Genomic DNA, 144,179 nt, shown 5'->3' with positions numbered 1-144,179 from the left:
ACTTTTTATATATTTTTTAAATGATATATATCTTTATGATATAGATATTAGTATTATAATAAATTAAATTTTATTATTTTTAAATTTATGATCTCAATTGTCATCCTATGCCACATTATAAAATGTTCCAAAGTAGATATCAGATTTACAAAAATGTCGATGCCAGCTAAAGTAATAAAATAACATCTAAGGGCATGAACCTATATATATATATATATATATATATAAAGTTGAATATAGACAATATGATGTGGCATCTCTCTATGACCAGCATTTCTATTCATTTTTTTCTCCTTTTTTTGACATTTTATCTTTGTTTTGTATTTTTTATTTGTATTGTAAAAAAAAAACTGAAAGTATTTATGTCATACCTAATTAATTATGCCCTTTATAACATCCATTACACTAATATAGATTTAAGTTAATGGAAACGGAAGATGAAAAGATAAAAACTATTCACTTTTCATAACTGTTTATAATTATTTAGCCTATAAAATTAAAAGAAATAGTTGAGCATTTGTAACAAATAAGAACAAATTTCTTCACTTTGGCTCTTCTTCTTCTGATGATGATGATGAATATATGGTATCAACTTATGTCGCTAAGATGTCCATCAAATTTTTAGGTCATGTGACTTTTTTAACAAAAGAGAAAGAAAGAGTATCTCATGATTCTTGTGAAGACATTAATGTAAAGAAAAAAATCATGTAACAAAAGTTTCTCTGCAAAATAAAAGACTTTTTGAAAAAATGTTTATTCCTCCAACAAGGAGAAAAAATTCTTTGTGGTTGAGAAATTTATAAGAAGGCAGATTAGTGTTTCAAAAGGTAAGAAAAATTATTTGGAGAAAAAATCATTCTATTTATGAAATTCGTATCAAATTAGGAGGAGAACAAGCAAAAATAATTTTGTGATTTGAAAAGAGAGAAAATTAGATATTATTTCTTCCAACCTCATTATTCTTCTAATTTCTTTCTTCTTTTATTTTGTCTTGATTTTTTGTATCTTTAATTAAATATTTTTTTTCTTATTTATCTTTAATTAAAGTTTATATATATTTTCTGAAAAAATAATTTAAAAAGATGATCATATTTAGTTTCTTTCCTCATCAATGCTATTAATCTCATAATTAGTGTTATTTATATTATTTTCTTAATTAATTTTTTTTTCTTTCTTTTAATTATTTATTTGAAGAAATTAGTTATTATAATTTTATAAGAATTACACATGTATTTTTACATAATTGATTTGTCATTTTTTAAATTTTTTGGATCATTCTTCATCTTAAAGTTTCTATCTATATGTAACAATAAAGCTAAAATAGAAAATGTGGGGTGACACCTTCTTAGCAATATATATTTATTTATTCTTATCAATGTTTGTGACATTTTTTGTTATTTTTTCCTTCAAATAATTGTTGCCTCGATTTTTAGTTTTAGTTTTTTTTTTTTTAGCATTTTCTAATTTTAAAAGACTGAAAAATTTATATTGAAAATTTATAAAATATAAAAAATGATTTATTTAACTCCTATCATCATCAATATTATTATTAATTTCTTTTACTTCTTTCCTTAATATTCATTTCATCATTAATGTAATTTATATCATTTTCTTAGATATATATATATATATATATATGTGTGTGTGTGTGTGTGTGTGTGTGTGACATTTCTTAGAAGTTAGGATTACTATTTATTTAATTTTAAAAAAATTTGAATTCTTTTGTCATACTAAATACAACATGTTTTATTATATTTACATTTAATATATTAATCAATATGTTGTACGAATGAAAAGAAAATTATCATTTCACAAAAACAAAGGTTAAAATATAATTTATTATGATTAAGGAAAGATAAAAATATTATTCCAATATCCATAACCATATTTAATACATTAAAAATTAATTGAAAAGCTGTAAATGGAAAAGGAATCATTATTTTTAAATTTTTGGATTTATTTATTCTTATCAATTTTTTCTGACAATTTTGATTATATTTTTCTTTAAAATAATTATTGCCTCGATTTTTATTTTTATTTTTAACATTTATTTAATTTTAAAAGATTGGAAATTTTATGTTAAAAATTTAAATAATAGAAAAAATGATTTATTTAACTTTTATCATCATCAATACTACTACTTTATTTGACTTTTTTTCTTAATCTTCATCTCATCATTAATGTTATTTATATAATTTTGTTAAATCACTTATTATTTCTTTTTTAACTCTTTTATATATATATATATAAAGTTGGATATGTAAATGATGATGTGACATTTCTTAGAAGCTAAGATTACTATTTATCTAATTTCTCAAATTTTTGAGTTCTTTTATCATACTAAATACAATATGTTTTATTATAATTACATTCAATATAGTAAACAATATGTTCTAGGAATTAAAACAAAATTATCATTTCAGAAAAATAAATGTTAAATTATAATTTTATTATGATTCAGGAAAGATAAAGATATTATTTCAATATCCCATAACCGCATTCAATACATTAGAAATTAATTGGATATAACTGTAAATGAAAAATGAATCACCATTTAAGGAAAATAAATTTTTGCAATACCATAATAATTAAGGAGAGAGTAAGATATTATTTTAATATCCTAATTCGGAACTTTTAATCTACTACTCAATAAAAAAGAAAATGCATTTAATAACATTAAAAAGTTATTAGTTTAATATTTTTTCTCATTCTACTACTTCAATTCAATCAAACTTAATTTTAAAGATAAAATAACAGCTCCATTTTAATTGTTATCAATATATTTCAAAAAATTATTGTGAAAAGGGTTTTCTTGCACCTTATTTTAATTTTCATATACTATTAATTATTTTTTTTGTCATTTTTCAATGATTTTTTATTTCGATTTAAAATTTAATGTTTATTCTTAAAACTCTGATGGTACAAATTAAAGTGGAGTAGAATATAATAAATGATGATTCTTCTACTAAATAAGAAAATATAACAAAATTAAAAGGGTGAAGTTTTTTTTTTTTCAAAAAAATAGATAGGAAATTCTATTAAGGTATCATTACGTCATTATTCAATATATTTTTAATATAAATTTCATTTGCTGATGCATTTGTTTAGTACTCCCTCTGTCCCTAATTATTTATTCACTTTTCCTTTTATAGTTGTCCCTTATTACTTGTCCATTTTGATAAATCAAGAAAGAGCAATATTTTTTACCTATTATACCCTCAATTAAATCACTAATTACATTGAAAATTGCAGAACTTTTCATCTACTTCATAATTAATAGGGGTAAAATGATAAACTCACTATGTGATTAATTGATTTCTTAATAAATGTGTCAATTTAAAAGTGGACAAGTAATTAGGGACATAGGGAGTATTACAGTGTTATTTCACATTACGAGATATTTCTTAGACATTTAAGGAGAATGGTACACCGAAATATATATTATATATTAAAGGATCAACTTCATGCAATGGAAGAATTTGTTATTAGCAAATATATTTTAACTTATTTGATAAAAATATATTCTTGCTCATTTGATAGATGTAAAATTTGAAAAGGTTTTTTTTTTTTTTACAATCTTCATAGTACTAAAACAAACAATAATATTACGATTAAACAACAGAGTAAATATAAAATTAATCAAAAATATTTAATTTTTAATGATCGCGTGAAGTGCGACCAAATTCTCTAGATTAAAACAAAAAGGTAAAATTTAAATGGGTCTACAATAGAATTCCTAGAAATCCAACTTGAAAAATTATGTTAAAAATGGAAACTAAAAAGTGAAATAAATTTAATTGAGAGTTATCCTTCGTCTGTCCTATTTTATGTGACACTTTTTATTTCTCGAGAATCAAATAGTTTAAGTTTGATCGTAAATTTGCGTATGGTATCTTCAATTTTAAAAAAATGAAATTTATATATTTGTAAACTACGTAAAAATCAAAATATTATAATTCATAATAATTAATAATTCAAAATATTTTAAAGATCTATGAAACATTTAAGATCAAAGATAAACTAAAGAGAGTAAAAGGGGAGAATGGAAAGTAGAAAAAACCGAAAAAAATGAATATATAGAGAGAGAAACTGAGGAAAAAAAGTCAGAAAAGTAATTATTCATGTGGGTTGTTGTATATGTTGAAAGACACGTGTACAATTAATGAGCGACAATGAATTTTATAGTACAATTTGAAATGCTTTGTGTACAACTTTGTAGTGCCGCGTTCGTCCTCTAAAGTCTCACTTCTAATAAGGAGTAATATAAATAAGAAGTATAAAATAAAGTTGAATAATTTTACAATATAATTTCTCAAAGTTGGATGATATTTTGAGATATTTACTCGAAAATTAAGAGAAATTTAACGGTTTTGGAATTATAAGACTGTAAGGGAAAAATGGATCAATCTATAGATAATATAAAAAGCATCTATGTGTTATACATAGTACATGTGTCTTTGTGATATGAGTGGGGTAAGCTTAAGAAAATTACATATTTGTCCTTGTTGGTCCTTCCTAACTCCCTACATAGTACACGTGTCTTGATATGAGTGGGGAGTAGTACTTGTTTAATGAGGTGGGGCCCAATACAATACAACTTGTATTACTTTTGGTACATCTATTTGATGTTGTGTTAGTCCTTCTAACTGTCATTTCTAAATAAGAAGTAACACACACACACACACACACATATATATATATATTTGGGCCTAAACTCTCTTTTATAATATAGTAGAAAGATATATATTTTAAGTTTATTATTATTATTTATAATACTTTTTTGGTAATTTTAAAATGATATATGTTATTTTTTCTGTCCCAATATATGTGAGCCTGATAGAATTCTGAGAGTCAACCTATTTTATTATATAGCTTTTAAATATTTTAAATTGGTAATTATTGTAATTTTTAATGATTTTTAAGTCATTTGTAAATGATATATTAGGACTTTTTCATTTCCTTGATTGGGACTTTTCCATTTGTGGAAAATTAATTAACGAACAATAATAAAACAAATGAATCAAAAGGCAATAAAACTGATGAAAGCTAGAGATATATTTGAGAAGATGAACTAAAAACAGAGAAAAAAGTGTAAGAGGTGATGGTCAAATGACACGTACTTTGTTGCACAAGCAGATCTAAGTCCAAAAACTGACACGTATGTATATTATTATTATATTAGTATTGGGAATAGGCACAAATTTTAAATTTTCTGTACTACCTTTTTCGTCCCATTCCTGTCATACAACTTTCATTGCATTTGGTACAATGTACTACCTTTTTCGTCCCATTCCTGTCATACAACTTTCATTGCATTTGGTACAATTTATGTAGCAGTGTTCGTACAACACAAGTCCCATTTCTAAATAGGAGTAAAATAATTAGATCAGTGATAGTCCATGCTTAGAACGGGCCCAACATTCTTGAATTTTGATTAAATAATTAACTAAATTATTGATATTCTTGCATCATTATAAGAACATTGACTAATAAAAATGTTAATAACTATCGTCACCGAGTTCAAAACAGTAGAAAAAAAAAAAAGTGGACATAACTATTCTCCTAAATCAGGTTGAGAACTATTTTGAGGTACACAACAAACACATAGGCAAATAATACAACATTAGTTTACAGAGAAAATAAAAAGGGTCTTTTTTATATTATTAAGGTTTACAAGTCTGCTTTGGAAGATATGATAAATCAAGTGTAGGCACATTGAGCCTCTTTTCCGATATCTAGAAAGAAATGAATTTGGTCTTAAAGGTAATCCTTTTTCGATACATCTAGAAAGAAATGAATCCGGTCTTAAAAGTAATCCAGAGTCACCATGGAATGACATAAATCTGCAGCTCTTGTTTGTCCTCCATTTTCCTTTTTGTTTCATCTGCTGAGCCATAAAGTTAGGCAGAGCACTCGAATCTGTTCCAAAACTTTCTTCAATATTGCAATGTAATACTCCAAATAGGGCTAGGGCTTTTTGGCGAATTCAATATCTAGTATGAATCAGGTCAAAATGAGTAACATATGTATGAAAAATTTGAGCAAAAAATAATCAGTTCAATTTAATCCTCCCCCCACCCCCACGACCCACCCATAATATAGAAAAAGAGATAACCTTTGCATTTGCAGATAAACAAAGATTTCCGTAACCGAAAACAAAAAAATCAAAATCAAGCCAAAACTAATAACTAATGACAATACCTTTTCCTCCTCAAGCTTCTTGATATCATCACTATCTCCAAAATAGGTGGAAATTCAAATGTTTCATATGATACTCGTACATTTCAGCACATATAACTTTGAGCAAAAATAAAAAAAAAGCTTTAGTTCATTTACAGATATCACCACTAAAGCTCCTGAAAAGAGTTTGGAGGAGAAAATAACATCAATTTTATATATATGTATGTGTGTGTCTTTTAGTTTATACTGTTAAATATGTAGTCGAATCAAAGTTTTTCTGTCTTTTTTTATTGCAGTACTCGTGTCAGGGTCAATGACCTTTATGCTTTTCATTTTCAAAACTTAAATCATACATGCAAATTAAAAAAAATATATATTTATTCTAAGATCAATTTTTGACAATGCAGTGTTCATCCATCATTCTATCGCCCTCAAATTAAGGATTTGTATCAACTTTAAAAGCAAGTACTGTATTTAATTGGACTGAAATGGAATGTAAGCTACACACACTAACCTTGTTGCGTCGTGCATAGTCTTCCTTTAGCAATAGAGTACCATTCTGAAAATTCATTTCTAGTCCTTTTTTTCATGTAGATGGTAAATTATATTTACTTTTGTAAATAGATTAAGTTAGTGTGATGCTGACTTAGCAAAATAGACATACCTCTATCTGAAGTAATCAGTGGGAGTGGGAAAAACTTTTCTGCTGCATCATATCTACTTGATATTAGTCTCAATATTCAGACAAACAATGTTTAGACACATCGAACTTATTAGATTAGTCAAAATTTCCCAATTTCCCTGCCTCACCTACTTCAAAGATAGAGGTGCAAGCAGTTGTTTTGTAACCGCGGAAGTATGCATGTCCTGCAAAATAGTAGGAGAGAAAGTAGTGTAAATAACAAATTTCTAGATGAATAGCTTTCCAACAGTTCGCACAAATCATACTGTATGACCTGATATAATAAGCGTATATTTCATTGAATGAAATCTAATGTAAAAAATTGTACATGTACATCAAATACATTGAAATTTGTAGACCCTTCAAATCCTCCTTGTATTTACAATGCAAAATTTCAACTCGTCTAGGAAGCACATCCACATCATAAGTTCAACACGACCAAAAACTTCATTACATGAATTTGTAACATGACCAAATTAGCATGAGGATAAGATGTCTTTGACATACCTCAAAAGAAGTTGCACAAAATGCTACAGCTTAACGACCCCATCATGCAACCTCAAGCTCTGCCAATAGCTTAGCTGAGAAACATAGCTCTTGATGATGTTAAAGTTGAGCGCCCTAATCTGAAATATGCATCAGAAAGCAAGAACTGTTAAACCTGCACAGACTTCACTACTTCACTGATGATTAAACACCTACCAGCCAACAAAGACATCATGAAAGTCCTAGTGTTCCATAGTTATAGTCATGTTTATATCAGTAAAACCATAACCACAAGCATTTCAAATGATGGTAGCAAAAAAGTCAAACAAAGTTCTCTTAATCAAAATTCTGAGAAGTATTCTTGGTTGTGTTGATCTAGTTTAACATACTTAACATTCCAGCTATTAAACATGAAAAGAAAGTACATGAGAAATAGTTGTCCCCCCTCAAGTGTGCTATATTTTAATTGTTGGCTTCGTTTTTTACTGGTGTAGACATTGTTGTGCAGTACATGTGAACATCCCCTCCAACATAGCTAAGTTTTACCTCTTACGCAGAACATCAATACCAACTTGATGCTAGTTCATTCTTTTCAGATGATAGGGAGAAGAATTGAAGTTTAAAAGACGACTTAAGTTTAAATATTGAATTAAAAAAAGGTCATCAAACAAATAAATCTATTGCAACCAACTTAAGGCTCATTCTCTTTTTCTTGACATCTCTCAAAATCAATCAAACATCTTTTGTCACAGAGAATATACAAAATGCTTTTCCATCTCATAGGAGTTACATTCGAGAAAACCCTCCATACCACACACACAAATATAAATATATAGAATGTACGTAAAAGGAGAAATGATACTCGAATTTTACTGAACATTCATTTTAACTTAGCGGTCAAGTATGTTTATTGAATTTACATCCTCAGAGTTCCACTGCAAGCTTTGAGGATGATGTCAATGCTCATAAAGAACTTCAAAAAATATGGAGAGGGCACAAAATGAAATCAATGAAAGGTTTTTATACTGCACATTGTATTAGACATTCACAATGCATAAGTAGTTGAGGACTGCAAAAGTCATTAGTAATTACATTTAGGATATATGATACAGGCCCTGTAGCATCACAAGGACAATAACTGGTGCAAATGTAGTCAATGAAGATGGTGCTTTCCTGCAATGACCACACATATATTGATCACAAATACAGTTTAGTAGAAGTAAATGTTGTACCTTGTATATGAGAATTTTGAAGTACAAATGTGAAAGGAGAAAAAGAAATACAAAAATTATTCAGTTGACTAAGGCATATTATCAAACACTTCATTTACTTCAATGTAACATCACCAAAAAACTTTGAAGTACCTCATTTCAAAGCAAACTTCTTAAGAAGCAAGAAAAATATAGCAATTGCAGGAACTATTTCTCTGTATTTCCTTATAGCAATTGCTGCTACAGAATCTTTCACATTCAACTGTTGTTAATTTCTGGTGGGTTTTCTTTTTTCAATATTGTGTTGTTCTATATATTGGAAATATATAATCTTATCTTTCTCATATTTGATGATTTGCTGGGTATTTGTATTTCCCACTTTCAGTGTTGGAAATCTGTGGTTTCCCTATTGATAGTGCGATGATGATTGATGTTATGTTCTCTCTGTTTATTTGCATGTATTGTTAGGTGATTCTAGAAATAAGTGATGACTTTAAGGTGTTCGATAATATGCCAAAGCAATTGAATAACTTTGATTTTCTTATTTTTACCCACATTTGATGTGTAACATACTTCTCTATCAGTCCATTGCGTATTTTCTCCTTGTTATTATTATTATTAGTATTAATAAGTGACAGTTGGGAGGGATGAACACAGCTACACAAATTGTACGATACAACTCCAACAAAGAATACAAAGGTTTTGTAATTTCAAGGATAAATTGGTTGATACAAAAAGATATCGCGAACAATAGAAATAGAGAAAATGATAAACCAGTGAAGAAAATTTGTTAGAAAACGCACCTACCTGATCAGCAGTAACAATAGAATAATTCTCGTTGGAGTTGACTGGAATTCATTGGAAATGAAATTGATTGTCCTTGAAGCTTCAATCTTCATAGAAAACTGAATGAGCCAAAAGGGAACTCATGAAAAATAAGATTGTTAGTTACTGTAATACGGTGGAGAAAAGCGATTTGCTTTCATTACCAGTTGAAGCATCCACAAGGTTTCTAGTGACCCCGAGAACATGCTGTTTTTTCAAATCTGCTTGTCCACCCTTGTGCTTATATCTTGCCATATGCTAGAAAAATAAGAAAGCAACATTAAAATTAGTCGTCAAATGTATCAATATTAGCAGATCTGAAAGGGAAACAATTCAAAGGAGGAAAGAAAACGCATGCGCTACTTTACATTCACATGATCTTTTCTCAATTTTTTCAAAAATGGAACTACTCTTAAGATGGAACTATACGTTTGTTCTTTCTCCGAAATCACTTTCGAGTTGTCATTACTCCACATATAGGCTCTCTTTGTTATTTTTCTAAGTCATTCACAATACAACTCTCAAGTCAAATTAAAAATTAAAAATTAAAATAACTCCAAATATAGCGAGCTCAAACTTTGCACAAATAGAAAAAAATTGACAAATTCTAAAAGAACGAAAACCCACAAAAAAGCTCCAGATGCACTACAGTACTACATCACACGGTCTCGTACATATACATTTTCAAAACATACATCATTATATAACACGAAATTAGGAACATGAAAGTGCAAAATTCTACCATAAGCTACTCAAAAAGCATAAAATACACGATAAGAGAACTGAAAATAAAATAACCAACAGATTGTGACTATAAAAACGTGAACTTGCAAAGAGAAAAAGAGAAAAGTGAGAAGAATAAAAATGGGAAAACCAATTTTCGAACAACCATGAGTAAATCAAACCAAATTAGTAAGATGCAAGAATAAAATCCTACAACAATGCATTCAAAAATCATAAAATCAAATAAATACCAAAAAGAGCTGGAAACAAATTAGGAATTGAAGGATAAAAATAGTTATTTTACAATCATCACATAAAATACATGTAATCTTTAAAGAGGAAAAAACAGATGCAGAACAAGGGCAAAAAGACTCACCCGTTTCAAGATGAAAAGAGAAAGGGATAGAGATGATATACTTTGCAAAGAGAAAGACAACTTTTTTATATCAAAAGCAGAGGTAATTTTAGATCCTTACACGTGGATATAAAGCAACTATTGCCAATAAAAATGGGCCAGACAGAGCATAAAATTTAAAGGCTTTCACTGTACACTATAGAATGCTTATATAAAAAGAGAAAGTAGTACAATTTAACTTGCTTTTGGTACAATTTTCTTATGCTATGTTAGTCCTCTCCAACTGTCCCTTAATGATGAGATGAATAATAAAATATCTGACTGGCTAAGTATAAAAAGACAACACACGTGTCACCAAACAGAGTACAGATGTCTCTATTACAATGAATGCACCAAAATTAATCTTCACAATACCAAAAATGTCCTTATTTGTCTCATCACATTTTCAGCACAAGGTACAATTATTTTAAGTTGTGTTAGTCCTTTAGAAGTGCCACTTCTAAATAAGCACAAGGTACAATTATTTTAAGTTGTGTTAGTCCTTTAGAAGTGCCACTTCTAAATAAGGGTAATAATTTAAAAGGGTATATCCATTCAATTTTGCATATTTTAAAAATATATTTTATTTGTTTGTGTATGAATTGTTAAATTAGATTAATTGATAGGAGTCGCTAAATATTGAACAGTAAAAAATGTTTTTGTGCTAAAATATTAGTTACAAACGTACTCACTTAATTCCACATAACATTATGGTATACATATTTGGAAATAAATAATAATTAAAGTGGTGACAATTAACTAATGACAATAGTTTGATTGTCGATAAATATGTATTTTTAGAGATAATTACCACTCTTTATAAATGTTTCTAAAGTCTATAACGATATTGGTGTAGTGGACTACCAGTGACTACAGGGCTAACACTTTAAGGAGGCCGAAGTTGAACAATCCTTATTGTTTCTTCTTCTTGATTATGAAGCATGGTAGCTCTCATCGATCAGTTTTTATTTATATATCTCAGATACATACAAACCACATTAGATACATGACATTGACATGATGAGGATCACTTCCCTCTATAAAATAGAAGGCTTTATTTAGTATAACCAAGTCACAACTGAAACATGACCAAGTGTTTATTATTCTTCTCATCTCTTTGTTTACTTGCGTTTGTTGCATTTTCATCGCTTCGTTGAATTTATTTAAGTGGCAAGTGTGAATAACACAAAGACTATTGAATGATCATTCCGTCAAAAATTATTTTTACTTGACAATTAACTAACGATAATAACTTGATGGACGGTAAATATGTATTTTTAGAGGCGATTACCAATCTTTATAAATGTCTCTAAAGCCTATAACGACATTGAATTTAGTAAAAATTAACTAATGTCGATAAACGCTTTAGCAATTAGCACTCTTTGTTAATGTGCATATTTATTGTCTCTACTGTTTTTTATAATATTGTAGTGAACTACGTACCAGTGACTACAGGGCGAACACTTTAAGGAGGCCGAAGTTGAGCAATCCTTATTGTTTCTTCTTCTTGATTATGAAGCATGTTAGCTCTCATCAATCAGTTTTTATTTATGTATCTCAGATACATACAAACCACACTAGATACATGACATTGACATGATGAGGATATAACTTCACTCTATAAAATAGAAGGCTTTATTAGTATAAACAAGTCACAACTGAAACATGACCAAGTGTTTATTATTCTTCTTATCTCTTTATTTACTTGCGTTTGTTGCGTTTTCATCAACTTCCCCTTGCCAAAATCCTCGTAATTCTAATAGGCAAGTATTCGACACATTGGGTAGAGGAATTAATCCTCGTTCAAATTATCGTATCGCTTCGTCTCTCGGAGGTGTCTTAAGTGGTCATGTATACCTAGGTCACATCCCAAATTCAGGTGCCTCTTGTCCAGACGGTGTGTTCAAGTACAACTCCGATGGACAAAGAGGTACACCCCTTAGATTTATTGAACATTCTTGTAGAGTACAACCACCTCGCATCTATGAAAACCAAGACATTAACATCCAGTTCGTTGGTTCGAGGAATTGTGATAATTTTATAAATTGGAAAGTGGGAGAATACAATGCAACACTAGAGGCAAGTTTGTTTGGGACTCGTGGAGGAACGATAGGAAGAGCAGATAGTAGTTGGTTTAAAATAGTGAGAGCAGAAAGAGGTTACCATTTGTTGAATTGTCCTGGTCCTTTTGTATGTCCAAATTGTGCTCTTAATCAATGTCGAGTAGTGTGGGTGGTTGTGTTAGATGGAAGAAGGCGTTTGGCTCTCGCCACAAGACAAACGCCTTCTCAAGGGCTCCATTTCCCTCTTAGTGTCTACTTTGTGCGCGCATAATTAACACTATGTTACGTTCTTGTATAATTATCTTTCTAAATAAAACTCTTTAATTTTATCATGCCAATGTTCTTTACTTTTGGAGTTCTTTTTCGCCTTTCAGGAATATTTATTTTAAGAATAGTGAACATAAAAATGGACACAGGAAGTAGATATATCATATATGACCTTATTCACGTAAGTAGGGGTGTTCACGGTTGGTTATTCGTCAAAATTAAAATCAAACCAATAAAATTGGTTTTAAATTATAAAACCAACCAAACCAAATATAATATTTATTTATCGATTTGGTTGATATCAGTTTCGATTCAGCTTGGCTCGGTTATTCAGTTATTAACAATACATAAAAATTGAAAAAAAAAAAAAGATTCATTCAAAAGAGGGAAAAAGACAACAATCTTCTTTCCTTCTGGAACTCAGGAATTATTTGGAGTTTTTGCGCATGTTTCTTTCCACAGGTAAATAAGTAAATTAATATTAAGAGTAATTAAAAGTGACAAATAAAAATGAATATTTACTTTTAGAATAGTGAACATAAAAATGAAAAGAGGGAGTAGTTGTATCGTATATGACCTTATTACGTAAGGGGTGTTTACGGGTCGGTTATGATCAGTTGTTGGTCAAAATTAAAACCAAACTAGTTTAATCGATTTTAAACTATAAAACCAACCAAATCAAATGTAACGTCCATTTATCGGTTTGGTTAATATCAATTTTGATTCAGTTTGGCTGGTTATTCGGTAGTTAAATTTTTTTTAAAAAAATTCATTCAAAATGAAAAATAGTTAGGACGACTAACACTACAAAACTTTCGATCATTGAATTTATTGTGAATAAAGTTTCAAAATTTATCATTTTGGTCTAGAAGGAAGAGATAGTGACATTCCTAGTCCCACAAAAAAATATCAAACACTCTTATGTTGTTATACATGAAACCAATAAGATAAATGTTCTGGTATTGAACGTTTTTACTTTCATAAATAAATTATAAATAAATTTTGATGAAAACATATATAATCTATTTAAAATTATCTATAAAAATAATATATTATGCATGTATAATAATAAAACATATGTATGTAATTTATCGGTTCAATTTGGTTATTTTTTTGATTTTTTTAACAAAATCAAAATCAAATCAAATACTATCGGTTTTAAAAATCTAAAACCAAATCAAATCCAACTACAAATAAAGCCGTTTATTTAGTCGATTTGGTTTGAATATTCAATTTAAATCAATTTTTTATCTAAATCGTGAACACCATTAACCGTAAATACTTAGTAGGCGTTTGGCCATGCGATACCATATCACGATATGGAATAGTGAGATGGAATCAATGTTTGGACATTCTATTTCACACTGATTCCATCTCATGATTCCATATTCTCCAAAAACCATGATATGGAAATTTCATATCATGATTTGAGATATTTTAATACAAAAATTGATTCACAAGTTTATATTTTGTTAAAACAACTCCACATTTATATCTACTAACCATTTATTTCATATGCAAATAAAATTTATAATCACATCATTACTTTTTAAAATTTATTATTCTCACCAACATATAGTCACTTTAACTCACAACAACCGATTGTTGAGTAATAAATTTGTTCTCTTCATTTACTCCAACACCTAATTTATTGCTTCTACCGTTTTGTATTTATTACAACTTATAGTTATATCTATTTGAACAACAAAGCAAATCAAATTGATGCATTGAAAATTGTCATAGCTTGTGCAGTGTTACATAATTATTTGCGAGAATACTAAAGGACTGATTAAATATTCATAGTCTATGAGCATGAAAATATAGTTGCAGATGATATTGACCAACAAATGGCTCAAAGTAACAATGTTGGTTCGTCTTCTCGATCACATGAACGAGAAATGCAAGTTTAACTTGAGGAAATTGTACGTACTATGTGAGAAGATTATATTAAAGACTAGTACACTACAATTTATTCAATTTTTTTTATTGAATTAAAGTTAGATGAAACAGTTACTTAAGTGGAGAACAAATAGCTTTGTAATAATTTATTATGCGATTTTATAAATTTTTATTTATTTGGTAAGATTGAATAAACAATTGGGGCTATTTTAATAGTTTTACAATTTATGAGATTCTTATGTTTATAAGAAAATATACAACACAAAAATTTCATATCGTATGTTCAAACAGAATTTCAATTTCATCTTATAATTTCATCTTATGATATCATATCGCATGGCCAAATTGGGCCTTAATTTGTATGGCATACGTAAGTCCTTAATTTGTGGCACGTTCTAAACATGAGTACTTATTGTTCCCTAGAGGTAGTCGACTAGTCGATGTCCATCCTTAAAAGTTGTCGGACATTTATTAGTTGATTAAAGAGCACAACAGTACATGAAAATCAATACAGTATCATTTTATATAATCATTTTTTTTAACACAAAGTTTATACCATAAAAACAATTTCATATAGTTTGAAAATATTTTTAATCCTTTCTGATTTTATCTTTTCCATCTAGTACTAGTACATTTATTTCACGTGGCTTCATCAGACTAATTTATCATTATTGACAAGTTCACTTTTTACAATATATACTCTCTCTCTCTCCCTTTCTATTTAGATTGCAGACTAGATACGATTTTTTTTTTAAAGTAAAAATATATATGATTCAAAACCAGCCTTATAAATTATTTGGTAAATTTCGAGAGGTAAAAAGGCATTTTTCTTCATAAAATAATCTTTAAAATAAGGTGTTTGGATAGTATTTTTGAAAGGAAATATTGAAGGGGATTCTGGAGAATAGCAAAAGCTTTTTTAAAAGATTAAAAAGTAGTTTTTCTCCAAATTAAAAGTACTTTTTTTTAAAAAAAAAACTTATATCTTATAAAATTAATTAAATTTTTTTTCATGACAAATTAGTTAAATCATATTTTTCTTAAATAAATGACAATTTGAAGGCAAATTTTTGTAATTATTGCTTTATTTTTCTCTCTTTTTTTCTCTAGCTATAATGACTCGTAGATAAACTCTCTCATATGATGAGGTGTTTTGATACAAGAAAATATATTTCATCTGGTCCAATTTGTGGAACAATTCGAATTTTGAAAGTCAAAAAGTTTAATTTTTACCGTAAATTAAACATGAAATTTTAAATTTTTAAAAAATAAAATACATATTCAAACACTACATAAAAAGTACATGTAGGTCACAATATTTAATAATTAAAGATATTTAAAACATATAGGAAAAAGTTTACGAACAAAGAAATACTTATTTGAATTCTCGAAATTAAAGAAGTGCAACACAAAATGAGATGAAGAAAAATAAGTAATGTTTGATAAGGAATTTATTATAATTGAATGAGCATTTAAATAATTTACTTGTAATAACGACCACGCTAAGGACCACTAGATATTCGTGTTTAAAAAAACATGGCAAGGAATATGAGAGTGACCACTTTTTGGTTCTTGTGAATAATATTGTTTGGTTCAAAACGAGCCTTATAAATAGTTTGGATAAGCTTGAATATAGAGCTTTATAATACTTCTATATTTATTTTTTAAAAATAAGTTGTTTTGGAAGAAAATAATTAAGTGCTTTTAAAGAATTAGCAAAAAAATATTCAAAAACTAAAAAAAAATTGTTTTTCCTCAAATATATATATATATTTATATATATATATATATATATATATATATATATATATATTGATTAAATAAGAATATACATAATAAAGGACAAATTAGTTAACTATTCTATAAATAATACTTAATTAGTTTGTTTTTTTTTTTTAAAAAAAAGGAGAAATAATTAAGCACAATCATAAGGATAAATTTCTTAATGATAATGCAAGCATTGTTGCTTGCAAATCCATTTTCGTAAGGGTAAATTTCAAAGTTAATGTGCTTTAAATGTTATTTTCTGAAAGTATTAGGATTTAGGAGTATGTTTAGGTCAGTTTAATTAACCCACAACACCATAGGGATCAATATACAATATGTTATTTGCGACAAATTTTAACGTATAAAAAATAAATTTCATGTGCTTTCAAATGCTATTTTCTAACAATATTAGGACTTAGGAGTATGTTCAGGGCAGTTAAACCCACAACAACATAGGGATCAATATACATATGTTATTTGCAACAAATTTAAATATATGAAAGTTAAATTTCAGGCACAAATAAAATATGAAGAAGAAAAATATCCCATTAATAAATAGTGTGCATATAATTATGTTCTTCCCTGATGTTTCTCTCTAAATTTCTCCATAATTTTAAGATTGTTAGTGACGTATTTCTCGAATTATGATAACGTAAAACTCCTTACGACTTATTTGATAGCTAGCAACAATATGCGGTGACTTTAACCAAGACAATATTTGATAACAAAATAGAATCACATAAATATAATGTTGGGTGTGTGAACAAAATTTCGTATGAAAAATAGGAAAGAAAAAGTGAAGGGATCAATATATACACTAAGGTGAATCATGCATTTATGATCTAATTTTGTTGCCCTCATTTATTAGGTTTATGTGCAAATTAAAGTACAAGTGCTTGGAATTGGTAAACCATAAAAATAAACTTCATCTCTGTTATAAACATAGCATATCCAGCAAAAAATTACAGAACCTAAATATTGTCTCTTTCCTCTCTACTTTTAGAATGTAGAATACATTTTATTAGAGTTATTAGTCATAATTACTAGAGTTATAACTGTTGCTTACTTATTATACTAAGAAGAATTTATTGTATTCTATGTTAGATATCTTGAAGAAGATATCTTGAAGAACAGTTCCCTTTGATTAGGAATGTTCTAGACGTAAAGAAGAAGAATTAGAGAGAATGAGAAATGAACTTCATTGCTTAAGAGAAAAATAAATGAATCAGTAATGTGCTACATTTATACAAACTAAGTAGGAATCTTGTTGTAACTAATCTAACCGGCTCTTTACTAACTAACCCTCTAACTTCTATTAATTACATACAAACTCTTACTAATTACATGTAGGTCCTATGTAATACCTTCTTCAATACTCCCCCTCAAGTTTGAAGGTATGAACAGATTTAATACACCAAACTTGGACATTAAGTATTCATGTTGAGACTTCCCCAGACCTTTAGTTAATATATCAGCTTCTTTCTCCTTAGTATTCAAATACTTTGTTTTCACTAATCCTTGCTGTATTTTCTCCCTTATGAAATGGCAATCCAATTCAATATGTTTTGTTCTTTCATGAAGAACTGGATTTTCTGCAATTTGAATTGTTGACTTGCTATCACAGTGAATAGTCACAGGAATTTGAACATTAGCACCTAGTTCTTTGAATAACCTCACTATCCAAACAACTTCAGCTACAACACTTGCCATGCTCATATATTCTGCTTCAGCTGAACTTCTAGATATTGTTCCTTGTTTCTTTGACTTCCAGGATATTAGTAAATCTCCCAGCTTCACCATAAAACCAGAAACTGATCTTCTAGTATGTAGGCATGCTCCCCAGTCTAAATCACAATATACATTCAGTTGATTGTTTCTCTTGCTAGATAACAGGACACCTAGTCCAGCTTGTCCTTTTATGTATCTCACAACTTTGAGTGCAACATTAAGATAAGACTGCTTAGGTTGGTGAAGGAACTGACTCAAGATTTGTGTAGCAAAGGCAATGTATGGTCTTGTGACATTTAGATATAACAGTTTGCGAACTAACCTTTTATATATTGTAGCATCTTCAAGTAGTTTATCATCCTTGCCTTTTCCATTTATTTCATTATATTCTCTAGTTGTCAACTGGACATAAGGATCAAGAGGAGTGGCAGCTGGTTTTGCTGCTTCAAGGCCAGCTTCAGAAATAATTTCCAATGTGTACTTTCTTTGACGCATAACAATACCTGCTTGTGACCTTGCAAATTCAATCCCAAGAAAGTATCTGAGGTCTCCTAAATCCTTCATCTTGAAAGTATCTTGGAGGATCTTTTTGGTGTGTTGAATGAGTTTAAGATCATTACCAGTAATCATCATATCATCCACATATACAAGAATTAGTACTAGTGATGTACCAGTCCTTTTAATGAACAATGAGTAGTCCAAAAGACTTTGAACAAAACCAAGTCTGATAAGAGCTTCAGTGAGTTTTACATTCCATTGTCTAGGAGCTCGTTTCAACCCATAGAGGGATTTATTGAGCTTACATACAGGTTTCCCCTGATGCACAAAGAATCCCTGTGGAAGCTGAAATCCCTGAGGCAGAGTCATATAAACTTCATCAAAAAGATCTCCCTGAAGAAAAGCATTGGAGACATCCATTTGATGAACATGTCAGTGTTCAGAAGCAGTTAGAGCCAACACACTCCTGATAGTGACCATTTTCACAACTGGAGAAAAAGTCGCATGGTAGTCTAAACCTTCCCTCTGATTGAACCCTTTGGCAACTAGTCTGGCTTTAAATCTCTCAACTTCTCCAGAAGCCTGATACTTAATCTTGAATATCCACTTACAGCCAATACCCTTTTTGTGAGAAGGTAAGGAAACCACTCGCCAAGTCTTATGATCCTCCAAGGCTGATATCTCAGCCTGCATTGCCTCAACCCACCTAGAGTCCTTGCAAGCTTCCTCAAAAGTGGTAGGTTCAACATCAGTCCCAAAGGAAGAAAGAAAGGCCTTGTAAGAGCTGTATAAATGATCATAGCCAATGTACTGATCAATGGAGTATAATGTCTTGATAGGACTGAGTTGAACATAGGCAACACAATCTTGAAACCATAATGGAGCTCTGTTGATCCTGTGAGACTTCCTCTGAGCAGGAACTTCAAGTACAGGCACAAAATGTGACACACCTGATTCCTCTATAGGCACTGAACCAGGATCATAACGAGGATCATGATCAGATGGTATATGAGTAGAGGGAAACAATTGCCAGGAACTAAATGTAGGCACAACAAAAGGGAATATAGACTCTCTGAATTCAACATCTCTGCTGAGGAAGAAATTCTTATCTCGCAGGTTATACAGCAAATACCCTTTTGTAAGATCATTATAACCCATATGAATACCAATCACACTTCTAGGGTGAAATTTATTAGTGATGTACATGTTTTTGGCATAACAAAGGCAACCTAAGACTCTCATATGTAAAAGAGAAGGTTTCTTCTTGAGAAACACCTCATAGGGTGCTTTCCCATGTAACACAGGTGTAGACAACCTGTTGATAATGTATGCAGCACTGAGAATGCAGTGACCCCAAAATCTGATTGGGATATGACCCTGAAACCTGATTGCCCGTGCCACTTTAAGTATGTGTTTGTGTTTCCTTTCAGCAATCCCATTCTGTTGAGGAGTATGAATGCAAGTCTTTTGATGACTAATACCCAGACTGGTAAGCAATTGATAACACTCAGTATTGACAAACTCTGACCCATTATCAATTCTAATGGATTTAACAACAAAGTTAAATTGAGTTTTGACCAAAGTAAAGAAGTTTTTCAACACAACACAAACATCACTTTTGGATTTTATTAGAAATATCCATATCATCCTAGTACAATCATCCACTATGGTAACAAAGTATCCGTTACAATCATGTGGGAGTGTTGAAGGGACCCCAAACATCTATATGTAACAACTGGAAAGGAATAGAAAAAATGGAAGTGCTATGAGGGAAATGAAGTCTATGTTGCTTAGCTAAATGGCATACGGTGCAGGTGTATACAATATGAGAACATTTACTGGTAGAAAAATCAAGAGTATGAGCTAACACACTGGATGATGTGTGTCCTAGCCTTTGATGCCACAATTGAATCTGAGAGTCTGTTGAAGAAGAGCAGCAGCAGTGTGTGCTAAATGTGACTGACATTGTGTGTTTGTAGAGTAAGTATGAGAAGGGAGATGATAGAGCCCAACATGCTCCTTACCAATCACCTTCACCTGCCCACTTGAGAGGTCCTGAATGACAACAAAGTCAGTAAAGAAAGACACAACACATTGCAGGTCTTTAGTCATTTCTTACACAGATAATAGATTGAACTTAAACTCTAGAATAAGGAGAACATTATTGAGAGTATCATGTTTAGTCAAACTACTTGAACCAGTGTGTGTGATATGAGTAGTGGTGCCATTTGGTAATTGTACAGTTCTAGGATTATTTGGTGAAAGAGTGTGTTTCTGAACAAACATATCAGCATATGGTGTCATGTGATTTGTGGCTCCTGAATCTATAATCCAGTGCGTGTGAGTAGAATGACTTGTGAGTGCAGTAGTTGTACCTGTTGTGGGATATTCCTGAGCTAAATTTGCACTTGAATGAGATGTAGATGGTCCTTCAGTACCTCCATGTACATTAGTTTGTCCAAGCATAGTTAAAATCTGGTTATATTGTTCATGTAAGACAGTTATTCCTCTTTGGTAATCAGTTTGATCAACCTGACTATTTCATCTTCCATAACCTTGGCTTCCACCATGATTCCCTGGACTCACATATCCTTGGCTTCCACTATGATTCCCTGAACTCATACCTCTGTTGTGATCAAGGTCAGATCTATGGTTGTGTTCAGATTCACTAACCACATTATTGGCAACTGGATATTGTCTCATTTCGTTAGGAGGTTTGCCCCTCCCAGTGTTAGTAGAGAATTGTCCTTTCTTCTTCCTTTCATACCCAGGGGGATATCCATGAAGCTGATAACAAATACCTTGAGTATGACCTGTGTGTTTGCAGTAATCACAAAAGGCATTTGGATCATAGGTAGAGGTGTGTGATGGTCTTGACCTAGGCACTGATTGTGTTGGATTTCGACTAGTGAACAAAACATTCAACTCAGACGAGCTAGCAGATGATTGTGAAATGTTTCGTTGACTTTCTCTTTCAATTAACATAAAATAAGTCTTATTGAGAGATGGTAATGACATCATCATCAGGATCTGTCCTCTAGCTTGTTCATATGATGCATTAAGACCCATAAGGAATTGCAATAACTTCTGATTATGCACAAATATAACAAATTCTCTCGAGTTTGCACAGTCACAGGCAAGAACTGGTGCTAAACTATCAAACTCTACCCACAGTTCATTTAATCGAGCAAAATAGACTGAAATTGAACTTGTACCTTGACTAATTGTGGCAATTTCTTTATGAAGCTGAAAAATATGACTTCCATCAACCTTATCATATCGTTCTTGGAGATTCTTCTGTTGTCCCGTAATTTAACTTTCTTTAGAAAAATCACTTTTTTGAAATGTTCTAACTATAAAACAATTTGAGAAAAATACTTAGAAAAGAGTCGCCACTTAATTTTTTAAAGAAATTAAGAAAACTTATAATTTTCAAAGATTTAAACAGAAAAAATCATTTGAAAATACCAAAGAGGGTTCGGGGTTCAATTTACACATCGAGAAGGATTTAAGCATTCGAGTGTCCGCTAACATGCGGTTGACCTGCGACTTGACTAAAATATATTTGACTATTTTTTAGAAAAAATAAAGATTTAGCATAAAAATAAAATAAAATAATAACTTACAATATATTTGATTAACTTTGAGAAAAAATTAAATAAAGGACGCATTTTTTTATTTTTTTTTTAGAGAAAGGGACCCAAAAATGAAACATTTGACTCGAAATACAAGTGATTAGAAATTAATTGGAATTTATTTTATTCATTTTTTGAAACAATAATTTAAACCCATTTAAAGCATGAAAATTATTTTTTAATTAATTGACTAACCTTTTTTTTTTTTGAGAAAAATACTAAGTAAGTGTGTATATATATATATATTCAATTAATTGAAAAGGGTTTGATTAACATTTTTTTTAAAGTTTATTTGAGAAAATACTTTAACTTACAACAATTTTAAAATGAATAAAAATGTGATTAAGTGAAGAGGCGTTAAAACATATCTCTTAAGAACAAAATGTTTAACTTAATTAGAAAGTATAATTTGATCCACATATTTGATAAAATAAAAAATATATATTAAAAGTTAACCAACACAAAGAAAATAACTTATCTTTTGGGGAGTCTAATTAGGTTAATTAAAAATTATAAAGTTAGAGTTAAACAACAAACAATAAATCATCACAATTAAATAATTAAAGAGTAAGGGAGAAAATGAATTTGGGCCTCCTTTTGGGCCAAATTCGCTGGAATTTTTGGGGGTTTAAATCTGAACCCGTTTGTGTATACACCTTATGTATATTAGTGTATATTAATGTGTATATCAGCCTCTTTCATGTATTTCTTGCTTCCAAACACATGTATTTCGCCTCAGCCCTGTGTTCCTGCATTTTTGACCTGTATATCTCTATATAATGATGTATACTGCTGTATACAATATATATACAACCCAATTCTGGCTTTTCGAGACCTATGTTTCAGCTTCCTTAGCCTGTAAGTTAGCTTCTCTTCCCTTGTATTCTAGCTTCCTATCAATTTGAGCAATAACGACGACCGACTCGATAAAATAGGAGTGTTGGGTTTCAACCCAACTCGAGATGCAAGGAATGAAGGAGAGGGTCCAATGGACCCAAATTGAGGAAGGTCATGCACAAAATAAGAAATGATAAGAATTAGTAACTAATCAAAATTGAACACTCACTAAAGTAGCTATGTATGTAAAATAGTAATAAGATAAATTTCCTCACAATAGCATGACCAACATTAACAACTCTTAGATGGATAGATATGCAAAGAATCAAGAATTAAGGAAGTGAAACTAACAAAGCTTCACAGTAACTTTGATGCACACTGGGATTGAAGAAGTTAAAGGCACCAAACCAAACTTCATGTGGCTTTCCAAAGGAAACAACCGAATGACAAATCTCAAAGAGTACATCGATGATTTCAAACCCGTGCTTATTAAAATTACTTTATTTCAACACAACTGTCAATATTCGATCTTAATTCACAAATAAATTAACATCATGTAATTTTCGACTCTAAATCATGTTGAAATTCCGTTCACGAGTCAAAACATAAATCTAACATATATGATTCCCAACATGACAAAGTACAAGTTCATGAAGAGAGTAAAATGATCTAACAACAAACAAGGGGACAAGAGTTGCCTGGGAACATAAAAGAAAAATGCAAAAAAAATATAATAATAAAATAAGATGGCATGAGTTGAAAATAAGCTTCAATAATGAAGGAGACAATTGGATTTGTACCAATATCCTGTATTAAGCAAAGAAGGACAAATAACTACCCATATCAAGACAAGTATTAAGATTTTTGGGGGAAAAGACCACAATAACTTTACACTTATATATATACACATACACACCAACTACAATATAAAAACAAGATAAAATAATTTTTGGCTAATGTTAGCACACGAGTCACATTTGCACGCCAATGATTTAATAAATCACAGTAATTCAATTCAAACGAGCTTACACTAAATTTATAGCACACCATATCTTATCAACAAGAGGAGTAACATTTAGCTAAATTCGAATGCTAAAACGACAACTAGGTATCACCATTATGGGAGCCAAAAGCGAACAACAACAACATGATCAAAATTCAAAAAATTCAAACAATGCGAACACGAGATGAAGAGGAATTTAACAAAAAGCAAGAATGATATTACCTTTTTCTGGGCAGCAAACTGAGACAACGAGTTTAACCACAAAGAACTACCACCACTGTGAGCCTGCTTCGATGGGTTCCGAAAAATAAAATAACTTTGAATTCTAATAAAGGAGACTCAAACTCTCTGTTCTTTTTTTTTTTTACTCTTTCCGGTTGGTTTTTTTTTATATCAATTTTCCTCTATTTCTCCCCCTTTTTTAGTGATCAAAAGAGATGAATATATAGATGGAAATTAGGGGGAAATCGGGTGAAATTTCTCATTTCAAATTCAAATTTCTTGCTCCTTTTCAAGGCCAACAGGGAGCAACTGAGTTTGGTATGAAATTTCTCCAAAATCCCAGAAAATCTGAGGCAGCAGGGCTGCTGCGTACAGCTGTTGTTGACATTTTGGACTGTTGCTGCTATTGTTGAAATTAGAAGGGAAAAAGGGGGTGGGGCCGACTGGTTGCTGTTGATGTATTGTAAGTAGTGTTGTTTGGAATTGTATGTATTGTATGCATTGTATGTTAGAAGTCAAAAGGGAAAAAGGGGTGGGGCCAGTTGTTGTTATTATTTTATTGGAAGGGGTCGGTTGGTACATGTATTGTATTGTTAATGTTGGGTGCTTCTTGAATTAGGAAATAGGTGGGCCAGGGGTTATTGAAAGGGGATTAGGAAAAACTTAGCCAATTTGATTTAGTTAAAATAGGTTTGGCTAGTAATTAAATAAGACATATTGATATTAATTAATTAACGAGCTTCTTAATCTTAATAAAATAATATAATTAACTTAATTATAAACGACTAAATAACCAAATAAAATAAAGCTAAAATCCTTTTGAGACAATTTTCGAACATTCATAAAATATACTAATTAGACACACAATTATATATTAATTAACTTAATTATAAACTAATTAACTCGAAATATAAGCTATTAATTAACTTAAACTAAATAACCAAATATTTAAATGAGACTAAAATCCTTTTGAGACAATTTTCTAACATTCATAAAATATACTAATTAGACACATAATTCTATAAAATATCACATTTATTATTTTAAAATTTATAAAAATGACAAAACTACTTAAAATGACTTGAAAATTATTTTGAATTTTATAAAGCCAATTATTTCAAACCATTTGGAATTTAGGAAGCTCGATGATTAATTTATATTGTGGAGGTCCAAAATTGGATGTGAACATCTTCCACACAACAGTTCATAATCCATGAAAGTACAATTGCATTACACCTTTCCCATAGATTTGTCAAATTAGGACCATACACCTCCTTTTTACATGAACCGTCAATGAATCCCAACTTATTACGCCCTAGAATTGCAATCTTCATAGCGCGACTCCATACAGAGTAATTATCAGCTCCGGTTAATTAAATTAAACTAAGTAATACTCCAGAATTGTCAATTGTATGTAAAAACAGAGGATGATTGTGACTTAACTTCTCAGGTAACTCATTGTCGACATTCGCCATAGCTTCACCAGCGAGATGAGCAGTACAATCAGTTTGTGTTTAGATCAGAAAGCAGTTACAACAGTAATCGATCTGCTTTGATATCATGTTAAATTAGGTCTTAGGCCTAACTCACACCCCAAAAGCTAGCTCCAAGGGAGGAGGATTACACAAGCCTTATAAGGAGTCCACCCATCTCATTAACCACCGATGTGGGACTTTGTCATTCTGTAACACCCCACCTCACGCCCAGTGCTTAGAATCTGGTGCGTGGACAATTTTTTATTTTAGGGGCCCCAACATCGGGTGAGACGAGCTCTGCTCTGATACCATGTTAGATATCTTGAAGAAGATATCTTGAAGAACAGTTCCCTTTTATTAGGAATGTTCTAGACGTAAAGAAGAAGAATTAGAGAGAATGAGAAATGAACTTCATCATTGCTTAAGAGAAAAACAATTGAATCAGTAATGTGCTACATTTATACAAACTAAGTAGGAATCTTGTTGTAACCAATCTAACCGACTCTTTACTAACTAACCCTCTAACTTCTATTAATTACATACAAACTCTTATTAATTACATGTAAGTCCAATGTAATACCTTCTTCAATATTCTAGAGATTAAATACTTATTTATCAATAAAATATCTTTAAAGATAATGTTTTTAACACTCCATTACCCTTTTCCTCCATTTCGTCAAGTACACGTCTAAATGAAAGACATGTGTATTATTTAATTGTCAAAGGTCAAGATTATGTTGCATTAACTAGTATCATAACCATAGTTAAGAAATAAGTTTTGAACAAATAATTTCGTAACTTTGATAAGAAAATTATTCCTACAAATATTAGAACCGTTTGATTTTATTTTATATTTCTATATTCAAATATTTATATTGTACATTATTTAATTGCTTCCTATGCTAGTAAATTTATTCTTGAATATAAGGTTGAGAAGTAAAAAATGCAGAATTAGGCTACTGTGAAAGTATTAGAATTACAAATGTGAAATATTAGATTGAAATAGAAATCATATAATAAAAATGGGAAGTAAAAAATGCATAATTAGAATTACAAATGTGAAAGTATCAAAAAAAAAAATTCTTTTAAAAAATAAAATAAAAGAAAACATTAATTTAAAGGCAAAATATTTTGTAAGACTACTGTTAGGCTAAACAAACTAAACGTTGTTATCATTTTAATATTTAAATATAAAATAAAATTAATGATATAAATATATGGATAGTGGATATCAAAAATTGAGAAGAATTAATTATTTTTACTAAATTTGGAGAGATTTTTTTTCAAAACTTATTCACTTAACTATGGTTATGATACTAGTTAATGCAATATAATCTTGACCTTTAACAATTAAATAGTACACATGTCTCTCATCTAGATGTGTACTTGACGAAATGGAGGGAAAGGGTAATGGAGGGGAGCCAAATCCATCAAAATTATGAAAAGAAGAAGAAATTATGAAATGGGAAAAAGTTATTTTCATAGATTTTTTATTTGAGAGATCTTGGAGAGAATGATGTATTTTTGGGGAAGGATTGTTTTTTTAAAAAATATTTTAATTAATTTTCGGATATTTGCCATCCACAAATATGCTACCAATAAAGAAAGAAAGAAATACAGAACTCTCATGAGGTGGTTTCTTTAAGTAGATTTAGATTGCACTAGTTATTGGACAAGATATTTCTTTTTATAAAGAAAAAGTCAAAAAATATATGATTCAAAACGAGCCTTATAAATTGTTTGGTAAAGTTTGAGAGGTAAAATTATTTATCTTTAAGATAATTTTTTTGAAAGAAAAGGAGGTAAGTTGAAAGAAATCAAACTTGAAAGGGAGATTTATGTAATTATTGCTTTATTTTTTATCTTTTTTTTCTAGGTATAATGACTTGGTAGGTAAACTCTGTGACTTGACAGATTTTATTGATAAAAGAAAACATATTTTATCTGGGTCAATCTGAGGAATCGTTCGAATTTTGAGAGTCAAAATAATTTAACTTTGACAGTAAATTTGGACATGAATTTTAATTATACATATTTGACACCATATAAAAAGTACATTTACGTCACACTAATTAATAATTCAAAATTTTATGATAAAAAACTTATTTGTATTCTTGAATTGCGAGAAAGAAAATAAATAATTTTTGGTAAAGATTTACTCCATTATAATTGGTTGAGTAGCTACTCGGACCACTACATGTTTAAAACATGGCAAGGAATATGAGTGTGTGATCACTCTATAAATAGAAGGCTTCATTAGTATAGAGAAAACACAAGCAATAAAATCAGTAGCTTAAATAAGATGAAGTGTTTATTTTTGTTATGTTTGTGTTTGGTTCCCATTGTGGTGTTTTCATCAACTTTCACTTCCCAAAATCTCATTGACCTACCCAGTGAATCTCCTCTACCTAAGCCGGTACTTGACACAAATGGTAAAGAACTCAATCCTAATTCGAGTTATCGCATTATTCCCATTGGTAGGGGTGCCTTAGGTGGTGATGTATACCTAGGAAAGTCCCCAAATTCAGATGCCCCTTGTCCAGATGGTGTATTCCGTTACAATTCCGATGTTGGACCTAGCGGTACACCCGTTAGATTCATTCCTTTATCTGGAGCAAATATCTTTGAAGATCAACTACTCAACATACAATTCAATATTCCAACAGTGAGATTGTGTGTTAGTTATACAATTTGGAAAGTCGGAAATCTAAATGCATATTTTAGGACGATGTTGTTGGAGACGGGAGGAACCATAGGGCAAGCAGATAGCACCTATTTCAAGATTATTAAATCATCAATACGTGGTTACAACTTATTGTATTGCCCTATTACTCGCCCCCCTATTGTTTGTCCATTTTGTCGTGATGATGACTTCTGTGCAAAAGTGGGTGTAGTTATTCAAAAAGGAAAAAGGCGTTTGGCTCTTGTCAACGAAAATCCTCTTGATGTCAACTTCATGGAAGTCTAGCTAGACTATATGTTTTAGCTACTATGTTATGTTGTAAAATAAACACCTGCTAAGGTATATCTATATATTTTGGCATGGCTTTCTAAATAAATTATCTTCTTTATCTGGAGCGTTTGCTTATACACACAATATAGAAAAAATAGACTACTTAATAATGAAATAATATCACAAAAATATAAAATGTGTGAACAAAACTCTACCTGAAAATTCAAAAAAAAAAAGTTACATAATATGTTGGATACTGATCTTAGTGGTGGTGGTTGGGGTGGCGAGGTCTGAAGAGAAAGAAGGAGGGTTGGGATGGGGGTTTCAAAGAAGGAGAATGAGGTGGAGGGTTCGAAGGAGAAGAAAAAGATGATGCAACTGGTGGTTGAGGGCGGGAGGGGTGGTGGGGTGTGAGTAAGATGAAAGGGTGGTAGGGTATGAGGAAGATGAAGAAAATAAAAATTATTGACTAAAAAGAAAAAAAATTGGGTCACTTATTCTTTTTCTCTTAAATTTTTTATATTTATGCACTGTTTGGATGTATTTAAATTAACTTAAAAAGAGATTAGGAGGATAAAAAATTAAGTTAAAATGTTAAAAGTAAGTTTTTATGCAAAGTTCAAAAGAATTTTTATGAATTTTTCTATATTATATATTAAAAAGGGTATACTTTAAAAATATTTGACTCTTAGATAAATACTCTGACTTGAGTCTTTTTTTTTTGATACAAGATAGTAGTACATGTCTTTTGTTATAATTTATGTGGTACAATTTAAATTTTAAGAGTCAGACAGTTTAATTTTGATTGTATATTTAGGCATGAAATCTTTAAAAATAAATTTAAAAATAAATTATATATATTTGAACACTATATAAAAAGTACTATAAGTAACGATAATTGATAATTCAAGATATTTAAAATATACATGAAAAAAATTACGATCAAAGAAATACTCGTTTGAATTCTTGAAATTCAAAAAATATCACATAAAATTATAACGGAGAGAATAAATAATTTTAGTAAAGAATTTATTATAATTGAATAACCATTTAAGTAATTTACTCGGAATAACGACAAAGCTAAAGAACAATATTCATAGAGATGACAATGGAATGGGGCGAGCTTAGACATACGCGGGGCGGGGTGGGATATAGGGCGGGTTAAAACTAATTTTTTTAAGGCCAAAGCGGGTGCGAGGTGGGGTGGGTTTGAAAGAACCCAGACCATTTATCTTTTTGAATTCTCAGTTATGTGTCTTTCTTGAGTCCCAAAAAAGAGAAACTTACTGATTAATAAACATTTTTATTATTTGAGTCTTAATCTGTTAATTATTATGTCAAATGTGATTTGATTAGTCAAAAACGTAAAGTTGTTGAGGTAATAAACAGGATAAAAATGGGTGATATTATTATTAAGGATAACTAGTTAAAAGAATGTCATTAGATTCTTTTTTTTGTTTTTTTTTAGTTTATAAAGGACCACATACATTCTGTGATTTTATTCAAGGACAAAAAGATCAACATCCATACTTAAAAGAACAATTTCAGTTAAAAATTTGTGCAAATAAGTCACTAGGATAATTTAGTTGTAGCTGATTTTTTTTACAGTTAATAACATTATACGATGCTAATAACATAAGTATTGTATTTTAGTTAATTAACAAAATGAAGGGTAAAAGAATCGGGCGGGTCTATACAGGACGGGGCAAAGCGAATTGAAAATTTAAAATATTGCTAGTCAAGCCGAGGTGGGGGCGGATTAAATTTTTTTACAGATTAAACTCAATCTGCTCCGACTTCGTTCTACTTCATCCCATTGCTATTCCTAAACATTAACATTTAAAACATGGCAAATAATATGAGAGTGATCACTCTAGTGGGTACAGCTATTTGCCAATTTGGAAAGAGGCGTTTGGCTCCCGTGAACGAGTACGACGACTCACTTAATTTCAACTTTGAGAAGTTCACAACTAATTAACCATTAATGCCTGCTACTCTATATGTTTTAGGGTACATAATAAGGGACTGGGAACCTAAATAAGCCACAAAAACATAAAAGTGACCAAAATAAGCCACCACTTTAGGAAGTAACTAAAATAGGCTTAGTGGAAGAAAAAATTCTACTTTATCTAATATTCTAAACGTTTTTCGTTAGTCTCATAACGTGTATATTTTAATATATAACGGAATTATTTTCTACACTTTATAAAATGAAACTATTTCTTACACTTTATAAAGTGGAACTTTTTCTTACACTTTATAAAGTGGAACTTTTTATTACACTTTTTATAAAGTGGATGGACATTGACCGATAAAGGAGAACGTTGTTGACTAGTCTTAGGTTCCTTCCTAACATAGATTTCAAGTATTGTTAACTTGATTTGATCTATGTAGTCATCTGGAACCCTCAAAAAGTCGGTCAACGATTCGTCATTATAGATAATCCACTCTCCAAAATTTACTTGTCCTTGTGATAAAAATGAAGTAGGGTATTTTACGACTATAATCAAATTATAAACAATACTGTTTATACTCATTCTTTTATAAATTGATGAAAGAAATTTATGATATCGGACATTAATTGAATATTTAGCATTGTGTTTGGGAGGACAATTATAATAAACGGTATTTCCATCATGTATAATTTCGCCATCCCAATAAATCAAAACTCTAACTTTTGGTTTAGAAGACAATTTTATTTTTGAGATTGAAATGAACAAATATAGAAAGTATGTTGTAGGTGCTACCAGTTAATGTTTGAACGTCCTCCTTAAATAGAGATTGGAGGATTTTTCAGAATAAAAAAATAAAAATACATAGTGTAATAATTTTTTCCGTTTTTATGATATGTCAAATCAATATAATTGTATGACAAACACTGCAAAAGAAATAAAAATGTGAAAATATTCCTCTTTGTAAAGTGGAATTTTCTCTTCCACTTTGTAAAGTGTAAGATTTTCTTCCACTTTATAAAGTGTAAGAAAAAGTTCCACTTTATAAAGTGTAAGAAATAGTTCCATTTTATAAAGTGTAGAAAATAATTCCGTTATATATTAAAATATACAGGTTATGAGACTAACGGAAAACGTTTAGAATATTAGATAAAGTGAAATTTTTCCTTCCACTAAGCCTATTTTAGTTACTTCCTAAAGTAGTGACTTATTTTGGTCACTTTTATGTTTTTGTGGCTTATTTAGGTTCCCAGTCCCATAATAAGATTGTTAAAAATAAATTTTTATGTAGGAAAAATAAACTCCAACAAATAGACGAGAGGGAGTTGCTCGGATGGTAAGCATCCCTCACTTCCAACCGGAAGGTTGCGAGTTCGAGTCACCAAGGGAGCAAAAGGGGTGGGAGCTCCTAGGGAGGGTAAAAAAAAAAAAAACTCCAACAAATAAAATAGGGAAAATTGTATATAATAGCAAATTATTAATTCAAATTAAATGTTATAACCACAGTTTGATTTAATTGTAACCTGTAACAAACTGTTGTCATTCGCCTCTCTACCTGAAATTCTCGCTTGTCAGTCTCTCCCTCGCCTCTCTCAGTTTATACTAACTGAAATGCATAAATTGTGTTTCTGTTTGTATACAACGAGGGAAAATTGTATATACATATGCAAATACATATATCTTCGTCCTATACATTCATAATTATATAATACAAATCTTCTCCGGCCCAGTTCTCTTTTGCCTTTCTCTCTTTCTTGCTTTATACAAACACAGATTATACAAAATACAATGTATAATTTGTGTTTGTATAAAGCGAGAGAGAGAGATTTGATATACAAACGTTTTATTTCGATTCAATTGTATACAAATTCAAATTTTATGCAGATATACAAACACATAAAATTGAATTGAAGGGCTGCGAGCGATTTTTACAAACAAGAGGCTGCCAACGACTTATACAAATGAGAGGCTGCCAGTAATTTTATACAAATCTGATGCCCCCAACCATTTATACAATTTGATGCTCCATATAACAAACATAAAAGTTTGTTATGGAGAACAACTATGCAAACTATAGTTATAACATAAAAATATGATTTTTATGTTTGCTAAATGTGAAAGTTGCTCAATAAAATATGAATATTTTATGGAAAAATTACTGAAATACACGTCTTATGTTTCTCTTATTTCCAATATCCCCTTCTATTTCTAAAAACCTCTAAAATCCCTTATTTCTTTAATGTATCTGAGCTACATATTAATGTATCCGAGCCAATATTTAATGTATCCGAGCTACATTTTGTTATGCCGTAATTTTACTATCTTCAGCAAAATCACTTTTTGAAATGTTCTAATTATAAAACAATTTGAGAAAAATACTTACAAAAGAGTCTACACTTAATTTTTTAAAGAAATTAAGAAAACTTAATTTAAAAAGGCTTTAACAGATAAACCTTTAAAAATTTAAACAAAATTGATAAGAAGTTCTAATTTCTACTCTAAGAAGGTAGTAGCACTTAAAGTAACCGCTAACATGCGGTTATCCTACGACTTGACTAAAATAATTTTTTGACTAAGTCTTTGGGAAAGTGATTTAACATCAAAAATAAAAATTTACAATATTTGATTAACTTTGAGAAAATAATTAAATAAAGAACATTTTTTATTCTTCAAGCTAAAAGAACTTTAATTGAAACATTTCAATTGAATTACAAGTTATTAGAATTTTAACAAATTTACACTAATTAAACTTATTTGAATTGTTTTAAAAATAATAATTTGAACCATTTTGATAAATTAAAGCATGAAACTATTTTAAATCAATTGATAAATAAATAAAAAAAACGTTGACGAACTTTTTGCGAAAATGACTAAATAAAAAAAAGAAAGAGAACATTTTTGAAGTTCATTTGAGAAACTTTAACTTAAAACTGTTTTAAAATGAGTATAATATGATTAATGAAGAGGCATTAAAACATATCTTTTAAGAACAAAAGATTTAACTTAATTAAAATGTATAATTTGACCAACATATTTGATTAATAATAAAAAAAAAATATTAAAATTTAACCAACACAAAGAAAATAACTTATCTTTTGGGGAATCTAATTAGGTTAATTAATAATTCTAAAGTTAGAGTTGAATAAAAACACCATAATAAATAATCACAATTAAATAAATAAAGAGTAAAGGAGAAATTAAATTTGGGCCATTCTTGGGCCTGCTGCAATTGTGTTTGGGCTTGGGCCCTATTTTTCCACTTGAAAACCTGTATATATACAAGGCGTATATTACTGTATATGGACCATATGTCGGCCCTTTTCGCTGTATATCAGACTTTATTTCATCCCTATACAGCCTAAATGACTTTCCGAGGACCTGTATTTTGCACCAGACCTGCGCTTTGCTGTTTTAGAACGGTATATTACTGTATAACGAGTGTATACAGCAAGTATACAGCTCCCCTTTTGGGGCTTTTGAGATCTGCAATTTTAGTTTCCAACCCTGTTTGCTACTTTCAATCTGTCCATCATCTTCTCTACTTGACTCGAGAGGAAGAAAAATGAATTTAGGCCTTTATGGCCTATTTCGAAATGCAATGGAGGAGGGAAAAGAGTCCACAATGGACTCAGTGGGAATTCACATACAACAACAGAAAAGAGGAAATATATTAGTGTAGGTTCAAATGACGTGAGAAAGAGAACATATTTAAAATTCCAATATGATCAACATGCACCAAAATAAATTGTGCTAAGCAGGGGATCTAGATGACTTTGGTGGAATAAACCCAAACCAAGGGAGAATTAACTCCACCATACAACACATGCTCATCTAAAATGCACCTTCCAAACAACAAAAAATATGCTAAAATTTAATTCATGAACCATGTGCTTTAGACTCGGATTAAGCCAAAAATGATCAACAAAGGGGAAATACACTCTATCAACAATACATAACAGAAAGCAAATATGCCAGGACGTGCACCCCAAAGTTGGGATCGATGTCATCGAATTCAAATCATAGCATATGATAGAATAAAAAGGCTAAATCTTAAGAAATAAGTCATGGCAAACAAGCAATTATTGAACTTCAAGAGAAAATAAATTGACATAAATAAAAGTTTTTTTTAATTTTTTTCAATGCACAGCAAACTGCAAATGATTGAATATTATGCTTTTTACAATAAAAGGGGATTAGCAACATGCCTCCTATAGTAAAACGAATATGTTTCATGGAATGAATAAGTTAGCAAATAATGCTAACAACTTGGGAAGAGACAAGAACTAGAAAGTAAACCAAAAGTTAGAAGGAAACAACACTCCCACATTTATACAAACTCCACTATAAATGGCGAACAACTCTTGGTATTTTTTTTTTATTTTTTTTTTTGATAAAATAAAGGCCAAGTAATTCAAACATATCATATTAGATAGCGAGATAACAAAAAACTCCATGAGGTAAAAAAAAAGAAAAGAAAAGACAGCCCAAAATCATTAAGTCGTGACTCACTTAGGTTCAAATATTGAAATTTCAATCTTAGCATGATTCATGGTGAAAATGGTGGAGATATGCAAACAAAAAACAAAAAGCCTAGTTAGAATAGCAGAAAAATGGAGCAGTAAACAGACACAAAATGAACACTCTAGTAGCCTGAAATAATCAATTTATCGACTCAATCTTAACTTGGTCAAACTAAGCCAAACTCGAAATAAATTAACTCAACATGAAAAGTGACGAAGACTACGCAACTAATACCATTACGAATGAGATTTGAGGGCAACAAACAACTAATATAAGGACTATGCTACTTAGTTGAACATAGATAGAGCAAACACCATAAGAAAAGGCAGTAAACTACTCAGCTAACACTATTTATACTAGCTAAAATAAATGAAAATAAACCAACACATCAAACTGCAAAAACTAGCATTCTGGACTCGAAAAATTCACAACTGGGCTAACTCATGGCCAACCAGATGAAATCACTCAATGAAATGAGAAGAAACTAACATGAAGTAAATAATCCCAGCTTCAAAAGGGGTCATCAAATTTCATACAACAAAAAAACGAAATCGAAATGAATAAACTAAGCGAGTGATCAGACCATCTACATTACTGATTTACAGCTAACATTCAATCATAATGCGCCCCAAATCATAACATTTGAACACTTAATCAAGAATCAAGTAATCAACACATTAAGGATAAAGAGACATTTGGCTGAAATTAGATGTTACCTTTTGAGTGGCAGAGAACTGGGAACGATGAGCTTTGAATAACGATGAGCTTCCACCACCACACGACACTTTGAGAAATCCATCATACCACGAACAAGGCCAAAAAAATAATAATTAAGAAATTGTATTTTAGGTGTATCTTTTATGTTACTTCCTATAGCTTTGAAAAACTCTTTCTTGGTAGATTCTTACCCTCAAAATCCAACTTAAAAACTTCTCCCTAATCACTGAGGGTAGAGGGTTATTTATAGGGGAAGATGGGGTGATTTAGGAGGGAAATCCTTTGAAAAATTCAAATAAAATTTGATTTTTTTCTGCTTTTTTCGAAGCAACATTGAAGGGGGATGGGAAAAACAATGACTTCCGCGAAAGGGGGGAAAAGGGGATGTGAGGGTTTAACGTTGAGGCTGCTAGGGTATGGGTTCTGCAGGGTAGAAAATGCAATTTCCGAGTTGATTTAGTGTGAAGAAGAAGAACGTGTATACAGGTCGATCGGCTACTGTTTGCTGGGTTTCACAAGCAAAGAAGAGGAAGGAAACGTGCAGGAGTGGGGTCGTTTGGTATTGTTGTTGTCGTGAGAATTGGGGGGCTGGGTCTTTTGGAATTAAGAAATGGGCTGATGTATTGGATGAAGAGTTGGGCTGGGAATTATGATGTGGGCCACTGGAAATTGGAAGTAAGGCTCAAACTTGGTCTTTTGATGGGTTTAAGATGTTGGCAAAAATGGTAATTAAACAAATGACCAAATCAATTTAAATTGTAGCCAAATGGAATTTAGTTAAATTTGGCCAACTCTTAATCAAGACGAATTTAAACAAAATTAATTAACGAGCTTCTTAAACTTAACGAAATAAAACAATTAATTTACTTGTAAACAAATTTACTAAAAAATATAAACGTAACTTAAACTAATCAAACAAATACTTAACTAAAGCAAAAAGCTTTTTGAGATGATTTTCGAATATTCTTAAAATATATTAATTATATACATAATTATAAAACACATATATTATTTAATAATTATAAAAATGATACAACTATTTAAAATAACTTGCAAACTATATTTATTTATTTTTTTAAATTTTATAAAACTAATTATTTTAAATCATTTGAAATTGAAGAAGCTCGATGATTAATCTATAATGTGGAGGTCAAAAATTGGGTGTCAACACATATTATGTATCCGGTTTATTTTATAATGTATCCGAGCTAGTTTTTAATGTATTCGAGTTAGTTTTTAATGTATCTGAGCTACATATTATGTATCCGGTTTATATTATAATGTATTCGAGATACTCTTTAATGTATCCGAGCTACACATTATGTATCCAGTTTGTGTTACTTTTTAAGGGATTAATGTTTACAAACTAAAGAGTAATAGATTGTAGTTTCATATTAAAACTATGTGATTCCGAAAAAATTACTTAAATACACAATACTTCTTTACCTATTCTCAATATTTCCCTACTCTTTTATTAAAATACAAAAATCCCTTATTTTCCCCCAATTCAGCTTAACCGGATACTTTATTAGTTTAAGTATCCACCCGTTATTAATTAAAGTATCCGCGCTGCTATATTATGCATCCGCCCGTTAATTAAGTATCCGTGCTGCTAACAACTTAATAATTTAAGTATCCGCCCGTTATTAATTAAAGTATCCGCGCTGCTATATTATGCATCCGCCCGTTAATTAAGTATCCGTGCTGCTAACAACTTAATAATTTAAGTATCCGCCCGTTATTAATTAAAGTATCCGTGCTGCTATATTAAGTATCCACACTGCTATATTATGTATCCGAAAAACACTAAAAAAAGGGATTTTTGGTAATTAATGAAAGAATAGGGAAAGAAAGTAATTTCTTTCTTATACTATGTCATTTGCCTAATTTTACTAAAATTTATCTTATTAACTTTTATGTGATCATAACTTTAGTAAGTTTTATTTCCTGTCTTTATCCTATCATTAATAATGCAAATCTTGTTTTGTGACTATTCTCTTTATCGGTAGCAAACAAAAATCATGTTTTATATACTTCTCCTACGGGCTACGTGGAACGATAAAGTGAATTACACATAAGGGGTTACTCCCTCTAACTCAATATAAACGAATTATTGACATTATTTTATATTGAAAAATTACAAGTCTTGAATATTTTCTAAGGATGTCACATCCTAACAATTCGTTTGTATTGTTTTAGAGGGAGTACCAAATTAGCGTTTGGCAAATAAGTGGGACTCTATGGATAAATATTGATAGTCATTAAATATTTGTTTAGAAAGATGTGTCATTTTTTTTCGTAGACTAATTAAAAAAAATGAATCATATAAATTGAAACAAATTTTAATAATTGGGGAGTATCAATCTATGTATATTTTTTATCACTAATATGAATTTTTTTTACAACTTTTAATATTTTATGTATATCTTTTGAATATATTTGTTTTAAAATATAATTCAATACTTTCCAAAAAAAAAAAAACAGAAAGAAATCCCTACAACAATATTTTTGGATGTTTCTATCTTGCCATCCACAAATACGCTACCAATAAGAAAAGAAACAAGGGAAAAGAGTCTGATATACCCCTCAACTTTGTCATTTGGAGCTGATATGCCTCTCGTTATGAAAGTGGCTCATATATATCCTTACCGTTATACAAACGGCTCACATATACCCCTACCGTTACAAAATGAGCTCACATATACCCTTCATTTAACGGAAGTGAAAAAATTTAAAATTTATATTTTTGACTTTTAATTTTTTAAAAAAATCATTTAGAGGTATATAGGACTTCTAGCAAAGTTCAAGGTATATTTCAATTTTTTTCATACATAAATTATTTTTTAAATTCTTTGATTTTCATTATTTGAGTTTCTTATTCTTATTTTATTTTTTTCTTTCATTCCCTAGTGTAAAGAAACAAATTTAAAACTATTTTTTTTTGGCTATATTATAATATAAAACAATTTTTTTGTCTATATTGTAATTTAATTTTTGTATCTGAAGAAAAAAAATTGGTCATCTATAATAAGTTTTACAAGAATATTAGTGAAACATAAATAAATTTGACCATCAAACTAATAAATCTAAATTAGTCATTGAAACAAAAAAAAAAAGTCAAAAAAAAAAATGTATGAGGAGGATTAAATATACCCATATGGGATTATAGTCTTTATTTTTTTAAAAAAATAAAAAATTAAACTAAAGTTAATTTTTTTCATTTCCGTTAGAGGGAAAGGGTATATGTGAGCCATTTGTATATAAGTAGGGGTATATATGAGCCACTTTCATAACGAGGGGTATATTCGCTCTAAATGACAAAGTTGAGGAGTATATCAGACCCTTTTCCCAAGAAAGAAATATAGATCTCTTAATTAGTTTAACCATGATTCTTTCTTTAAGTAGATTTTGACCCTTAGATTTGATAATGTACATGTGTAATAAGATTAAAACTATACGGGATAAACTGGACACGAAGATTACTCACTCTCCCTTTCAATTTAGATTACACTAGTGACAAAGACATGATTTTTTCTAAGAAAAAAATTATATATGATTCAAAACGAGCCTTATAAATTGTTTAGTAAATTTCGAGAGGTAATTTTATATTTCTCAAACTATGGTAATGTAAACCTCTTGTAATTGATGTATTATTTGATAGCTATAAACCACAAGACATCAACTTTGACAAAAACGATATTTGATGTCTTAATCTCTTTTGTTTGTCCATCTTGCTCTCTTAACCAGTGTCGGTAGTTATGCAAGATGGAAGGAGGATCAAGTTCTACCTTTATAATCTGTTACTTTTAATACTATAACTTTATTTTATTCCATCATTTAATAATGGAATATATATGTTATTAGAAAAAATAAAAATGAGAATGGTAGCAGAAAAGGGAAGAGTCTTTATTGATCAAGAAAATATCCGCATTCTAGCGGGGATAATCGTATTAAGCATATCTAAGAGATTCATCCCTAAGATATATATAATATTAGTGTGAGGTAATGTCCACGTTCATCACCATAAAGTTCATAAGTTATGATTCCATAATTTGAATGATGAATTTAGGACTTTCACGAGTTATGATTCCATAATTTGTGTAGCGAATTTAGGACTTTCATTAAGAGGTTTGAAAATTTAGATATTTAAAAACTATACCAAAAGTGACAAACCATTTTTTTTTCACTTTTTCGAAAGTTAATTTGACTAATTTGTAAAGTTAAATTAGATTACAATATTGGTTCCACCACCTCCCTTATAATTCTTTTTAACCCCCTTACCAAATATATGTAATAAATTATATTTTTAAAAATAAAATATTATTCTTTGTATCAAATACTCCCATAATAGTAAAATATTTCGTAAAAGAATTTGAGAGGTCCTATTTTTTTTCGAAGGAACATATCATATGTAGAGGTGTACCTGACCGGGTTGGTTTGGGTTTTTCAATTATCAAACCAAATTATTTGTGTAAAATTTTTAAATTTTAAACCAAATCAAACTACTAAAATTAAGATTTTTTCGGGTTTTTCACCCTCGGGTTGGTTCGGGTTTTTCAAATACCAACCAAACCATTGTGTCGAATTTTTTAATTTATAAATCAAACCAAACTAATAAACCTCGGATTTTTTTCAGATTTTTGGATTTTTTCGGTAAAGTTTGCATACAAACATATAATTAACTTGTGCTCCAAATATTTCTTTAGTCCAACTAAAATACAATTATCTAACGTGTTTCTTAAAAAAATAACACAAAATATGAGATTAGTACTGATGACACAAAAATATTCAATAAAAATAATAATGAAATCATCATATAAAATAAATATTGCAAAGTCATAATGAAAATGATCATAATTTAAAAGTACTAAATCATGCTAAAATAAGTTTAATAAGTATTAGTTACATTACTAAATATTTAAGGAAAATTAAAATTAGATTATGTATTTTAATTGTCTAAACCAATGTAAAACTAAAGAACAAATATTCAATATTATTGTCATTCTTAGTGTTGAATTGATTTTCTTTTTGCATTAGTATTAATTTGATTTTGATTTAAGTTTTATTATAATTATCAACATCTATAAACTATAATCTTTATTGGACCATTCCGAATTCTAAGTTTTAAACTTGAAATAATATATTAAAAGATAAAAATTATGAAATAGTATAAGAAATATTTTAAAATTATATCAAAGTAAATATTTTTATGTATAAAATAAAATTTTAAAATTACATATATAATGTTGGGTTGGTTTGGTCTCGGGTTGAATTTTTTTAGTTAAAATCAAACCAACCCAAATATAGTAGGATTTTTTTTTCCAATACCAAATCAAGTCAAACCAAACCGCTAGTTGGAATTTTTTTCGGATTGACTCAATTTGTGATTTGATTTGATTTTCGGTTCAGTTTTGTACACCCCTAATCATATGGATCCATCTACCACGTGAATGATGTGGATATTTCAGGAAATATTCGAAGTAAGAAATTAAATATTGAAGTCTTGGAACCATTTCAATTGGAAATGGAAAATAATTATAAATCTGATTTTTATATGATTAAAGAAAGAAGCATCCAAATTTCCCTTGTTATGCTAAACTCGAGTTACAAGGCCAATAATTGATATATGATGTGCCAACGGGACCATTACGATTATCATAAAAATATCAGGTGTGTGAATAAGATCCTATATAAAAAGTAAAAATAAAAAATAAGTTACATAATATGTTGAATATTAGTATCAAGCCTACTGGGTGCAACATGGATTTAATTTGGAGGTATATATTCCTTAAGGATAAAAATTACTTTAGCAAAGTCTGATTATGTATGTTTGGGTCAATTTAACACAATAAACTTGATCAGATCTAGGGATCAGTACACAATATATTTGTTTATAATAGTTTTTGATGTAGGGGAAATAAACTTCACAAATAAAATATGAAAAAATAATTACAAAATTAGTATTAAAAAATAATGTTGGTGTAATATATAGTGTGGCATAATTTTGTTCACTTCTTACTGTTTTTCTTTAAAAAAAATCATAAATCCAAGATAGTTGGTGGTGTATTTCTCGAATGAGGATGACGTAGACCTTCTTGCAATATATACATTTGACTGCTAGGAATGAAAGACAGTGACTTTGACAAAGACAATATTTGATGCTTTGGTCTCTTTATGAATATTATCCCATTAATTTATGGGATATATTTGAGATGGCTCTTTAAATGAAATATATTATCATCTACATAGATATAAACTAGGGTTTAGAATGAATTAGCTCTAAAAATTCTAACTGAAATTAAACTTATCTAGAAGAATCCCACAAAATTTCAATGTATACAATGATGCATGCAATTTTTTTTCCTCGTATATTTGAGAAGTATTGAAAACACTTTTGAATTTAGCACAAATTATTAGTTTCGGCCCTGAACCATTGGCAACCTTAAAAGCACTCTTCTACTTGACTAACTAAATTTAGATGCGTCCCTAATTTGCCACATGACACAAAAAATGTCACGACCCACACCGTTGTGATTGGCACCCACACTAACACTCCAGTGGGAGAACCACTACTACAACCCAACCAAGCAAATAATCTAAAAACTAAGGCATTTAAATCAAACAATAAGGAAATAAATAGGGAGTTCCCATAAACTCCAACAAAAGTCTAGCAACGAACTAAATAATGCGGAAAAAATAACCTACAACCTGAAAGTCAATGTACCAAAACATCTAACAATGAATCAAGTCTAAACAAGAAAGGATACAACCCCACCCTAATGAACTAACTAAACAAATGTCTAAGTCCGCAAATGGTGGACATAGAAGAAAGAGAATTTCATGGCAGCCCGGAAGAATTGGCTCACCCTTGAATTCGAACGATCACTGATCTTCTAATCGAGGTCTATCAATAGCCGCTTGAAGATGCTCTGTACTCAGGCAAAAATAAGAGCAAGTGTGCAGAATTAGTACACAACCACAGTGTACTGGTATGATCACGCGGCTATCCCACTAGTGCAACATAAACAAGTCAAACAACATTTTAATCACATGCATACATATCAACATATACAATATCATCAACATTGACGAACAACGAACAACTTCACATTTTATGTCAAACCATTGGTCATCTCATGGAACCCAAACCCAAACAGTTAGCATGCCGAAACGTGGCAACCGATCCCATATTTATGCCGGAACAAATTAAATAAATATTAGTATTAGTTAAAATTATAGATAAAAAAATTAATTTATCTCAAAAAAATAATATTTTTTTATAAAATAAAATGTAAAAGATTTTTCTTACCCCACTACATCACTTCATCTCACTGTATCCCCCCGCCCCGCCCATTTTTAAAGCATTTTTATTTAAATTTCTTTTATAAAAGTATTTAATTTTTTTTATTTCATCTCCCCTCCCCCCCCTCTTCAAATACTAATTTAGATATTATTTTATTTTTTAAAAAAGAATAATTCTACCCACTTTACCTAACATTCCGCTTCCAAATTTTTTTTCTCGTTTTGTGTTAGATATATACATATCGAAAATATTTTTTAATTGTCGCCGCAAGACTTTTTTTAAAATAAATTTTATATTTATGTTATATACGGTACACGAGTAGAAATTTTTTTCTAAACATATATGTACATATCTAACACAAAACGAGAAAAATGTAAAAAAGAATAAAAGTCAGCACGTTATGGCCATGTGCTATCCCGGTTTCATGAGTGCTTTTGAGAATAAGCCAATTCTCATAGGAAGCCACCTACTTCCACACTCACATAGGTGAAATATGTCGAGAGTGCTCATATAAGCTTAACACTCCACCCATACGGGCTCCAAATATTCATTAAGAGTTTTATCAACTCAACCTTCACAAACTACAGGAAACAATGCACTCACATCATAGGGAGGAAATAAAAAAAGTAGTGCATATTTTATACCAGTCATCATATCATTAGTTTTTCCCTTTGAACCTGGTTATAGGATCTCTAGTCCCCAGGTTGGGTTTCCTCATATATGACTCAAGGATTTATAGGCTTCAACCCCATCCCCCTCGATGTGCTCCAGACCTTTTCTCTTGTTAAGGCCTTAGTAAGAGGATCTGCAAGATTATCACAAGATTTGACATAATCAACATTAATGGTATCATTTGTCAAATATGATCTTACATTATTGTGTTTCCTCCTTATAGGTCTGGATTTACCGTTGTAATAGCGGTTTTGAACTCTACCAATTGCAGCAGTGCTATCACAATGAATTAAAATAGGAGGAATTGGTTTTTCAATATAAGGAATTTGAAACAATAAATCTCTTAACCAATTCGCTTCCTCACTAGTTGAAGCTAAAGCAATTAGTTCAGCCTCCATGGTAGAGTTAGCAATTATAGTTTGTTTTTTTGATCTCCAACAAATAGCACCACCATCTAAAGTAAAGACATAACCAGTGGTAGAACAAGAATCACCTAATAATGTGTTCCAATCTGCATCACAAAAGCCTTCCAAGTACAGGAGGTTATTTGTTATAGAACAAACCATAATTTTTTGTTCCAATTAAATATCTCATAAATCTTGTTATAACATGACAATGTTCATTACTTGGCTTGTTTGTAAACCTGCCAAGTACTCCTACTGCATATGCAATATCAGGCCTAGTGCAATCAGTCACATATCTCAAACTTCCGATTATGCTAGTATATTCCCTTTGATTTATTACAGCATTTTCACTTTCAACAAGAAATAAGTGAACACTTGAATCAAAAGGAGTAGCAACATGCTTGCAATCAAGAAAGTTATATTTTTTTTCAAAATTTTCTCAACATAATGTGACTGGTCAAGGAAAATTTCATCACATGTTATTGTTATTTTTATTCTAAGAATAAAATTTGCCTTAGCAAGGTCTTTCATATCAAAATGGCTTCAAAAAATATTTTTAGTTTCATCAATAACATTCATGTTAGAGCCAAAGATCAACAAATCATCAACATATAGGCAAATAATCACATGTGAATTATTCCAAAACTAATGATATATGCACTTATCACACTCATTTGTCTTAAAATCATTTTCAATCATGCAGGAATCAAAATTTTCATGTCATTGCTTAGGTGCCTGTTTCAAGCCATATAGGGATTTAGTAAGTTTACATACTTTGCTTTCTTGGCCTGCTTCAACAAAAGACTCGGGTAGATCCATATAGATTTTCTCATTTAGGTCTCCATTTAAAAAGCAGCTTTTTACATCCATTTGATGAATTTGCAAATCAAAAATTGCAGCCATATATAGCAATTAAAAGTCTTATGGATGTAATTCTTGTTACCAGTGAAAAAGTATCAAAAAATTCTAGGCCTTCTAGTTGTTTAAAACCTTTGCAACTAGCCTAGCCTTGTATTTATCAATAGATCCAACCGGTTTCAACTTCTTTCTTAAGAGCCATTTGCAACCAATAGTTTTACAACCCGGTGGTAAATCAACTAACTTTTAAGTTTTATTAGAAATTAGTGATTCCATTTCATAATTTACAACCTCTTTCCAAAATATTGAATCATGTGAAGATAATGCTTCTTTCAAAGTGAGAGGGTCATCTCTAACATTAAACACATAAAAATCAGGACCAAACTCTTTTTCTATACTCTAGTTCTTTTATTTCTTCTTAACTCAAAATCACCAATTTCTTTATTTTTTAAAGTAAAAGTAGAAGAATCAGGTAGTGACAAAATATTTTGTTCAATCCTTTGACCCCCATTATTTTTAGAATCAAAAGGAAACTTATTTTCATGAAAAATAGCATCACCCGATTCTATCACAATATTATCTTCAAGATTAAAAAATCTATAGAATGTACTATTTGAAGCATAACCAAGAAAATCACAAGTCGTAAATTTCTTACCCAATTTTGTAATCTTGGGATCCATTGGCCTCACAAAGGCTAGACAACCCCAAACTCTTAGATATTCCAAACTTGGCTTGTAACCTTTCCACAATTCAAAAGGTGTCAATTTTTATTTTTTATGAGGAACACGATTCAACACACAACAAGCTGTTGAAATAGCTTCACCCCAAAAATTTAAAGGTGCATGTGGCTCAATAAGCATGGCATTAGTCAATTCAATCAAAGTTCTATTTTTCCTTTCCGCTACTCCATTAGATGAAGGAGAGTAAGGAGGAATAGTTTCATGAATTATTCACAATGATCTAACAACAGAATTAAACTCATATTCACGGCCTCTATCACTTCTAATTCTTTTTATTTATCTTCCAAACTGATTTTCAACCTCATGGAGATAAGTTTTAAAATTTTCAAAAGCATCACTTTTATTTTTCATCAAGTAAACATATGTAAACTTAGAAAAATCATCAATGAAATTGATAAAATATCTATTACCTCCACGAGTTAAAATTCCACCAAGTTCACAAATATCAGTATGAACTAATTCTAACAAATCATTTTTTCTTTCAACATGGAAATGAGGCCTTTTAGTGATTTGGCTTTACTACAAGCCTCACACTTTTCAAAATTCTTTTTAACCATTGGGATTAATCCTAAACTACTCATGATTCCAACATAACGATCATTAATATGACACAAACGAGCATGCCAAAAATTGGTAGAAGAAAGCATATAAACAGAAGTAGAAACTTTATTCATTTCAACATTCAGTTTAAACATCCCATCACAAGCATACCCCTTTCCCACAAAAATATCCTTCTTCACAATTACATATTGATCAGATTCAATAATCTGTTTAAAGCCTGATTTATTAATAAGAAAACTAGACATCAATTTTTTTCTCATGAAAGGAGTATAGAGTACATCTTTTAAAGTTAATACCCTTCCAGAAGTAAAACACAATTCGACATCACCCATTCCAAGCACTTGGATTTTGTGAGAATCACCAAGCATGATGGTTTTGGGCTCCTCAAAATGAGTATATTTTTTAAACTAGCCTTTGTCATAACATACACGATGGTTTGCACCAGAATCAACCCACCATCCATCAACACTTTCAACCATGTTTATGTCGGTAATCACCGCCACAAAAGGTTCTTCGATAACGTTTTCCTGAGGGTTAGAACCACATTTTTGAAATCTGCAAAATCGAGCAATATGCACACTCTTGCCACAAACAAAGCACGGTCCCTTATCTTTAACTTGTTGATTTTGTGCTTAGTTATTGTCACCATTATTTTTCTTAGGAGGTCTACTATTATTTGTCTTAAATTTTTTCTTCTTAGGCTTCAAAGAAGTATTTTTGTGAGTTTCAAGAGTGGCATTATTTGAAGTAATTAAATTTACTTTCGTTGTGATGTTGCTCTCTTCTTTTTGTAAAAGTGCATCTTGGCCCTTTGCCTCTTCACCATCGTACTTTTCCAATTTCTCATGATGAGAAATAAGTTCATCATCATCCATGGAGGTTTCATCAACTTTATTAAGATTCTTCTCAGTTAACACATAAGAAACATTGAGAAGACTTAAGTAGAAAAGTACTTTACCCTTCCATCTTTTGAAATGGTTACCATTGAACTGAAATGGCTTGTTAAGGACTCCCATCTTGACATCCGCGGTTTTTTCAATTGTAGTCATTCTGAATCTCCTTAAAATTGTTAGTGAAAAATTACAAAATAACATAATTACAACATTAGAATTGAAAATAAATCTCTTCAGGCTGAGGCGCGAATATCTCGCTCGCTTTAAGGAGATTCAAGCCCATTGCAGCAAATGTTTTCATCGGTCCAGCAGTAGTCCTTCTTGACTTGTCCCCTCCAGGATACAATAGCCTAATCACAATATATAGCTCAACAACTCTGGACAAGAGTTGTGTCCAAAGCTCCACAAAAAGAACACCTACCTCCAACTAATAAGAACTCTTTTTTTTAACAAACTTTATGCACTCTATATTTTCTTATATGTAAAACAAATGAAGACCATCACTATTTATAGTAGAAGAAGTCTTCCTAGGAATAAATAGGAAGATAATGGGGTACTAAATAGTGAAGATATTAGCTATAAGAATTCAGATTTAATTATGATATTTATTTTCATCACTAATAGTATAAATAATTGGTGACAAAGATTTTATTGTCTCTAATCAATCTGTGATTTAGTGACAACAAAAAAATTGTCACAAAATATGTAAGGTGTTAAATAGCGACGACTTAAAATTTGTAGTGAATAATTCAATTTTTTTCTTCAAAAAAAATTCATAGCTAAATACAATTTTTTTACTACAATTGTTCATAATTGCAAGTGACAACTTACAAAAAGAATAATACAAGTGCTTCATAAGAAATAGACAGTCCTTTCGTTAATTGGCGAGGGAAAATATTATAACCAACGAATTCGATCCATTTTGTAAAAATGAAAAAGTTTAATTCATTAATTTTCTTAAATTACACAATTATAAAATGCATCATTTCAAAAATACAATCAAGGTTATAAGTACCGTGAGTGGGGTACGATTCTACCACTAGATCACTAATATTTGTTGGTTTAACACTTTTATTTTTTATTTGATACACGTTCATCGATAAAGACGATATTTCTCAAGTCTTGATGCTAATTTTTGTGCGTGTCTATTGATTTGTGATTGGTAAATTGCATAGACTAAGTCGGTCTATTTCCTTCTGTCTAAAAGTATGTACATATTTAATAGTAATTCCACATACGTATGTAGATCAACTATACAGAGATAACATCGACCTACAAACTTAGACTTTGCAAAGGTGCAAAATATTTCATGGATTTCTATTAACTTTTTCCATCAGTGTGAAAATCAAAATAAACTAAAAAATGAAAGAAATGAACCAACTAGGATTTCAAATATATTATGATGAAGTACTATAGTTATGGGTATCAATGTTTTTTTTCAAAACAATTGATTTACTTATCGAATTGAACCGATTATTCAATTTTTTTAATAAAATTGAAAGTTTAATTTTATATAAATTTATAATTGTACTAAATAATTTTTAAAATTTATAAAAATAACTAAATAAAATGACAGAATCGTACTGAATATATTTAAAGATATGTTAAAAAATATAATCTACATTTGAATGAATTGTGGGTGGTAAACCTCATGCACTTGTGTATGTGTATAAATAATCATATAATATATTATATCTACAAAAGTTAAATTTTAAAGAAGTGAATGAAGTTAAAAATAAAATAAAAATGAGAGACAAGAGAGAGTTTATCGAATAGTAAGCACTCCTCACTTCCAACCTTAAGGTTGTGAGTTCGAATCCCCAAGAAAGCATATTGTGGGAGCTTTTGGGGAGGAGTTTAAAATAAATTGTGATGGGAGGATAATAGGAAAATTAACCTTTTTTATAATAATAAATTTGTCCCTAATTAATACATTTAATGACAAAATAATTTTTGGTATATAAAATATAGTCATTAGTGACGAAATTAGATTTTGTTCAACTACGAAATACATATAACTTTAGAGACAATTGATATCGTCACTGATTGAAATAAAATAATTAGCGACGATATAATTTTGTCGGTTGTAATAACCTTTTTAGTGACAAAGCATACTATTAACTACAAAAAGATACTTTTGACAGCAAATAAATTTGTCACAAATGTTTAAGCATTTGGGGACAATTTTTCTTTTTGTAGTTAATATAATACTTTTAGCGACGAAGCACTAAATAGTCTTTGTATACTTTTAGTGAAACACATTTAGTGACGACTGATTGACAAATTATTTTTCGTCTCACAAGAATTTTAGTGACGAAATATGATTTATAAATGACGAAATCATTTGTCCCTGATAATCGAATTTGTTGTAGTGAGCCTTAGGAGTTACGTATGTTACAAGGTATAATGGAGGAATAATGAATGAAAATAAAGGGACACTTAGGCTACCAACGCAGAGGCGTATTCAACATTTATAGATAATGGGTGCACTATTACAGAAAGGTGGATCTAAGACATAAATTTGATCGGTTAGATTCTTTTTACTGGAAATCATTAAAATTTTAAAATCATAGGTCCAAAATTAACTTTTATTTATCCAAACCAGTTACAAAATCTTAGAAAGAAAACTAAAACAAGATAGATAAAAGATTCAAATTTCTAACCTCACCTAGAGAGGTGCACCCAATCATCATCGTACTACATTATATGATACTTCAAGTTTGGGTTCACGCATCTATATTTAAATATTTTTAAAAAATATAACACTATTATATATGATTTCGGGAGGTGACCATGGGTTCACGTGAACCCGATGACCCCCTCTAGTATACGCCCCTGACCAACGGCTTGGGAGTTGCTGCATGCACCAAGAAAATTGTAACGTATACACTAACTCCATTTGGGGTAATGCTGAATAGTAATGCAGCAATAATTATTTTCAACGGCAACAATCAACAGCCAAGTCATCCATCATTATGTAACATATATGAGAAGTGCACCAACGGCCATAAATCAACATCTATGTGGCCATGCAAAATATGTGAATTCTTAAATTATTAAAATGCCACACTAACACCATAAAAATAAACTTCATCTCTGTTATAAACATAGCATATCCAGCAAAAAATTACAGAACCTAAATATTGTCTCTTTCCTCTCTACTTTTAGAATATAATGTTGAATACATTTTATTAGAGTAATTAGTCATAATTACTAGAGTTATAACAGTTGCTTACTTATTCTACTAAGAAGAATCTATTGAATTCTAGAGATTAAATACATATTTATCAATAAAATATCTTTAAAGATAATGTTCTTAACACTCCTCAAAGCTGGATAACATTAAAATTATTAAAAGAAGAAGAAATTATGAAATGGGAAAAAGTTATTTTCATAGATTTTTTATTTGAGAGATCTTGGAGAGAATGATGTATTTTTGGGGAAGGATTGTTCTTTTAAAAAAATATTTTAATTAATTTTCGGATATTTGCCATCCACAAATATGCTACCAATAAAGAAAGAAAGAAATACAGAACTCTCATGAGGTGGTTTCTTTAAGTAGATTTAGATTGCACTAGTTATTGGACAAGATATTTCTTTTTATAAAGAAAAATTCAAAAAATATATGATTCAAAACGAGCCTTATAAATTGTTTGGTAAAGTTTGAGAGGTAAAATTACTTATCTTTAAGATAATTTTTTTGAAAGAAAAGGAGGTAATTATAAGTTGAAAGAAATCAAACTTAAAAGGGAGATTTATGTAATTATTGCTGTACTTTTTTTTAATCTCTTTTCTTGTAGCTATAATAACTTGGTAGGTAAACTCTGTGACTTGACGGATTTTGTTGATAAAAGAAAACATATTTCATCGGGTCCAATCTGAGGAACAGTTTGTCGGATTTTGAGAGTCAAATAATTTAACTTTGACAGTAAATTTAGACATGAAATTTTATTTTATTTTAAAATTAAAATATACATATTTGAACACCATATAAAAAGTACAATAATTAATAATTCAAGATATATGAAAACGTTTGCGATAAAAAATAAACTTATTTGAATTCTGGAATTGCCGCAAAGAAAATAAATATTTTTTGGTAAAGATTTATTATAATTGAATGAGTAGCTAGTCGGACCACTACATGTTTAAAACATGGCAAGGAATATGAGTGTGTTATCACTCTATAAATAGAAGGCTTCATTAGTCTAGAGAACTAGTCACAACCAATCAATAATACACAAATAAAATCAATATGATGAAGTGTTTATTTTTCTTATGTTTGTGTTTGTTTCCCATTTTGGTGTTTTCATCAACTTTCACTTCCCAAAATCCCATCAACCTACCCAGTGAATCTCCTGTACCTAAGCCGGTACTTGACACAAATGGTAAAAAACTCAATCCTAATTCGAGTTATCGCATTATTTCCATTGGTAGGGGTGCCTTAGGTGGTGATGTATACCTAGGAAAGTCCCCAAATTCAGATGCCCCTTGTCCAGATGGCGTATTCCGTTACAATTCCGATGTTGGACCTAGCGGTACACCCGTTAGATTCATTCCTTTATCTAAAAATATCTTTGAAGATCAACTACTTAACATACAATTCAATATTCCAACAGTGAAATTGTGTGTTAGTTATACAATTTGGAAAGTCGGAAATCTAAATGCACATCTATGGACTATGTTGTTGGAGACGGGAGGAACCATAGGGAAAGCAGATAGCAGCTATTTCAAGATTGTTAAATCATCAAAATTTGGTTACAACTTATTGTATTGCCCTATTACTCGCCATTTTCTTTGTCCATTTTGTCGTGATGATAACTTCTGTGCAAAAGTGGGTGTAGTTATTGAAAATGGAAAAAGGCGTTTGGCTCTTGTCGACGAAAATCCTCTTGATGTCTTATTCCAGGAAGTCTAGTAACAAGTAATGCCTGCAGCAGCTAGACTATACTATGTTTTAGCCTGCCTGCTGGCTAGCTACTATGTTATGTTGTAAAATAAACACCTGCTAAGGTATATCTATATATATTTTAGCATGGCTTTCTTAATAAATTGTCTTTCCTTATCGTTTACTATCTTATACCTAATAATGAAATAATAATATCACATATGAGGAACGGGGCAGGTTTAGGCATATATATATACGAGTGTAGGGCGGAGTGGGTTAAAACTAAATTTTCTAAATAGGATAAAAATGGGTGATATTATTATTAAGGATAAGTAGTTACTTAATCTTAAGAGATTAAATAAGCAGTTGTCATTAGATTCTTATTCAAGGACTAAAAGATCAACATTCCATACTTAAAAGAACAATTTCAGTTAAGAATTTGTGCAAATAAGTCACTTGGATAATTTAGCAGTAGTTGAATTTGTTTACAGTTAATAACATTATATGAATTCACATTTTCAGATATAATTTAAGAGCTCTTGAGCTTAATCTTGAATTTGTCTTAAATTTGATCTTAGATTCAAGGGATTTAAAGCTTGTTCTTGAATTTGTCTTAAACTTAATCTTGGATTCAAGGGCTTTAAAGCTTGTTGTTGAATCTTCGATGAACTTGAACTTTATCTTGATCTTGATTTTTACTTGAATTCAAGGGCTTTGAGTTTATTCTTGAATCTGATGGTCTTGATTTTGATCGTTCTTGTACTTGAATGCTTGAATGCAATCATTAGTTATACATAGGTTGGAGAAGAATATCAAATAAGGTACTAGTACCACAAGGCTGATGCATGCATTATTTATTTTTAATACACTCTACTAAACAGCCCTTATATGTTTCAGCATACACAATAAGATTGTTTGCAAAAAATTTTAATGCAGGAAAAATAAACTCCAATTACAAATAAAATATGAAGAAATAAAAATATATTATTAATTTTATGTGATCAAAAGAAAGAGTCATCATCTACTTTGGTTAATTGATTTAGTAAGGCCCATTTCCTGTCTTTATCCTATCAATTGACGCAAATCATGTTTTGTGTATTTTCTTGCGTTAAGTATTTTATGTAAGAATTATTATTAATTATTTCTTACTTATGGCCCAAGTTTACTTGTAACCCAAGTAATACAATAAATAATATTTAATAAGGAATAGATCTCGTCCTTACATTGGTTACTTGATGGACGTACCAGATTAAGTCATAACCTCTATAAATTGGTTCTCCCTCCACCCATTAGGGTTACCACATATTCTCTACATTAATTTCATCGCTGACGGTTATGGTGAAATAAAGTTAGAGCAAGGAGGTAGAAATCAATTTACGACTAACGCTTCCGCTTCTCTCTATGATGATGTGGCATCAAGTATGTGCCCCTAACAATCTCTATGTAAGATTATCGTGTTTAAGATCCTGAAAGTATTTAATCTTACATGTGACATCAGAGCAAACATTATTTGAACTGATAATCTGTGTATGAAATACGCTTCATCGTGCATAATTGTCTACTTGTTTAATGACTCGCATCGTGTTTCATAGTGGCCCACTGAAAGTCGAAAGAAAGGCTACAAAAAAAAATAGGTGTTCTAAATAAACAATCATACATTAATATATTATATTTAATAATTCATGGTATAGTATTAAATTAATATCATAATGCAGACTCATGTTTTACGGTTGAAATTAATGAATTAATGGTCCAATCAAATTATGTTGAATCTTTTGTAGTATCTAATTTTGTTCTTGACTATTTAAGGTGTTTGAACTTTTACGTTAATGAAGTCTTGTTAGCAAAGTTTAATTTGCACAAATTCTGAAAAAATCTTAATTTTCCCATAATGTAATAATTATGATTTGTTTTTAAATTATGCGATAAATTAAAGAGGTCGTTATACTAAACAATAAATAATATGTGTGTACTTCGTGCAAAATAGTTTGTTAGTCATCAAAGTGGCCAAATTAGAGAAATTAATGTCTACACATATAATGTTTATTACATAAAATGCTTATGATCACTTGTTGCATGTATTATGCTTCTATAGTTTGTTAGTCACCAAAGTGGCCAAATTAGAGAAATTAACGTCTACACATAAAATATTTATGATCACTTGATACATGTATTATATTTCTATAGTTTGTTAGTCACCAAAGTGGTCAAACTAGAGAAATTGACGCTACACATATCATATTTATGATCACTTGATGCATGTATTATGTTTCTATAGTTTGTTAGTCACCAAAGTGGCCAAACTAGAGAAATTAGCGTTACACATATAATATTTATGATCACTTGATGCATGTATTATGTTTCTATAGTTTGTTAGTCACCAAAGTGGCCGAACTAAAATGTTTAAAATTATTCACATGCACAAAAATTTATGAGATTATGTATGCATTTGTATTCATATAGCTTGTTAGTCACCAAAGTGGTCAAACTAGTATGGTTAAGAAAAATATGCACTCATAAAATTTTTATTTATCTACGAAGGTTAATTAAATGCTCATATTGAAAAATAAATAGATAAATTGACTTTCACTATTGCTAGAACTTAAAAATTTACCCAAAGGTGAATTTATCATTCTACGCATAGTGAAAAATTATGAGGTAAATTAATATTCTCAATCAAACATATCTTGTATATCCAAAGATGTTGTATATGTTTGGTTAAAATTATTTAATTGCCTATTAAAGATTTAAAAAATGACATTTAAATTATGATAGTGTGTCGTAGTATCTACCCAAAAGAGAATTACGTTGTACTTTTATCGTTTTACTAAATTCACATTATTTTTTATATGTGAGCATGTATATTTAGTTGCAGTTATTCCTCTTCATTCACATGCTTTGTCTGTTACTGTGTTGAATGGATTGAACTTCTCTGAATGGCATGAACAAGTCTAGTTCCACTTAGGTGTGATGGATCTTGACTTGGCTTTAATGAATGACAAACCTATTGTCATTACTTATAAGAGCAGAGAAAGAGAAGTTTTTCCATAAATCATGTGAGCGCTCTAACAGATCGAGTCTTATGTTCATGCGAATGATTATTGCTAACAACATTAAAAGTACTATTCCACAAACAGAAAGTGTCAGGGATTACCTGAAGTTTGTGGAAGAATGTTTTTGTTCTGATGATAAGTTTCTCACTGGTACACTAATGGCTGAACTCACGACCATGAAGTTTGATGTGTCACGCAGTATGCAAAATCATATCATCGAGATGACCAACATTGCAACAAAACTTTTGGCATTGCCTCTTGAGTATGGACCATTCCAAATTAAATATAACACTGTTAAGGATAAGTTGGATGTTAGTGAATTGTCCAGTATGCTTACTCAAGAGGAGTTAAGACTTAAGAAATAAGAAGGTCTTTCCATTAACCTCATGGGTCAATAAGCTGGTAAAAGACTTAAAGTGAAGGCCAACAAGTTTAAGAAAAAGAAAGCACCTGCTAAAGTTTCACAGGATGCTCATAAGAAACTCAAGGCCGATGTGTGTCGTTTCTGTAGAAAGGAAGGACACTTCCACTAAATGAAAGTTTTGCTTATTTGTGGTATAAACGTTTGGGTCATATATCCAAAGAAAGATTAAAAAGATTAATAAAGAATGAGATTCTTCTGAATCTGAATTTTATTGATCTTGATATATGTTTGGATTGCATTAAAGGAAAGCAAACCAACCATACCAAGAAAGGTGTCACAAGGAGCACTCAGCTTCTTGAAATTATACACACTGATATTTGCAAACCCTTTGATGTTCCATCTTGTGGTGGAGAAAAATATTTTATCACCATTATTGATGATTTTTCACGTTATGGATTTATTTATTTGTTGAAAGAAAAATCTCAAGCAGCGGACGCTCTCAAAGTGTACGTTAATGAGGTTGAAAGACAATTAGATAGGAAAGTGAAAATCATTAGGTCAAATAGAGGTGGTGAATATTATGGAAAGTATAACGAATAAGGACAATGTCCAAGTCCATTTGCAAAATTCCTTGAAGAACATGGCATATATGCACAGTATACTATGCCAGGAACACCTCAACAAAATGGTGTTGCAGAAAGGCGTAATCGAACACTTGTTGATATGGTTAGAAGTATGATGAGTAATTCCTCATTACCCAAATCATTGTGGATGTATGCTCTTAAAACCGTTGTATAATTATTAAACAGGATTCCTAGTAAGGCAGTTCCAAAGACCCCTTTTGAACTGTGGACGGGAAGGAAGCCTAGTTTAAAACTTCTGCATGTTTGGATTGTCAAGCGGAAGCTAGAGTTTATAATCCACATGAAAAGAAATTAGATTCTCGAACGGTAAGTGGTTACTTTATTGGCTATCCAGAGAAATCTAAAGGGTATAGGTTTTACTGTCCAAATCATAGTTCGAAAATTGTTGAAACCGATAATGCAAAATTCATTGAGAATGGTGAAGTTAGTGGAAGTGTTGAACGACAGAGTGTGGAAATCAATGAGGTAAGAGTAAATATTTCATTGCTCATGAATGTACCTACTTCCACACCAATAACCAATGTTGTGATGTTGTTGGAGACTGGAGGAACCATAGGTCAAGCAGATAGCAGTTGGTTCAAGATTGTTAAATCATCACACTTTGGTTACAACTTATTGTATTGCCCTGTTACTACTCCAATTATTTGTCCATTTTGCTCTGACGATCGATTCTGTTCAAAAGTTGGTGTAGTTCACCAAAATGGAAAAAGACGTTTGGCTCTTGTCAAGGACAATCCTCTTGATGTCTCCTTCAAGCAAGTCTAGCTAGACTATATGTTTTAGCAACTACTATATATGTTATGTTGTAAATTAAAATAAACACCTGCTAAGCTATATCTATATTTTAGCATGGCTTTCTAAATAAATTGTCTTTCCTTATCTGGAGCGTTTGCTTATACCTAATAATGAAATAAGGTGTGTGAACAAAATCCTACGTGAAAAATAAGAAATAAGTTATATAATATGTTGAATACTCTTAATGGTAGTGTGACATGGCTTTAATTTGTTGGTATAAATTTCATAAGGATAAAGATTACTCTAGCAAAGTCAGATTATTAAATTTCATCGTCTTTCAAATTCTATTTTCTAACAATATTAAGAGTATGTTTGGGTCAGCTTAACCAACGACCCACTTTTGAACAGAGGGATCAGTACACAATATGTTGTTTGCAACAATTAAGAAATAAAAAAATATTTTATTAATAAATTATGTGGACACAATTATGTTCCACCCGTGATCAATGTTTCTCTATGAATTTCTCCGTAATTTCATATTTCTCAAACTATGGTAATGTAAACCTCTTGTAATTTATGTATTATTTGATAGCTATAAACCACAAGACATCAACTTTGACAAAAACGATATTTTGATGCCTTAATCTCTTTTGTTTGTCCATCTTGCTCTCTTAACCAGTGTCGATAGTTATGCAAGATGGAAGGAGGATCAAGTTCTACCTTTATAATCTGTTTCTTTTAATATTATAACTTTATTTTATTCCATCATTTAATAATGGAATATATATGTTATTAGAAAAAATAAAAATGAGAATGGTAGCAGAAAAGGGAAGAGTCTTTATTGATCAAGAAAATATCCACATTCTAGCGGGGATAATCGCATTAAGCATAACTAAGAGATTCATCCCTAAGAAATATACAATATTAGTGGGCATAACTCATCGGTGGCCCCTTAAAGTTGGCATAAAGTTTCACTTATGCACCTCAAGTGGGCGATGTTCATTTTAGACACCTCATGTAGGGTCTCGCTCAGTGGCGGAGCCACATGAAGTTGAGGGGTGTCGACCGACACCCCTTCGTCGGAAAATTACATTGTGTAGCTAGACTAGAAATATTTTTTTATGTATATATATTACATATTGACACTCCTTGACTTCTACGTGATTTTATTTCTTTATATTTTGACACCCCTTTGTCAAAGTTCTAGCTCCGCCATTGGTCTCGCTATGTCATTTTAACACTCTTTTGCCAATCAACAAAAATATATGAGGTGAGTGTGTTACACTCGCAAATGATGTGTAAAGTGGTGAATTAAATGACGACATTTGACAAAAACAATTTGTAGATAATGAATTTTGAGTAAAAATATAAAGTAACCAATGACTCAATGACACGTGGATTTTTGCCCAAATAATTTTTTTTAAACAAATTAAATCAATAAAATCCCCCCCCCCCCCCGGGCTTCTCCAAATACCCGTTCCCCCACCCCATTGTCTTCTGCAAATACCCCCATCTCTTTTTCGCTAAAACATTTGGGCACCTACATACTCTTTCTTTTTAATTAGTGTCTTCTTCAAAAAAAAAAAAATTTTTTATCCTAATTAGTAGGTTTATAATTCACCAAAAATTAAACTTACTCTTCTTTAAATATTAAATTCTTTCAAGAAAGAATCTCATGAATAATTTAATATTTAATCTTGAAATGGGTCTATTCCTAAATTTCTAAAATAGTTTCCATCATTTTTCATCATTTTACTGTAACTATTTTTATTCACCATGTTGGATATTTAAGTTTGCAAAAATGGTGGTTGAAAATGGGAAAGAAGAAGAAAAAAATAATTAAAAAATCGACTAAATAGGTTTTTCACGCGCGCTCAACAAGTGTATTACACTCACTAAGCCATGTAAGCAAAAAGTGTCAAAATGCCATAGTGAAACCCGACATAAGGTGTCTAAAATGAACAAGACCCAATTAAAGTGTCTAAGTGAAAATTAGTGTCAACTTTAAGGCGCCACCAATGGGTTAGGCCATATTAGTGTGAGGAAATGTCCACGTTCATCACCATAAAGTTCATAGTTATGATTCCATAATTTGAATGGCGAATTTAGGACTTTCATGAGTTATGATTCCATAATTTGAGTAGCGAATTTAGGACTTTCATTAAGAGGGTTTGAAAATTTAGATATTTAAAAACTATATGCAAAGTGATAAAAACATTTTTATTTGGCTTTTTCAAAAGTTAATTTGATTAATTTGCAAAGTTAAATTAGATTACAATATTGATTCGACCACCTCCCTTATAATTTTTTTTAACCCCCTTACCAAATATATGTAATAAATTATATTTTTTAAAATAAAACATTTTTCTTCGTATCAAATACACCCATAATAGTAAAATATTTCGTAAAAGAATTTGAGAGGTCCTATTTTTGTTCGAAGGAACATATCATATGGATCCATCTTCCACGTGAATGATGTGGATATTCAGGAAATATTCGAAGCAAGAAATATTGAAGTCTTGGAACCGTGAAAATATAATTATAAATCTGATTTTTATATGATTAAAGAAAGAAGCATCCAAACTAAACTCGAGTTACAAGGCCAATAATGGATATATGATGTGCCAACGGGACCATTATGGATTATCATAAAAATATCAGGTGTGTGAATGAGATCCTATATAAAAAGTAAAAATAAAAAATAAACTACATAATATGTTGAATATTGGTATCAAGCCTACTGGGTGCAACATGGATTTAATTTGGAGGTATATATTCCTTGAAGATAAAAATTACTTTAGCAAAGTTTGATTATGTATGTTTGGGTCAGTTTAACACAACAAACTTGAACAGATCTAGGGATCAGTACACAATATGATTGTTTATAATAATTTTTGATGTAGGGGAAATAAACTTAGCAAATAAAATATGAAAAAATAATTAAAAAATTAGTATTAAAAAATATTGTTGGTGTAATATATGTTGGGTTCTGAAGGGTGATTAGAGCGTGATGCGGAAGCTTACAATTTGCAAATCATATAGTTGATAAATCAGATAACAAAATCTTATACTAAAAATCAAAATATTATTATATCAAACCTAATATAAAGAAAAACATTGAAACTGTAGAAAGAATAAATCTCCCCATAAACAAGACTCTTAAACGATTACATTGTGGATATTATTGTTATTGTGTTAGAAGAAACAAATCTATATTTATAGAGTCCTAAAACTTTTTCTTACTAGAAAATGACTAGCTACTCCAAAACTTTTTCTTAAAAGGAAAGAATAAACAAATTATGAAAGAATATTATATTTACTTTCAGGAAAAGTAAAATCATTTATGGTAAAGTTTTGTCTTTTCTTTAAGGAAAAATAAATCTTAAATTATAGTAAGAAAATCAGGGCAAAACCCTAACAAATCTCCCCTTTTGGCTGGATTTTCTTGACAAAACTTGATTCACCTTCTTCACATGCATGATAATCTTCATTCTTCACATAATCTTCATCACTTCTGCTTGCCATGGTTAAAAATAAAGTTTAAAATATATGAGTTAAAAATGATTTTAAAATATTTTATTTTTTATTTTCAAAAATGCAGCAACAGGAATGTTGAAAATATGGTTTTAATCTTTTCTGCACATGTAGCTGGACAAAAATCTTCTTTATCATCAAATTAGTTACAAATTGATTTGAAATTACTTGAGTCTGTCTTCAACCTCGATGATCTTTTTGTTGTGACGAAAAGATGAAAACGAAAATCTAAAATAAAGCATACCAAGTTTAATGTGGAAAAATTCTTCAAACCGTAGGTAATCACCACAGGATCGACAAGATCCAAGTTGCTTCACTATAACAATAAGAGAATTACAAATATTCTTCTAATGGCTACACAACAAGTGCCAAAAGAGAACAAACAATAGTTACACCAACAAAAGATAAATAGAAAGAAACACCACCCAAATCCAGCTGCTGTTCGGGACTCAAAAAGGGATCTTTATGACCTCTGAATCCGATCTTCACCGTTCAAATCAACCACCAAGATGTCAGGAACACTCAGTCAAAATTTCATCCCGATCCATCGGTTAGTTAATCAGGAAATAGGATCTGAAGGTTGCTGGTCGGAATAAAAAACTACAGCAAAAGAACTCTTTTTCTTCTCTCTTCTCTCTTGTTGAAAGCTCTCTCAAAAACCTCTCTTATGTCCTAATGTCTTTCAAAGACAATACTAATGATCAATCTGAATTATTCTCTCAAGACCATCCTCTATTTATAGAGTTGTGCTTTTCCTTACAAAGCCAAAACCAACTCCAAATAGGATTATTATTCCAATCCTTTTCCTAATAGAATTGGAAACCAAATAAAGAGAATAATTCCAATCATTTTTCAAGTAGGATTAGGCAGTGGGCCTTTGGCTGGAACATATGCCATAGCCTAACAAACTCCCCCTCTATCCAAGGGGTCAAATGGACTTCAAGTGGGGAACTCTTTACAGGTTTCATGCCTGCCACACGTCTACAAAACTCATGCTTGTCTACGATCACCACTTTTGTAAGCATATCTGAAGGATTGTTATCAATGTGTATCTTCTCAACCTCGAATAATTTCTCTTCGAGGGCCATTCTAATCCAATGATACTTTCTACTAATATGCTTGGACTTAGAATGAAAGGTAGAGTGCTTGGTGAGATAAATAGCACTTCGATTATCACAAAATAAGACGAACCTTAATTGTTCAAAGTCAAGATCTTTGACAAAGTCCTTCATCCAAAGCAATTCTTTGGCACCTTCAGTGATGGCAATATATTCAGCTTCCGTGGTAGATAGAGGTATACACTTCTGTAGTCTTGATTGTCAAGAAATAGCCCCCCCTCCAAAAGTGATCAAATAACCAGAAGTGAATTTTGAATTGTCAAGATTTCCTCCCAAATCAAAGTCTGTGTAGCATACAAGTTCAGGCTTGCCACTACCAACGCACAACTTCATATTTGAAGTACCCTTCAAATATCTTAGTATCCATTTCACTGCAACCCAATGTTCTTTTCCATGATTGGAAAGAAATCTGCTAACGGTACCAACAACATGTGCAATATCTGGTCTAGTGCAAATCATAGCATACATCAAACTTCCAACCACGGAAGAGTATGGAATACTTGACATCTCATTCTTCTCTTCATTAGTAGATGAACTTTGGGTCGTACTCAACTTAAAGTGTTTAGCAAGAGGTGTGCTAATCACTTTTGTCTCTGTCATATTGAACCTCTTAAGTACTTTCTCAATATACTCCTTCTGGGATAGTGATAACTCCTTCTTGTGTCTATCTCGATGAATTTGTATGCCTAAGATCTTATTTGCTGGCCCCAAGTCCTTCATCACAAACGATTTGCTTAACTCTTTCTTAAGGACTACAATTCTAGATTTATTTTTGCCAACAATCAACATATCATCCACATAAAGTAGTAAGATAATAACTTCTGAAAGAATACACAATGATCTGAAGAAGTTTTCGTATATCCATGATTTTCAATGACATATTCAAACTTCAAGTACCACTGCCTTGGAGCTTGTTTCAAGCCATACAAGCTCTTTCTCTATTTGCAAACATGGTTTTCTTTTCCTTTAACTATGAAGCCTTCAGGTTGCTCCATGTAGATCTCCTCTTCTAAATCACCATGAAGAAAGGCAGTCTTGACATCCATCTGCTCAACCTCTAAATCTAGACTTGCGGCTAAGGCTAGAACCATACGAATATAGGACATTTTCACAACATGAGAGAAAATTTCATCAAAGTCAATTCCCTTTCTTTGACCAAAACCTTTGACAACTAACCTAGCCTTGCATCTAGGTGTAGATGTATATTGCTCTTACTTTAATATGAAGATCCATTTATTTGTTAAAGCTTTCTTACCTTTCGGTAACTCCACTAGCTCATATGTGCCATTCTTGTGAAGTGACCTTATCTCGTCTTCCATAGCTTTTACCCAATATATCTATGAGTATTTAGCATGACTTCATCATATCTTTCAGGTTCTCTCATGTCAATCAAAATGATATACTCATTAGGAGAATAACGTGTTGAGCTTCGCTTCTCTCTATTGTATCTTCTACAAGAGGTTTCTAGAGCATCCAAATTTGTCATCTCAGCATTAGTTGGTTGATGATCAACCACAACATCACCAATAGGACCATCTATAGGTTTTACACTCTAATCATTAGCTATATCATTATCTTAGGTTCCTTCATGTGCAAAAGATGTATCAATAATAGGAGCTAGATCAACATCAACTAACCTCTCATCAATCTGAGAAACTGGTTTCTCAACCTTGTCAATATCTTCAATAGTTTGATCTTCAAAGAACACAGCATCACGACTTCTAATGAGCTTCTTATCAATTGGATCATAAAAGCGATATCCAAACTCATCTTGACCATAACCAATGAAGATGCACTGCTTAGTTTTAACATCCAATTTCGACCTCTCATCTTTTGGATTATGCACACAAGTTTTACAACCAAACACTTTCAAGTGATCATAAGAAACATCCTTACCAAACCAAACTCTATTTGGAACATCACCATCCAAAGCAACAACAGGAGACAAATTGATAACATAAGCAACAGTGTTAAGTTCTTCAGCCCAAAATGAATTTGGAAGTTTAGCCTCTAAAAGCACGCATCTATCTCTCTCAACTAAAGTTTTGTTCATCCTTTCTGCCAGGCCATTTAATTAAGGAGTCTTCTGCTGACGAATTCTTTGCGATTTGCAGTAGTTATTGTCACGCCCCGAGCTACCCCCAAGACGCGGACACAGGACCTAGGACCACAAGTGATCCCAAGCTAACCCTGCTGGCATGATCATGAGCATACTAAAGATAATAAACTGATGGGGAAGCTAAATCATAAATAAATCTGAAAAGATGGGAAATACCCATATACTATAACTGAATATATCAAATCTGAGAGTTTAATACAAAGAAGTTATCAAACTCAAAACACTAAGCTGAATCTAACTATGTCTGAAATAAGCCTCTAAACTGACTAGAAATGCTGGGACAGGCCCCAGCTAAGTCTAGCAAAACTGAAACTAAAGACTAAAACACTGAAAAGAAACTCATGACTATTGTCCCCGAAGAATGAGGACTCACCAACTGATTCTGCTGAACTGAAGATCGGGAATCGATCTAAGCGTGATCTGGATGCTGAGAACCTGAACCTACATCACGAGAAGATGTAGCGCACGTATGCGTCAGTACTTGAAAGGTACTGAGCATACATGATAGAGTAAAGCTGAAAGAACATATAACTGAACAAACCAATAAAGCAATGAAATCATCTGGACATGATATAGATACTGAAAATACTGAATACTGAGCTAACTGATGCAATGACCAAATTTATAACATGCTGAAACTGAATACTGACTGTACTGAAATATGGTCAATGCAATATAGTCTGACTGAACTGTGGGAGCTACTAATAACCGACATAAAACCACATGAGCTAAATGTGGAGTCCGATGTATACGCCCCATCGAGAGGACCCAATATACCCTGCCAGAGGTATAAAGGCATGCTGGCGTGATCATTAAACTGATGTTGCCCACAGAGGGGACTTACACCTACGTGGCTCGTAGTTCTGGGACTATTGGGTACGCTGAAACCCTAGTCCAACTCGATATTATGCTACTCCCAATGAATTAAGTGGTTAACTAGTTATGACTGAATTTCTGTAAATACTGGATAGCTCGAAACTGAACATGCAAACTGAGAATGCAACAATTAATCTGATAATGATGCATTCATAAACTGAGGCATGTAAAACTGAATACTGAAATATCTGACCTAGCATGTGTAATTCAAGAACTAAAGAAATACATAGCTAGGGTTCTGAAATTCATGCGATAAACTGAGCAATAACATGATAATCTGATTTGGAACATTTAAATAACTAATTCATGATGATCTGCTGTAATTCTAGAAACCCTAAGTCTGTTCATAATCATGGAATCAAGAATCTGACTGAATTCTAGGAACCTAATGGGCGAAAGGAACCCACTAGTGAAATCCCACATACTTGGTGACGAATTCCACGGAGAAATCTTTCGATTTCGGGGCTGGAATTGATGGAACCTTGCTGCGTTCTTGAACTAGGGTTCTTGACCTTTTTCTCCCTTCTTGCTTCTAATTTTCTAAGTTTTGATTAATGAATTTGACTTAGGTAAGTTCTTGTTATGTTTTTAGGCTTAAACTAATTAAAATCTCATGATTTAGGGTCTAAATGACGTATCTTAGGGGTTAAACGAAATAGGAAAAGACCAAAGGACCCCTGAATTAACTGCTGTCAGAGTGACCTACGGATTGGACCTACGGGCCGTAGGTCAATCTACGGTCCGTAGATTGCGTCCGTAAGTCAAGCCTGCTCGACAGGCCTTCACTAAAATGAGCATAACTTTTTACTCGGAGGTCGGAATTTAGCAAACTCAGTGGCGTTGGAAATATAATTCAATCATCTATCTAACCATAGGTTATGGGACACACAATTCATTTTGTGCTAAAAGTTATGACCATCTGAAGTTGACCCATCAGAATTTTCAGCTAGCTGGCTGCTAACCTTCGATCTACAGTCAGACCTATGGATCGTGGATCGAATGACGATCCATGCTGGTCAATCGTAGTTCGGGACTGAAGCTGGGCTTTTGGGGCATCGATCCACGGACACGAACTACGGTCCGTGACCTGACTTACGGACCGTAAGTCCGGCCGTGGGTCAACACTTAGCCAAATTTTCTGACTGAGTTCTGGGGAAGTTTTCTGTCACGAACCACGGACCTGCAGGACGAACCGTGAGTCCATCTAAGGTCCGTGGATGGTGTCCGTGAGTGCCACCTGTAACACCAGAAATCTGAAATCTCTATTTTCGGATACAGGGTGTTACATTATCTCCCCCTTGGGACCATTCATCCTCGAATGATGACTAAACTAGCTGAAATGGAGGGAGAGGGTTGCAATCCCTACCACTGAACACTGAGAACTGAATTTCTGACTGAACTGAGTTCCAAGGACATGCAAATACGCTGAAAATGCAAGTACAAACTGAAGGAACATGATTCTAAAACTGAATTTTCGCATGAATGACTGAAAAACTAATGAGGAACTATTACCTCAAGCTGGAATGGAATCGAAAGGAAAGAGGTGAGGATACTTAGACTTCATGGCTGCTTTTGCTTCCCAAGTAGCTCCCTCTACTGACTGACTCCTCCACAAAACCTTGACTGAAGCGACTTCTTTGTTTCTCAACCTTCTAACCTGACTATCGAGAATCTTAACTGGTACATCCTCATAAGAAAGACTATCTTTCATGGCCACACTCTCTAATGGCACTATGGATGCTGGATCACCCACACACTTCTTCAAAAGAGAAATGTGAAAGACTTGATCCACTGCTGATAAATCTGCTGGCAACTCTAACTCATAAGCCACTTTACCAATCCTTTTCAAGATCCGGTAAGGGCCTACATAACTGGGGCTGAACTTTCCTTTCTTGCCAAATCTCATCACTCCCTTCATTGGTGACACTTTCAGGAAAACCCAATCATCAACTTGGAACTCTAGTTCCCTTCTTCTCACATCTGCATAAGACTTCTGGCGACTCTGAGCAGTCTTAAGTCTATCTCTAATGAGTTGCACTTTCTCCATAGCATCAAGGACCGAATCTGGTCCTATCAAGGCTGCTTCACCTACTTCAAACCAACCAACTGGAGATCTACATCTACGCCCATACAATGCCTCATAAGGGGCCATCTGAATGCTGGAATGGTAACTATTGTTGTAGGCGAACTCAATAAGAGGAAGGTGATCATCCCAACTACCCTTGAAATCGATCACACAAGCTCTCAACATGTCCTCTAAGGTCTGAATGGTACGCTCTGCCTAACCATCCATCTGCGGATGAAATGCTGTGCTAAGATTAACCTGAGTACCAAGACCCTTCTGAAATGACTTCCAGAAATGAGAAGTAAACTGAGGACCTCTATCTAAGATGATAGACAAAGGAACCCCATGCAACCTCACAATCTCATTAATGTAAAGCTTGGCGTAATCCTCTGCTGAATCTGTAGTCTTGACCGCCAAAAAGCGAGAAGACTTAGTAACCCTATCAACAATCACCCAAATGGAGTCACGTTGTCTGCGAGTACGAGGTAAACCTATGATGAAGTCCATGTTGATCACTTCCCACTTCCAAGTAGGAATGTCAATCTCTTGAGTCATACCTCCTGGTTTTTGATGTTCTACCTTTACTTGCTGGCAATTGGGGCACTTAGCCACAAGTCTGCTATATCTCTTTTCATACCATTCCACCAATAGACTTCCCACAGATCGCGGTACATCTTAGTGGCGCCTGGATGGATAGAATATCTGGAGTTATGGGCCTCTGCAAGAATATGTTGTCTCAACTTGCCCACATTAGGAACACATAATCAACCCTGGTAGCGAAGCACACTATCTCCCCCATGGGAGATAAACCTCCACTCTCTGTTGATGGACTGTACCCTTGAGTTCAAGTAATATCAGTTCGTTGTCTTGCTTTTCCTTAACTTTCACTACTAAAGAAGAATCTGATCTATTCTGGACTATCACACCACCATCTGATGTGTTAGTAAGACTAACTTCTAAGAAAGCAAGACGATGAACATCTTTTTCTACTTCCTTCCTTTTTTCCTCAATATGTGCTACACCACCCTCTAGATTCACCTCTTTCTGGCCTTAAGGTAAGAGATAATCAACATATAGGTACTGAGCTACTATCCTTCTATTCTAAGACTGACTCGTTTGGAAATTGGAACTGAACAACCCAAATTCTACAATCAACTGAGGCATAATAGGAATGTAACCAATCCATGCCTAGAATGATATCGAAGTCTACCATTTCTAACTCTACAAGATCTGCTGAGGTGACTTTCTGAGAAACTGTGACAGGGCAATTTTTGTATACCCATCTTGCTATAACTGGGTCACCGATTGGAGTAGAGACTGAGAAGGATTCTGAAAGAGTTTCTGGACTGACATCTAAGATTACTGCTATAAAGGGATTCATAAAAGATAAAGTACCCCCCTGAATCTTTCTACTGAGTGTACCATATGTGTGCCACATCCTTAAGCTGGTAGGATGCCAACTCAACCCTACCATTATCAGTCACTTGCATCACTCCAAAGATTTTCTAAACCTCATCAATGAAGTTTTGTGGGTCTTCACCAACTTGTGACACTAAAACTCAGGCGGATTCATCCTTAACAAAATCTCAAACTCTAGCTGCCACTGATCCACCATTTCTATTAGTAGGAACTGGAACCTGCTGATGGTTCTTGTTGGTCATACTCTGAGCCAATAGTTGGATCGCATTCTGAAACTCTTCATTCTTAACCTCATGGTCTGGGACTAGAGGAATTTCGTTAGCATTTCTGGCATTCGCATTCCTGGTGTTAGCTCTACGGTGAGGCATGATCTTAAGCGCATAACGATGGATTAGAAAGAAGATCATACCAACGCACGATAGAATATCAAGAAAGTGAAGTTTTCCTAAAACACTTCATAGCCTCCCTCTCATTAGATGTGGTGCACTTCACACCCATGAAAATGACTCTACTTAATGCGGCTTTTCAGACATCCTAGGACACTTAAACCTAATGCTCTGATACCAAGTTTGTCACACCCCGAGCTACCCCCAAGACGCGGACACAGGACCTAGGACCACAAGTGATTCCAAGCTAACCCTGCTAGCATGATCATGAGCATACTAAAGATAATAAACTGATGGGGAAGCTAAATCATAAATAAATCTGAAAAGATGGGGAATACCCATATACTATAACTGAATATATCAAATCTGAGAGTTTAATACAAAGAAGTTATCAAACTCAAAACACTAAGCTGAATCTAACTATGTCTGAAATAAGCCTCTAAACTGACTAGAAATGCTGGGACAGGCCCCAGCTAAGTCTAGCAAAACTGAAACTAAAGACTAAAACACTGAAAAGAAACTCATGACTATTGTCCCCGAAGAATGAGGACTCACCAACTGATTCTGCTGAACTGAAGATCGGGAATCGATCTAAGCGTGATCTGGATGCTGAGAACCTGAACCTACATCACGAGAAGATGTAGCGCACGTATGCGTCAGTACTTGAAAGGTACTGAGCATACATGATAGAGTAAAGCTGAAAGAACATATAACTGAACAAACCAATAAAGCAATGAAATCATCTGGACATGATATAGATACTGAAAATACTGAATACTGAGCTAACTGATGCAATGACCAAATTTATAACATGCTGAAACTGAATACTGACTGTACTGAAATATGGTCAATGCAATAGAGTCTGACTGAACTGTGGGAGCTACTAATAACCGACATAAAACCACATGAGCTAAATGTGGAGTCCGATGTATACGCCCCATCGAGAGGACCCAATATACCCTGCTAGAGGTATAGAAGCATGCTGGCGTGATCACTAAACTGATGTTGCCCACAGAGGGGACTTACACCTACGTGGCTCGTAGTTCTGGGACTATTGGGTACGCTGAAACCCTAGTCCAACTCGATATTATGCTACTCCCAATGAATTAAGTGGTTAACTAGTTATGACTGAATTTCTGTAAATACTGGATAGCTCGAAACTGAACATGCAAACTGAGAATGCAACAATTAATCTGATAATGATGCATTCATAAACTGAGGCATGTAAAACTGAATACTGAAATATCTGACCTAGCATGTGTAATTCAAGAACTAAAAAAATACATAGCTAGGGTTCTGAAATTCATGCGATAAACTGAGCAATAACATGATAATCTGATTTGGAACATTTAAATAACTAATTCATGATGATCTGCTGTAATTCTAGAAACCCTAAGTCTGTTCATAATCATGGAATCAAGAATCTGCCTGAATTCTAGGGACCTAATGGGCGAAAGGAACCCACTAGTGAAATCCCACATACCTGGTGACGAATTCCACGGAGAAATCTTTTGATTTCGGGGCTGGAACTGATGGAACCTTGCTGCGTTCTTGAACTAGGGTTCTTGACCTTTTTCTCCCTTCTTGCTTCTAATTTTCTAAGTTTTGATTAATGAATTTGACTTAGGTAAGTTCGAGTTATGTTTTTAGGGTTAAACTAATTAAAACCTCATGATTTAGGGTCTAAACGACGTATCTTAGGGGTTAAATGAAATAGGAAAAGACCAAAGAACCCCTGAATTAACTGTTGTCGGAGTGACCTACGGGCCGTAGGTCAATCTACGGTCCGTAGATTGCGTCCGTAAGTCAAGCCTGCTCGACAGGCCTTCACTAAAACGAGCATAACTTTTTAATCGGAGGTTGGAATTTAGTAAACTCGGTGGCTTTGGAAAGATAATTCAATTATCTATCTAACCATAGGTCATGGGACACACAATTCATTTTGTGCTAAAAGTTATGACCATCTGAAGTTGACCCATTAGAATTTTCAGCTAACTGGCTGCTAACCTTCGATCTACAGTCAGACCTATGGACCGTGGATCGAATGAAAGTCCGTGCTGGTCAACCGTAGTTCGGGACTGAAGCTGGGCTTTTGGGGCATCGATCCACGGACACGAACTACGGTCCGTGACCTGACTTACGGACCGTAAGTCCGGCCGTGGGTCAACACTTAGCCAAATTTTCTGACTGAGTTCTGGGGAAGTTTTCTGTCACGAACCACGGACCTGCAGGATGGAACGTAGTCCATCTAAGGTCCGTGGATGGTGTCCGTGAGTGCCACCTGTAACACCAGAAATCTGAAATCTCTATTTTCGGATACGGGGTGTTACAATTATCAAAGGGACCAATATACTCACCACCATTATCAGTGCAAATACATTTCAATTTCTCTCCCGTTTGTCTCTTAGATAAGTTTTGAAACTCCTTAAACACATCAAGTACTTGATCTTTGGATTTTAAAGAATATACCCAAATCTTGCGAGAATGATCATCAATGAAAGTTGCAAAGTAAAGCGCACCACTTTTTGACTTCACTTTAAAAGGACCACACAAATCAGAGTGTACTAGCTCTAGTAGCTCAGACTTTCTTGAATGAGGGTGACTGTGAAAAGAAACTTTTTTCTGTTTCCCAACTAAGCAATGAACACATCTTTTTATCTTTGCTTGTTTCACACCAGCAAGCAAATTCTTCTTAGCCAAATAGGTGATCCCCCTCTCGCTCATATGACTAAGCCTCTTATGCCACAATTCTGATAAAGTCTCACTTTCCACCAAATTTATAGAGTCACGAAGTATCGATCCTTGTGTCACATATAAATTTGAATGTTTCCTTCCTCGAGCTACAATTAATGATCATTTGGTGAACTTTCATTGGCTATTAAACAAGCCATTATGATAGCCATCATCATCTAGTTGTCCTACAAAGATCAAATTCAAGGGAATGTCTAGAGCATACTTGACATTCTGAAGGACTAACGTTGTACCAATATTGGTTTTCAAACAAACAGTGCCAACACCAAACATCTTAACCTCACCAGCATTACCCATCTCCAACACCTTAGAGTTAACAGAAGTATAAGATGAAAAGAAGTCTTTTCTTAGTGTGACATGTGATGTAGCTCTAGAATTTACTACCCAACTTGTATCTTGAGATACAAAATTGATGACGTCTTTATCCCAGGCAAAAAGAGGTCATTTCGAACAACAACAACAACATTGTTTCCATTATTTTCTTCATTCTTCCCTTCTTTAAGATCTTGCTTCAATTGTTTGCAAAATCTTCTAATATGACTTTTCTTTTCACAATGATGGCATATAATATTTGGATTCTTGAATATTGACCTGTTTCTACTTTTACCTCTACTCTTCGGATCTCTTGTCTTATCTCTCCCTCGATCTTCTATGTACAAAACATCTGAATGTGAGAATGTGCCTTGAAATTTTCTTCTAATTTCTTCATTCAACACACCACTTTTTGCATATTCCATAGTCACCTTACCACCAGGAGCACAATGTGTTAAAGAGACACAAAGAGTTTCCCAAGAATCCGGTAGAGTATTAAGAAACCAAAGTCCTTGTATTTCATCATCAAAATTAACACCCATTCCTGATAGTTGATCAAGAACAACTTGAAAATCATTTATGTGATCAAGAATAGGACTACCCTCCTTGTATTTAAAGGTCATCAATTGCTTTAGCAAAAACAACTTATTATTGCCAGTTTTTGAAGTGTAAAACGTCTCCAACTTTTTCCACAATGTTCTAGCATGTGTCTCATTCACAATATGATTGCGAACATTATATTCAACTCATTGCCTTATATATCCACATACTTGTTGGTGCTCGAAATCCCAATTTTTATCAGTCACAGTCTCAGGTTTATGAGCAGCAAAAATGGGAAGATGCATCGTCTTCACGAACAATAGATCTTTCATCTTGCTTTTCCATATGTTGTAGTTTCTTCCGTTTAGACATATCATCTTACTTATATTCCCCTCCATATAGAGAACCTCACTCTGATACCAATTGTTATGACAAAAATATGAAAACAAAAATCTAAAATAAAGAATACCAAGTTTAATGTGGAAAAATCCTTCAAACCGAAGGTAACCACCACGGGATCTACAAGATCCAAGTTGCTTCACTATAATAATAAGAGAGTTACAAATATTCTTCTAATGGCTACACAACAAGTGCCAAAAGAGAACAAACAATAGCTACACCAACAAAAGATAAATAGAACACCACCCAAATCCAGCTGCTGTTCGGGACTCAAAACAGGATCTTGCTGACCTTCGAATCCAATATGTACCGTTCAAATCAACCACCAAGATGTCAGGAACACTCAGTAAAAATTTCATCCCGATCCATCAGTTAGTTAATCGGGAAACACCATCTGAATGTTGCTGGTCGGAATAAAAAACTACAGCAAAAGAACCATTTTTCTTCTCTCTTCTCTCTTGTTGAAAGCTCTCTCAAAAACTTCTCTTATGTCCTAATGTCTTTCAAAGACAATACTAATGAACAATCTGAATTATTCTCTCAAGACCATCCTCTATTTATGGAGTTGTGTTTTTCTTTACAAAGCCAAAACCAACTCCAAATAAGATTACTATTCCAATCCTTTTCCTAATAGAATTGGAAATCGAATAAAGAGAATAATTTCAATCCCTTTTCAAGTAGGATTAGACCATGGGCCTTTGGCTGGAACATAGGTCATAGCCTAACACTTTTTCTCTTATTTAAATAATAAGTAGTTACACATAACACACTACTTTGATGCCCACATTATAGTGATTAGTATGTCATTGTGTGCATGTTTTTATTTCATACATTAATTAAAAACTACAACATAACACATATTATTGATGTTAGCCTTGGGTTTAAAGTTGTTAACATATATAAACACAAATAATGTAGGTGGCTTTTTTGTTTTCACCATTCGAAAGTGCATTATATCCTAGAAAAAAATTAGAAATACATGATATCTAAATATTCAAAATTAAAATAATGTATTCATATATGTTACTCTATATTATTAAAATTGTAATATTAATAATTAAGAAACTTGAAGAACATAATAATGGTGTGTGAGGTTGTGTTCTGCTCTCAAAATAAAACCAAAACTTGTGCTCTCACGGGATTCGAACTTGCGCACCTCGGGTGGAAATGAACACGCTTAACCACTTTGCCACGGAAGAACTTATGTCAAGGTTGTTCAACATTAATTAGTTATCCCTTAAATCCAGAATTTAACCTCTCTATACGGTGTAATTTTTCGGCGACGGGTGGTCAGCTGCCCACCCTTGGATGGTTGTAGCTCCGTCACTGACTTAAAACTATGGATGATCATTTTCTCTTATTCAAATAATAAGTAGTTACACATAACGCACTACTTTGATGCCCACATTATAGTGACTAGTATGTCATTGTGTGCATGTTTTTATTTCATACATTAATTAAAAACTACAACGTAACACATATTATTGATGATGCCTTATGCTGTAGATATAGCTCTGACTTCTGAGGCTCTTCAGTACAAATTAAAGATTCATCGTGTCCATAGAGTTTGCAATCCTCTCCTACGGTGCAACAATTAACACAAACTTGATAAAGTTTGGCCAATCCAGAAGATGGACAAGTCATGTATGCAACTCTAGAGTCACATTCCAGGGTACATGCCTTGGGTTCAATGTATACTCTCTCCTTCACAACAAACTTGCCGTCCTTACCAAAATAGTAGCAACCCTTGTAACCCGTGCAACATGTGGTGCATCCCGAAGGTTTAATTATAGTTGGTCCTTCTGAACTGGGACATTTTAAATAAGCAATATACTGATCACAATTTCGGGGTCAAGCTTTTGGGTTTTTTGGGTCATATTGTCCTTTGCATTAAAAGTCTCAATAGCACTATAATAATTGCAACCTTTATAACCTGCACAACAATTGGTGCATATGAGATTTTCCGGACTTCCTTCTGAACGTGGGCATATCCCATAGCCAAGATTACCACATTCTTTAGTACAAACCCTGGCATCAACATGTTCCACTGTGCTTACAAGTAACAAAAATCCTACAACAAATATAATAAGGAGAAAGGGAAATGAAAAAACATACCAACACTTATATTGTTTATGCCTCAACAAAGAAACTAAAGAGAAGAAAAGAGGAAGGGAAATCTTACCAAGGAAACTAACTTGTTTGTGAACAACCATATTATGGATTCTTTTTACCTTGTTTAATTTTCTTTTCTTTTGTTTGGGTTGAGGAGTGTCTATCCTCCTTCACCTATTCATACCAAAAGAGTGATAAAAAAACATAGCTACTAAAACGTTTTATATATATTTTACTCATATTTAAAAATGGGAGTTTGATGTACCAACACAGCTTTAACGAGTTGTACCAAAAACTATCTAATTTGTATAGTAACTATGATCAACACAGCAACAAATAGTTGTACAATAAGCAACATAAAGTGTACAGTCAAGTTGTTTCCCATTTAACACGTGTAAATACACTAACTTTTCCCTCAGACAACATGTATCCCTCAACAAAATAACCATACATCTCACCAGCACCCCTTCAAAGAATAAACTTGATCTCTCTGCTTTCAAGCTTTAGATTTCAATGGTCTATGAGTTCTCTTTTTCCTATTCTCTTCTATTTCAATTTCAAGTCTCTGTACTCATTAATTTTGGTATGTTTTTAGTTAAATTTATTTAGAGATTTTTGGATTTCAAAGGTTTGCTCTGAATTTTGTTTTTCCAGTTCCCAAGTTATTGTTCTTTTCATTTCTTTCAGTTTCAGCCTAACATTGATGAATATAGGAATCACAATTTTGGTATGTGTATCTTAGTTTCTTATTCTTTTAGATACAATTTCTAGCTAAAATTAATTTCTACATGCATGTTTAACTAACTACCTGATTTGCACATGCATTGTGTTTCTTTAACGAATGTTGTCCCATTAATCAATTAATTTGTGCGAAGTTAGACGTCTTACAAAATTCTAAAACATCCAAGATGACTTAAATATGAAGTGAATTGTGCATCCAAGTTGTTTGATTATATGCCTCACTTAACTTATTTGAAGTTTCCTGTTGCCATTCTCTATTTTTTGGCTGTAGCAGGATATAGTCTTATCATCAACTGATATACCAAAAAATATTCATTAGATAGAGAAGATCATCAAGATTTTGCAGGCGCTGCCGAACTTATTTCAATTTCAAGAGCTTATATCACAATAATGTCATAAAATTATTATTTTATAACATTAAAGTAATCAACTGTGTCCACCAAAGTACAGTAAAATAAACCCAACATTTCAGACTCATGGTCTGATTTGATTGTAATATGTATAAAGAATTGAACTGCTGTAACCTTTGGTGGTAAGTGAATGATATCATATATCAATATTTTTAGCTATGAAAGAAGGAACAAGCCAATGGACTTGATTTTTTTTATCTTCTAAGCACCACAATGCACTTCCTTGCTTGCACTCTTGATGTTGTGCTTGGTTTGTCAGAGGATGAGCTCTTTGTTTTGATGAGAATTTTTAGGAATCTTGCATTGTTTACTATACTCACTTAGTTCTCCATCTGCAAGGTATATGTTAGTTCTTATTTTGGGTTTTAATTAATTTGTCTATTCTTTTGAGTTGTTTCTTGTGGATTTTTTATTACCCTATATGCATGCAAATGATTTTATTGTGATTTGTGCATACATCCTTGAAGATACATAGGTACAATGGAGTTTAGTTATATCATGTTGTTCTTAGATGATATCATTGAAGTGGTGTGGCACTAATTCTTGGATGATACTGATTAAAGTGGTGTCGCAGTGGCGATAGGAATAAAATTTAATTTTGTAATTTCTGACACTCACCTTATTTTAAGCTTTCACCTTCTAACGTGTGAACTATAACAATAGACACATGTAGTGCCTTTTTTGACAACTATTCTTTCAATGTCAACACGAAAATTGACTTCAACATTGCTCTTCTCTTAAGATTTCATTTCTCTCAGGCTCTTTTAGAGGTAAGTATATCTTTCCTTTCAATGTATTTGCATCTATGAATATGAATGTTAAATTTGATTGATTATAAACAATTTTGATAATCAAAAAGGTGTTGGTTCTTATCGTGATAGATTAGTAGAATGGTAAAGTTTCAGTTGCAAGGGTCAATTCATCATTTGGTAAATCCTTCTATTTAGAGGTGTAATTTTTTAATGTTATTTCTACGAGCATCTCTAGAAGAAGAAGCAAAGGAAGTGGTAAGATGTTAATGGATTTTTTCTCGATTGTTGAAATATTTGAGTAAAAAGTAATTACTTTTTTGTAGAGTTGTTGATTAACTACTTACTGATTTCTTATTTGATGAATTTGTGTGAATAAATTGATTTATGTTGAGGGTAGGAGTTGCAAATTTCTTTACTTTATTTCTGCAAGGAACTGGATGATGTTTTATGGTCGAATACCACTTGACCATAAGGAAAGAGGCATTCAACCACTTGACTCTAATGAGATGAATTTAGCGAAAAAATTAGTTCAAAAGAAGCCACACGTTTAGATAGAAAGAATAGTTAATGACAATTAGAGACAACTTTGTTGAACTCTTCCTTTTCGGGACTTACCATCATATATGAATTATGTTAGTATGAATATATGTATTTGTCAACCTTCTGATGGAGGCATATAGTATCACTCATCTACTTTGCTAATAACTTTTGGAACTACCGAGATTGTTTTTTGAAAATGGATTCTTGCAAGTTTTCTTATATCTTCTAAAATAGTTCTGCTTAAGAGGAGGAAAGACAGAAATATTTTACATTGTACTTGACTCTGCCAAATCTCAGGTTGTGGTGATCTCACCCCGTGATGATGTTGTGGAGGCAGGACATTAGTAGTATTGTTGTGAGCATGTACATAAAGGTTGTCTTTATCTGTAATTTTCTGAAAAATATTGTAGATCTCATTATTTTTCTTGCCATACCTATAATCTGATGAATAACAGAAAGGAAAAGAAAATTAGCAACAAGATAATCTTGCAAGAAATACCAATGCAGTTATGGTTCTATATAGAGACCCGACTACATAGCTACTTGCTCTTACCTTAAAGGAAAAAAATGTACTGATATTAGATGATTCAGTTCTTGAATTTATCTCTTTTTAACATATGTATGTTTTTACCATTTGCAGCCTCCTCCTTTTTTGTCTGGCAATTTAGCTTCTCTACAATATCAGCACCTACTACATTTTAGTAAATATTTCAAGTCTTTCCTTATCCATCATCTTTTTTCATTTGCCTTTTCATTTATTTCAGTGGCTAAGGATGATACAAGCAAACCTTGCAAGCTGACTTCCTTCTTGGGTTATAAGGTTGGAATAACCCACATTGTGAGAGAAGTTGAAAAACATGTATCAAGTAAATTCACCCTTATATTTATAACATTTCAGTGATGTATTCACATTTTTGGCACACATTTATTATTTAGACTCGGGGTTGCTAGCGTTGTCCTACTACCTTTCACTCCAAGGTGAGATACTACTATGTTGATGCTAAATATTGATTTTGACATCTTATTTATTGAACTGTAAGACTCCACAAGAGAAAAACATGTGAGATGGTCAGTATAATTGAAACACTCTCAATGGTGGTAGTTGGTGTCGTTGGGTATGTTATGACATTCTCCAAGGAAGAGGCCATTATGAAGTACTGCTACAAATAGGAAGCTGATGAATACCAAAGATATTCAGGCACACTTGGAGAAACTGAACAAGTATGCTTGTGTCATCTATGTGTTAACTCTCACACATGTATCAAATTTGAATGCCATCCCTCAGATTTTGGGGGACCATTGCTTGAATAAGCTTTAGCTATATATAAAAAATGTATTTCAATAATCATGTGTTTCTCTGAAATCTTATTTAGGCCAACATTCATGCTATCAGTTATAATTATAATAAGAGGTGCAGTAAGAATTAGTTTTTAATTGTTATTTGCACCTCTTAGAGTTAAATGAGCGTTGTAAGGATAATTTTAGTGATACTTGTATGTCATCTTCTTTTGCTGAGAAACATGTATGTGTTCTTTCAAATTCACTAATAGTGATCATTTATGAAGTGAGTTTATTGATGATGTAGGACTCGAGAATGTGAACAAGATAGCAAGATATCACCTACAAGACATTTACTGGTTTCTGTCTATAATGTTTATACCCATGGAGTGGTCATATGCACTTATCATCACTTAGCCAATCAGTATTTGTGGTATCATCACTTACCCAATCATGTATTTGTGATACATAGCCTATTTGAAACAAAATGATCAATATTATTTAAAGGTATATGAACTTATGTTTTCGTACATGTATATGACAATGTAATGTTCTACCCATATAGTTAAATTAATTAGGTTGTATTGTTGCGGTGAAAAAGGCGACACTAAAATCAACTATGTTGGAAGCACGGACCTAGGCGAATCTAGTATTATAAAGAAGAAAAAGTTGTGCTTGTTAGTGCAATTAGTTTGGGTAGTGCCATATTATTCTTTTTTTTTTCTTTATTAGAAAGCTTAACTGTACCTAAGTTGCTATCTTTAATTTTTTGTTTTTGAAATATTTGTCATCTAGCAACAATTTTCTTCTCCACAATTGCATATATCGCTTTAGTCGAAAATAACAATTTTAGTCCATGTATTATAGGTTTATTTTCATTTTGATCCCTGTACATATGAATCGAGTACTAAGCATCATTACTGGAATTATTATATCTAATTAAAGGACAATAATGGATCTATCTGTAAGTACTAATAAAACATGCAACCATCTAACATAATTAATTGTTACTCCCTCAGTCTTTAGTTACGTGGCTGAATTTCCTTTTTAGTCGTCTATCTAAAATTAAATATTAGTTATCACTTTTTATATTCAAATCTATCAATTTTTAATTTTTTTTGAGTCTTTTTCTAAAGTTAAAGAATATTTTTTGGGCCTTTTTTCAGAAAGGAAATGGAAACTTAAACCATTTGTAAGTAAGTTTTTGTATGTTTACAAGAAAGAAAATTAACGTACTATCATTCATAGCAATATTTATATTTAATGTTGTGGTGATTCCAAATGATGATTATGTTTAGTAAGCTAAGATATTCTTGAGTAATGAGATTTAGGATTAGCAGGATCCTCTCATAATGGGACTCAGGACCCTTTTGGACAATGAGAATTGGTATAGCAGGACCCTCCTACATAATGCGATTTAGATTAGTAGGACTCTCCTACATAATGAGATTTAGATTAGTAGGATCCTCCTACATAATGAGATTTAGATTAGTAGGGCCCTCCTACATAATGAGATTTAGATTAGTAGGACCCTCCTACATAATGTGATTTAGATTAGTAGGACCCTCATACATAATGTGATTTAAATTAGCAGGACCCTCTACATAATGAGACTAACAGGACCCTCCTGGACAATGGGATTAGCAGCACCCTCCTACATAATGGGATTAGCAGAACCCTCCTACATAATGAGATTTAGTTTAGCAGGACCCTCCTACATATTGAGATTTGGATTAGCAGGACTCTCCTACATTATGAGATTTAGATTAGAAGGACCCACATACATAATGGGATTAGCAGGACCCTCCTACATAATGGGACTAACATGACCCTCATGGACAATGGGATTAACAGAACCCTCCTACATAATGAGATTTAGATTAGCAGGATCCTCATACATAATGGGATTAGTAGGACCCTCCTCATAATGGGACTAGCAGGACCCTCATGGACAATAAGAACTAGTATAGCAGGACCCTCCTACATAATGAAATTTAGATTAGCAGGACCCTCCTTATAATGAGACTAGCAGGACCCTCTTGGACAATGAGAATTAATATAGCAGGACCCTCTACATAATTGAATTTAGATTAGCAGAACCCTCATGGAAATGGAATTAGTAGGACCCTCATGGAAATGGGATTAGCAGGACCCTCCTGGACTATGGGATTAGCAAGACCCTCTTACATAATGGAATTTAGTTATTTTCTCCTATGATAAATAATTCATAGTCTAAGATCGTTTTTTATTTTTTTATTTTTCTCCTATGATTAAAATTTCCTAGTCTGAGACGTTATTATTTTCTCCTAGGATAAGCACTTCCTAGTATGAGTTTATTTTTAAAAAAAAAAAATCACATCTGCTAATAACTCACAAAAAATTTCCAGTGAAAACTGGGGCAAAATTTTTGTTTATTTCTTTTGTTTGTGATAGTTTTCAAGTTTTTTTTTTTGGGTAAAATTTTTTAGTCCTTTTATTAATGGGAAAATTAGCAATCAAGTCATAATACCTAACATAATTAGTCAAAACAACAACACTTTAAAATATTTATTTAAAATGTCAGAATGACCATATTTTAGAAAACAATTTGTATTCAAATTTTGTTATTTAAATTTCCTTTTATTTATCAAAACAATCCTATATTGGACCAAATTCTAAACAATAACCGTTTAAAAAGAAAAAAACAACTACACCACTATCCATTACCCTTATTTCCCCACCTTCCACATTTTCTTTCCCCCACTTTTCACGTTTTTCAGCTTCTCTTTCTTCAAGATTCTCACAAATTGTTCAACAAAATCTCTATTTTAATTCAAGTAATTTCTCGATTGTTAAATGAAATATCTATATTAATTCAAGAAATTTCTCGATTGGCAAAGGTTATTTCCATTATTTACTGAGATTTATTTTGATTTGCTTTTTAAAATCACAGATTATGGTGTATATTTCGGATTGTATATATTACAGATTTGCAGTCACTTTTTTTTATGTGATTTTGTTTAGATATTCATCAAATATTTATGTATTTCAGATTTTTAGTCTTTTAAATAATTTTTTTCAATTTTTTTTTGTAATTTTGCTTTAATTTTTCAGATTTAGTAGAATCTAAAAATTCATTTATATGTTTATTTTGTTTGATTTTTAGTACATTTATATTTGATAATATCGAAATTTGCTTTTAGGGTTTTAGATTTTGGGGAAAGTATCTAATTGTCTACAATGACGGAATCAATCAAAATTACTAGAGGTATACCACATAATATTCAAAAATGTGGGGAATTTCCCTCATTTGATTTATGTATTATCCAAGTTTTGGGGATTTTTCCTCATGACTGTATTAGTAAGACATTTTTTGTATTTTAATCATAACTGTATTAGTAAGACATTTTTTGCATTTTATTTTTTGTAAGACATTTTTTGTATTCATGTGTATACTCTATGCAGTTTTAATCATAACTGTATTAGGAAGACATATTTTTGTATTTTATTTTGTTAAAGCAATATAAGTTTGATGAAAACATAATATATAGAATTGTGATGAATACATTATTAGAAGGAAAATACAAACTTATTTGGTATTCATTTAGCGTTTGGAATACAAAATGATATTGAAATACATCCTGATTTTTGAAATACAAACTGATATTGAAATACATCCTGATTTTTGGAATATAAACTGATCCAGAGAAATAGTAGCTACATTTTTAAAGTGAAATAATAATAATATAACAAGACTGGATATTGAAATATAAATACAACTTAGTTTGAATACAACTTATTCAATGTTTTATATTTTCACCAAAAATGTATTTTCAATATCATTTTATTTTACTACTAATTTGTATTTATATTTTTTTTTCTTAAACTAGAATGCCAAAAGAGTTTGTATTCATTATTATTCTATACCCAACATTTTTTTGTATTTTAAGTTATACATATCTTTAGGTATATAGATTGTATTCCATTTTTTTATAATTTAAATTTGTGACTCATATAATTTTTCAATTACACTTTAAAGTAATTACACGTTAAATACACAAAAATAAAATAAATTCATAACATGAATATGAATACATTTCGGTTGAACACATATTCAAAGAATTCCAAACAAGTAAATATATAAAACAAAGGGCATTAGAAATTGGGAAACAATTTCACTCTAATAAGATATAAATTCAAGCATCATTAACTAAACAATACGCGGTCCATTCCTACACGAACGCCTATTGTGCCCCTTAAACCCACAAGTACTGTAAGAATTCTTGCTCTTCTTCCCATATAGCTCGTTGTACACCTTGTCACGATACTTCTTGGATGGCCTTCCAGGTAGCCAGCTTCAAAAAGAAAAAATATAGAACACACACTCAATACATACTGATCTGTATTTACATACAAAGATTTCACCTTTTAGCTCAACTACAACAAATTGAATTCAATATTTAATTGTATCCAGAACTTACTACAAGGCAACAAATATTGGTATACAATTCTTAATTACTTTATGATTTTTAATCCCTAGTTGTACTCTATTCAATATATCACATAATTTTTTGACTCTATCCCTATATTGTTACCATTTACATTAACTTAATGGGATACAAAATATTGTATGCATTAAAAAAACAGCTTCCAAACTAAAAAAAATAAACAATTTCATTCGTTCTACATCATAACTTGGATACAAAACATCCATAAAAAAGGGATACAAAAATCTCATATTGATACTGTTTACATTAACATAATGAGATACAAAAATATTGTATGCATTCAAATAAAACAAAAATACTTGATGTCGAAATTTCTTGAATTCAATGAAACTGACGAAATTATAGTCGTGAATTTTGAAAATCTCCATTTCAACAATATGCCAAATTCAACTCGAAGAAGCTTTGAAAATTATCAATTGAATGATTCGGATGACAAAACTATTTTTAGCAAAAACAATTTGGAATTCTTAAGAACAAGGCAAAAAAATGCTCGAAGAAAAAATGGCAACATATGCTCCTTCAAAACGTAACTGATTTATATTTAAAATCTTTTTTTCCTTTTTGAAATTTTCTGTTCCATGATTTTCTCTATTCTGTTATTAATTATTTGTATTCTTTCAAATTAATCAAAATAAAATAAATACATAACCCATCCCTTAACAAACTAAAATATTGTCATTTTAAATAAATAGTGTAACTATTGTTAAGGACTCTCACTAAAAGCTAAAATATTGTTGTTTTGAAAATTTTCCCTTTATTAATTGAAAAGAACATACAACTCACTTGGGCCTATTGCCCAAGTCCAACTACTAGACAAAAAACGGAAAAATAAAAAAACAAACTAAAAAGCCTAGTTTCCTAATACATTTTCCTTTAGACAAGGTTTTCCTAATTAATCGCCGCTTCTTCCTCATCTGACCAACTGTCACGACCCGAGCCTACACCCTGGACGTGGCCGGCACTCGAAGACCATTGCTGGTCCCCAAGCGAACCCTCATCCTGGCTGACTACAAGCGGAAAACTGATTCAAGCATACAAAGCTTAAAAACTGAAATAAAAGTTCATAAAACTTAAATATAAACTTTAAGTCCAAAGAAAACTGTGTATAATAAAATATATACAACTCGCCGTAAAAAGGCAACTTTAGTCTTTAAAACATTTAATAAAATAAATGATACAGACTTCTCAACTATACTGACTATCTATGAAGCCTCTAACTGATAAAGATGGAAATCGGGACAAGACCCACGACATCCTAACAATTGATATAACTGAAAGGTAAATGAAATCCTCCGAAACCAAGGAGGCTCACCATAGCTAACTCGAACTCTCTGATGTATCAACGAAGCTCCTGTTGATGATCCTGAATACATGTGTCTGCATCATGAAAAGATGCAGGCCAAATGGCTCAGTACGTGGAATGTACGAGCATGTAAGGGGAATTCTAAAACATAAACATAAGCTTGAAACTTGATAAAAAGGAAACATACTTGCCTGTTTTCAATCTTACTCAACTCAAGGAATACTCCAAACTACTCAAACTTACTCAACTCAGAAGTACTCAAGGATAAGATACTCAACTCAGAGATTAGATACTCAACTCAAGGATATGATATTCGACTCAAAGATATGATATTCGACTCTGGATACTCAACTCTGGATACTCAACTTTGAATACTCAACTAAATATGACTGAACTCATTTCAATATAAAGCAATTTAAAACAAGTGCAATATAAAGAAACAAACTGTTTAAAAACATGCTGTCAAATCTGTGTGTATGCAAGGATACAACATAACGCTGAAATGTATATAAAAATACAATAAACTGATGTATATAAAAATACAATAACTTATGTGGGAGTTTCTCTAACCGACAACCATCACATAAGAGCTATAGTGATGATACAGCGATCTACCTCACGCTGCCAGCGCATCCTATACCCGGCCAAAGGTATAGGACCTGAACTACTAATGGATCCACTAGTCTATGTGAAAAAGGTTCATCTAAAAAGTATGACCCTTTTCTACCCATGATGGCTACATGGTTTATGGGGGCTGTGAGTTGTCTGAACTCTCCCCCATATCGGTGCTCAATACTACTCCCAAAATATACTAGCTCTTATGTTTTAAAAACATACTTCTTTCTGCTGATTTGAGATAATTGCTCAAAAACTTAGCTCAAAGGCTATCTTGGAAATCTCAGTTTCCCTACTTGCTTCATTTAGAAAGCTATTACTCTTTTCTGAAAACTAGCCCGAAGGCCCTTTGGAAATCTCAGTTTCCGTTCTTATTTAAATGTGAAAACATTTATAAACTCTTTAGGAATACTTAGTCCCCATATACTTTTGAAGAAAAGGACTTCAAACTTTACTCTTTATTCTTCTTTACTGAACTCAAAACTTAAGTCTTAAAACAAAGTTAAAACGTTTGTAAAAGACTTCTTAAAATATGGTTCATACCGAATTATGGACATGAACTACTCAATGCAAGGTTTTCAATAACCATAGATAAAACTCAAATACTTGGAACTCAAGAACTTCAATGATACTACTAATTTCAAGAATGCTCAACTCGTAGGGTTCGTGCGGAATTATAAGCATGAACGACTCAACTCAAGGACTCAAAGATACTTCTCTTCTCAAGACTGCTCGACTTATAGGATTCATGCGGAATTATGGGCATGAACAATTCAACTCAAAGACTTTATGGGTAACATGTAATAGTCCCATGTTTAGAAATATAATCTCAAAGGGGATTAGGAACTCAATACTTAAGACTTAGAACTTGAAGATACTACTCCTCTCAAAGATACTCAACTTCTAGAGTTCATGCGGAATTTATGGGCATGAACAACTTGACTCGTAGGTCTATATAACATTATGAAACTCATGTATGTGACTCTTCTCATTCTCTGACTTACTTCCTCAAAACTTAGTTCAAATCGATAGTTGATCTCAAAGGATTCACAATTGAACTCAAAGGCTTCCTTGAACTCTACTCTTAACTCTCTCTTGAATTTGAATTATGAATTATGAATTATGAATTCAAGAGTTATGATTCATGATCTGAAGGATCTCAATAACAATATAGCTATTCGATAATTAGGTATATAACTTTTAAAAGAAACGTGAATTCAAGAACTCAAAATCAACTTATCTCAAGAATACTCAAATCTAGGGAAAGTATCCTAGATTACTCTTTTACTGATCTGAAAGTAGATGTAGGGTGTGAGGACGAACTAGTCCAACACTATAATAGCCTTACATACCTAGAAGAACAAGATTCCTGAAGAATCTTGAATAATCTTTAAGAATTTTGAAGAAGAACTTGATTAGAAGTCTTGAAACCCTAGCTTGAAGGTAAACAATCAAGAAGACCTTTCTTGAGATTCTCGAGTTAGTTTATTAAAATCTCTATAGCCAAAAATTATGATTTTCATGAGTGTAGATGTAAATCTGACTGTTTTGAGCTTTTTAATTAGTCAAGAAATTCGTTGATTGTTTTCTTGGAGGTAAAAAGACAAAGAAACAATTATTTTCAATATTTTCCCGTCGGCTAATTCGTAACAGCACTGTATAGGTTACTAAAATAGTCATAACTTTTTACTCAGATATTGGATTGACGTGAAACTGGTGGGGTTGGAAAGTAGATTCAATTACCTTTAATTGGATAGGTTATGGCTCACGTAACTCTTAATATTCTAAGAGATATGGTCATTTAAAGTTGACCTAAGCAGAATTTTACTTCAAAACTTAATAAACTTCAAGAACACTTATCAAGAACTCATCAAGAACTTAAATCCATAAATTTCAAGAACGCAATTACGCTGAATAAATCATGATTGGCGTGTGGGTGAAAGAACCCAACACTATGTAAGCTTACATACCTCTTAGGGATTAAACCCATGGCGAAAATCCGCAACAAGATGCAAGAATCTCGACGAACGCTTTCATCCTTTCTCTTTTCTCCTCTTTTCTCTTCTTCTTTTCTCTTCTTGAATTCTCAACTAAAACCCTAGGTGTATTTTAGGATTATAAAACTGAACCTAATAGGATTAGACCCTTGAAATATTATTAAAAACGAATTAAATCTGGTTGGGTAAGGAAAAGACCAAAATACCCCTCTTTATTTTCGGCTAACTTTCCTTAACTGGACAGCCTAACTTCAAAGGTCATATCTCACTCATCCGACCTCGAAACTTAACAAACTCAGTGGCGTTGGAAAGATAATTCAAATATCTTCCCTACGGTATCTGGTAGCACACCTAATTCATTCTGAGCTAGGAATTATGGTCGTTTGAAGTCGACCCAAAACTCATACTTAAGCATATCTTGCAAAATTTCAGATTTTGCTATTTCCAATTTAATTCTTTTTGAAACTCAAGGTGCTACATCTAGTGACCTTAACACTTAAGAAATTTTAAATTCCTTGGTAAAATCTCACTCACTACGAAGAACGGTTCGAGTGTTAGTTCAAAAATTTTCTGGGGTGTTACACCAACAAACCTCCACACCTAAATTAAGTTTCTCCTGCTATGATCTAAAAAATCTTTCCATCTTCTCCTGATGTGAGAAATCAATTTGTAAGATTTGCCTCTTGTTCCTTCGTTGCTCATTTATCAATAGTAAGTAATTGTCTTTTTGTTTGTTGGGCAGTTCTCCTCCTTATTGTATCTAACCCGTTCGGGCGCAATTGTGTTCTCTGATACGCTGGCTTATGCTTGTGATGTTTTGTTTATGGATCTTCTCTGCTAATGGCAGGCTTCTTTACTGTGTGAGACCCATTTCTTTCTTCTTTTTCCAACTCCATCTTCAAACTAACGATTTCTTTGTCTTCTTTCTGTATATGATGCTTGAACGACTTGCAAGGTTTACTCTGCTCCATTGTCTTCCAAGTTTACTCCGATCCAAAAACAAGACTATCTTGCATTTCATACTTGTAATATTTACTAGATCTGCTGTACATCTTGTAAATGCAACGCATCTATGTTGTATCCTTTCCTCCCCCCTTATCCCTCATTGATGATATTCGTAGATATGGGCTCTGTATCTTATCACTGTTTAATATCCTTCTTTCCATTGGTTCTAGTCTTGCAAATCCTGTATATATGCAATTTCCATGCTCTATTGCCTAATTTTCTATATAGTCCGCAAGTTGATTTCCTTCCCTCATAACATGTTGAATTATGTGTTGTATGTTTACCAAATTCGTCTTGATTTCCTCTATCATGTCTCTGATTATCCATGGTGATTCTCGTTGTCCCCCTAGTACTTTATACAATAGCATAAAATTTGTTTGAATGATGATCTTGTTATAAAGTGCTTGCTTACAATGTTTACTTGCTTTTAGTATAGCTTTAGCTTCTGCCACTGCATTTGTAGTGTTGTTTATGCTAGCCCCTTCTGCATGAATTAAGTCCCCTTTCTCATCCCTTAAACAAAATACATAAGAACTTAAACCTGGGTTACCTCTTGACGCTCCATCAGTGTTATATTTTATCCATCCTTCTAAGGGAAATTTCCATTTTATTTGAGTGACCTTCACATTTGCACAGTACCCTTCCAGTTCTTTTAGCATTATTGGCCAGTTTCCCTAGCATATCATCTTAGGTCTTCGAACCTTGATCAACATGAACATGTTCCTGGTAACATTATGGATAATTCTAGCCAACGAGATGTTCTTCCTCTCGTGCTTCATTTTGTTTCTCCTATTCCACAACTCCCATATTATAAAGCTTGGAATAGCTCTATAGTATGGTTTCATGTCTTTTTTGGCATTTGCTCCCCACCACAACATTATCACCTCCCTCAGCTGCAATCATGTTATAGATAGACCTGCACAAAAGCAAAAATAGGATTATGTACTGTTAGCAATGTTCGATCTGAGAAATATATGATGATTAGGGTTGTCGCAGCACCAGCATCTCGATGGACCCTGTAGGCCCCATCTTCTCAATCTATCATCCACTGGTACCTTAAATTGTCACAACCTCTACATCATAAAAGCCATTTTGAAAGGGATTCCCTTTGTCCATATCCACTTGTGAATTCTATTAGATTCCTCCTTATGTCTAATATAATTCCAAGTTGTTTTGACTGATAAATTCCCTTTAGTATCCAACATCCAACATGATATATCTTTCTCATTCTTTCCTCTTGGAGGTTTGATATTGCCGATGAAATACTCAACCAGTTCAGTTGGAATGATTGCCATCAGAGTCTGCACATCCCACTCTCCCCGATGAACTACCTGATCCATCCTTTTAATATTGTCATCCCATTCAAAATTTTCTCCAGTAATGGTATACAAATCTCCCAGTCCAGTTCAATTATCATGCCAAAAAGATGTTGATCCCTTTCTGATTTGCCACAAAATTTGATGTTCTATGAGGTCTCTTGTTTGCAACATTTTCTTCCAAACTTGGGAACCCCCACCTCCAACTTTCCACATAGCAAGATTAGGACTTGTTTCTACAATATTTATTCCTCATGTATTCACTCCATAATATTTTCTTGGTTATGAAATTCCACCATAATTTACAGAACAACGCCATAAATAAGTCATGCATTAGTCTGAAACCTAGTCCTCCTTCCTTCTCTGGTAGGCATAGATTACTCCATTTACTCCAATGTCGACCTCTCCTTCCAATGCAACTGCTCTAAAAAAATTGAGCTAACATTTGTTGTACTTGGTTAAGAACATTATTTGGAGGGTTCATAACTGATAAACAGTGAATTGGAGTACTTTGAAGCACGTGTTTTTATCAAAATTGCTCTGCCCCCATAAGATAACAATTTGCCTTTCCAACCCTGTATCTTTCCTCCTATCCTTTGGATCATGTGCTTATAGTAAGCTTTTTGTTTCCTTTTATAAAATATCGGACAACCCAAATATGTAAAAGGAAAATCCTGTCTCAAAATTCCAGTAGCCACCTCTGCTACCACTGATTCACCTTCTTGCATTGTATGATCATATCATCCGCAAACGCCAAATGATTTACCTTTATTTACCTTTTGCCCCAAAACCTCTTCATCTTTCTTCTACGTGTCACTTATTATTCTCATTGTCCCCACATCTGCCTTACATAAAATGATCATATCATCCGCAAACGCCAAATGATTTAATTTGAGGCTTCCTCTAGGCATACCAAATCTTTTGAACTCTTTATTCCTCATCAAAGCATTAAGAGATCTTGACATTACTTCCGCCACCAGAATAAAGAGAGTGGGAGAGAAAGGGTCCCCCTGCTTTAGTCCCCTTGAGGATTTAAAGAAACCTCTCGGTTGACCATTAATAAGGATAGAATACCAATTATTGTTAATTAGTCTGTACACTATATCAATGAGTTTGTCCCTAAACCCCATCCTTCTTAGGATGTTGGTTAAAAACAACCATTCAACTCTATCATAAGCCTTGTCATATCCAATTTAATGACCATGTTGGGTGTTTTTCCTCTTTTTTGAATTTCTGATATTATCTCCTGCACTAGTAACACATTCTCTGCTACGCTTCTCCCCTGCACAAATCCCGCTTGATGTGGAGAAATAACACCTGGTAGAACAAAGTTTCAACTCTTTTCAGAATGATCAACCCATGATAGCTAGAATCAGTTTCTTCAATTCATATAGCAGCCTGACTTCCTGACTTCTATTTCTATTCAACTACTGAGATCAAGAAAACATGCAGTCATTCAAGAACATTTTCAAATTGTCATTTTGAAGAGTGTCAAAAGCTCACTCTAAGTGGCAAGTTAAGCCTCGAATCCAATTCAAGATCATGATATCTAAAAGTTAAGACTCAAGAGAAGCTACATAGGTAAGAGCTTGTACTTTTATTTTCCTTTTGACTATTAGCTTTCATTTTTTTATGTAAGGATAGGAGCCATGATCTGGAGCCTCGATGGAAACTCACTTAACTTCCAACTCATGATCACCTCATCTCCTTGAACTACATGTGACTTGATTCCCTTATAACTCGGGATATGTAGGATGTCCAAATCAAGGACTCGGCCGCATATTCTTCTTTCAAATAAGAGTCCGGTCAAAACTTGTCGCATTGTCTACTTCTTTGTCTGAAAACTCTTCGTGTTTCTAGTCAAAGAGAGGCAAACTGTAGATACGTAATTTTTGATCGAATTTAAGGTTTTACACCATTTTTAGTGTTTAAATATTTTTTAAAATTTAAATTAAATATTTTAATTTTTATCTTATTTTATTAAGTTTATTCTAAATGATTTGAAAGTCACAAAAGTTGAAATCACATTTTAAGTCATTTTCAATTCTTTTTTTAAAAGAAATGTAAAAATACAAAAATATTTTTTTTCTTTTAATTTAAATTTAATAAATAAACTAGTGTTTCTTAATTATATGTTTAATTAACTATTTAACTTAATTTTCTTATAATTATATTAGGTTAAAATAATTAGTTAATATTTTTATTATTATATTTTATATTTTATATTTATATTTATATATACCTATACACTACCCCACTACCCTCACCCCATTACCCCTATTCTCCTCAACCTATACTCAACCCACTCCCACGTACACCCACACACCTCTATCCTACATATACTACACTACACCATCCAAAAAAAAAAGGAAAAAAATCAGCAGCCAAAGAGACAGACATACGTACAGAAAAATAGAAAACAAGATCCAAACATTGTAATTTCCTTCCAACTACTACATCACATGGAAACAAAAATACAATACACATCCACACCAAAAATAGATTTGTGTCGATCAAAATTTTGCGGTTCTTATTTCTTCATTTAAGATTCAACTTTACCTTATCTCTTTAATTTATTTATGGAGTTTGATGTAATTATGTGATAAGTTTTCTTATAGTTTTGTTTCATTCATAATTTGATTGAAATGAATATTGACCTTTTGAGTTATATTTTTATTATATCTTAATGCATATCTCTAAAAGATGAATAAAATTCTATTATTATGTAAGGATTTTTTTTTGTTGTTATTCAATTTTGTTATGCCTAAGCCACTATTTTTATGGTATTGTTGTAGCTTAATTTTGATGTCAATTATCTATTTTAATTTATGTATTTTTGGATAAATGGGTCATTACCCAATGAGCAAACAAATAAGTTATGTGAACTTGAATTTATTCCATTTTAGGTTGGTTGAATCCATGGATATGGTGACTAATTTGATTAAAAATAGCATTGATTAATATAATAAGAGAACAAAAAGATTAGTTGTCATGAATTCAAAAAAATTGGAGTACTAGTTTTAATACTAGGTGAGTTTTAGGCACATTAAAAATATTTGTTTCAATTAAGAATGTGGTTACACATCTTCATTGAGAAGTTAAAAAATAAACTCAAGGATGTGGTGACGCACCTTGTCAAATAATATAATTAACTTTCATTGATTTAAAGTAGAGACTTACACACAAATTATTAAGTGCGATGCAAAGAAGACAATTATACCTCTAAATGTCAAGACCAAGAATGCAGTTACGCATCTAGGTTAAGACCAAAAAAAGTTCAACAATAAAAAATGCAAACAAATAATGGGATGTAATAATGTATCCCAAAAATAATTTAAGATAACTATAAGTCAATAAAAGCGGCCGTGCTAGAATCACGGGACTCGAGGGATGCCTAATATCTTACCCTCGATCAACAGAATTCCTTACCTGAATTTTTAGTTCGCAGACCAAAATAAAGAGTCATTTCCTTTTGATCAAGGATAAAAAAAAAAAAAAAGGTCACTTGGAACACCATAACTCAATTCCAAGTGGCGACTCTGAAAAAAAAATCCCTAATCAATAACGTCACTTAAATTGAAAAAACCTTTAACCGCTAGGCAAAAAAAGGGGTGTGACAGGAATTTATTGATTCTTTCAAAATTATTATTTTTAATTTTGAAGTTATATGAACAGAAGATAAATTAATTGATGATACCTTCAAAAATTTGACTTTTCTTAGAAAAATAATTAATTTTGTTATCACTAACCAACAAAGTTTAAAAAATAATATGATTCTTTAAAAAAAAAAAATCATAGAACGGATGAAATTTAATTGAAGAAGAAGAAAAGAGGGACACAACTTGACGTGCGTGGGGAAGGATGGGAGTGAGAGGTGAAGAAGAAGAAGAAGAAGAAGAAGAAAGAAGGAAAGAAAATGGAGGGAGGAAGACAGCTTGAAGTGAGCGTGGGTGGGGTGGGATGGAAGGTGAAGTGAAATTTAAGGTGAAATCAAAATAAAAGTAATAAAAATAAAGAGATAAGTGTCAAAAACACACATAAACTATTCACTTTATGTCTTTTCTCTTTAAAAAATAAAAATAAATGTTAATCCTAATATGCATTTGAAAAAATGAATTGAGTATGATGATTCAATTCAGGCCACGTTTTAATCATAACTAAATTAATATACAGTATATTTCCATATATATTTCCTTTCACAAAAAATTGACAATCTTTCGTTTCTAGCAAATTGTATTCTGAGAAATCCAGCCACACCAATCTTTTTTGCTATCCTTGTATGTTGATTTATTTCAAAAAAAAATTCACAACGATGTGTTCGAATTAATGGATTATTGGTGCCATTATAAGTAGGTGGTGTATTGCCTTTTGTAGCAGGAATTGCTGATCTGCTAGTTGTCTGGGCACTATTTGACTCAGGTTTGTGGGTTCTTAGTTTTGTGGAGTCAATTTCCAATCTAGACAATTGTTCTTGGATGACTTGGACAATTCTTTCGATGAGGCATTGTTCCATTGCTACAATTTTAGAGTCCATTAGGGTTTTTGTAATGGTATGTTCTCCTTGAAATCGAGAACTGATCTCATCGCGCATTGTGTTAGGCTCTGATACCAAATTGTTAGAATTCTTAGAGAAGGATCGAGTCATAGGACGATGAACAGGGAAATCAAATTCAACTGCCTTTGATTTTCCCTTGCTTTTGTTCGAATTCCTAGATCGACCTATTTTTGTATATGAATTCAGCTCATCAAAGGGAAGCTGAAACCTTAGAGTTCAATGGAAGAGAGAACTCCTATCTCTTGTTTCTGATTAAAGTCTGCGTACTTCTTATTCCTCAAATCCTCCTTTAAATAGGAGTCTTCTTACAATAATAGGAAGTCTTATGGAACTAGGAAACATAAATCCTATTCTAAACTAATAAGAAAACTACTAATAATATAATTAAATTCTTCCTATTCTAGAATAATAATAAACTACTAGCGTTATAATTAAATCAAGTTATTTGGCTCTCTGTCGCACATATGTCTTGCCCACAAATGCGTCCACAACATTACCCCCTCATGCTGAAAGAGCTTGTCCTCAAGCTCAAACGATGGATAAGCCTGCTTAAAACAGTCTACATCCTTCCAGGTCGCTTCATCCTCTGTCATACCCGACCATTGTATAAGAATCTCCTTTGTACCATGGTTTAAACGAGCTCGAATGACAGCAGGAAAAGGAACTACTCGGCCGTCCTCTAGTGCTGGTAGCTCTGTAATAGGTGGGAGTTGGTATCCTTTGAATGCCTTCAAAAGCGAAACATGAAAAATGTTATGAAGTCGACTGTCATTTGGCAAATCCAACTTATATACAACCTGTCCAATTCGCCGTAAGATTGAAAATGGACCATAAAATTTGGGGGACAGTTTATTGTGAATACTCAGCCGCATGGAGCGCTGCCTGTAAGGATGTAAACGAAGCCAGACAAGTGACCCTGGAGAAAATTCGATGTCACGATGGCCCTTATCATAATATTCCTTCATTCGTTGTTGTGCTGTTTGTAATCGAAATCGGATTTCACCCAAGATGTGATCACGTTCCAGCAATACCTGTTCAACAGTTTCTACCCGAGTGGTCCCAGGCACATATGAAAGCAAACGAGGTGGGTCACGACCATAAACAACCTTGAAGGGTGTGGTTTGCAATGCCGAATGAAAAGATGTGTTATAACAAAATTCTGTCCATGGGACCCAAGCAACCCACTTTCGAGGACAAGTACCAACAAAGCAGAGAAGATACATTTCAAGAGTACAGTTAACGACCTATGTTTACCCATCTATTTGTGGGTGGTAAGCAGATGAGAATTGTAGTTTAGTACCATTCAAGCGAAAAAGTTCCTTCCAAAAAGTGCTAGTAAAAACCACATCTCTATCACAAGTAATAGTTTCAGGTATCCCATGCAAGCGAACAATCTGCTCAAAAAATACCTGAGCCACACGAGCTGCTGTGTATGGGTGAGCCAATGGTATGAAATGAGCATATTTTGAGAACCGATCCACTACTACAAACAAGACTGACTTCCCCCAAGACTTGGGCAAGCCATCAATAAAATCCATGGAGATGTCTGACCAGATCTGAATTGGAAGTTGGAGAGGTTGTAACAATCCTGCGGGACTTAAATGTTCAGATTTATTGCGTTGACACACCGGGCAGGCAACGACATATGCAGCAATGTTCTTTTTCATACCTTTCTAGCATAAATTTATGATTCAGGGACACAATGAGGAACAATGTTTTGTTGTGCATCCTGAATTATATCCAAAAGAGAAAACAGGACAAGTTGAAAGGAAGGAAAACGACAGAACAGAGAAGAATCCTATTGCTAGGAGAACAGCGGTGGAAGACGCAACAAAAGTGGGAAACATACAACAACCCAATAGAGAAGAAGGTTTGTAGATCAAAGACACAAAAAATGAGGAGGAAACCGACCTAAACAACCAGAGAAGGTATGGAACAGGGTTGGAATAATTACTGGAAATAAATTTAACTTGTTGGCAAAAGATAAATAAGAGCAAAGGAAGGAGGTGGAGAAAGGTGATTTGAATGTTGTGGATACAAATGTAGACACTCCTGGTGTTCAAATGAGTGCTAACAAGGACAAGAGATCCAAGTTTCAGGATGGCATAATAGATACTGAGCAGGCAGAAGAGAACAGTCATGCCGAAAAGAAAAATATAGCAAAATCAGGTGACATTGTGGATAGTTCTCCAGGAAGGAAAATGGGTGAGTATGTGATTGAAAGGGGTAATGACGAAGTTGTGTCAACAAAGTATAACAATGAGGAGAACAACTACGAAAAAGAAAAGGACGGTACTGATTGTGTATCACGTGACGTGCTTGAACAAGGTCTGAACTCGGAGAACGAAAATCATAGGGATGAGGTGGAATCTGTAATAAGGAGAGGTCCAGACTTAATAGATGATGATGATGATGTTTTGCAGCAAAGAAAGGACCTTGAGGAGGATGAAGAGCTAGAATACAATATTCAACAAATTAGCAAAGCGGGCGATTTATCACCAAGGCATACCAACAGCTTGAAAAATAGAGTAAGAAAAGGCAAAAAACAATTCCTTTAAAGGTACAAACAAGGAGCAGCAGGGAGAGGGCGTCTAATAGTGATCAATGATTGAAAAAATACTCTTCTGGAATATTAGGTCGATTAATACTCAAAAATCATTTGAGAGATTAATGGACTTAAACAAAAGACACATATATTCATTCATAGCTCGAACCATTTCAAAATCCATCTGAGTTGGATGATTACAAAAGGAAATTAGGTTTTGAGCATGCGGGGGTGAACAGTTCTGGAAAGATTTGGTTTTTTTGGAGGACAATTTGGGAAGGCAACATTCTTCTCGATACAGTCCAACAAATAACCATTAAGTTCAAAATAGAAAGTAATTTTTTTATAATCACAGTTGTGTATGCGAGATGTAATGCATTGGATAGATTAGAATTATGGGAGGAATTGGAGGAGTTAGCAAGAAGTCAACAATGTCCATGGGTAGTTGGAGGAGATTTCAATGTTATTCTTAATGAGGAAGAAAAACTAGGAGGCCTTGCATTCACTCAAAATGAAGCTTTGGAGTTTGCATCTTGTATCAATGCATGTGCGTTAACAGAGGTGCGCACATCAGGGAGTAAATACACATGGTGGAATGGGCGAATTGAGGAGGATTGTATTTTTAAAAGGTTGGACAGGATTCTTGTGAATCAGGAATTTATGGATCTTTTCCCAACATCTGAGGTGCATTATCTTATCAGACAGGGGTCTGACCATGCACCTTTGCATATGACTAGTAGCTCAAGAGAAGATGTGTTCATAAAGCCCTTTAGATTCTTGAATTTTTGGAGCAAGCACAAACATTTTAAGCAAGTTGTGGCAGATAATTGGAGTGTGGACTTTGTTGGGAACCCTTTTATAGAGTTCCATGCTAAAATGAAGAGAGTTAAGAAAGCACTGTCAATGTGGAGCAAATCTGCCTATGGAAACGTTTTTCAACAAATTGCCACCATAGAAGATATGATAAGGGTGAAGGAAATACAATTGGAAATACAACCATCTGCCAGCAACCGGGCAGAATTGAGCAAAGTAGAAGCAGATTTGAAGAAATATTTGCAAGTTGAAGAAGATTTCTGGAGGCAAAAGGCAGGGATGAAATGGTTTTCAGATGGGGACAGAAATACGAAAATTTTCCATTCGTATGTTAAAGGGAAAAGGAAGAAGTTGCATATTGATGAAATAGTGACTGACCAAGAAATTACGTTGCAGACAAATGAACAGATTGGTCTAGCGGCTGTGGGATTTTTTGAAGAACAATTTCGTGCGGAAATGTTGGAAACGGACTATGCCATGATTGACCACATTCCAAAGAGTATATCAGACGACGAAAATGATTCAATGAGTAGGCTGCCAGATCAGGATGAAGTGAAAAAAGTGGTCTTTGCATTAAATGGGAGCAGTGCTTGTGGGCCGGATGGGTTTACAGGGCATTTCTTTCAATGTTGTTAGGAGATCATAGGGGATGATGCTACTAAGTTGGTAAGAGCTTTTTTCTGCGGTCAGGAGCTGACAAAATTTGTTACTCATACCAACATAGTATTACTACCCAAGAAAGAATCAGTACGAAGCTTCTCAGATCTAAGACCTATAAGTCTTAGTAACGTTTTGAATAAGATCATTTCACGAGTGATTCATGAAAGAATTCTGCTGGTCTTACCCAAGATAATTTCTCCAACCCAGTCAGGTTTTGTGAAGGGCAGAAGTATCACTGAGAATGTGTTGTTGGCACAAGAAATAATTAGAGATATGAATATGAGGAACAAAAATGTTAACGTGGTTGTGAAACTGGATATGGCCAAGGCATATGACAGAGTTTCATGGATATTCTTAACTAAAGTGATGAGAAGATTTGGTTTCTCTGAAATAATTATTGATATGATATGGGAGGATTATGTCCAACAACTGGTATTCAATTCTAATTAATGGTAGGGCACATGGTCTTTTCAGATCGTCGAGAGGACTGAAGCAGGGAGATCCTCTATCCCTACCCTTTTCATTATTGCAGCAGAGGTCCTAGCAAGAGGACTCAACAGCTTACATGGGGATGTAGATTTTAAGGGATATGGTTTGCCAAAGTGGAGTCCTAAGATTAATCATCTATCATACGCAGATGATACTATCCTTTTTTGCTCTGGGGAAAGAAGATCAGTGATCAAAATGATGCAGGTGCTAAAAGAGTATGAAAGTACTTCAGGTCAAATGATTAATAAATCTAAGAGTTGCTTCTATCTTCATGAGAAAACACCTCTGATTGTGGCAATTAGACTGAGGAGGTTAACGGGGATAAGACAAGGAAATTTTCCTTTTCTGTATTTGGGTTGTCCAGTATTTTATGGGAGGAGCAACTCTGGGTATTTTGAAGACTTGATTAGGAAAGTTGCTAAGAGAATTTTCCCATGGCATAATAAATTCCTATCATTTGGAGGTAAGCAGGTGCTTGTCAATCATGTACTTCAGTCATTGCCAATATACTTGTTATCAGCTATGAATCCAACCAAGAAAGTCATGGAGCAAATCCATCAAATTTTTGCTAAATTCTTTTGGGGAAATATTGAAGGAGTTAAAGGTAAACATTGGGTGGCATGGAGGGATATGTGTCTTCCAAACGAGGAAGGTGGAATTGGATTTAGGCAGATTCAGGATATAAATAAGGCCTTGTTTGCTAAGCTCTGGTGGAACTTTAGAGTATCCATAAACTCTTTATGGGCTGAATACATGTGGAATAAGTACTGCAAGAAAATGCATCCGCTAATTGTAAACAGTTCAGGAGCCTCACAGGTTTGGAAGAAGATGATTAAGATCAGGAAGGAGGTAGAACATGATATATGGTGGCAAATCAAGGCAGGAAATTCTAGTTTCTGGTTTGATGATTGGACCAGGCAAGGAGCATTATACTTTACTGAAGGAGAGCTCGCACAAGATGAGGAATTGAAGGTAAAGGATTTTATCATAAATGATGAGTGGAATGAAGACAAGCTAAGATCAGTGATTTCAGAGGAAATGGTACAACATATAACAATGAACATCAGGCCCATTCTCAAGGAAGGCAGCACCGACAAGGCATGGTGGATGCATAGCACTAAAGGGGATTTCACTGTCAAATCAGCCTATAATAACATGAGAAGAAAACTGTCAGTGAATGAATGGAGCAATTATATGTGGGTAAAAGGTTTGCCATTTAAGATTGGTTTTTTCTTATGGAGGGTATGGAGGGGGAGAATAGCCACAGATGATAATTTAAAGAGGATGAGGATACAAGTGGTCTCAAAATGTTACTGTTGTGAAGAGGGTCAATTGGAGACGATGTCTCATCTTTTACTAACAGCTCCCATAGCCCAAAAGCTATGGAAGCAGTTTGCTTCTTGTGTAGGTCTCAGCGTAACTGAAAATTTAAAGCAAACCATTTATAGATGGTGGGAGCACAAGATGTCACACAAATTAGATCAGATACTAAAGGCAGTCCCTGCAATCATAATGTGGGAATTATGGAAGAGAAGAAATGTTATAAAACATGGGAAGATGATCACTTATAGTTCTATGTATTATCAATATCAATTGGCAATACATCAATTAATAAGGATCAAATTCCATGGATCAAAAGGATGTCACACCATTGGTCAGAAATGGTGGATATACTTCAAAGATATCAGCCCAACATACATTATCTACTGGTGAGGTGGAAGATGCCAAGAGAGGGCTGGGTTACTTGCAACACGGATGGAGCTAGTAAAGGAAACCCAGGTCAGAGTGCTTATGGTTTTTGTATACGAAATAGTGGAGGAGATCTCATATATGCAGAGACACAGAGCATAGGGGAGGCAACCAACATGGAGGCAGAGGTTAGAGCAGTGTGGGAAGCTTTAAAGTATTGCATCAGTCAGAGGATGAGTAACGTTCATATGGATACAGATTCATTGATTTTAAAGAACATGATTGTTAAGAATTGGAAAATACCATGGGAGTTTGCGGAAAAAATGGAAGACATACATGAAATGGTGACACAAATCAATGTAAATGTGCAACATATTTTCAGAGAGGCAAATCAGCTAGCAGACTTTGTAGCAAATACAGCAATTAACAAAGAAGGAAAACAGGTATTCTTAAGCTTTAATCAATTACCAAGCCTGGGAAGAAAAATTCTTAATATGGACAAACATCAGATCCCTTCAGTTCGTATCAAATCAAGAAGAATAAACATAGACAACAATGGGTAGCATGCTTAGTTACAGTGACGATTTAAAGTTCCACAGCTATATAAACAAGGTATATTCTAGAATTAACTGGAGCAAAAGTGTTGTCAAGGAATTACTCTTAGGACTAAGCTACGTCAGCAAGCAAAATGGGTTACAAGGACCAGGAAAAGTGAGAGTAAAGGGACCAAATTTGATATTGTTGAAGCACTTAGCAAGGAATCTGATGGATGAAATTCAGGAGAAGTCATTTCCTCGTATTCGGCTTCACCTACAACAAGAATCACAGTTAGATGAAAAGAATAGAAAAGAGGAAGCAAGGGATGCGGGTAGATCAGGGAAGACCTATACTCAATATCGAGTTCGACGAGATCTCCGACATTCCAACCGGACAGTACACCTACAACAGTCACAGTCAGCTGGCAGGAAAGGAAAACAATTCAAGAAAGAGGGAGGACAAACGTTTGAAAGCTTATGTGAACAACAGGTCACAAATGCTTGAGGATGAATGTTTATTCATGCCTGCAAGGAGGCGGAAGGAGCAAGGAAGAAGGGACAAGTGAAAATGGAAGTTGAAAGAACATTTTTGGAAACCCAGCTGAAGGGGACTTTTATTAAAAATGCCTGGTCTGGCCACTTTTGGACCGACCAGGAATCATTTTGTTTATGAAAATATTGGCCCTTTTGGGTTGTTTAATAAAGGGACCCTGAGTCCAAATTTAATTTTTTAAAAAAAATAAAATAACTTGTAACATAATATGATGTCTGATAAGAATATTTATATTCAATCCTAACATTATTACGTAAGTAAGGAAGATTATGAAATATGGCAATTTTCAGATTACTCATTTTATTTTGGAGAAGTAAATAGTGTGGCTAATGCACGCACTAGCCAATACAAGAGTAGTGAAGGAGAAACTTGGAGGTTTTTTCACTTGAAATCTTTTCTTTATCGAAACAAGTTAAAGTTAAATTGAAGAATGTATAATCAAGATGCATGGTTTTCCGAATATCAAAATTATAGTTAGGAAAGGACACTTTAATTTCCAGACATGATTCATAGGAGCCTACTATACGTGTAATTATTATCATCTTTTATAGATAGGGATATCTTATATAACCTTTTTACAAGGATGAAACTTTCATTGTCATTATTCCACATAGAGGAAACGATCATATTCCACCTCGTGTAAAGCTTTTTACTTAAGATATGAACTGGTAAGGATCTACCTAGCTAATCCCAAAGGTAATTTATTTAAAAAGTAAATAAATTTAGGCATCTGATTCGTTAAAAAATTATAAAGACACATATGGATGATCTTTTTCTCTTATTCAAATAATAAGTAGTTACACATAACACACTACTTTGATGCCCACATTATAGTGATTAGCATGTCATTGTGTGCATGTTTTTATTTCATACATTAATTAAAAACTACAACGTAACACATATTATTGATGATTCCTTATGTTGTAGATATATAGCTCTGAGGCTCCCCAGTACAAATTAAAGATCCATCATGTCCATAGAGTTTGCAACCATCTCATGCGGTGCAACAATTAACACAAACTTGATAAAGTTTGGTCAATCCAGAAGATGGACAAGTCATGTATCTCTAGAGTCACACTCCAGGGTACATGTTGTAACACCCCAGAAATTTTTTTCGAACTAAGACTCGAACCGTTCTTCGTAGGGAGTGAAATTTCACTAAGGAATTAAAATTTCTTAAGTATTAAGGTCAGGTCACTAGATGTAGCACATTGAGTTCCAAAAAGAATTAAATTGGAAATAGCAAAATCTGAAATTTTGCAAGTTATGCTTAAGTATGAGTTTTGGATCGACTTCAAACGACCATAACTCCTAGCTTATGATGAGTTAGGTGTGCTACCAGATACCGTAGGAAAGAAATTTGAATTATCATTCCAACGCCACCGAGTTTTCTCAGTTTCGAGTTTGTATGAGTGAGATATGGCCTTTTGAAGTTAGGATGTCCAGTTAAGGAAAGTCAAAACCGGGTTTTAGAGGGGCATTTTGGTCTTTTCCTTACTCAATCAGATTTAATTCGTTTTTAGTAATATTTTAAGGGTCTAATCCTATTAGGTTCAGTTTTATAATCCTAGTTTACGCCTAGGGTTTTAGTTGAGAGTTCAAGAAGAGAAAAGAAGAAGAGAAAAGAGAAAGGAGCAAAACGTTCGTCGAAATTCTTGAGAGTTGTTGCGGATTGTCGCCATGGGTTTGATTCCTAAGAGGTATGTAAGCTTCCATAGTGTTGGGTTTGTTCACCCACACGCCAAACATGTTATTTTCAGCGCAAATTTCATTCCACGTACTGAGCCATTTAGCCTGCATCTTCTCATGATGCAGACACAGGTATTCAGGATCATCAACAGGAGATTCGTTGACACATCCCGGAGTTCGAGTTAGCTATGGTGAGCCTCTTTGTTTTCGGAGGATTTCATTTACCTTTCAGTTATATCAGTTGTTAGGAGGTCGTGGGTCTTGTCCCGATTTCCATCTTTATCAGTTAGAGGCTTCATAGATAGACAATAGAGTTTCAGAAGTCTTTTCATTTATTTTGTTAAATGTTTTGAAGACTAAAGATGCCTTTTTATGGCAAGTTGTATATATTTTATTATACAGAGTTTTCTTTTGAGTTAAAGATTTGTAAAGTTGAGTTCATGAACTTTTATTTCAGTTTTAAGCTTTTGCATGCTTAAGTTAGTCTTCCGCTTGTAGTCAGCCAGGATGAGGGTTCGCTTGGGGACCAACAATGATTCTTGAGTACGTACCGGCCACATCCAGGGTGTAGACTCGGGTCATGACACATGCCTTGGGTTCAATCTATACTCTTTCCTTCACAAACAAACTTGCCGTCTTTACCAAAATAGTAGCAACCCTTGTACCCCGTGCAACATGTGGTGCATTCCGTGGGTTTAATTATAGTCAGTCCTTCTGAACTGAGGCATTTTGTAAAAGCAATATACGGATCACAATTTCGGTGGCAAGCTTTTGGGTTTCTTGGGTCATATTGTCCTTTGCATATGAAAGTCCCAATAGCACTATAATAATTGCAACCTAGAAAAGCCTGCACAACAATTGGAGCATATGAGATTTTTCGGACTTCCTTCTGAACGTGGGCATATCCCATAGCCAAGATTACTGTTTTATTCGAAAAGGTAAATAAAAGAAAAAATGACTAGTTTTCAAAAAATCGATTAAACTTATGGTTTAAGAGAAATAGAATTTCCAAAAGAATAGAGTCGCCACTTATTTTTTTTTAGTAAAAATCAAGAAAAAAGTGTAAGGTTTTCAAAAGATTTAAACAAATAAAATCAGTTGAAAATAAAAGGGTTCGAAATTCAATGTACATTCCGAGAAGGTGTTAGGCCATCGGAATGCCCGCTAACTTGCGGTTGACCAGTGATTTGACTAAAAATGACTTTGACTAATTTTGAAATTCTAACTAAGTAAAAGAACTCATAACGACTTTGGTTAATTTTTGAAATTTTAACTAAGTAAAAGAACTCATAACGACTTTGATTAATTTTTGAAATTTTAACTAAGTAAGAAAAAACCTCATTTGTTTTAAACTTATTTATTTATTACTATTATTATTATATTTTTATTTTTATTTTTATTTCTCATTTTAATTATTCAAAGGGAGATGAACTAAAGGAAAAAATTTTCTAAAGGGAAATAATTCGTAAAGTGCAAGTCAAATTAAAAGAATATAAGCAAAATTAAGTGATAAGTAAAAAATATGAATATATTTAAATTAAGCGTGAGAAAAGAAGAAATGATTTCTCTTGGGGGATTTAATTAAATAATAACCAAACACGAAAGAGTTAGTCAACACAACAAAAAATAAATATAAGGGAGAGAATGTCAAATTTGGGCCTTTGGCCCAAATTCATGAACCTGTCCTAAATACTAATACCCAAAACGTAAGTTTAGGCCTATTTAATTCAAAAACCAGCTGCTGGACCATTCCTTTGGACCTTTTGGGCCCATTTTCGCTTGAACCTGTTGTTGGAATTTCTTTGGGGTCTTTAGGCCCATTTTGCCTTTGAAGATTTGTTGTAATTTCAAATTTGGGCCTTATTTCAGCATTTTTTCAGAATCTGTATGTCGCCATTTTTGAACCTGTAATGCATTTCGACTGTATTCCAATTTCATGCTGGCTGACTCGAGGAAGAGAGGATATCAGGCCTTAATGGCCCCTTAGTAATGCAAGGGTAAAGGCCTAAGTCCCAAAAGACTCGCCAATAGATCACATGCATCAGAAAACAAAAGGAATGCGTAAGTACCATTAATTGGCAATTTAATACGAAAAAGAGACATCGAATAAAAAATGGCTCAACACAATAAGATCTCAAACAGCTCATGCTTCCAGGGGAAAAGACAAATCAACCCATGAAACCAAATATGATAAGGATAGGTTACTTTGAGCATGATAATTAACATATAGTGACAAGACAGTAAAATGAATATACAATAGTACGATTATCTAGAAAACTTCGAACTTACGCCAACAAATAAGCAAATCGAAACTACTAAGATTTTAATGAACAACATTAAACAAACTCTAAAGCGACTAAGGAAGAGAATTTGCATAAAGACGAACAATACCAATCCAGAGCCTAATTTCAAGAAAACTGGGAAAAAACTCATCCGAGATTTGGAAGAAAAAAAACACATACTTCCTGGAAACAACACATTTAAGCTAACCACGGGTGACCTCTAAAGAATAGGAAATAAAATCGGATAGGCAAGAATAGTAGAAGAAACAGAACATGGATCTCGTATCGAAGAAAGAAATCTGCAAACACAAGAATACCTCAACATCTTGGCACGAAATGAATCTGGATATATACCGATATGGATGAAAAAAACTAACTAAAATGAGTTTCAGGAAATGAAAACAAGAGCAATGGAGTTTAACACTTAATCAGAACATGAGCATGAGCACAAATAGAGAAGAACAAACAATGAAGAAACGACACAGACTTAAGACGAGCAAAACAGCCACAAATTTAAGAAGAGTACGGGCAAAGATACGAGCTCAAATGATCATTAGGCCATCTTGAAAACGGACACACGATCACTCATTTCAGAAAATAAGATGAAGGGAATAACATCATACTAAACACATCACGCAGGCTCATATTAGAATCCTCATATTAGACTCTACAAAGACTACATCAAACCAACATAACGAACTTAAAGCGAAACAAAGGGACTACGAGTTGTTCACCTTACTGCAGGCCGCGGAACTGGGACGGGACGGGCTGGAGAATTCTGTTTTACCACCAGCAACTCAGAGAATTCCGGCGGGCAGCAAGAGGGTAGGGTTCAGAAGAAGAAGAAGCTGGAAGACGAGATTCTCTTTAGAATACCTGGCGATTTTTGTATCTATTATAGGTTTCAAAGATATTTATGTATTCACTGTCTCCTATCCTTTCCCTTGACTCAAAATTTTCCGATTGAAAAAATTTCCTCCTTCAAAAATCCCCCCTCTGCAACTAACAAAAGCAAATATATATAGAAGGGAATCACTAGGGTTTCGAGTTTGGGAGGGAAGAGGGTGAAAAAAATCCCAGATAGGCAAGGGACCATTTCGAAATTTGAACTCCAAAACTTTCACCATTCGGGGTAAACATCGTTTCTTTGCAATTTCGCCCAATTCCGAAAGGGGAAAGGGCGAATCGACGCTCCGGATTGATTCACCCGTCCTTGGGCGCAACGTGGCTCCATCCCACAGCCCCAAGGACGAAGCAGCAGCTGAAATCGCGGAAAAGTTGTACAAGATCCTACCAGCCTGAGGAAGAAGACGTTGGGATTTTGCTTTCCGTCTATCGCCGTTGCTGCTGTGAAGACGTCGCTGTGGCTTCTGTGAACTCGCTGTTGCGTGTTCTCGCGTGAGGCGCGTACAAGGGTCGGCTGGTCGTCCACGCGTTGCTGGAATTTTTGGGTCTCTGGGTGTCGTTTCTGGTTTGCAGCGCTGGCTGCTGTTCTGGAAGAAAAAAAATACGGGTCTGGGTCATTTGTTTTTGGTATTTTTTGGAATTGAAAGAGGCTGGGTTGGTTAGAATTAGAATAGGAAATTGAGTGGACTGGAAAAATGGAATGGGCTGATGGATCGACTGACCTAATTTTGGTCGAAAAATTGAATTAAGGTGAGGTTAAAATTGGCTAGAATTGTAATATAAAATGACTAAATGGATTGCAATTATGGCCATATAAAATTTAAAACATAGCCGAATTGAGTTAATTTAGTGTATCCGGCTAGAATTTAAACACGATGAATTAAATTAATTAATTAACGGGCTTCTTAATCTTAACCAGATAAAAATAACTAATTCGGGAATATTAACTAATATTAAGTGAGATAACTATCAAAACATTTTAAACAAGTAACATCCCCTTCTTCTTTTTTTGTGATTTTTGAATGCTCGTAAGAAATGTAACAATTACATACAAAATTTATATAAAAATATTATATTGTTTTAAAAATTATAAAAATGACTAAAATTGCCTTAAAACTTAGAAAATAATTTATTTGTCTTTTTGAGTTTTGTAAAACTAATTATTCCAAATCATTGAAAATTAAGAAGCTCGAAAATTAATCTTATCGGGGAGGATCAAATTAGGTGTCAAGAATTACCACATTCTTTAGTACAAACCCTAGCATCAACATGTTCCACTGCACTTACAAGTAACAATAATCCTACAACAAATATAATAAGGAGAAAGGGAAATGAAAAAACATACTAACACTTATTGTTTATGCCTAAAAAAAGAAACTAAAGAGAAGAAAAGAGAAAGGGAAATCTTACCAAGGAAACTAACTTGTTTGTAAACAGCCATATTATGGATTATTTTTACCTTGTTTAATTTTCTTTTCTTTTGTTTGGGTTGAGAAGTGTCTATCCTCCTTCACCTATTTATTATATCAAACGAGTGATAAAAAACGTAGCTACTAAAACGTTTTTATATATATTATAAAGAAGAAAAAGATGTGCCCGTTAGTGTAATTAGTTTGGCTAGTGCCATATTATTCTTTTTCTTTCTTTATTAGAAAGCTTAACTTTCCTAAGTGGCTATCTTTAATTTTTTGTTTTTGAAATATTAGTCATTTAGCAACAATTTTCTTCTCCACAATTGCATATATCGCTTTAGTGGAAAATAACAATTTTAGTCCATGTATTATAGGTTTATTTTCATTTTGATCCCTGTTATATGAATCGAGTACTAAGCATCATTACTGGAATTATTATATCTAATTAAAGGACAATAATGGATCTATCTGTAAGTACAAAAAAAACATGCTAACCATCTAACATGATTAATTGTTACTCCCTCCATCTTTAGTTACATGGCTGAATTTTATTTTTAGTCATCTATCTAAAATTAAATATTACTACTCACTTTTTATATTCAAATATACCAATTTTTTAATTTTTTTTTTTTTTTTGAGTCTTTTTTTTAAAGTTAAAAGAATATTTTTGGGCTTTTTCTCAGAAAGGAAATGCAAACAATTAAACCATATATAAGTAACTTTTTGTCTGTTTACAAGAGAGAAAATTAACGTCCTATCATTCATAGCAATATTTATATTTAATGCTCCATATGTAAGTGATTTTTTGTCTAAATAAATGGTAGAACAAATTACTAATTACTAACTAGGTTGAAAGAAAATAAAGACATGAGATAATAGTGGGACTTACATATATGATGAAAGTTGCACTAGCCATGTTTTTCATCCATTGATATTCAAAGTTAACAATTTTTAAAATCAATGAATTATCAAATTTCTTCGAAGGTATAGTGATAGGAGAAATAATTAAGTAACTAATTATCTCAAATTAACTTTATGTGATCAAAAGAAAGAGTAAACATCTACGTTTTGTTAATTGCTTTACTAATTAGTCCTATTTCCTGTCTTTTTCCTATCTTTAATTATGCAAATCATGTTTTATGACTATTCTCATGCACTAAATATTTTGTTAATTGATATAGTAAAACTTTATTTGTAGCACATATAAACAAATCATGTTATGTGACTATTTTTCTACGTTAAATATTTTATTAGTTGATATGGTAAAATATTATTTTAGCACACATAAATCATGTTCTGTGACTATGTTCCTACGTGGAACGATAATGTTAATTACATATTAGTGGGTTACTCCCTCTAATTCAATATAAATAAACTATTGACACTATTTTATATTGATAAATTAATATTTTGTTAATGACTTTAAGTATTTTTTTACGGGTGTCACTTTTTAACAATTTATTTATATTATACGGAAAAGAGCTTAAAATGCTTTTTAACTATTTTAATTGGTACAAAATCACCCTCCATTTATCTTTGGGCTCCAAAATACCCCTAACGTTGACTTTTTGTCTCAAAAATACCTTTATGTCTAACAGATCAAACTCATTAGGTGGATGAAGGGTAATATTGTACCAAACCTCATAGTTTAAGGGTATTTTAGTCCCTTTTACGTTAAAATGATTTGAAATTACTTAATAAATAAATTCACATGATTGACTCGATTTTAAATTTCATAGTAAATTAAAAATAAAATAAAAAAAAGTTAGGCATCTACTCTCTACACTCCCCCCCCCCCCCCCCCCCCCAATCCATTTTTGTTTTCTATTTGGATCTTGTCCACCATTTTATTTTATTTTCAATTTATGACAAACAAGAGAGCAAAAAGGAAGAAAATAATGATGCATTTATATAGAAATAATTAGTTGAACAAAAAGATGACTCAATTAATTAGCAAATATGTACGAAAAATTCATTATTTTCTTTTGTGTGTACCCCTAATTCAAAATAAAAGAATAAAAATAATCATTTCTCTTATCACCTTCATCCCACCATAACAATAATACAAATTAAAAGAATATAAACATGTGAGTTCATTTCAAGTTTGAGTCTCGGATATCTTAATTAAGAATAAGAGATTTAAAAAGAAATAAAAGAGAAAATGAACAAGACATTTGAATAATTGATAGAAAATTTTATATTAATGAAAATAATATTTTTTTAGATGGACAATTAGTTGGGGTGAGTATGGATTTTAGTAAGATCCCCATTTATGGAGTTGGGTTACGTTATAATAAATTGGAGGTTGATTTAAAATAAGCCAATAGGAAGATATCATGAAATTAATTATTTTTCAATATTATTTTCAAGTGTGTCGAATCAAAATATGAACCAGATGTGGTTTTATATATATAACAAAAAAGTTCTTAAAGCAATATAATAAATAAATATTTAATAATTTTACTTTAAGGGAGCTATTAAAAATAAGGGCAAATATGAACCATAGGATTAACATCAAAAGTATTTTTAGTCAAAAGGTGAACGTCACTGTTTCTTAGAGGCGAAAGATGGATGAAGGGTAATTTTATACCAAGTCAAATACTTGAGGAACATTTTAGACCCTTCTCCGTATATTATATTATTGATGTTGCCTTATGATGCAGAAATATAGCTCTGAGGCTACCCAATACAAACTAAAGATCCATCATAATTCATATCCATAGAGTTTGCAACCCTCTCCTGCAGTGCAACAACTAACGCAAACTTGATAAAGTTTGATCCAGAAGATGGACAAGTCACATAAACAACTTTCCGAGCTGTGGGTACATGCATTGGGTTCAGTACTCTCTCCGAAATAGTAGCAACCCTTATACCTCGTACATCAGGTGGTGCATCTCGTGGGATAAATTATCATTTGTCCTTTTAAACGGAGACACTTTGAAATATTTGTTATCTAGAAATAATTTTCTTCGACTAAACATAATTGATCTTTGATTAATATATTGTATATATATTTTAGTTTTGATCTCTATATACGGTATATATGATTGGACTAAACATAATTGATGTTCAATTAATATAAACTTGCGATTTTGATTTTTCACACTAAAAAAAGTTAAAAATTTAATGGAATTGTTAATTTTAAAATATAGATTTTTTTTGAAAAACTTATTCAAAAATGAAGATTAATTAATTTGTTAAGACAAACACGATGTTGAAGTCATCATTATCGCCAACTCATACCATTCAATTCAAATATAATCAAATTGGATCAAAATTTATCTTCTCCCCCTCTCTATGGCTTTTCTCGTTCAGTCGTTCATGTATTATATTTTAACTTTCTATTAATTATGTATAGCTATAAGTAGGGGTGTTCATGATTTGGATAAAAACCGATCCAAACCGAAAAATCAATCCTAATCGATTAAATGAACCGATTTAATTTGGGTTTTGGTTTGGTTTTAGATTGTTAAGAACCGATAGTCATTGGTTTGGTTATGGTTTTGTTTGAAAAAAATCGAAGAAATAACCGAACCGAACCAACAAGTTATATACATAAATTTTATTACTATACATACATAATATATTATATTCATAAACAATTTTAAAGATTTTATATATGTTTCATCAAAATTTATTTATAATTTACTTATGAAAGAAAAAATATCCAAGGTGAGAACATTTTTCTTATTGGTTTCATGTATATGAGTGTCTATGGAAATTCATTGTGGGACTGAAAATGTCATTGTCTCTAACTTCTATGCCAAAATAGTGAATTTTGAAGTTTTATTCAGTAAATTCAATGATCCAAAGTTCTGTAATGCCAGTCATTCTATCTATTTTTCGTTTGAATGGATTGTTGTCACTTTTTTCACGTTTTGAATGAATTGTTTCTTTTATTTTTATGTATGGTTAATAACCGAACCAAACCAAACCAAAACCGAAAACAACCAAACCGATAAATGTATATTATATTTGATTTGGTTTGATTTTGATAATTTTAAAACCGATTAAGTTGGTTTGATTTTGGTTTTGACCAATATCCGACCCAAACCAACCCGTAAACACCCCTAGCTATAAGATTGAATTATTCAACCAGATTCTTCTTATAGAACATTAACCCGAGATTTCTTAGCGCAGTTACCCTTGAATGTATTTTTTTTCTTATTTATTTTTAATTAATGATTTCATTAGTTTAGGATGAAATTACTTTTTTACATAAATTAAAGATTAATTATGCTTAATCAAAATATACATGAATCAAAACTGATAATAAACCAATAATACAAAGACCAAAATTGTTATTTGCCCATCACTTTATTTTTTGTAATTAAAGTGGATAGAACTACTTTTACAAATAGATATTTGTGAATTAAACAGATGGCACAATGCAGCGTAAATTGGATAACCCTCTATGAAGAGTGATATAACCTACAAAAATAAAATAATATCTCTTTCATATGGAATTATTGTATTGTATCTAGTTGAACGACAATAATGGAGAGTCCGGCATCAAAATGGACACTTTTTAAATTCTGAATATAAAAAAGGACCCTCTCTAAAAGTACACACTAAAACGGACAAGTCACCCATTTATGGACGAACTACAACTACCATTTTTAACATCGTAGCCTCCGTTAACTCCAAATTTATCCAAACCAATATTACACAAATATTTTTGTTAACCCCTAACGTAAATCAATATCTCTTTCTCGATTCGTGGAAGATTAGACTTTCATAGTCATTTTTTAAAAGTAAACCTTTAACTACGGTTAAGACACTTTTAAGTTAAATTTAATTTGAACCCTTAAATTAATTTTATATATTTAAAATAGATAAATGTCAATCATCCTGATATGAATTTGAAAAAATGAATGAGAAAGATGATTCAATTAAGGCCACGTTTTAATCATTACTAAAATAAGATACAGTATATTTTCATATATATATTTGCTTTCAAAAAAAATTGACAATCCTTCGTTTCTAGCAATAAATTTCCTCAACCACAAATATATTAAAGATAACTACGGCATAGAAACAAAAATTTGTAGTAGAAAACAAAGAAGAATTTTATGTTAGCGGAGGGATCCAAATTTGTATACTTCAATATGAAATTAAAAAAACTTCATTGAACATCAAAATAATAATAATAATCATAAACTCTTCAATTTTTGTATTCCTAGCTTCTTGAATTAAATTGTTTACATATTCAACAATTATATAGATGTAAAAATTATTTCTCTATCTATTCTGTTTATATCATGCATGGTTTGAGATATATCAAAGGATAAAAGTAATATAGGTAAATTATCTCACTTTATTAAGTTTTCTATCTGAATTATTGAAAATGTAAGTTTTTTACCTTCTTATCTGAACTATTCTTAATGATTAGCAAAAACATGCCTAGACATGACAAGACAAAATATTTATCTAAAAATCTTTTTAGATAAGTTTATTCATAAAATCTTCGTCCACTTACCATATATAAAAATCGCTCTATGCTATCCTAATAGAATTTGGCTCCCCTCCAGTGGGAGTTTTCTCCCGTGATACCCCTTATTAATAATGGACTAAATTCATTTTGCTAACCCAATTGATATTAACTATGATTAATGTTATATGTATATGGATTTAGTTAATAAAATGCATATTCTGGTTCATTAAATAATTATAAAGACAGTTGACATTCATTTAGGATAAGAATTATGGATGATCTCTTTCTCTTATTCAGATAATTAGTAATTACACATAACACACAACTCTGATGCCCACACATTATAGTGATTAGCATGTCATTATGTGTGCATGCTTTTATTTCATACATTAATTACTAATTAAAAACTACAACGCATAGTATTGATGCTTTATGCTGTGGACAAATATGCCTTGGGTTCATCACTTTCTCCTTCACATACAAACTTGCCATTTTTACCGAAATAGTAACAACCCTTGTATCCTGTGCAGCATGTGGTACATCCGGTGGGATAAATTAGCGATTTTCCTTCTGAACGGGGACATCTTGAATAGGCAATATTTGTATCACAATTTAGGGGGCAAGCTTTTGGGTTTTTTGGGTCAGATTCTCCTTCGCAAATAAATCTCCCGAAAGCACTATAATAATTACAACCCTTATAGCCTGAGCAACAATTGATGCATATGGGATTTGTCGGACTTCCTTCTGAACGTGGGCATATCCCAAAGCCAAGATTACCACATTCTTTAGTACAACCCAAAGCATCAACATATAGAAACATTCCTACAAGAAATATATATTAAGTAAAAAACATAAAACTACTTGTGTATGTATAAACCAATAACTTTTTTAAAAAAAAAAAAAAAAAGAGTAGAGGAAAATCTCACCAAGAACAATTAGTAGGTAAGCAACGAAACTAACTTCCTTGTGAACAGCCATTATGGATAATTAATTAGTACCTTGTTTTCTTTTAGTTTTGGGGTGATGAGTGTCTGTCCTCCTCTACCTATTTATAGCAAACGAGTGATAAAAAAGATAGCAAAATAAAACTTTTTTTTTCTTCATATTAGTATATATTATTTTTATTAATTGATAAAAAAAAAAATGTGCTTGCTAGTATAATTAGTTTGGCAATGTACTTACGCTTGCTTCTTCTTAATTACTCTCTCCATCCGATCTTTAGATGTCCGATATACTTGTCTAACTTGAAAAGTTTTGTGTCTATTTTATCTTTGCTATTAGAGACTATTTACTATCAAATATATTTTTCAAAGCATTAAATTTAATATATTCAAAAAATAATATTGTAATATCATTCTTATTATTTATTGTTTCTGAATATAAGTCTCAAATTTATATAGTGGACAATTATGATTGGACGGAGGAGTGGAAAGCTTAACTTTTCCTGGTTGCTATCTTTAATTTCTCCTATTCAGCAAGCTGTACTGACCCCGACTTGCATGTTTTTTTGAAATTATTGTCATCCAGCAACAATTTCTTAGTTCACGTGATAATTAAGTTGGAACTCTATTATTGCACAAGGAAAAATAATAAAAATATCCTTGAATTATCTGAAAAAGGCTTAAATATATCCCTTATTCATATCTTTGGTTAAAAAATACCTTTTTACTCACCTTTTGAACTCATTTTTATCCTTTAAACTAGAGCCGTCAAAATAGGTTTAGCCCATGGGATCGGCCCAACCCAATTCATTATTGGGGGTAGAGTTGGGATATGATTTTTCAAGCTCATTTAAAACTAAGGATATAAGCCCAACCCATATAAACCCTTAGCCCTTGAGGCTTAATCGGGGTCGAGCTAGGATCGGCCCATAGGCCAAAACTTTTTATTTAATGGTAACTTACAATAATATCACTAGTATATAATCTAATTACTTAAATACACGTTATGTTGTAATATTATGAATCTTATCAAATTTTGGTACGTTCAGATACATGTATCTCAGAAAATATGAACTCAAAATTAGGTTAATTTGTTTTAGATACATTCTATCCAAGTAGATTCGCATCTATCTAGGATACATAGACAAATTTCGCACCCTCACATCTCTCACATCTTGCTTGTCACTCTCTTATCTTGCTCACGTGTCTGATATGCAAGATACATGTTAATTACACTAGATTTTTTGCTAGTGTTATTGAAACAACACCATTGATTGCCATATTTGATTTGAAAATCTTCTCATTTTCTTGATGTTAGAGAATTATAAGTTTGAAAAGAAAAAAATGAAAAAAGAAGGGCTAATCCGCTCCAGCCCTCGGCCCTTCTAGGATTGAGCATTTTCAGGCCTTACCAAATAAAGGATCAGCCCATCCTAGCTCTTCAAATTCATTGGCCCACGAGGCTTGAGCTGGGTGGGGCTGGATTGACCCTTTTCGACAGCTCTACTTCAAACTAACAACCCATTTTTATTTATTATTATTATTGTTATTTATTAGGTGACGTCTCCTATTGGATAAAAATTAATCCCCAACTCATCAATTTTTTTCCAATCTGCCCCAACCCAATCCCACAGCCCCATGAATATTATTGGATGTTTCCAACCTGAATGCTTAGTCTAATATGAAACAAGGAGGGGAGGCTGGGGGTGTACTGTTCCAATGATAACCAAAACTCTAAGATCAATCACGTGAATTTTTTTTAATATATACAATCAATAAATTAAGCCGTCAGCCCTTTGCTAAAAAGTTGGGTCGAGAAAGATTTGATGGGTCGAAAATTAAATTTTTATCCAATAGGAAGATGTCACCTAATAAAAAATAAGAATAACAATAATTTAAAAAAGGGTTGTTAGATTGAGGGATATTTGTAACCAAATAAATGAATGAGGTATATTTAAATATTTTCAAATAGACTAGGGGTATTTTTAGCCCTCTTTACTATTGCATATATAGCTTTAGGGTATAACAATTTTAGTCCCTGTGTTTTGGAATATATTCTAGTTTTAATCATGTATATAGGGGTGTTCATGCGTTGATTTGGGTCGGTTATTGGTTAAAATAAAAACCAAACCAACTTAATCGATTTTAAAATTATCAAAACCAAACCAAACCTAATATAATATACATTTATCGGTTTGGTTGTTATCGATTTCGGTTCGGTTATTCGGTTGTTAACCATATACATAAAATTAAAAGAAATAATTCATTCAAAACGTGACAAAAAGTAGCAATAATCCATTCAAAACGAAAAATAGTTAGAATGACTGACATTACGAAACTCTCAATCATTGAATTTACTATGAATAAAGCTTCAAAGTTCACTACTTTTGTCCTAGAAGGAAGAGAAATTGACATTTTCAGTCCCACAAAAAATTGTTATAAACACTCATATATACATGAAACTAATAAGATAAATATTCTTATCTTGGGCATTTTTACTTTCAGAAGTAAATTATAAATAAATTTTGATGAATACATATATAAGATTTTTAAAATTGTTTATAAAATAGTATATTATGTATGTATAATAATAAAATTTATGTATATTATTTATTGGTTTGGTTCGGTTATTTCTTCGATTTTTTTCGAACAAAACCATAACCAAACCAAATACTATCAGTTTTTTTAAAATCTAAACCCAAGCCAAATCAAACACTAAATAAAATCAGTTCATTTAATCGGTTTGATTCAGGTTTTCAATTTGAATAAGTTTTTATCCAAACCGTGAACACCCCTACATGTATATATAATTCGATTAATCTACGATTAATATAAATATGTACTTTTGATTTTTCACAGTAATGAAAGTTAAAAAAAATTAACGAAAACGTTAATTTTAAAATATAGAAAATTTAAAGAAAAAAAATCAAAAGTAAAGATTAATTTATTAAAAAGGCTAGTCTCGATTGACAAACACAATCCCCTCTGTTTTAATGGGTTTTCTTGTTCATATATGTTATTTTAGGAAAAAACTTATTTGCACCGGGTGTTTACATCAAATTAATGCAATTTTCATTATTATGTGATTTAGTGAAGTAAAACACATGTTTTAATTAATTAAGTTTATGTAAAATAAACTATAAATTTAAACACATGGCATATATGTATTGAATTGGTGTAAACACAAGATGCGGGTAAGTTTTACCCGTTATTTTAAGTACTTTCTGCTAATTTTTAATACTTTCTGCTAATTCTTATATCTAAATAAAAGAATTCTTAGAAGGATTGAATTCAACCACAAGAAAAACTAAAAAACATTTTATTTATTAAAAAAAAATAAACACGACCCACTCTCTTTTACCATGAAATTCTGAAGAAGTTAGAGCCATATGACCCATTAAGCGCATTTACCCTTGGATGTATTTTTCTTTTTCACTTTTCTTATTTATTTTTAATTAATATTTTTCATTAGTTTGAGGATTAAAATCCCACATTTATATAAATTACTATTATACAAAGATGAAAATCGAAATATACCAATAATACAAAGATTGAATCCGGTCAACAAATTGTGCCAAAAATAATGCTATCATATTATTGCTATTGAGTTATTGGGTTAATGAATTTTTAATGATTTTATAAAAAAAATGATTGGATTATCGATTCGATTTCGGTATTTAGTATTGGGTTATTGGGGAAATGGATAACCCATTAAAACGATAGTAATTTACTACTTTACCCTTCATAAATATCAAACATTAGTAATTTAATATAACTAATCATTATATCAATACTCGACACTATAGTCTTCACACAAAAAAATTCATATTATGTTTTGGCTATAACATTAATTATAGCATTCGTACTACATTTGTTCTTATTGATGCAATTTTCTCATTATTTTTCGTGTTTCACTATATCAAAGCATTTACAACTGATTTGCTTGTTTCACTGTATCACATCAAATTATTAGAGAAGTGAGAAGTCATATATTTATTTTATGAGCATTTTTCTTATTCAGTAAATCAAAAATTGATTCAAATATTTTATTAATTTAACGATTTAAAAATCGAAAATCAAACTAACAGTACATAAAACTGAACCGAATTGACCAATGCATGACCCGCCACTTTTATTTTTTGATTTTTGTGCTCTAATATTAGTGGATGGAAATTATTTTTTCAAATAAATGTTTGTAAATTAAACAAATGGCCCAATCAGAAAATTTTGCAGCCTAAATTGGACCACTGTACATGCAATAATGAGTTAATACCTCAGATGGTCACTCAACTATGCACTCTTCTTTCAGAAAGTCACTCAACTTTCGATTTTAACTCAAAAGTCACTCAACTATGCACTTCTTTCTCAGAAAGTCACTCAACTTTGAATTTTAACTCAAAAGTCACTCAACTATGCACTTCTTTCTCAGAAAGTCACTCAACTTTGAATTTTAACTCAAAAGTCACTCAACTATCCACTCTTCCCTCAGAAAGTCACTCAATCTATTTAATTATTTTTTTATAATTAAAATTTGCTGATATTAATTGTTTCTATAACAAACCAAAATTTTTTAAAAAAAATATCAGCAATTTTTTATCTTCATTCCCTCTCTAAATTTTTTATTTTTTTAAATTTTTGGTTTGTTATATAAATAATTAATATCAGCAAATTTTAATTAAAAAAACAATTAAATAGATTGAGTGACTTTCTGAGAGAAGAGTGGATAGTTGAGTAACTTTTGAGTTAAAATTCAAAGTAACTTTTTGAGAGAGAAGTGCATAGTTGAGTGACTTTCTGAGAGAGAAGTGTATAGTTGAGTGACTTTTGAGTTAAAATTGAAAGTTGAATGACTTTCTGAGAGAAAAATACATAGTTGAGTGACTATTTGAGGTATTAACTCATACAATAGTTTAAGAGAATCTCTTTTTGATATGGAATTATTGTACCTTGTTGAAGGACAATAATGGCTGACAAGGAACTAATGGTTATTTCATCGGTTTTTATTTATGTGGATGAATTTCATTTAGTTATTCCAAAATAAAATGTTAGTAATAATCTTATATTTTCAATTATATTAAATTTTTAATTTTTATTATTATTAATGAGATGCTCAAATTTCCAAAATATTCTTTTACTTCTCAAGTTTTCTAAAACATTTAAACATTTTAGAAATTCTATACATTGAAACTTCATGATCTAAGTGTATTTAAGATATACTTTTTAAGAGAAATAATAACTACTCTAATAACTAAAAAAAAAGAATTTACATATAATAAGTATTTAATTATAAGTCATTTACGTATATAAATACATATTTTTTTTACTAATAGTTGGTGTATCTTATTGATAGTTTATGTTCAGTTTTTATTTATGAGTTTTGACAGAGAAATGTTCCCAAAAATGAGTAGTGATCTCTTTTTTTTATAATTAAAGGCATGAATTAAAAAAAATATTTCTTTTTAAAATTTTGTAAAGAATTACTGTCTTATTGTTTATAGTTTTAGTTTGTCTAATTAAATTTTAATATATTTAATTATTTATGGATATAATTCAACAGGGGGTCTAATTAAGTGTAGAATCTCCATAATTTAGAGGGCGTAAATATTTGGTTCTAAAGAATAAAATGTCTATCTGTAACTATAGGGTCCGTTTGGACATGAAGTTGAAATGTGAAAACCTTCCTTTGTGAAAATTATTAAAATTTTCTCTAACTTTTATATAATCTTGTCAAATGACTAAATCATAATTCATAAACAATGTCTATATGTATCCTTAGGTGTCGCATTAATAAATCACACATCTTTATTTTTCTTTTGTTAATAAATATTTACGATTACATATTATAATTACAAACTTTCAAATACATTTAATCTTACGAAAATTTATTGGTCCACTCTCCACCCGACTCCATCTCACCCCATGTACTCTCCAAAGTCCAATCTCTTTCTCTCACAACCCCACACACCCCCATAAAAAAAAAAACTTAAGTAATCAATTGAGAAAATGAAACTTTTTCATTCGTATTAGATATACCCATAATAGAAAAATATCTTGTATAAGAATTAAGAGATTTGTTTTTTTGTTGGAAGGACCATATCATATAGACCTATCCACCACGTGAGTGATATGGATATTTTTCATTGAAAGCAAAATATTTATGTCTTGAAACAATTACAAATGGATAAATCTGATTTTATGTGAGTAAAGAAGAAGCACCCAAATTTTCCTTCTTATCCTCTGCTCTAATTGCAGGACCAATACTGATGTGCAAACGGGACCATTAACGATTATGAATAAGTAAAACGTGCCAATGAAGTACGATGGTTAGTTGAGTATATTTATATATTGAAAAGGGTATATCCATTCAATTTCGCATATTTTAAAAATATATTTTATTTTTTTGTGTATGAATTGTTAAATTAGGTTAATTGATAGGAGTCGCCAAATATTGAACAGTAAAAATGTTTTTGTGCTAAAATATTAGTTACAAACGTACTCACTTAATTTCACATAATTTAAAGGTATAGATATTTGGAAATAAATAATTAAAGTGGTGAGCAAGAATAAAACCTCAAAAAATATGCGTTAGTCGCCTCTTTGAATTCATTTAAGCGGTAAATGTGAATAACACAAAGACTATTGAACGATCATTACACCAAATAAACTAATGACAATAACTTGATTGTCGGTAAATATGTATTTGTAGGGGTAATTACCACTCTTTATAAATGTCTCTAAAACCTATAACGACATTGAATCCAATGAAAATTAACTAATGTTGATAAATACTTTAGCAATTAGCACTCTTTGCTAATGTGTTTTTGATATTGTAGTGATCTACCAGTGACTACATGGCGAATACTTTAAGGAGGCTCGAAGTTGAGCAATCCTTATTGTTTCTTCTTATTCACTATGAAGCATGGTAGCTCTCATTGATCAATACTATTTATTTATGTAATTCAGATACATGCAAATAGGGGAGGACCTAGGTGGAGCCTAACCCCCTTGTCAAAAATTACACTATATATATAATATCAAATTCTTATTTTTTGTGTATATACATTAAAATGAACCCCCTGAGAACAAAGTACAGACTTGGCTCAATGGATACATGGTCCATGTAATGCCCCTATGTCACGTGTTCAAGTCCCATTGGCAACATTTTTTCCCCTTTTTAATATTAGCTTTGGAAAATGGAACTTTTGGGCTTAGACCTTCTTCTTCTTTTTCACTATTTTTTCCTTTTATTCCATTTCTTCTTTTTAATTTATTTTTGTTTAAATTTATTAGACACATTCTTTTTATTTTTATATTTTATTCTTTTTATATCTATTATTCATTTTGTTTCAACGTAACTCTTTTTTCATATACGTTTGAATAACTTTTTTTTAGAAAATGATGAATTATATTTAACTTGAAATTGAGATAGAAATATAGTTTATTTTAAAAAAAAATGTAAATTAGATGTAATTGAATGAAGAAGCTTAAATATCATCAACGTCCATTTAAAAATATTAATTTAATAGAAATTCATGAAATTTCTTTTATATTTTAATTCTATTTTAGTGAGATGAAAACTAAACTTATTTGATTTATTCGTTATTTGTTTTTTTTTTACAAATTATGACTAACCTAGTAAATTGAACTATATGAACTAAAAAAATTGACGATGCTATTTATTTATATTAATAATATGCATTATAATATTAGTAACTCTATTCTTACACACTTTTAGAGAATCTTAACGATTTTCATAGTAATATTTGATTGAATGGGTATTAATTTAAAATTTTTAAAAAGGGAAATATAAAGTAAAACATTACAAAATAAAAGTATAAAAAGCACAAGAAATTTTAAGAATGCTCAATGGACATGATAAAAGTAAAAAGAAATGTTAATACGGTATGATAAAGTGAGTTAAATTTAGCATGATTAGGTAAATATCTTTCTTCTCCGTCTCGCTCCCTTTTTCATCATTTAATTTTCATGTGTGTTAGGAATTAACTTATGTAATACTGTCGATCCACTAAAATTCTTATCAATGCATCTTTGTCCTCGATATCTTTGATTAGCTTAGTCTTTACTTTTATAAACCAATGAAATATCTATGGTTCTTGTACAAAGAGCATGCCGAGAGGCTACTACGCTCACCGCGCACTTGCATTACCACCTGAGCTTCTTCTTTATACTTCAAACTCCCTGAGCAAAAATTCTGGATCCGCCACTACATGCAAACCACACTAGATACATGACATTGACATGATTAGGAATTGAGGATATCACTTCACTCTATAAAGTAGAAGGCTTTATTAGTATAAACAAGTCACAAGTGAAACATGACCAAGTGTTTATTATTCCTCTTATCTCTTTGTTTACTTGCTTTTGTTGGGTTTTCATCAACTTCCCCTTGTCAAAATCCTCGTAATTCTAATAGGGAAGTATTCGACACATTGGGTAGAGGAATTAATCCTCGTTCAAATTATCGTATCGCTTCATCTCTCGGAGGTGTCCTAAGTGGTCATGTATACCTAGGTCACATCCCAAATTCAGGTGCCTCTTGTCCAGACGGCGTCTTCAAGTACAACTCCGATGGACAAAGAGGTACACCTCTTAGATTTATTGAACATTCTTGTAGAGGACAACCACCTCGCATCTATGAAAACCAAGACATTAACATCCAGTTCGTTGGTTCGAGGAATTGTGATAATTTTATAAATTGGAAAGTGGGAGAGTACAATGCAACACTAGAGGCAAGTTTGTTTGGGACTCGTGGAGGAACGATAGGAAGAGCAGATAGTAGTTGGTTTAAAATAGTGAGAGCAGAAAGAGGTTACCATTTGTTGAATTGTCCTGGTCCTTTTGTATGTCCAAATTGTGCTCTTAATCAATGTCGAGTAGTGTGGGTGGTTGTGTTAGATGGAAGAAGGCGTTTGGCTCTCGCCACAAGACAAACGCCTTCTCAAGGGCTCCGTTTCCCTCTTAGTGTCTACTTTGTGCGCGCATAATTAACACTATGTTACGTTCTTGTATAATTATCTTTCTAAATAAAACTCTTTAATTTTATCATGCCAATGTTCTTTACTTTTGGAGTTCTTTTTCGCCTTTCAGGAATATTTATTTTAAGAATAGTGAACATAAAAATGGACAGAGGAAGTAGATATATCATATATGACCTTATTCACGTATGTAGGGGTGTTCACGGGTCAGTTTCAGTCGGTTATTCGTCAAAATTAAAATCAAACCAATAAAATTGGTTTTAAATTATAAAACCAACCAAACCAAATATAATATTTATTTATCGATTTGATTGATATCAGTTTCGATTCAGCTTGGCTCGGTTATTCAGTTATTAACAATACATAAAAATTAAAAAAAAAAAAGATTCATTCAAAAGAGGGAAAAAGACAACAATCTTCTTTCCTTCTGGAACTCAGGAATTATTTGGAGTTTTTGCGCATGTTTCTTTCCACAGGTAAATAAGTAAATTAATATTAAGAGTAATTAAAAGTGACAAATAAAAATGAATATTTACTTTTAGAATAGTGAACATAAAAATGAAAAGAGGGAGTAGTTGTATCATATATGACCTTATTCACGTAAGGGGTGTTTACGGGTCGGTTATGATCAGTTGTTGGTCAAAATTAAAACCAAACTAGTTTAATCGGTTTTAAACTATAAAACCAACCAAACCAAATGTAACGTCCATTTATCGGTTTGGTTAATATCAATTTTGATTCAGTTTGGCTCGGTTATTCGGTAGTTAAATTTTTTTTAAAAAAATTCATTCAAAATGAAAAATAGTTAGGACGACTAACATTACAAAACTTTCGATCATTGAATTTATTGTGAATAAAGTTTCAAAATTTATCATTTTGGTCTAGAAGGAAGAGATAGTGACATTCCTAGTCCCACAAAAAAATATTAGACACTCTTATGTTGTTATACATGAAACCAATAAGATAAATGTTCTGGTATTGAACGTTTTTACTTTCATAAATAAATTATAAATAAATTTTGATGAAAACATATATAATATATTTAAAATTATCTATAAAAATAATATATTATGCATGTATAATAATAAAACATATGTATGTAATTTATCGGTTCAATTTGGTTATTTTTTTGATTTTTTTTAACAAAATCAAAATCAAATCAAATACTATCGGTTTTTAAGAATCTAAAACCAAATCAAATCCAACCACAAATAAAGCCGTTTATTTAGTCGATTTGGTTTGAATATTCAATTTAAAACAATTTTTATCTAAATCGTGAACATCATTAACCGTAAATACTTAGTAGGCGTTTGGCCATGCGATACCATATCACGATATGGAATAGTGAGATGGAATCAATGTTTGGACATGCTATTTCACACTGATTCCATCTCATGATTCCATATTCTCCAAAAACCATGATATGAAAATTTCATATCATGATTTGAGATATTTTAATACAAAAATTGATTCACAAGTTTATATTTTGTTAAAACAACTCCACATTTATATCTACTAACCATTTATTTCATATGTAAATAAAATTTATAATCACATCATTACTTTTTAAAATTTATTATTCTCACCAACATATAGTCACTTTAACTCACAACAACCGATTGTTGAGTAATAAATTTGTTCTCTTCATTTACTCCAACACCTAATTTATTGCTTCTACCGATTTGTATTTATTACAACTTATAGTTATATCTATTTGAACAACAAAGCAAATCAAATTGATGCATTGAAAATTGTCATAGCTTGTGCAGTGTTACATAATTATTTGCGAGAATACTAAAGGACTGATTAAATATTCATAGTCTATGAGCATGAAAATATAGTTGCAGATGATATTGACCAACAAATGGCTCAAAGTAACAATGTTGGTTCGTCTTCTCGATCACATGAACGAGAAATGCAAGTTTAACTTGAGGAAATTGTACGTACTATGTGAGAAGATTATATTAAAGACTAGTACACTACAATTTATTCAATTTTTTTATTGAATTAAAGTTAGATGAAACAGTTACTTAAGTGGAGAACAAATAGCTTTGTAATAATTTATTATGCGATTTTATAAATTTTTGTTTATTTGGTAAGATTGAATAAACTATTGAAGACGGCAATAGTTAGTTAATAATTAGTCAGTTAGTTAGTAGTCGACTGACGTGGCAGAGTAGTTAGTTAGGATTACGAATTAGTTGTAACAGATTGTAACAGTTAAGTCATGTAGGTGTACATGTGTATGAAGTGATGTATATATATTTGCATAATGCTAAGTTGAGCTCATTCAATACAATACACATTTTATTTTACATTGTTGGTTATCTTCTTCCTCTCATATGTAATCTCAGCATCTCCATTGAAGGAGTTAACATGGTATCAGAGCAGGGGAATGAATCAACATCAATGGCGACTGAGTTCGTTATTCCTTACACACATCCTCTCTACTTGCATCCATTGGACACTCCAGGATCTGTGATTTGTCCTGTTAAGTTGACAGGGTCGGAGAATTATGGGTTATGGCGGAGGTCCATGCGAATTGCTTTGCAAGCGAAAAGGAAGTTAGGTTTGGTGATAGGAACCTGTAAGAGAGAAAATTTCGAGACTAAGTATCATGGTCAATGGGATACCTGTAATGCGATTGTTCTCTCATGGCTTATGAACACTGTAGCTCCTAATCTCTTAAGTGGTATCGTTTATGCGTCTGATGCATCACTGGTTTGGGAGGATCTGAAGGAACAATTTGACAAGGTCAATCGTGTGAGGATTTATCAGCTACACCGAGAGATTGCTACGATTGCGCAGGGGATCGATACTATTTCGGTTTATTTTACGAAATTGAAGGAATTATGGGCTGAATATGATGCTATGGTGATATTCCCAAGCTGTGAGTGCCCGAAGTCGAAGGATTATGTTGAGCATTTGCAACAACAACGACTGATTCAATTCCTTGAAGGTTTGAATGAATCGCACTTGCAAGCTAGGAGACAAATTTTGATGAAGACTTCTGAACCAACTCTCAATCAGGCGTATGCAATGATTGTTGAAGAAGAGAGTCAAAGGTCTGATGTGGATCGTAACACTTTGGGATTGAAATCTGTAACTGAAGGAAACGACATTACAACATTCTGGATTGCTAAGCATTCTCCAAAGCCTCGATACAAATCTCCGAATGCCTATTGTGATCACTGCAAGACGAAAGGTCATATGAAGAGTGATTGTTTTCAGCTTATAGGATATCCTCCTTGGTATAAAGGAAAGAAGAAAGAGGGATACAATGTGCAGTACAATGTTCCAGCCCATAATTCAACTGTGCCTAGGTTTAATCCTGAGTATAGTGGTCATAATACAGGGCCACATTATGGAAACTTATCGTTTTCTCACAATCATAACACTGCAGGTGAAATTAGCAAGTCTGTTGGAAATAATAGTCACATAGGAGCTCACACACATGGTTATACTGGAGTCCATGGATCTTATGCAACTGGATCTTCAGGATCTAATGTCACTGCAGATATGTGTATTCATGGATGTGGTAATGTAGGCACACATGGTCATGGAGGTGGTGGCATAAACATGGCATTCACAGGCAATCACTCTACTTCACATGGATCCCCTTCACCTGATACTACAGGTATTGTTAACTGCTCTATAGTGCATAATTCATCTGGTCATAGATGGATAGTTGACACAGGGGCCACAAATCATATGACATCAACTCCAACATTGCTTTGTGAAACTCAACTTCTACCTCCAACTGAATTTAATAAAGTTCATTTGCCTAATGGTCAACAAATACCTATTGCTTTCAGTGGGAAATCTAGATTGGCACAGGGAGATATATCTCATGTTTTATATATTGCAGATTTTAACTACAATTTGCTTTCAGTCTCTAAACTGACTAGAGAACTCCAATGTTGCATGGTGTTTTATCCTGATCATTGCATACTGCAGGACTTTCACACTGGGGAGGTGAATGGGACTGGTAATCTAGAAAATGGTTTATACTACTGGCCACACAATATTCATTCTACTGTTGCTCCCTCATCTGCATTGAGCATTGTGGACACTGTTGACTTGTGGCATAAAAGGTTAGGACACATTCCTCACAAGATCCTACAGCAAATGCATATACCACAACTCTCCAGTACCTCCAGATTGTCACCTTGTACTGTCTGTCCTTTAGCAAAGCAAACTCGGTTGCCTTTTCCTCAAAGTTCTAATAGATCCAATAAAGTGTTTAATTTGATTCATGGTGATGTTTGGGGTCCATATAGGACCTCCACTTATGATGGAAATAGATATTTTCTTACTTTAGTAGATGATTGTAGTAGAATGGTATGGACATTTCTCCTCAACCTGAAAAGTGATGTATTCATTGTATTGAAAGATTTTCTTCAACTAATACAAGGCAGTTTGGTGGTTTTATCAAGGTATTCAGAAGTGATAATGGTTCAGAATTCTTTAACTCTCATTGTAGTGAATTGTTTAGAACATCTGGTGGTAGTAGAGAGGAGACATAGACAAACTTTGGAGGTTGCCAGGGCTATTAGATTTCAAGCTCATTTACCTATCAGATTTTGGGGTCTCTGTGTTCAAAATGCTGTTTATTTGATCAATAGAATACCATCCACTGCACTGTCCGAAAAATCTCTTTTTTCTGTATTTTTTGGAAGAGAACCCTTTTTACAACACCTTCGAGTTATAGGCTGCTTATGTTTTGCTGTTAACCATAATACTCATGGTGATAAGTTTGCTACAAGATCTATTCAGTCAGTTTTTATGGGTTATTCTACCACACAAAAGGGGTACAGACCGTATAATTTGTCCACCAAATTTTTCTTTATTAGTAGGGATGTCATCTTTAGAGAAGATGAATACCCTTTCAAACATATTCAGGCTGCGATTTCTGGACCTTTTTTTAATGATACTTCTGACATGTTTGTTTATGATGATTATCAGAATTCCAGTGTATTGCCTGAGGTGTCTGATCTCTCTCCCTCCTTAGATATATCACCTGTTCCTGTTTCCTCATTTCCTACTCAGTTTTCACTGCCATCACCATCTGCAGTATCTTCTCCTAACACCATTGAGCCAAACCTTAGGAGGTCAACTAGATCATCTAAGCCTCCTGGATGGTTGCATGGTTTTGTTCATTCTGTCTCTAGCACTCCTTCACACCCTCAGCCTTGCTCCACTGCTCATCCTTTATCTACATATATGTCTTATGCCTCTTTATCCCCATCTTACTTCTAGTCCTTGTGTAATTTTTCTGCTGTACAAGAACCTACTTCTTATGATGAGGCTCTGCAAAACACACTCTGGATCCAAGCCATGGAACAAGAATTACAGGCTTTACATGACAATCACACTTGGGACTTGGTTGCATTACCCCCAGGAAAGAAGGCTATCAGGTGTAAGTGGGTTTATAAGGTGAAGTTTAATGCTCAGGGCGAGGTTGAAAGATACAAAGCTCGCCTAGTCGCTAAAGGTTACACACAACAAGAAGGTTTGGACTATCAAGAGACCTTTTCTCCAGTTGTCAAGATGGTGACTGTGAGAGTTGTTCTTTCTTTGGCTGTCATGCATGGTTGGACTTTACATCAAATGGATGCCTTTAATGCTTTCCTTCAGGGTGATTTAGTTGAAGAGGTCTACATGGTTCCCCCTCCCGGCCTACTTAAACAGGGGGAGTTGTACAAAGTTTATCAACTCAAAAAATCACTCTATGGTTTGAAACAAGCTTCTCGACAATGAAATTTAAAACTTTGTGAAGCACTTATAAGTTCTGGTTTCATCCAGAGTCACCATGATTATTCCTTGTTCAGCAAACGTTATGGTTCTGATTTGGTTCTCATTCTAGTTTATGTGGATGATCTTTTGATCACTGGCTCATGTTCTCAGTTAATTCAGGCTACCAAGCTTATGCTTCAGACTCATTTCAAGATCAAGGACTTGGGGGAGATGAGATACTTCCTTGGTCTTGAAATTGCAAGAAATAAGGATGGTATCATGGTAGGTCAAAGGAAATTTGCTTTGGATCTTATATCAGATTTTGGTCTTGCAGGGACCAAACCAATTAGCACTCCTTTGGAAGTCAATCAAAGGTTCACTAGTCAGGACTTTGACATGAATTGTGAGTCTCATGAACCACATGAAGATGTAATTCTTAGTGATCCCACAGGCTATCAGAAACTAGTTGGTAAATTGTTATACCTCACCATGACAAGGCCAGACATCAGTTATGCAGTACAGAATCTTAGCCAGTTCATGCATAAGCCTAAGAAATCACACATGGAGGGGGCATTAAGAGTGATCAGGTACCTAAAAAATGCACCAGGTTTGGGAGTTATGCTGTCATCAAAGGCTTCTAAACAACTTTCAGTTTATTGTGATGCTGACTGGGCTACTTGTCCTATGACAAGGAGATCTGTGAGTGGTTTTGTGGTGAAGATTGGAGACTCTTTAATTTCGTGCAAATCAAAGAAACAGAACACTGTATCAAGGAGCTCTGCTGAAGCAGAGTATAGAAGCATGACTAATGCTGTAGCAGAAGTTGTGTGGCTAGTAGGTCTATACAAAGAATTGAAAGTGGAGCTGGAGTTACCAGTTAAGTTGTTTTGTGATAGCAAAGCAGCACTTCAAATTGTTGCTAATCCTATATATCATGAAAGGACAAAACACATAGAGATTGATTGTCACTTTATTCGAGAAAAAAAACAAGAAGGCCTTATCCAAACAGATCATGTACCTTCCAAGATGCAACTAGTTGATATATTGACAAAGGGTTCGGGGAGGACTCAACATGATTTTCTACTATCCAAGCTGGGTGTATACAATTTATTTGCACCATACAGCTTGAGGGGGAGTATCGAAGACGGCAATAGTTAGTTAATAATTAGTCAGTTAGTTAGTAGTCGACTGACGTGGCAGAGTAGTTAGTTAGGATTACGAATTAGTTGTAACAGATTGTAACAGTTAATTCATGTAGGAGTACAGGTGTATGAAGTGATGTATATATATTTGCATAATGCTCAGTTGAGCTCATTCAATACAATACACATTTTATTTTACATTGTTGGTTATCTTCATCCTCTCATACGTAATCTCAGCATCTCCATTGAAGGAGTTAACATAAATAATTGGGGCTATTTTAATAGTTTTACAATTTATGAGATTCTTATGTTTATAAGAAAATATACAACACAAAAATTTCATATCGTATGTTCAAACAGAATTTCAATTTCATCTTATAATTTCATATTTTGCTATCATGATATGATATCATATCGCATGGCCAAATTGGGCCTTAATTTGTATGGCATACGTAAGTCCTTAATTTGTGGCACGTTCTAAACATGAGTACTTATTGTTCCCTAGTGGTAGTCGACTAGTCGATGTCCATCCTTAAAAGTTGTCGGACATTTATTAGTTGATTAAAGAGCACAACAGTACATGAAAATCAATACAGTATCATTTTATATAATCATTTTTTTTAACACAAAGTTTATACCATAAAAACAATTTCATATAGTTTGAAAATATTTTTAACCCTTTCTGATTTTATCTTTTCCATCTAGTACTAGTACATTTATTTCACGTGGCTTCATCAGACTAATTTATCATTATTGACAAGTTCACTTTTTACAATATATACTCTCTCTCTCCCTTTCTATTTAGATTGCAGACTAGATACGATTTATTTTTTTAAAGTAAAAATATATATGATTCAAAACCAGCCTTATAAATTATTTTGTAAATTTCGAGAGGTAAAAAGGCATTTTTCTTCATAAAATAATCTTTAAAATAAGGTGTTTGGATAGTATTTTTGAAAGGAAATATTGAAGGGGATTCTGGAGAATAGCAAAAGCTTTTTTAAAAGATTAAAAAGTAGTTTTTCTCCAAATTAAAAGTACTTTTTTTAAAAAAAAACTTATATCTTATAAAATTAATTAAATTTTTTTTCATGACAAATTAGTTAAATCATATTTTTCTTAAATAAATGACAATTTGAAGGCAAATTTTTGTAATTATTGCTTTATTTTTCTCTCTTTTTTTCTCTAGCTATAATGACTCGTAGATAAACTCTCTCATATGACGAGGTGTTTTGATACAAGAAAATATATTTCATCTGGTCCAATTTGTGGAACAATTCGAATTTTGAAAGTCAAAAAGTTTAATTTCTACCGTAAATTAAAACATGAAACTTTAAATTTTTAAAAAATAAAATACATATTCAAACACTACATAAAAAGTACATGTAGGTCACAATATTTAATAATTAAAGATATTTAAAACATATAGGAAAAAATTTACGAACAAAGAAATACTTATTTGAATTCTCGAAATTAAAGAAGTGCAACACAAAATGAGATGAAGAAAAATAAGTAATGTTTGATAAGGAATTTATTATAATTGAATGAGCATTTAAATAATTTACTTGTAATAACGACCACGCTAAGGACCACTAGATATTCGTGTTTAAAACATGGCAAGGAATATGAGAGTGACCACTTTTTGGTTCTTGTGAATAATATTGTTTGGTTCAAAACGAGCCTTATAAATAGTTTGGATAAGCTTGAATATAGAGCTTTATAATACTTCTATATTTATTTTTAAAAAATAAGTTGTTTTGGAAGAAAATAATTAAGTGCTTTTAAAGAATTAGCAAAAAAATATTCAAAAACTAAAAAAAATTGTTTTTCCTCAAATATATATATATATATATTTATTGATTAAATAAGAATATACATAATAAAGGACAAATTAGTTAACTATTCTATAAATAATACTTATAAAAAAATAATTAAGTGCTTTTAAAGAATTAGCAAAAAAATATTCAAAAACTAAAAAAAATTGTTTTTCCTCAAATATATATATATATATATATATATATATATATATATATTTATTGATTAAATAAGAATATACATAATAAAGGACAAATTAGTTAACTATTCTATAAATAATACTATAAAAATAAAGGAGAAATAATTAAGCACAATCATAAGGATAAATTTCTTAAGGATAATGCAAGCATTGTTGCTTGCAAATCCATTTTCGTAAGGGTAAATTTCAAAGTTAATGTGCTTTAAATGTTATTTTCTGAAAGTATTAGGATTTAGGAGTATTGTTTAGGTCAGTTTAATTAACCCACAACACCATAGGGATCAATAGACAATATGTTATTTGCGACAAATTTTCACGTATAAAAAATAAATTTCATGTGCTTTCAGATGCTATTTTCTAACAATATTAGGACTTAGGAGTATGTTCAGGGCAGTTAAACCCACAACAACATAGGGATCAATATACATATGTTGTTTGCAACAAATTTAAATATATGAAAGTTAAATTTCAGGCACAAATAAAATATGAAGAAGAAAAATATCCCATTAATAAATAGTGTGCATATAATTATGTTCTTCCTTGATGTTTCTCTCTAAATTTTTCCATAATTTTAAGATTGTTAGTGACGTATTTCTCTAATTATGATAACATAAAACTCCTTACGACTTATTTGATAGCTAGCAACAATATGCGGTGACTTTAACCAAGACAATATTTGATAACAAAATAGAATCACATAAATATAATGTTGGGTGTGTGAACAAAATTTCGTATAAAAAATAGGAAAGAAAAAGTGAAGGGATCAATGTATACACTAAAATGAATCATGCATTTATGATCTAATTTTGTTGCCCTCATTTATTAGGTTTATGTGCAAATTAAAGTACAAGTGCTTGGAATTGGTAAACCATAAAAATAAACTTATCTCTGTTATAAACATAGCATATCCAGCAAAAAATTACAGAACCTAAATATTGTCTCTTTCCTCTCTACTTTTAGAATGTAGAATACATTTTATTAGAGTTATTAGTCATAATTACTAGAGTTATAACTGTTGCTTACTTATTATACTAAGAAGAATTTATTGGATTCTATGTTAGATATCTTGAAGAAGATATCTTGAAGAACAGTTCCCTTTGATTAGGAATGTTCTAGACATAAAGAAGAAGAATTAGAGAGAATGAGAAATGAACTTCATTGCTTAAGAGAAAAATAAATGAATCAGTAATGTGCTACATTTATACAAACTAAGTAGGAATCTTGTTGTAACTAATCTAACCGGCTCTTTACTAACTAACCCTCTAACTTCTATTAATTACATACAAACTCTTACTAATTACATGTAGGTCCTATGTAATACCTTCTTCAATACTCCCCCTCAAGTTTGAAGGTATGAACAAATTTAATACACCAAACTTGGACATTAAGTATTCATGTTGAGACTTCCCCAGACCTTTAGTTAATATATCAGCTTCTTTCTCCTTAGTATTCAAATACTTTGTTTTCACTAATCCTTGTTGTATTTTCTCCCTTATGAAATGGCAATCCAATTCAATATGTTTTGTTCTTTCATGAAGAACTGGATTTACTGCAATTTGAATTGCTGACTTGCTATCACAGTGAATAGTCACAGGAATTTGAACATTAGCACCTAGTTTTTTGAATAACCTCACTATCTAAACAACTTCAGCTACAACACTTGCCATGCTCCTATATTCTGCTTCAGCTGAACTTCTAGATATTGTTCCTTGTTTCTTTGACTTCCAGGATATTAGTGAATCTCCCAGCTTCACCATAAAACCAGAAACTGATCTTCTAGTATGTAGGCATGCTCTCCAGTCTGAATCACAATATACATTCAGTTGATTGTTTCTCTTGCTAGATAATAGGACACCTAGTCCAGCTTGTCCTTTTATGTATCTCACAACTTTGAGTGCAACATTAAGATGAGACTGCTTAGGTTGGTGAAGGAACTGACTCAAGGTTTGTGTAGCAAAGGCAATGTCTGGTCTTGTGACATTTAGATATAACAGTTTGCCAACTAACCTTCTATATATTGTAGCATCTTAAAGTAGTTTATCATCCTTGCCTTTTCCATTTATTTCATTATATTCTCTGGTTGTCAACTGGACATAAGGATCAAGAGGGGTGGCAGCTGGTTTTGCTGCTCCAAGGCCAGCTTCAGAAATAATTTCCAATGTGTACTTTCTTTGATGCATAACAATACCTGCTTGTGACCTTGCAAATTCAATCCCAAGAAAGTATCTGAGGTCTCCTAAATCCTTCATCTTGAAGGTATCTTGGAGGATCTTTTTGGTGTGTTGGATGAGTTTAAGATCATTACCAGTAATCATCTTATCATCCACATACACAAGAATTAGTACTAGTGATATACCAGTCATTTTAATGAACAATGAGTAGTCCAAAAGACTTTGAACAAAACCAAGTCTGATAAGAGCTTCAGTGAGTTTTACATTCCATTGTCTAGGAGCCCGTTTCAACCCATAGAGGGATTTATTGAGCTTACATACAGGTTTCCCCCGATGCACAATGAATCCCTGTGGAAGCTGAAATCCCTGAGGCAGAGTCATATAAACTTCATCAAAAAGATCTCCCTGAAGAAAAGCATTGGAGACATCCATTTGATGAACATGCCAGTGTTCAGAAGCAGTTAGAGCTAACACACTCCTGATAGTGACCATTTTCACAACTGGAGAAAAAGTCGCATGGTAGTCTAAACCTTCCCTCTGATTGAACCCTTTGGCAACTAGTCTAGCTTTAAATCTCTCAACTTCTCCAGAAGCCTGATACTTAATCTTGAATATCCACTTACATCCAATACCCTTTTTGTGAGAAGGTAAGGAAACCACTTGCCAAGTCTTATGATCCTCCAAGGCTGATATCTCAGCCTGCATTGCCTCAACCCACCTAGAGTCCTTGCAAGCTTCCTCAAAAGTGGTAGGTTCAACATCAGTCCCAAAGGAAGAAAGAAAGGCCTTGTAAGAGCTGGATAAATGATCATAGCCAATATACTGATCAATGGAGTATGATGGCTTGACAGGACTGAGTCGAACATAGGCAACATAATCTTGAAGCCATAATGGAGCTCTGCTGATCCTGTGAGACTTCCTCTGAGCAGGAACTTCAAGTACAGGCACAAAAGATGACACACCTGATTCCTCTATAGGCACTGAACCAGGATCATAACGAGGATCATGATCAGATGGTATATGAGTAGAGGGAAACAATTACCAGGAACTAAATGTAGGTACAACAAAAGGGAATATAGACTCTCTGAATTCAGCATCTCTGCTGAGGAAGAAATTCTTATCTCGCATGTTATACAACAAATACCCTTTTGTAAGATTACTATAACCCATATGAATACCAATCACACATCTAGGGTGAAATTTATTAGTGATGTACATGTTTTTGGCATAACAAAGGCAACCTAAGACTTTCATATGTAAAAGAGAAGGTTTCTTCTTGAGAAACACCTCATAGGGTGCTTTCCCATGTAACACAGGTGTAGACAACATGTTGATATTGTATGCAGCACTGAGAATGCATTGACCCCAAAATTTGATTGGGATATGACCCTGAAAACTGATTGCCCTTGCCACTTTAAGTATATGTTTGTGTTTCCTTTCAGCAATCCCATTCTGTTGATGAGTATGAATGCAAGTCTTTTGATGACTAATACCCAGACTGGTAAGCAATTGATAACACTTAGTATTGACAGACTCTGACCCATTATTAATTCTAATGGATTTAACAGCAAAGTTAAATTGAGTTTTGACCAAAGTAAAGAAGTTTTTCAACACAACACAAACATCACTTTTGGATTTTATTAGAAATAGCCATAGCATCCTAGTACAATCATCCACTATGGTAATAAAGTATCTGTTACAATCATGTGGGAGTGTTGAAAGGACCCCAAACATCTATATGTAACAACTGAAAAGGAATAGAAGAAATGGAAGTGCTATGAGGAAAATGAAGTCTATGTTACTTAGCTAAATGGCATACGGTGCAGGTGTATACAAAATGAGAACATTTACTGGTAGAAAAATCAAGAGTATGAGTTAACACACTGGATGATGTGTGTCCTAGCCTTTGATGCCACAATTGAATCTGAGAGTCTGTTGAAGAATAGGCAGCAGCCGTGTGTGCTAAATGTGACTGACATTGTGTGTTTGTGGAGTAAGTATGAGAAAGGAGATGATAGAGCCCAACATGCTCCTTACCAATCACCTTCACCTGCCCACTTGAGAGGTCCTGAATGACAACAAAGTCAGGAAAGAAAGACACAACACATTGCAGGTCTTTAGTCATTTTTTACACAGATAGTAGATTGAACTTAAACTCTAGAATAAGGAGAACATTATTGAGAGTATCATGTTTAGTCAAACTACTTGAACCAGTGTGTGTGATATGAGTAGTGGTGCCATTTGGTAATTGTACAGTTCTAGGATTATTTGGTGAAAAAATGTGTTTCTGAACAAGCATATCAGCATGTGGTGTCATGTGATTTGTGGCTCCTGAATCTATAATCCAGTGCGTGTGAGTAGAATGACTTGTGAGTGCAGTAGTTGTACCTGTTGTGGGATATTCCTGAGCTAAATTTGCACTTGAATGAGATGTAGATGGTCCTTCAGTACCTTTATGTACATTAGTTTGTCCAAGCATAGTTAAAATCTGGTTATATTGTTCATGTAAGACAGTCATTCCTCTTTGGTAATCAGTTTGATCAGCCTGACTATTTCACCTCCCATAACCTTGGCTTCCACCATGATTCCCTGGACTCACATATCCTTGGCTTCCACTATGATTCCCTGAACTCATACCTCTGTTGTGATCAAGGTCAGATCTATGGTTGTGTTCAGATTCACTAACCACATTATTGGCAGCTGGATACTGTCTCATTTCGTTAGGAGGTTTGCCCCTCCCAGTGTTAGTAGAGAATTGTCATTTCTTCTTCCTTTCATACCCAGGGGGATATCCATGAAGCTGATAACAAATACCTTGAGTATGACCTGTGTGTTTGCAGTAATCACAAAAGGCATTTGGATCATAGGTAGAGGTGTGTGATGGTCTTGACCTAGGCACTAATTGTGTTGAATTTCGACTAATGAACAAAACATTCAACTCAGACGAGCTAGCAGATGATTGTGAAATGTTTCGTTGACTTTCCCTTTCAATTAACATAAAATAAGTCTTATTGAGAGATGCTAATGACATCATCATCAAGATCTGTCCTCTAGTTTGTTCATATGATTCATTAAGACCCATAAGGAATTGCAATAACTTCTGATTATGCACAAATATAACAAATTCTCTCGAGTTTGCACAGTCACAGGCAGGAACTGGTGCTAAACTATCAAACTCTACCCACAGTTCATTTAATCGAGCAAATTAGACTGAAATTGAACTTGTACCTTAACTAATTGTGGCAATTTCTTTATGAAGCTGAAAAATATGACTTCTATCAACCTTATCATATCGTTCTTGGAGATTCTTCCACACAGCAGTTGCATTTGTGGAGTAAACAATTCCTCCAAGTAATTCCTTTGACACACAGTTCATAATCCATGAAAGTACAATTGCATTACACATTTCCCATAGAATTGTCAAATTAGGACCATACACCTCCTTTTTACATGAACCGTCAATGAATCCCAACTTATTACGCCCTAGAATTGCAATCTTCATAGCGCGACTCTATACAGAGTAGTTATCAGCTCCGATTAGTTAAATTAAACTAAGTAATACTCCAGAATTGTCAATTGTATGTAAAAACAGAGGATGATTGTGACTTAACTTCTCAGGTAACTCATTGTCCACATTCGCCATAGCTTCACCAGCGAGATGAGTAGTACAATCAGTGTGTGTTTAGATTAGAAAGCAGTTACAGCAGTAATCGATCTGCTTTGATAACATGTTAAATTAGGTCTTAGGCCTAACTCACACCCCAAAAGCTAGCTCCAAGGGAGGAGGATTACACAAGCCTTATAAGGAGTCCACCCATCTCATTAACCACCGATGTGGGACTTTGTCATTCTTTAACACCCCACCTCACGCCCAGTGCTTAGCATCTGGTGCGTGGGCAATTTTTTATTTTAGGGGCCCCAACATTGGGTGAGACGAGCCCTGCTCTGATACCATGTTAGATATCTTGAAGAAGATATCTTGAAGAACAGTTCCCTTTTATTAGGAATGTTCTAGACGTAAAGAAGAAGAATTAGAGAGAATGAGAAATGAACTTCATTGCTTAAGAGAAAAACAATTGAATCAGTAATGTGCTACATTTATACAAACTAAGTAGGAATCTTGTTGTAACTAATCTAACCGACTCTTTACTAACTAACCCTCTAACTTCTATTAATTACATACAAACTCTTACTAATTACATGTAGGTCCTATGTAATACCTTCTTCAATATTCGAGAGATTAAATACATATTTATCAATAAAATATCTTTAAAGATAATGTTCTTAACACTCCTCAAAGTTGGATAACATTAAAATTGGATTTGGCTCCCCTCCATTACCCTTTTCCTCCATTTCGTCAAGTACACGTCTAAATGAAAGACATGTGTACTATTTAATTGTCAAAGGTCAAGATTATGTTGCATTAACTAGTATCATAACCATAGTTAAGAAATAAGTTTTGAACAAATAATTTCTTAACTTTGATAAGAAAATTATTCCTACAAATATTAGAACCGTTTGATTTTATTTTATATTTCTATATTCAAATATTTATATTGTACATTATTTAATTGCTTCCTATTCTAGCAAATTTATTCTTTAATATTAGGTTGAGAAGTAAAAAATGCATAATTAGGCTACTGTGAAAGTATTAGAATTACAAATGTGAAATATTAGATTGAAATAGAAATCATATAATAAAAATGGGAAGTAAAAAATGCATAATTAGAATTACAAATGTGAAAGTATCAAAAAAAAAAAATCTTTTAAAAAATAAAATAAAAGAAAACATCAATTTAAAGGCAAAATATTTTGTAAGACTACTGTTAGGCTAAATAAACTAAACGTTGTTATCATTTTAATATTTAAATATAAAATAAAATTAATGATATAAATATATGGATAGTGGATATCAAAAATTGAGAAGAATTAATTATTTTTACTAAATTTGGAGAGATTTTTTTCCAAAACTTATTCACTTAACTATGGTTATGATACTAGTTAATGCAATATAATCTTGACCTTTAACAATTAAATAGTACACATGTCTCTCATCTAGATGTGTACTTGACGAAATGGAGGAAAAGGGTAATGGAGGGGAGCCAAATCCATTAAAATTATGAAAAGAAGAAGAAATTATGAAATGGGAAAAAGTTATTTTCATAGATTTTTTATTTGAGAGATCTTGGAGAGAATGATGTATTTTTGGGGAAGGATTGTTTTTTTTAAAAATATTTTAATTAATTTTCGGATATTTGCCATCCACAAATATGCTACCAATAAAGAAAGAAAGAAATACAGAACTCTCATGAGGTGGTTTCTTTAAGTAGATTTAGATTGCACTAGTTATTGGACAAGATATTTCTTTTTATAAAGAAAAAGCCAAAAAATATATGATTCAAAACGAGCCTCATAAATTGTTTGGTAAAGTTTGAGAGGTAAAATTATTTATCTTTAAGATAATTTTTTTGAAAGAAAAGGAGGTAAGTTGAAAGAAATCAAACTTAAAAGGGAGATTTATGTTGCTTTATTTTTTATCTTTTTTTTCTAGGTATAATGACTTGGTAGGTAAACTCTGTGACTTGACAGATTTTATTGATAAAAGAAAACATATTTCATCTGGGTCAATCTGAGGAATCGTTCGAATTTTGAGAGTCAAAATAATTTAACTTTGACAGTAAATTTGGACATGAATTTTAATTATACATATTTGACACCATATAAAAAGTACATTTATGTCACACTAATTAATAATTCAAAATTTTATGATAAAAAACTTATTTGTATTCTTGAAAATTGCGAGAAAGAAAATAAATATTTTTTGGTAAAGATTTACTCCATTATAATTGGTTGAGTAGCTACTCGGACCACTACATGTTTAAAACATGGCAAGGAATATGAGTGTGTGATCACTCTATAAATAGAAGGCTTCATTAGTATAGAGAAAACACAAAGCAATAAAATCAGTAGCTTAAACAAGATGAAGTGTTTATTTTTGTTATGTTTGTGTTTGGTTCCCATTGTGGTGTTTTCATCAACTTTCACTTCCCAAAATCTCATTGACCTACCCAGTGAATCTCCTCTACCTAAGCCGGTACTTGACACAAATGGTAAAGAACTCAATCCTAATTCGAGTTATCGCATTATTTCCATTGGTAGGGGTGCCTTAGGTGGTGATGTGTACCTAGGAAAGTCCCCAAATTCAGATGCCCCTTGTCCAGATGGCGTATTCCGTTACAATTCCGATGTTGGACCTAGCGGTACACCCGTTAGATTCATTCCTTTATCTGGAGCAAATATCTTTGAAGATCAACTGCTCAACATACAATTCAATATTCCAACAGTGAGATTGTGTGTTAGTTATACAATTTGGAAAGTCGGTATAAATGCATATCTAAGGACGATGTTGTTGGAGACGGGAGGAACCATAGGGCAAGCAGATAGCACCTATTTCAAGATTGTTAAATCATCAAACTTTGGTTACAACTTATTGTATTGCCCTATTACGCGCCCCCCTATTCTTTGTCCATTTTGTCGTGATGATGACTTCTGTGCAAAAGTGGGTGTAGTTATTCAAAAAGGAAAAAGGCGTTTGGCTCTTGTCAACAAAAATCCTCTTGATGTCAACTTCAAGGAAGTCTAGCTAGACTATATGTTTTAGCTACTATGTTATGTTGTAAAATAAACACCTGCTAAGGTATATCTATATATTTTAGCATGGCTTTCTAAATAAATTATCTTCTTTATCTGGAGCGTTTGCTTATACACACAATATAGAAATGAAGGGTAAAAGAATCGGGCGGGTCTATACAGGACGGGGCAGAGCGAATTGAAAATTTAAAATATTGCTAGTCAAGCCGGGGTGGGGGCGGATTAAATTTTTTTACGGATTAAACTCAATCTGGTCCGATTTCGTCCTACTTCATCCCATTGCCATTCCTAAACATTAACATTTAAAACATGGCAAATAATATGAGAGTGATCACTCTAGTGGGTACAGCTATTTGCCAATTTGGAAATAGGCGTTTGGCTCCCGTGAACGAGTACGACTACTCACTTAATTTCAACTTTGAGAAGTTCACAACTAATTAACCATTAATGCCTGCTACTCTATATGTTTTAGGGTACATAATAAGGGACTGGGAACCTAAATAGGCCACAAAAACATAAAAGTGACCAAAATAAGCCACTACTTTAGGAAGTAACTAAAATAGGCTTAGTGGAAGAAAAAATTCTACTTTATCTAATATTCTAAACATTTTTCGTTAGTCTCATAACGTGTATATTTTAATAGATAACGAAATTATTTTCTACACTTTATAAAATGAAACTATTTCTTACACTTTATAAAGTAGAACTTTTTCTTACACTTTATAAAGTGGAACTTTTTATTACACTTTTTATAAAGTGGATGGACATTGACCGATAAAGGAGAACGTTGTTGACTAGTCTTAGGCTCCTTCCTAACATAGATTTCAAGTATTGTTAACTTGATTTGATCTATGTAGTCATCTGGAACCCTCAAAAAGTCGATCAACGATTCGTCATTATAGATAATCCACTCTCCAAAATTTACTTGTCCTTGTGATAAAAATGAAGTAGGGTATTTTACGACTATAATCAAATTATAAACAATACTGTTTATACTCATTCTTTTATAAATTGATGAAAGAAATTTATGATATCGGACATTAATTGAATATTTAGCATTGTGTTTGGGAGGACAATTATAATAAACGGTATTTCCATCATGTATAATTTCGACATCCCAATAAATCAAAACTCTAACTTTTGGTTTAGAAGACAATTTTATTTTTGAGATTGAAATGAACAAATATAGAAAGTATGTTGTAGGTGCTACCAGTTAATGTTTGAACGTCCTCCTTAAATAGAGATTGGAGGATTTTTCAGAATAAAAAAATAAAAATACATAGTGTAATAATTTTTTCCGTTTTATGATATGTCAAATCAATATAATTGTATGACAAACACTGCAAAAGAAATAAAAACGTGAAAATATTCCTCTTTGTAAAGTGGAATTTTCTCTTCCACTTTGTAAAGTGTAAGATTTTCTTCCACTTTATAAAGTGTAAGAAAAAGTTCCACTTTATAAAGTGTAAGAAATAGTTCCATTTTATAAAGTGTAGAAAATAATTTCGTTATATATTAAAATATACAGGTTATGAGACTAACGGAAAACGTTTAGAATATTAGATAAAGTGGAATTTTTTCTTCCACTAAGCCTATTTTAGTTACTTCCTAAAGTAGTGACTTATTTTGGTCACTTTTATGTTTTTGTGGCTTATTTAGGTTCCCAGTCCCATAATAAGATTGTTAAAAATAAATTTTTATGTACGAAAAATAAACTCCAACAAATAGACGAGAGGGAGTTGCTCGGATGGTAAGCACCCCTCACTTCCAACTGGAAGGTTGCGAGTTCGAGTCACCAAGGGAGCAAAAGGGGTGGGAGCTCCTAGGGAGGGTAAAAAAAAAAAAACTCCAACAAATAAAATAGGGAAAATTGTATATAATAGCAAATTATTAATTCAAATTAAATGTTATAACCACAGTTTGATTTAATTGTAACCCGTAACAAACTGTTGTCATTCGCCTCTCTACCTGAAATTCTCGCTTGCCAGTCTCTCCCTCGCCTCTCTCAGTTTATACTAACTCAAATGTATAAATTGTGTTTCTGTTTGTATACAACGAGAGAAAATTGTATATACATATGCAAATACATATATCTTCGTCCTATACATTCATAATTATATAATACAAATCTTCTCCGGCCCAGTTCTCTTTTGCCTTTCTCTCTTTCTTGCTTTATACAAACACAGATTATACAAAATACAATGTATAATTTGTGTTTGTATAAAGCGAGAGAGAGAGATTTGATATACAAACGTTTTATTTCGATTCAATTGTATACAAATTCAAATTTTATGCAGATATACAAACACATAAAATTGAATTGAGGGGCTGCGAGCGATTTATACAAACAAGAGGCTGCCAACGACTTATACAAATGAGAGGCTGCCAGTAATTTTATACAAATCTGATGCCCCCAACCATTTATACAATTTGATGCTCCATATAGCAAACATAAAAGTTTGTTATGGAGCACAATTATGCAAACTATAGTTATAACATAAAAATATGATTTTTATGTTTGCTAAATGTGAAAGTTGCTCAATAAAATATGAATATTTTATGGAAAAATTACTGAAATACACGTCTTATGTTTCCCTTATTTCCAATATCCCCTTCTATTTCTAAAAACCTCTAAAATACCTTATTTCTTTAATGTATCTGAGCTACATATTAATGTATCCGAGCCAATATTTAATGTATCCGAGCTACATATTTTTATGCCGTAATTTTACTATCTTTAGCAAAATCACTTTTTGAAATGTTCTAATTATAAAACAATTTGAGAAAAATACTTAGAAAAGAGTCGACACTTAATTTTTTAAAGAAATTAAGAAAACTTAATTTAAAAAGGCTTTAACAGATAAACCTTTAAAAATTTAAAGAAAATTGATAAGAAGTTCTAATTTCTACTCTAAGAAGGTATTAGCACTTAAAGTAACCGCTAACATGCAGTTATCCTATGACTTGACTAAAATAATTTTTTGACCAAGTCTTTGGGAAAGTGATTTAACATAAAAAATAATAATTTACAATATTTGATTAACTTTGAGAAAATAATTAAATAAAGAACATTTTTTATTCTTCAAGCTAAAAGAACTTTAATTGAAACATTTCAATTGAATTACAAGTTATTAGAATTTTAACAAATTTACACTAATTAAACTTATTGAATTGTTTTAAAAATAATAATTTGAACCATTTTGATAAATTAAAGCATGAAACTATTTTAAATCAATTGATAAATAAATAAAAAAAACTTTGATGAACTTTTTGCGAAAATGACTAAATAAAAAAATAAAAAAGAGAACATTTTTGAAGTTCATTTGAGAAAAATACTTTAACTTAAAACTGTTTTAAAATGAGTATAATATGATTAAGTGAAGAGGCATTAAAACATATCTTTTAAGAACAAAAGATTTAACTTAATTAAAATGTATAATTTGACCAACATATTTGATTAATAAAAAATAAAATAAAAATATTAAAATTTAACCAACACAAAGAAAATAACTTATCTTTTGGGGAATCTAATTAGGTTAATTAATAATTCTAAAGTTAGAGTTGAATAAAAACACCATAATAAATAATCACAATTAAATAATTTAAGAGTAAAGGAGAAATTAAATTTGGGCCCTTCTTGGGCCTGCTGCAATTGTGTTTGGGCTTGGGCCTTATTTTTCCCCTTGAAAACCTGTATATATACAAGGCGTATATTACTGTATATGGACCATATGTCGGCC

The 144,179-nt window shown here is 32.2% G+C and overlaps 7 protein-coding genes, 1 long non-coding RNA gene and 2 pseudogenes across 8 annotated transcripts in view; 7 read left to right on the top strand and 3 right to left on the bottom strand.

Moving 5' to 3' along the window:
* The window catches only part of LOC125824141 (uncharacterized), a 53,999-nt gene extending 41,363 nt beyond the window's left edge, over positions 1 to 12,636 (top strand). The window contains exon 2 of the long non-coding RNA XR_007442757.1: positions 12,432 to 12,636. This is a non-coding gene — a long non-coding RNA (uncharacterized LOC125824141). The remainder of the gene's footprint in view (positions 1 to 12,431) is intronic.
* A 15,552-nt stretch (positions 12,637 to 28,188) lies between these two features.
* Positions 28,189 to 140,534, top strand: LOC125824139 (aspartic protease inhibitor 10-like). Its single transcript, XM_049503500.1, has 2 exons — positions 28,189 to 28,917; positions 140,486 to 140,534. The coding sequence occupies exon 1, from the start codon at positions 28,198 to 28,200 to the stop codon at positions 28,861 to 28,863; it is 666 nt and encodes a 221-aa protein (XP_049359457.1). The 5' UTR covers positions 28,189 to 28,197; the 3' UTR covers positions 28,864 to 28,917; positions 140,486 to 140,534.
* Positions 51,710 to 52,531, top strand: LOC125824127 (aspartic protease inhibitor 4). The gene has a single exon (XM_049503488.1). It carries the CDS (start codon positions 51,722 to 51,724, stop codon positions 52,382 to 52,384), a length of 663 nt encoding a protein of 220 aa, XP_049359445.1. The 5' UTR covers positions 51,710 to 51,721; the 3' UTR covers positions 52,385 to 52,531.
* LOC125824010 (proteinase inhibitor type-2-like) lies at positions 74,134 to 74,882 on the bottom strand (annotated as a pseudogene).
* LOC125824009 (uncharacterized) lies at positions 95,467 to 97,774 on the top strand. The gene is made up of 3 exons (XM_049503367.1): positions 95,467 to 95,650; positions 95,827 to 96,308; positions 96,488 to 97,774. Exons 1-3 carry the CDS (start codon positions 95,467 to 95,469, stop codon positions 97,772 to 97,774), a joined length of 1,953 nt encoding a protein of 650 aa, XP_049359324.1.
* Positions 101,982 to 107,383, bottom strand: LOC125824008 (proteinase inhibitor type-2-like; annotated as a pseudogene).
* LOC125824137 (proteinase inhibitor type-2) lies at positions 113,041 to 113,797 on the bottom strand. Its single transcript, XM_049503498.1, has 2 exons — positions 113,715 to 113,797; positions 113,041 to 113,610 (listed from the first exon to the last, which is right to left on the bottom strand). Exons 1-2 carry the CDS (start codon positions 113,764 to 113,766, stop codon positions 113,219 to 113,221), a joined length of 444 nt encoding a protein of 147 aa, XP_049359455.1. The 5' UTR covers positions 113,767 to 113,797; the 3' UTR covers positions 113,041 to 113,218.
* On the top strand, positions 122,066 to 122,734 carry LOC125824006 (aspartic protease inhibitor 11-like). Its single transcript, XM_049503366.1, has one exon. It carries the CDS (start codon positions 122,066 to 122,068, stop codon positions 122,732 to 122,734), a length of 669 nt encoding a protein of 222 aa, XP_049359323.1.
* Positions 128,693 to 129,615, top strand: LOC125824005 (secreted RxLR effector protein 161-like). Its single transcript, XM_049503365.1, has 2 exons — positions 128,693 to 129,376; positions 129,586 to 129,615. The coding sequence occupies exons 1-2, from the start codon at positions 128,693 to 128,695 to the stop codon at positions 129,613 to 129,615; spliced, it is 714 nt and encodes a 237-aa protein (XP_049359322.1).
* Positions 139,733 to 140,534, top strand: LOC125824128 (aspartic protease inhibitor 10). The gene has a single exon (XM_049503489.1). It carries the CDS (start codon positions 139,769 to 139,771, stop codon positions 140,429 to 140,431), a length of 663 nt encoding a protein of 220 aa, XP_049359446.1. The 5' UTR covers positions 139,733 to 139,768; the 3' UTR covers positions 140,432 to 140,534.
* Positions 140,535 to 144,179: the final 3,645 nt, after the last annotated feature.

Source organism: Solanum verrucosum, unplaced genomic scaffold, assembly GCF_900185275.1.
Source record: "Solanum verrucosum unplaced genomic scaffold, falcon-dt-bn FXZP01000088.1, whole genome shotgun sequence".
Classification (NCBI taxonomy): Eukaryota; Viridiplantae; Streptophyta; class Magnoliopsida; order Solanales; family Solanaceae; genus Solanum; species Solanum verrucosum.
The sequence above is the reverse complement of the archived record's forward strand: the minus strand, read 5'-3'. Positions and strand labels throughout refer to the sequence as shown.

Bases quoted from the DNA above. Each gene is read 5' to 3' on its own strand.
- LOC125824139 (XM_049503500.1), top strand. From the start codon at position 28,198: ATGAAGTGTTTATTTTTGTTATGTTTGTGTTTGGTTCCCATTGTGGTG.
- LOC125824127 (XM_049503488.1), top strand. From the start codon at position 51,722: ATGATGAAGTGTTTATTTTTCTTATGTTTGTGTTTGTTTCCCATTTTG.
- LOC125824009 (XM_049503367.1), top strand. From the start codon at position 95,467: ATGATTCAGGGACACAATGAGGAACAATGTTTTGTTGTGCATCCTGAA. The intron at 95,651-95,826 runs GTTTGTAGATCA...ATACAAATGTAG, and splicing joins ACAACCCAATAGAGAAGAAG to ACACTCCTGGTGTTCAAATG. The intron at 96,309-96,487 runs GTAAGAAAAGGC...ATTCATTCATAG, and splicing joins CCAACAGCTTGAAAAATAGA to CTCGAACCATTTCAAAATCC.
- LOC125824137 (XM_049503498.1), bottom strand. From the start codon at position 113,766: ATGGCTGTTCACAAGGAAGTTAGTTTCGTTGCTTACCTACTAATTGTT. The intron at 113,611-113,714 runs GTGAGATTTTCC...TATTTCTTGTAG, and splicing joins TTACCTACTAATTGTTCTTG to GAATGTTTCTATATGTTGAT.
- LOC125824006 (XM_049503366.1), top strand. From the start codon at position 122,066: ATGACCAAGTGTTTATTATTCCTCTTATCTCTTTGTTTACTTGCTTTT.
- LOC125824005 (XM_049503365.1), top strand. From the start codon at position 128,693: ATGAGATACTTCCTTGGTCTTGAAATTGCAAGAAATAAGGATGGTATC. The intron at 129,377-129,585 runs GTTGCTAATCCT...TGCACCATACAG, and splicing joins GCAAAGCAGCACTTCAAATT to CTTGAGGGGGAGTATCGAAG.
- LOC125824128 (XM_049503489.1), top strand. From the start codon at position 139,769: ATGAAGTGTTTATTTTTGTTATGTTTGTGTTTGGTTCCCATTGTGGTG.